Below are 144,179 nucleotides of genomic sequence, written 5' to 3' on the forward strand. Positions count from 1 at the left end.
TATGGCTGATTTCTCCGTAGTCTGCAGTGCCTTTCATGTTCCTTGATTTCTGTTAAGGAATTGCTGCATTTGGTGGTCCCTATGTAGACTTGTCCACAGTTGCATGGTATACGGTAGACTCCTGCAGAGCTGAGAAGATCCCTTTAGTCCTTTGGTGAACGTAGCATTTGTTGGATTTTCTTAGTGGGTCTGTAGATAGTTTGTAGGTTGTTTCCTCATCATCTTCCCTATGTGATCAGTGGTTCCCTTGATGTATGGCAAGAACACTTTTCCTCTGGGTGGACCTTAGTCTTTACTCTCGTGGCTTGTTCTCAGTCTTGCAGCTCTTCTGATATCTGTGGTGGAGTATCAGTAAGGAGGCTTTTGTTTCATTTGGGGTTGGAGGTAGGCAGGCAGTGTCCCCAGAGCCTGAAGAGCATGGGATGTCCATGGGATGCCACCTGGGGTTGTGGATGGTGATCCAAGATGACGGTCTCCACTAAGGCTACTAAACAGGTCTTTGTGGAGGATCCGAATCTTTGCAGGTGTTTTTTAAACATGCTTGTAAACCAGATTAAAAGATTCACCCTGGATTCACCCACATTAGCTTTGGTATGTTATTTGGATGTCCCAGCCTAATGGGAGACTTACACCACACTATATGGCAGTGTAGATGTGGTTTGAGAGTAGTCAACTTGCCCAAGATTACCCAGTTTATTTTCATGGCTAAGGCGGAATTCAGATTCTGATTTCCCAGAACATTAGTCACCATTGACAAATAGCTAAATTACACATGAAGTGTCATTATGCACATGTATGCAATGGGAACGGAATTGCCTTTTCCAAATAGGCAGACTCTCACTGTATTGGACTACAGGTCCCAATCCCTAGTCATCACAATGGGGACAAAAGAAGCAGTAAACGAGTATAGTTATAGAGAAAAGGCTTATGGAAGGCTGCCAATTATGGTTTGTGAAATAGCCCATAGAACCTTCATACTCCTATATTTTGCTCAAAGCAGACATCTACAGTATTTCAGACTCCAGACTCTTGCATAATCTCCCCATTGGTGATGTAATGCCCCCCTCCCACTTTAATGCTCTCAATGTTTCATGTTTTGTTTTCCCATCAGCAAATATGGCAATCTTAAACTGTACCCTTGAGCAACAGTCCTTCTTGTTTCTGATTCAGACCTAATTATTCACATGGGAACTGAAAAGGAAACATAAAACCGCCCTTTGTAGGGCAAGGTGTATATGCTGGAATGTGACAAGTGCGTGAATAAACCTGGGGAGACAAATGAGGATTGTGGAAGTTGTCTTTGAAGTTCATGATGATGAAAGCCTGGGGGAATGCGAGGGAGAGAAAAGATCTTTACCATAACTACGCCCCCAACCTCAGGGAATAAAAGCAGCACAGAACAAGAGAGAGCCCGTTAACCTTCTCGGCTTCTTAGAACATTGCAGGGACATTTCTCTGGGGTGCCTCAATTTCCTTGCAAAATGACTACCACCACTTGCAGGCAGTACACCTCTTCTTCCTCTGCAAAGGGGTCGTCTTTTGGTGGGGGCTCTTCTCGGCTTTCTTCAATCCATGTTGGTGGAGGATACCAACCTTCTAGCATCCATGGTGGGCTAGGGAGCATCTCTGTCTCTTCTTCCCGCTATGTCTCTGGGGTGGGCAGTGCCTTGGGTGGTGGCTATGGAGGAGGTAGCTTGGGTGGTGGCTATGGAGGTGGTAGCAGCTACTGTAGCAGCTATGGTGGTGGCTTTGGGGGAGGCTATGGGGGTGGCTTTGGAGGTGGCAGTTTTGTTGCTGGTGGTGGTGATGTCCTCCTGGCTGGGGGTGAGAAGGAAACCATGCAGAACCTGAATGACCGCTTGGCCACCTACCTGGACAAAGTGCGGGCCTTGGAGCATGCCAACACTGAGCTGGAGGTTAAGATCAGGGAATGGTACCAGAAGAGAGGACCTGGTCCACAACGTGACTACAGCCCATACTTCAGGACCATTGAGGATCTGAGGAGCAAGGTAAGAGATGACAGCATCTGTGAGGAGACTTTCAGAAGCTGCTAAGCTTGGAACAGTCAGGTTTATTTTTTAGTACAACTCCCAGAATCCTCCACCAGCATGACAGCTGAAGGATTTTGGGAACTGTAATCTAAAATATATATTTTCACCTTTTTACTGTTACAAGTCCAGAGAGACAGATCTAAAAGAGAACAATTTGGAGGGATAATATATTTTCTAAACCAGCTTGATGGCTTATCCAAGTCACATAAAAAAGAAAAGAATTTATTGCAGCATTCACCCTTTATTTTATCTAGAGTATTTCACAAACAGACGTTAACCTAACATGTTCTTTCATCATCCTCTTCTCCCGTAAAGTTCAAATCATGACCTCAAGATAACCAGAGTTCAAGAAGAACTCCCTCATAAAAACATTGAACTCAAATTAATCATACACATTTATTCTATTTTGTGTGGATTAAATTGAAATAATCCAATCGTTTTCTGTCCTATGTTACAAGCATAGCATTGCTGCTGAGAAATGTATGATTCTCACAGTATATAACATTTCCACTAAATATTCCCATTGCAGTGGTTAGGCTGAAACTGCCCATCTCACAGCAATCCTATGATAAAGGTTAGACAAATGTGCTCAAAGCAGTTCAGTAAACCTGATGAGCTTGAACGTCAATCAGTGATTTGCATTCCTAACCAGAGCTGGAAAAAGACCCCCCAGTCCCTATTTTTTTTAAAATAAAGTGTACATGTGGGCATTATTCTGCTGTTTGCTATATGATGGTCCATAGTCAGAAGCAAATATAATCTTATCTCTCTAAAGGCTGGTTGTTAAGAGAAAGAAACATAAGGAAGTCCATTTCACTGCTGTTGCTCACATTCTCCTAGCTTGACCCTGCTTTCTCTCTCTCTCTCTCTCTCTCTCTCTCTCTCCATCTTCTCACCTCTCCTGCCATTTTCTTTAATGTAAAGGCTTTGGGATACTGTTTAATTAGGGACAGGGTTTTACTGATACTATAGTATGAAAACATTGAGTCCCCCCCCCCCCCCCGTGTTACATTAAAATGAATAGTGTTTGTGGAAGTGGACATTTCATAATAGTGGCAATAGTCATGCTAGTAGTAGCAATACTGGTGGTATTAATAGAATTAGTAACAACCTATTCTGGCAACATAGATGCCTAAGGGATATAGCCTCATGACTACATAGGGAAAGGAAAAACAGTGGACCCAAAAATCTATAGTTTGCTGCCATTTCCAGCCCCAAAGTTTGGAAACATGTTTATTACATTTCAGCTTTCATAATCCTCCAGCCAACCTAGCAATTAATCATGCTGGTTGGAAGATTTTGGGAGCTATAGTCCAGAAAAGTAACTCTTCTGAGCTCCAGGGCCAAATTGTGTCCTATATAGGAATGATGACTCCATGTATAGCACTAATAACCATTCTGTAGGCCAGCAGAGGGAATTACATGGTCCTCCAGTTGCCTTGCCACCAGACTGCAAGACCTGGCAGCTCTAGCCAGAACACCCTTGGAGAGAAATGTCAACAATTACAATCCATCAATATCTAGATGACCACATGATTTCCACCTCTGGAAAAGACAAATAACCAAAGAAAACGTATTGAATGAGGAAATGATATGAGATTCCTCTAACTAGTTTTTCTTGCTCAGTGGGCTTCCTCGAAACCAAGGCCCCTTGCACACAACTGAATAAAATCCCACATTATCTGCTTTAAACTGGGATATATGGCCATGTGGACTCAGATAACCCAGCTGAAAGCAGATATTGGGGAATTTTCTGCCTTGATATTCTGGGATATAGGGTTGTGTGGAAGGGCGCTAAAGATGAAGTTCACATGGCACAGTTAATAATCATCGCAGGGCACAAGTTCTAATACATTGCTGGGGGAATTTTGATCCTTCAGATTTTTTGGACCACAAGTCTCATGATCCCTAAACCCCAGCAATGCTCTCTTAGGTTTTCTTGGAACGAAAGTAAAACACCTGGAGGACCAGATGTTGACATCTAATAGAATCATAGAAGTGGAAAAGACCACAAGATCCTTTAGGTCCAACCCCCCCCCCCCCACCTTGCAGGAACATGGGCTAGCAATTAATAGTACAGAATTATTGTTTGGGTGGGGGAAGAGGATAAAATACCCCTTCCTTCTTGTTATTAGTCCCTACATCTCTAAATCCTTTTTGTTAAGTGGAGCAGATTAAAATGAAATGTCCCACTATTTCTGTGTATAAGATATAGTCAGTTTCTAAATGCCAGGCTTTTAAACATTAAATATTACACATCTATATTGCCCACTCTGTTACTTTTTCTATATCTTTACCCTTGTTTGGTCAACACTGACAACTGATCAGAGACAAACAATTAATCTTCTTTTAACAGCAGCATAGGGCCCTTCCACACAGCCCTATATCCCTGAACATCAAGGCAGAAAATCCTACATTATTTCAGTGTGGACTTAGATAACCCAGTTCAAAGCAGATATTGTGGGATTTTTCTGCCTTGACATTCTGGGATATAGAGCTATGTGGAAGGGCCCAAAGTCTTCAGAGATCAGCAAATAAACCTTTTGCTAAAATAAACCAGAAAAACCTGTCAACATTTGCAGATCAAGCTAGTGTTAAAGGCATAAGCAATACAGGAAACAGTCAGCTTGTGCAATATTCCAGAACTATAGCACAGACAGTATGTACAAATCTTATTCATTTTCATCCCATTGGATCATTGATGTCCCTTCAGATATTGCCAGACTGTTACATCCAACATTCTTTACTATTGGCTCTACTGGATATGACTTCTGGGAGTTGGAGTCCAAGAACATCTGGAAAGCTACATTTGCTCAGCTCTTCAAGGTCATTCTGCAGCCATTGTTTGTTGACTTGAGACTATATTGAAATTGAGTGGTTGCTGTACAAAAGAGTATTGATTTCCAAGCTCTGTACTGAAAGAACATCCTGAAATGCCTCTATGACTCTAACAGTAATGAAGTAAAAGCCCATTTTGTATGTTCAAAGGAAGCAGCCAAAACCTCAAGTTTAAGCATATCCCAGCTTATAAACTAAACATAGAAAAGAGAGTAAAAAATATATTCAAACCACCAATTTCTCCTTTCCTTCTAGATTCTAGCTGCCTCTGTTCAGAATGCTACCATCCTTCTGCAACTTGACAATGCAAAGCTGACTGCTGATGACTTCAGAACCAAGTGAGTTTGCTTTCCTCCTCATATGTATATAATGGACCAAATGTGCATAATACACCATGTGGTCAATGGTAATTCCTATAGTTGTTATTTCACTTTACCCTACATCTTCTCATTGCAGATATGAGACAGAACATGCCCTGCGTACAAGTGTTGAGGCTGATATCCATGGCTTACGCAAAGTCATGGATGAATTGACTCTGACCAGATCTGACCTAGAAATGCAATTGGAAAATCTAAAGGAGGAGCTGGCTTACCTGCACAAGAACCATGAGGAGGTGAGGACATCTCTATATCCCACATGGGTGCACACCATTAAAATTGAGAGCATAAGCATGCAACCAGTTTGCAGCTTAAGATGAATCCATCAAGCAGCCACTTTCTCTTGTATATCTAACAAATAGCTTACAAGGCAGATTATTATATGTCACAATGACCAGTCTTTGAAATATCTTTGTGAAGTGAGCTGAACACATATCCCTAGCGTTGGAGTCCAGGCACTTACTTAATAATAAATGAAACTATTTATTTATTTATTTATTTCCAACATTTTACCCTGTGCTTCTCAACCCTTGAAGGGGGACTCAGGGTGGCTTACAATGGCAGCAATTTGATGCCAACAACATACAAACACAATTACAACAGCGTTATACAAGAAAAAAATAGATTAAAATACATTAAAATACATTGGACTAGAATACGTTAAAACATTATTATTCATCATATAGCCGAGTCTAAATCTGATTTAGCGATGACAGTCCAAGCCGGTCATTGTCAGAGTTCAAGCATTGTGAATATTGCCAAACCTACTGTCCAAAGGCCTGGTCCCAAAACCATGTTTTGAGCTTCTATAAAATGTGAGCCTAATTTTCCCATATACATTCAACATTAGACTTGTCTGCACTTGGGATTCTGTACTGGATTATAAGATTCTGGTGTGTGAGCCATCTCCACCGAAAAGGACTATGTCTAAAAAGACATTTATCCATTATTTCTGTCACACAACAGGATATGAGTTCAATATGGACATTGGAATCATTTCTTAGAAACCAACTGGAATAACTAACATGTTGTTATGTGCCTTCAAATCATTTCTGTATCCACACTGCAGAATTATAGCAGTCTAGCACCACATCAATTGCCATTTCTCAGTGAAGACACTTTCCCCCCATAATAACTCTTTCGAGTGAATTTGTCTTCCTAGGGATAATTTCTCTTACTTCCTGTTGTCTCACTCCAGTTCTTAACTATGAGCCATTTGTAAGTTGGTTGTTTGTAACTGAGGGACTGACTGTACAAAGAAATTTTCTCTTTTTTCTTTTTGTTATCCTGGAAACCCCACTGTCTAGTCCTAGATCCCAAGTTCTAGAAATATGAGGGAAAAAATCTAGCAACTCTCTTTGCATTTAATACAATTATTTATACTTTTGTTATGTAAATTAGATATATTCATGGAGAATGGCTTTGTCACCAGCTCATAGTTATGAGGGCTATATACTGATCCCATGATCAACAACTAGATCTGGGGATCTTGAGGAATGTGATTAGGAGAGTGCTGCATACCTTTCAGCATTTCTTAAATGAAAATTGGGAAGCATCAAATCCATGAATTAACTTGAGGTCTGAGGATTAGATGTAGAAAGCTGAAATGTCAGCAACTATTCAATGACTCTTGTAAAATAAGCACTCTTCAACAGATTTTTGTTTTGTTTTTTACTTATAGGTGATTACATGTCATTCACAATATGAATTTTATGGTTTCAAAGAAAGAAGAGAAAACTAGAAGCAAAGGGTGGGGGATCTGAGGAAAAGATTGCAATTTTTTATGAGCCAGTTCTTCAGTTATCAAAACGATGAACAAAGAACATGAAAATTTGCAAATCAAAGGTGCAGCTACTGAAAACTAGATCACTTTCCTTCCCATCTCTTTATCACAGGAACTAAAAGTTCTCCGAAGCCAGATGGGTGGAGAAATCACTGTGGAAATGGATGCTGCTCCTGGAGTAGACCTGACCAAAATCCTGGCAGAGATGCGTGAACAGTATGAGCACTTGGCTGAGAAGAACCGGAAAGATGCTGAACAGTGGTTCTTCAGCAAGGTGGGGCTTCCTTGTGATGAATGCACTTTTCAGGAAGGGTGATGGTATTTTGCTTTATACCTCATTATGATACCATGTGTTTTTTTTCTCTACAGACTGAAGAGCTGAACCAAGAAGTTGCCATCAATACGGAGCAATTGCAGAGTGGAAAATCAGAAGTTATAGAGCTGAGACGTACCCTCCAAGGCTTGGAAATTGAGTTGCAGACTCAGCACAGCATGGTATGGAACTCTACTACAGAAAGCCCTTCACAGGGCCTAGAGGCACTGGACCTGCATGAAAATGGAAACATGTGAATTTTAAAATGCTAAATTATTTTTTTAATCCAAGATAACCCCTCTCTAGGAATGTCTAGATCTTCCAGAGCAACTGTATGGTCATCTTCCATTGGAAGTTGACCACAGAGGTGCACTGGAGGATCTAAACATTCCTAGAGAGTTGCCTTGACACTCTATATTGGGAGAATGGTGGGATAAAATAAAGTAAATAAATCAATCAGTCAATCAATTGAGAAAGAATATTAATCAAATCCATGAATAATTAAATCTGCAAAAGTTATACCTGCAAATGTGGAGAGCAGATTCTACTGACTTCTACCACTAAACAAGTACAAACATAGCATAACATATATCCATCCATTGGAATTAATTTGCTCATTGTAAAGACACACACAGAGCACTTCACTTGTTTCATTCTTGAATGTAGGAATGTAACATTTCAAAAGATTTCTCTACCCTGGGAAAGATTACAGGAGTTTCCTTTTTTTCTGCATTCAGTGAATTTTTGCAAAAATTTCACAAAGTTTTTTTGTGTGCAAAACCAGTAACTTATGCAAAAATCATTGCATTTTGCACAAACTATTTAATTTGCAGAATCACCCTTGTTTTTTCATACCCAATAGCATTGTTTTGAAAAAACAAAAACAAACTTTCCTTAAGAAAAAATGGTCCTTCCTAATATTGAAAGGCAAGAAGGCAGAAAGACAAGAAGTGCTGTAATACTCTTTTTCTTTAATGGCAATGATATGAGACAGCTGAATCTAACAGAGGACTTGAGACATCACAAGTCAAGCACAGGGATGGGTGATGCGTTTGTTTCTGTTCAGTATTAACCAGAATTCACAATATTTATGCGTAAACAAAACTGACAGATTATTATGCTCCTGTTGTTGAGTACCTCTAAGTCATTTCTAGTTTTTGGTGACCATAAGTCAAATCTATCACAGGGTTTTCTGAAGATCACCCAGTGGGTTACCATGGCTCAGCTGGGCTAAAACCTTAGCCTCCAGCATCTTATTCAAATGCTCAAACCACTACACCACACTGGTTCTCATTCATTGAACTGACACTACCAGTAGTTGGGGGATCACAGCAAAAAGAGAAAAAGAGAGTGAGAAAGAGATCTCTCTGCCCTGAAAAAACTCCACTGATTTTGATCCCTCCCCCTAATTCTTGTTTCCCAGAAATCATCATTGGAAGGTACTCTGGCTGAAACAGAATCCCGCTACGGTCTCCAGCTCAGCCAACTCCAGGCCCTGATCACCAGTGTGGAAGAGCAGCTGGCTGAGCTGAGGTGTGACATGGAGCGCCAGAACAATGAATACAAGATCCTTCTTGACGTCAAGACTCGCTTGGAACAGGAGATTTCCACCTACCGCCGCCTGCTGGAGGGAGAGGAAGCCCAGTACGTAGAGAGCGTTATAATACTTGGTCCTGAAATGGGTAATCAGGGAGTAGGTTGAGTTGCAGAAGTCTGTAAGAGAGAAAATTTCTTAGTTCAGAAGTAATTAATTAATCACAGTAATATACTTCTTTTAATGCAGTAATATACTTCTAAATGTACACATTTGGTCTACCCCAGTTGGTCTCTCCCCCCCCCCCCCGTTTGTGTAACTTTGTTCCTTAATTTTAATAATTATATTTTTAAAAAGAAGTAATTAATTAGAAATAGCTAATTGTTTTGAATTATTCCTTTTATTTTCCTTGGATGATGAAGGTGCAACTATAATACATTGCAAATGTCACCTAGCAAAGGATGCCTTCACTCCTTTTGCAGCATCACCCTAACATATTAATGGGGGTGTCCTAGAGGCCACACGGATTTCAAGGGTTCCCTCATGCTGCTGGATAAAAACCACTCAAATTGTTGTGTGTGTGTGTGTGTGTGTGTGTGTATATATATATATATAGCTATTTTAGTTAATTTTAATGAATAAGAAAGTGAATTATAGTGGTCACTGGGTTTGGGGTGGGTGGAACTGTAAGAGTGAATTACTATTTAAAATCAAATTTCCAAGATTGTAAAGTTTTGTGACCTGAAAGATATTTGGGAAGATGTTTCTCATTGGAAGTGCCAAGTTCTTGTTCAAGATTGCAGTCTCCTTGTCCTATCCACCCATTCTATTATTTCTGAGCTTGATCAAATGCATTGTGTACTACCACTGTGTAGAATTAATGTGGCTTGACACCACTTTAACTGCCATATCTCAATACTATGGAATCCCAGTGTTTGTAATGTAGTGAGGTTCCAGAATGCTTAGGGAGAGAATGCTAAAATTCTTGTAAAATCACAACTCTCATGATCCCAAGCATTGAACCATGGTGGTCACATGGTGTCAAACTGCATTAATTCTACTATGTTGACATACCCTTAGTTGATGGAATTACTTAGATTGTCAATTGAGCCTTCTTATCAGCAACTTTCCCCTTTGGTTGATACTTCTGTTTCATTGCAATTCAAGATTCAAGCTCATGCTTCTCTAACTCTCTGTCCTGTTTTTCTCTTCTTGCAGCATTTCCACTCAGTATTCTTCAGGTAAGGAATACTTACATCTTGTAATGATATTTCACACCTTCCCATTCAAATTCATGCATAAGCCAAGACTGAAATGTCTAGACTTGCAAGATATAGATAAAATGTGAATATACTTGTTAACATCTTGTTAAGAGACAGGCATATTATCCTACCTCTTTAGGATGATAGCGGCTGATACAGTAAGGTCAAATAGTTTGATTAAACCATTGGTCTTAAATGGATGGGTGGGGGAACACTTAACAAAAAGGTTGCACTCATTATAACCTACAGTGGGTTATACTAGTGCCGTTGCTTTCTCTGTGGAGAAGAAAAGAAGTGGGAAGAAGTTGAGAAAGAGAAGCTATGAGAAGGAGAACACTTGCTTGTGTTTAGACAAAGAAAGCTGGAAGACACCTACAGTAGTGCTATTGTAAACAATAGCAAATGAAAAAGAGATCTTGGAAAAGTTGCTTTTAAGATGACAACTTCTCATATCCCCAGGCATGTAGCCGTGGGGGGGGGGGGCTTGAGGGGCTTAACCCCCCCCTGAAATTATCATGCTGGTCCGTGAGGCCTTACTGGTACATTATTTAAACATGTTTATTCATATCATGATCTGATCACCATGCTCAATATATCCCATATGCATGGGGGTATTGGGGTAGCGATACAAAAGGTTTGCTAGGGTAGACCCTCTTTCACTCAGACTCAGGCCCCCGAATCAAACTCAGCCCCTCCCGAATCAAAATCCTGGCTACGGGCCTGCATATCCCCCAGTGTAAGTGGCCATTGGCAACGATGGTTGGAGGATTTAAGGACCTGTAAAGCTGTAGCCCACCTAAAAAGTGGTGACAGGTTAGAGTTTATAAGAGGTTTTTTTGTTTGTTTGTTTGACTTGGCTTTGTTTATGTATACATTAGGGCTGGGCAACCACGGAAAAATTTGTTTCTAAAATCGATTCGTTTTTTTGGGGTTTTTGCATTTCGATTTTTAAAAGAATTCCGAAATTTTTCTTTTAAAAAGTTTGATATTTACGAAATTTCGTAAATTACAAAACAATACAAAACAATTACGAAACAATTACGAATCGATTCGTTAATGGCGGACGCGACCGTGCAATACGCTAAAAAACCTCCAAATGGGACAGGGGGAACTTCTGAAGCTTCCCTCTCCCTGTGTTGTTGACTGTTGGTGTGATATTTATAATTTTTTTCACTGATTAAACAAACAACAACTATAAAACTTGCCCCAGACATGCGGAAATAATAACGAAACGATTGCAAAACGATAATGAAACGAATACAAAACAAATTTGAAACAATTACGAAACAAATTTAAAAATTCGTTTTGTTTTTTAATTGCTCCTGAATGGTTCGTTATCGCTTCGTTATAAAAAAATAACGAATTTTTAACGAATTACGAAATTACGAAACGAAACCGCCCAGCCCTAGTATACATGTCTTTGTTTTTTTATTTAACTTATGTATGTTTAAAACTGAATAAACATTATTATTTTTTAAAAAAAGTAACATTTCCAAACACAGATAGTGGGTGTCATTTAAGACAGTTGCACTTAAGAATGGACATTGCTTGCTTCTGTTTGTCAAAGTGAGGAAAGGAGCAAGAGCAGAAGGTTTTTGGAGGAATTAATGTTAACAAAAAGATTCAACTGACTTTCAGTTGACTACTTGGACTAGCCATCTTTTCTCCTGTCTTAAGCAGCAATATATATATTGGTTTGAATTTGTTCTAAGTTTGAGATTATGTAGCCAGTGTAGTAGTAGTAGTAGTAATAATAGTAGTAGTAGTAATAGTGCTCCTCCTCCTGCTCCTATTAATATTTTATTACTCTCTTCTCCTTTCAGCTATACACTCACATGTTAAAACACAGTTAAAATGCATCCATAAAAGTCTATATTGAAACATATACATATTAAAATACATGAGACAAAAGTTAAAACATAATAAACATTGAATGTAATTTAAATGCCACAGTTAAAACTGATTGGGTAGGTCTGCTGAAAGAGCTAGGTCTTAAGTTGTGTCTTAAATTCCGAAACTCTTTTAGCTGTCAGAGCTATTCTGGCAGGTCATTCCACAGCCTTGGGGTGGCTGATGAAAAGGTCCTATCATTGATGGTTGCCAGTCGGATTCTGGCTGGCTGGAGTAGTACTCCAGAGGACCTCAGGATTGTATGAGAGGAGGCAATCTTATAAGTAAACTAGACCCAAACAACTTTTGGAATTCCCTAGGCACTAGGACAACCAGATTCCAAGTGTGTAGTTCCCCCCAAAATAACTATTGCAAGCATTCCAAAGAATACTGGGTGTGGTTGCATCACTTTTCTGTCTTGCTTTTCCATAAATAACATTTACCTCTCTTCCTTTCTTCTGCTTTAGGACCAACAACCACTCGCAAAGTTCGTACAATTGTGGAGGAGGTCCAAGATGGAAAAGTGATCTCTTCTCGTGAGCAGGTCCATGTTTCTGGGCGTTAAGCCTGTGCCTGGGACAAGCCAGCTTTGATGTTGCTCTAGCTTTCCATTTTCTTCTCTGCTCCCTACCATCCATAATCTGAGCTCTCTATGGATACATCCACAAGGCGCTAATAAAGCTTTTTGCATCTCATTCAAGGATACACCAGGGTTTTGTTTTCTTGCCTTTAGCTGTTTGTTTTCTTGCCTTTAGCCACACTGCCATTACCCCATCATCTTTAGCCATAACCTCACTCTGGGTACATCTACATTATAGAATTAATGCAGTTTGACACCACTTTGGCTAAAATGGCTCAATGTTATGGAATCTTAGGATTTGTAATTTGGTCAAAGTTGATCAAATTGCATTCATTCTACAGCGTAGATGCTCCCTTTGTCTCTCTATGTGTCTCTCTCCTCCACCCCCAAAGAACTGACTGGTCACTCCATTTTGGGGAGTGATTAACCTGCTAACCAGACAAAACTTGGCATTATTACTCAATTCCATAAGGAAAAAGACCCAATGAGCTTCCATCATCTGTGACAAAAAGCTATCCTTTTTAAAACCTCTTAAATCAAAAACATCTAATATCAAGAGCAGCTTGGGAAAAAGTAGGTGCTTTGAAATCAAACTCACTCAACTATGTACTGGATTTTGACCAATTTTATTTATTTATCGTGTCAGGAGCAAGCCAAACAGTTGTATTGCATTTTTAACAAACAAACAAACAAACAAACAAACAAAACCCCACGAAGTTTGCAAGCTTGGTAGTTGATTAAATGTCCTTTGACCTGTAGCTGGCCACTTGGAGTGACTCTGGTGTTACTATAAGAAGGTCCTCCATTGTCCATGTAGCAGGGCTCAGATTGCATTGCAGCAAATGGTCTGTAGTTTGCTCTTCTCCACACTTGCATGTTGTGGATTCCACTTTGTGGCCCCATTTTTTAAGGTTGGCTCTGCATCTCGTGGTGCCAGAGCGCAGTCTGTTCAGTGCCTTCCAAGTCGCCCAGTTTTCTGTGTGCCCAGGGGGGAGTCTCTCATTTGATATCAGCCATTGATTGAGGTTCTGGGTTTGAGCCTGCCACTTTTGGACTCTTGCTTGCTGAGGTGTTCCGGCGAGTGTCTCTGTAGATCTCAGAAAACTATTTCTTGATTTAAGTAATTGACGTGCTGGCTGATACCCAAACAATAATTGACCAATAATTTCCAGAGACAAAACATTGCTGCATTCTGAAACACCAGTTAAAGTTTTAGTACTTATTAAACAAACTATGCAGTGACAATGAGGAAGCCTTGGGGTCTTTTTGCAAGTATAGAAATGCGGTCAATATTCTTGAGTCAGTAACACAAGCACAATGTAGACCAGAATCATTTCAGTGTCACACAGGGTGGATCTAGACAGCCCCTTCATTGTGGAAAGGGGGCTGTCCAGATGATGTTCTTTGCCAACCAGCAATTAATTCGCCACAAACCAGAAAAAATTAATTAGATATTGGATTTATTCCATGCCTTCTTGGAAGACGTGGGATAAACCAACTACTTCAGGTGTCTGTATTGCAGTCCAGACACCATTCCCACAGTGGGATTCCCAGCCCGCACTCCCAAAGCCCCCAACCCCCTTTTTAAAAAAGGGAAAACTTATCTGGCTTCCATTAGAGTGTTGCTGGAGCTCTACCTGCACGTAGAAATGATGTGCCAGGAGAGCGGGGGGAAAAACACTCCCACACCCCGCTCTCCTGTTGCATCACTGGCAACACTGTAATGGAGTCTCGGTGAGTTTTCCTTACTTTTAAAAGGTCTTTGGGGGCTTTGGGGGATGGGGGTATGGTTTGCAGATGTTCTTCTGGGCCAGTCCTGGAAGAACATCTGGACACCCACCCCAGAAAGTGCGCACTTTCTGGGGTGAGTGTGGACAGGCCCCCAGCAACATCCGCGTTTTTAAAACGTGGATGCTCCTGGGATAATGGCCTGTCTGGAAAGGCCCACACAGATGCTCTGTGGCAATTTTATTTTCTATATTACATTTCCTATATTATCCCCTATGTCTATAAAAGGTAACTCAGGGCCCTTCCACCCAACCATATAACCCAGAATATCAAAGCAGAAAATCTCACAATATCTTCTTTGAACTGGGTTATCTGAGTCCACACTGCCATATACCCCAGTTCAAATCAGATAATGTGGAATTTTATTCAGATGTGTGGAAAGGACCGAAGAAATACAATATGTTCCAACAACTGTGCCAGGCTTTCTGTAGTAACAGTCGGATTAATCGCCTGCTTGTACAGACTTGGTTCATGGGTTTAATGAAATCAATTACACAGTATGTTCACAAGGTGCTCAAAAACAGCCTAAGGCTCCACCTTTAAAGAAAATAATTGCTCTGACTTCAATTCCAGATAATTGGAATGAGCATTTGCAAATTCTGAGTACAATTGGGTCTCTGTACCCACACATTCCATATCCATGGATTCAACTATCCACAGTTTATACATAGTTTCGAAAAGACAAAAAACAAAAAGCAAAAACTTTAATTTTGCCATTTGATTGAAGAAATACCACTTTGTTATGCTTCTGTATATAATGGGACTTGAGCATCTATGGATTTTGGTATTCGTGGGGGCCTTGGAACCACATCCAAGCAAACATTTGACATGAGGTTGGTTATATTTAAATTGTCGAAGCAAACATTTGACTTATGAGGTTGGTTATATTTAAACTGATCCTCTGCCTTCATACACACACACACACATATACATACTGTATATATCTCATTATTAGTGAAGAACTTGAAGGAAGCATACATGATTTGTTCTCCTCACTCTATTTTATATTCACAATAACTTTATAAGGTTGCTGTTGTATGTGCCTTCAGTTTTTTTCTGATTTATTAGGGCTCTAACCCCACCTTCCTGCCCTAAGCACTACCAGTTTTTTATATTTTTTCCTCTATTTTTATATCTATTTTGCTATCATAGGAATACAGAAACATAATTTAAAAGAACAGAAAATTAATGGGGGAGAGTAGGAAGACAGTTAGCTTGAGAATAGCAAGGAGAATGGAGGAGAAAAGTAGAATTACGACGACTGATGCCACATAATTGCCAGCATATCATCAGAGAAGTGGAAGGGACCTATCACAGTAAGGTAAGTAATGGGAAGCAGCACTATCAGAAAGCACTGGCAGTTTTATCTGTCAATGAAAAGGAATTCTATGCTTCTGGAGGGAAGGCAAATCATCAGCAGAATGCACACATCATGTAATAGCTATCTGAGACAATTGACAGTTACAATTCTAGTTTGTAAGGCTTGTGTGATAATGTCGTGAGAGTCTTAGGAATTATTCCATACTGATTCTCAGTTGGGGTTTCACAGGGAGTGATAATGGGAGATGAAGATTTTGCTCCATTTGATTATTTCTAGCATTATACTCTGCTAAACTCATTCCTTTGTATCCATGGATTCTACATCCATGGATCCAACTATCCATGGCTTAAAAAATGCCCGCCCCCAATATAGAAAACAAACCTTGATTTGATATAAGGGACAGAAGCCCCTTATAGTGGGTGTAGTGGATATATATAGAAAACAAACCTTGATTTGATATAAGGGACAGAAGCCCCTTATAGTGGGTGTAGTGGATATATATAGAAAACAAACCTTGATTTGATATAAGGGACAGAAGCCCCTTATAGTGGGTGTAGTGGATATATATAGAAAACAAACCTTGATTTGATATAAGGGACAGAAGCCCCTTATAGTGGGTGTAGTGGATATATATAGAAAACAAACCTTGATTTGATATAAGGGACAGAAGCCCCCAGTGGTGTAGCGGATTAAATCAGTGAACTGCTGAACTTGCTGACCGAAAGGTTGGCGGTTCGAATCTGGGGAGCGGGATGAGCTCCTGCTGTTTGCCCCAGCTTCTGCCAACGTAGCAGTTTGAAATATGTAAATGTGAGTAGATCAATAGGTACCACTTCTGCAGGAAGGTAGCGGCATTCCATGCAGTCATGCTGGCCACATGACCTAGGAGATGTCTATGGACAACACTGGCTCTTTGACTTAGAAATGGAGATGAGCACCAAACCCCAGAGTTGGATATGACTAGACTTAATGTCAAGGGGAAACTTTTACCTTTACTGTAAGGGACATAATTCTGTTACACCATTATATATAATGGAACTTGAGAATGCATGGATATTGATATCCATGGGAGGGTTCTGGAGTCAAATTCCAGTAGACAGATACTGAGCGCATAGTATCATTGTATCATTGTGAAGGCTCTCATTGCAGTTTATGTCTCAGTATATTTGCAAAAGATCAGACAGATGCTACTTTCCGGCTGACAGTCTAAAAAGACAACATGAAAAAGAGAGTGGTAATGGAAATGGACATCAAGATAACTCAGATACACAAGTTCAACACGATATGCAAAAAGATGATGTTTTAACTAGCTTGTTAGCAATCTGAGTATGGATGTTTGCTTGCTTGCTTTTTGAATCACTGGAATGACCACATATGATGATGTTGTTGAAGACGACTATAATAATAATAATAATAATAATAATAATAATAATAATAATAATACTTTTCTTACTAGCCTCATTCTGTGGCTTTATGGCTCCACTATGCAGAATTCTGAGATGTATAGTTTGGTAAAGTGCTTGGAATTTTCTTCCATAAAACTAATGCCTTTTGATACAGATTTCTAAGTGCCTCACTAAACTACACATCCCAGGATTTCAAATTACAGAGCCATGCCTGTTAAAGTTATATAAAACTGATATAACTATAAGGTGCAGATACAATCATTGCTATTCAAATATGTTCTGGGCTCTAAGAGTTGTTATAATAATTAGAAATGCAAACCTTTGCATTTACATTTTAGGGCAGATTTTAAACAAATTATGATTAATTCAGAAATGGGATAGAATAGACTTCTGGATTAATTTATGAAAGTGACATGAGTGCAGACATGCTAATTAAGCCATTCATTATAACAATTAATTGAAAATTGAAAATAGAGATGGCAAAGAGAAGAAAATGAATGCAAAAACAGTGAGACTTGGCCCAAACACAAGATAAAGTAAGATGCCTGCACCTGCTGCGGATGTATTCCTGGCCATGGTTACCTGAAACAGCATTTAGGATCAAATACCATTAAACTAGCTTATTTCCAGTTCCAGTGTGCCACAGAGTTCTGTTGGAGGACTGAGGGTGCATCTACACTATAGAATTAATACAGATTTGACATCACTTTAATTGCTATGGCTCATTGGTATGGAATCCAGGGAGTTGTAGTTTTACAAGGTCTTTAGCCTTCTCTGCCAAAGAGTGCTGGTGCCTCACCAAACAACAAATCCCTGCATTCCACAGCATTGGACCATTACAGTTAAAGTGATGTCAAATTACATTAATTCTACAGTGTAGATGAAGCCCTGGAGATTCCTAGAAAAGTACCCTTTCCAGGAATTTCCTAGATACTCCTTGTTACTCTATGATAACTTCTAGGAGAAGCATAACATATAATTTCCTAGAATAGTGATTCCCAACCTTTGATCCTTCAGGTGTTTTGGACTTCAGCTCCCACAATACCTAACAGCTGGTAAGCTGGTTGGGATTTCTGGGAGTTGAAATTCAAAACATCTGGAGAACCATAGGTTGGGAACCACTGGCCTAGACGACCTAGCAAATTCCAAGGAATGGATAGGCGAAGCTGTAAACATGGACTTAAAAGCTATGAAGTCTTCTTGGTAAACTTCATTCAGCCTGAAAAAGAAGGAAAGGAAGGTGAGGAGGTCCACCATTGACTTACGTATAAGTCAACCCAGGTTATGGAGGTAATTTTTGCAAAAAACACACACACCTGACTAAGACCTGAGTATATAAAGTATTCACTTGGTGCCATTTGCCACTGTTCACCTTCAAGGATTCTAGTATAGGCAGTCCCCAAGTTACAAACATCTGATGTATAAATGACTCATCATTAAAAATGGGGGTGAAACAACAGGAAATGAGAAAAATCACTCCTGTAAAGAGTTATCATGGGTAAAAGATGTCTCTGCAAAAGCTTTTTCACCAATTCTTGTTTCTACAACAAGCCAGATTTTTCAAAATACAGTTCTCACAGGGACAGAAAGTGAGAGGAAATGTTCTGAACAGGGGCACAGACAGCAAAACAAATTCCACGGGGGCATTTATATATCCTTCCCTATTCTACCCAAAGTGTGTGTGTGTGTGTGTGTGTGTGAGAGAGAGAGAGCGCGATATATAACTTGGGAACTGCCTGTGTTAACAAACTGGAAGAAGACAACTCTCACACTTTCACCCCACATCACTGCCAAATTGTGGTACAGTCAGTGAATGGGGTGCCCTCACCCCAGTGGCTCAGGTTCTGCTGCCATCTACAGGCTGCTGGCCCTGAAAATATCATAGTTGTATTGAGAGAGATGTAGTTTTTAAAAGGGATTTTCATGGATGCTTCCAAGGATTGAAAATCCTATGTGCCTGCTTTTGCAGATGGCCTTTGTTTGCAAAAATGATGATGTATAGAGAAAGTGTTGCCAGATGTACAAGCTGGGTTTAGAAAAGGCAGAGGAACAAGACACCAAGTTTCCAATATCCGCTGGATAATGGAGAAAGGCAGGGAGTTTCAGAAAAACATCTATTTCTGCTTCATTGACTATTCTAAAGCCTTTGACTGTGTTGATCATAATACATTGGGGCAAGTTCTTGGTGGGATGGGCATACCAAATCACTTTGTCTCTCTCCTGAGGAATCTATATAAGGACCAAGTAGCAACAGTAAGAACTGACCATGGAACAAAAGACTGGTTCAAGATTGGGAAAGGAGTATGGCAGGGTTGCATACTCTCCCCCAACCTATTCAACTTGTATGCAGAACACATAATGCGAAGTGCAGGGCTTGATGAATGCAAGACTGGGGTAAAATTGCTTGAAGAAACATTAACAACTTTAGATGTGCAGATGATACCACTTTGATGGCCGAAAGTGAGGGGGAGCTGAGGAGCCTTCTAATCGAGGTGAATAAAGCAAGTGCAAAAGCTGGGTTGCAACTACACATAAAAAAACCAAGATTATGGCAACAAGAATGACTGACAACTGGGAAATAGAAGGAGAAAACGTGGAGCCAGTGACAGACTTTGTATTTGGCAGTGGAAATTCAGCAGTGGAACTCTCTGCCCCGGAGTGTGGTGGAGGCTCCTTCTTTGGAAGCTTTTAAACAGAGGCTGGATGGCCATTTGTCAGGGGTGATTTGAATGCAATATTCCTGCTTCTTGGCAGGGGGTTGGACTGGATGGCCCATGAGGTCTCTTCCAACCATATGATTCTATGATTCTATGATTCTATGATTCTAGGTGCAAAGATTACTGCAGATGCAGACTGCAGCCAGGAAAACAGGAGACACTTACTTCTTGGGAGGAGAGCAATGACCAATCTTGATAAAATAGTGCAGAGACATCACACTGGCAATGAAGATCCGCATAGTTAAAGCAAAGGTATTCCCCATAGTCATCTATGGATGTGAGAGTTGTACCATAGGGAAGGCTGAGCAAAGGAAGATAGATGCTTTTGAACTGTGGTGCTGGAGGAAAGTTCTGAGAGTGCCTTGAACTGTGAGAAGATACAACCAGTCCATACTTCATGAAATAAAGCCCTACTGCTCATTGGAAGGAAGGATAGTAGAGGCAAAGATGAAGTACTTTGGCCACATCATGAGAAGAAAGGAAAGCTTAGAGAAGACAATTATGCTAGGGAAAATGGAAGGAAAAAGGAAGAGGGGCCGATCAAGGGCAAGATGGATGGATGGGATCCTTGAAGTGACTAGATTAACCTTGAAGGAGCTGGGGGTGGTGACGGCCAACAGGGAGCTCTGGCGTGGGCTGGTCCATGAGGTCACGGAGAGTCGGAAATGACTGAATGAATGAACAACAACAATAGAGAAAGAGCTGCCAAGTACCAGAGTTGGACAGAAAGTACTCCCTAATACTCTCTTAATTTTCCAGCCACCTGAAGTACAGACCTATAGATACTTTACAATTGAGTGTTCATGGCCAGAGAACAATAGACTATAGTTGTGCCATTGTTAAGATCCCATGTGTGTCATCCTGCCTGTTAGAATTATAAAGAGCCAATTAACATCTGTATAGCCAGCTTAGACCAATGAAATGATTAATATTTGAACACCAATGAGAATGTGTTTTCAGTTTTCTGTGAAAATGATAAAAAGCCTTGCAACCCCATTACAAGTTGCGACAAAACCTTTTCATGCTCTTCTATATATATTTTGTTGTTATTGCTAGGCCTGCAATAAAAGCCCTTGTAGTAAGAATTAAACTTGTGGCCTCCTCCTTTCACTGCTTCCTGGGCCTTTGAGGGGACTGCTAAGCTTGTGCATTTGGAGTGCTGTTGAGCCCGTGCCCCTACATCAGTGCCCCTTCCATATCAGACTTGTAAGCATACAAAAAATAAAATAAAAATTGAACACACTACAATATGCTTCCAGTGGAGCTGCAGATCCATGACAGTTAAACATGCCCCAACAATTAATAGTTCATGAGTACATTTTATAGACCTTTCAGTTCCTTTTTCTAATAAAAAAGAGGCTCAGTATAGAGTTAATTATCATGCTCCATATCTCATCCTCTGAATTATTTATGAGACAGGAGCCAAAGAAATTGTAAAAACTTGTTTCATTCCATGTTCTCTTTGTATCTTATGCTAGGAGGTCTCCTTTTCCTGTGCATACCCTTTGCACAGCTGTCTCTCCACAAGCTGCAACTCTTCTCTCTCTTGCCGGCTTTTTTTATTTTACTTTGGAAAACCTATTATTTGTAGCTTCTGGGAAGAAATTGTTAGGACCTGTCTCTGAGGATGATAAAATGGTTGGCAAAACATTCAGCGGAACACTCTGACATAACGGCCACTTAGTTAAACAGAGCTCATGGCTATGTGTCAGAGAGAAAGAGGGAGGCCCCATCAACACTGACATATAATGCAGTTAAGTTGGATTATATGGCAGTGTAGATGGGGTTGGAGTGATCCCATCTCATGGTCTGATAGATTCCAAGAGATATTAAAACACTACAGTCATAAACATTTTAATGTAGGTGAGAGTAGAACTCATTCTAAGTGTTATCTCCACTTCTAGGCACTATTTTGGAAATTTTGACTGATGTGTTCATTTCCAAACCCGAACAAGCTTCCCGGCATCATTGCAGGCAGGAAAGATAAGAAACAAAGCACCTAAACATACTGTCCTGATTAACAGAAACATCATCAATCAATTCTCTGTTGTTTCACTGTTTCAGTAGCGTTTAAAATTTCCCAGTTTCTCACCATTTCAGGCTATCTCTGGCACTTATCCTCAGGCTCTCATTTGAGTTGTTCATTGTTTTATATAAGAGACATCATCTTTATTACATTACTGTATGTAATGGACTTGAGCATTGTTGGATTATGGTATCCATGGAGTGTCCTGGAACTAAACCCCAGCGAATACTGTATTCGACTGTATATCCTTTTGAGGGATATAGCTAATGACAGCCAGAGAGAGTTTGAAGATCTACGAAATTCTATGGGAGATTACAGTGAGGTTAGGTATGTTTTTGCCTACACATCAGCATAGTACTTAGTGCATGACAAACCCAAGGATTTATTATTTGATATTCTCCCCAAATATTTTCAAGATAAGATTAGTTGAATTCATTGCTGCATAATCAGTGGATATTTATTAGGCCTGGGTAACAACGGAAAAATTTGTTTCTAAAATCGATTTGTATTTGGGAGGTTTTTTTGTTTCGATATTTAAAATAATTACAAAATTTTCCTTTTAAAAAGTTCGATATTTACGAAATTTCGTAAATGTGAAAAAAATTACAAAACATTAACGAATCGATTTCCGAAACAATAACGAATTGATTCGTTAATGGCGGACGCAACCGCGAAATATGCTAAAAAACCTCCAAAAACTTCTGAAGCTTCCCTCTCCCTCTGTTGTTGACTGTTGGTGTGATATTATAATTTTTTTTCACTAATTAAACAAAAAACTTGCCCCAGACATGCGGAAATAATAACGAAACGACCTCAGAACAATAACGAAACGAATACAATAACGAAATACGAAGCATTTACAAAACGTGTTTAAAAATTCGTTTTTTTAAAAAATTGCTCCAGAAAGGTTCGATATCGTTTTGTAATTGAAAAAATTAATGAATTATTAACGAATTATGAATTAACGAAACGAAACTGCCCAGCCCTAATATTTATTATTTATTGTATTTGTATACCGCCCCTTTCAGCCTTCCAGTGACTCGAGGCAGTTTACAAGGCAAAATTCCATGCCACCAAAACACAACTACAATATAAAACGTTAACATCAATAAAATCATAGCAATAAAACATCAATCAATAAATACTCATTAAAACATTGTCCAGTCCCATCATGTAGTTGTTCCGTTTCCTATGTATGTTACTCAATATTTTTAAATGCTAGCTCGAATAGCCATGTCTTAAGTTTTTTCCAAAATGTTAGGAGTGAAGAAGCTGATCTGATCTCCCTAGGGAGGGTGTTCCATAGCCGAGGGGCCACCAATGAGAAGGCCCTGTCTCTCATCCCCACCAGACGTACTTGTGATGATGGCGGGACCGAGAGCAGGGCCTCTTTAGATGGTCTTAAAGTCTTCGATGGTTCATAAGGGAAGATGCATTTGGACAGGTAAATTGGGCCAGAACCATTTAGTAGGGCTGGCGGTTTCGTTTCGTTAATTCGTAATTCGTTAATAATTTGTTAATTTTTTCAATTACAAAACGATAACGAACCATTCTGGAGCAATTATTAAAAAAAACAAATTTTCAAAAACGTTTTGTAAATGCTTCGTATTTCGATATTGTATTCGTTTCGTTATTGTTTTGAGGTCGTTTCGTTATTATTTCCGCATGTCTGGGCCAGTTTTATGGTTTAATTAGTGAAAAAAAATTATAATATCACACCAACAGTCAACAACAGAGGGAGAGGGAAGCTTCAGAAGGTTTTGGAGGTTTTTTAGCGTATTTCGCGGTCGCGTCCGCCATTAACGAATCGATTCGTTATTGTTTCGGAAATCGATTCGTTAATTTTTTACCATTTATGAAATTTCGTAAATATCGAACTTTTTAAAAGGAAAATTTTGTAATTATTTTAAATATCGAAACAAAAAAAAAAACCCCAAATACAAATCGATTTTAGAAACAAATTTTTCTGTTGTTACCCAGGCCTACCATTTAGGGCTTTGTAGGCCAAAGCCAGCACTTTGACCTGTGCCCAGTAGCAAACTGGCAGCCAGTGGAGCTCCCTGAAAGCCACTCCTGTTAGCAACCTGGCTGCCATATGCTGGACCAGTTGAAGCTTCCGGACAGGCTTCAAAGGCAGCCCTACATAGAGTGCATTGCAGTAGTCTATACGGGATGTAACAAGTGCGTGGATTACCGTGACCAAGTCAGACTTCCCAAAGTATGGGTGCAGCTGGCTTTAACTGTGTGAATGCTCCCCTGGCCACCGCCAAAACCTGATAACTTTATACTGGATTGATAACTTTGTGTTCATAGGACAGTTGTTTTACTCTGAGGCTGAGACAGGTCACCTTCTGCATGCCCGAGCAGGAAATTAGGACCTTGATCTTTATGTGCAAGTCCCAAACTCAGACCACTATGCCACACCGGCTTTTAAAAGTGAAATATAATTCTAGACTTGTGCAATGCAAAAGAGTGGCAGGTAAGAAAGAGTCCCATGATGGAAGAAAAGCTTTGTTTGTTGACTGAGACAGAAGTGTTTGGAGTTATTTGCCAACCAAAGTCTATGAAGAGAGCAACTTATAACGGTTGATTAGAAATGCTCACAGAGTCAAAAGGAAGTTGTCTGTATGCTATTTAATGGAAAAGAGACCTCACTCTGCATTCCAGAAAGAATGCAAGGATGGTAGATGCTCGAAGGGTGGGAGGAGTGAGGTTAGACGGAGCTGCCTGACTTTTCAGACAGGTATGCAAAGAAGCCCTCAAGGACTTCTTTTAACATGCCATGGACACTTGGCAGAGAATGATTTTTGTCATAAAAATGTAGCCTTGCATGAAAAATCAGCCCATCTGAGCAAGGACTGACGATATATTTAACAACAAAAGAAAGAACAGTTAAGTAAAAAAGAAAACTCCACCCTGTTTTTTTAGGAGTCACAGTTACTATGTTGGAATGTGACATAAGCATGAACAAACACAGGGGAGAAAAAATGATTTGGGAATTTGGCATGGAGGCCGGAGGTGATGAAACCTGGAGGGAATGAAAAGAGAGATCTATAAAAAATTGGTTGTGGCAACGCCTCTATCCCCAGTATAAGAGGGGAATTCAGACAAGAGCGGCTCGTGTTCTTAAGCCTCTTAGAACATAGGGAAGTTTCTGTGGTGGGTATCTCTATTTCTTAGCAACATGACTACTAGTTTCAGGCAATACACCTCTTCCTCCTCTGTGAAGGGAGGTTCCTTTGGTGGGGGCTCTTCTCGGCTTTCCCACCTTGGTGGAGGTTACAGAGCTCCCAGCATCCATAGTGGACTAGGAGGCATCTCAGTCTCTTCTTCCCGCTATGTCTCTGGGGTTGGCAGTGCCTTGGGTGGTGGCTATGGAGGTAGCAGCTACTGCAGCAGCTATGGTGGTGGCTTTGGGGGAGGCTTTGGTGGAAGCTTTGGAGGTGGCAGTTATGGCGTTGGTGGTGGCGATGTCCTCCTGGCTGGAGGTGAGAAGGAAACCATGCAGAACCTGAATGACCGCTTGGCCTCCTACCTGGACAAGGTGCGGGCTCTAGAAGAAGCTAACACTGACCTGGAGGTTAAGATCAAGGAGTGGTACAAGAAGCAAGGACCTAGTCCAGAACGCGACTATAGCCCATATTTCAGGACCATCGAAGAACTGCGGAGTAAGGTATGGCATCAAGGCTGGAAAAAGGAGAGAATGCTTTCCCAATGTATATTCTAACTGTGGCAGGGAAGGGTATCATTTAGCCAGATCCTGGAAAAAGTAGAAAAATCCTTTTTTGAACTGTAATCCTCAAAATTCTACTGTGTAGATGCATCCTTAGAAAACTTGCATAAAGGGCTTTAAAGTTGGCCAAATAAAGATATCACTTCTTTGTGGATTTTGGATTTTGTTGTGTTTTGCTGGATAGCCAACCTAGTTTACTCTGAATATAAGCTCCTAGGAAGTTACTTGTCAAAGTTCTGATCCTGTAGATATATATGGGCTCATTAATATGTACCGGATGTTACTTACATCCCAAGCGTGAGCTCATGGGCTCCCTTTGCCAAACTGCTAAATTCACCCAGGGGTTGATCAAGCTTCAGGGCTGGGCTGTGAAGTAGCTCATTCTTTTATCTAGTCTTGCATGAAAGATTGCTGATGTGTAACAGTAGCTACGATCTTTCACTAAGCTCGGGCAAGTGATTAAGGAAACTCTTTGAACAATGGATTTGCTAAGTAAACAGAAAGAGCTGTATGACACATCTATTTGATTCAACCTGTCAAGGAGATTGCATTTTACAGATGAAGAACTATCTCTAAAAGATGCCGTGCCTGAGGCTTCTTGATTTTGTTCCAAGATTGTTCTCTGTTTATTCATCCATTGCTCTCATTAACCACTGGCGTCATTCCTCCTTAGCTCCTTTCTTTGAGCATGTATGGCTTAAAAAGAAAATTATGGTGGGGCTTTGATGTCGCATAGTTCCCTAAACTACCCTAAGCCTTAGAAGACTTATTTTCATTAAAGTCAACAAAGAGATTACGCAAACTTTGGAAAGTCCATCACTTCCTTGCTTTTCAGCAGGAAATGGCAACTATTGACCTTGCAAATATTTTGGTTTGGCCTATGACTCATATGATGCATCTACATTGTTGAAATTAATGCAGTTTGATACTACTTTAACTTCCATGACTCAATGCTATGGAATCCTGGGAGTTGTAGTTTGGTAAGGCACCAGCACTCTTTAGAAGGCTAAACTACTATAAGTCTTAGAAGCTTAGAGCTTGTTAAACAACAACTCCTAGGATTCCATAGCATTGAGCCATGACAGTTAGTGCCAAACTGCATTAATTCTACAGTGTAGATGCACCTGTAGTCATCATAACCAATGATATGGGATGATATGAATTGTACTCTATAGCTTCCAGCATCCTAACCATATGAACTGTGGCTTGACTTGAGGTTTGTGGGAGCTGAGGAATAGGTTAGGGTATGGGGCATTTTCAGCTTGGAGAAGAGAAAGCTGAGAGATAACTTGATAGCCACTTTAAATATCTAAAAATATGTAATATGGAGAATGGATAGATGTTTCCTCCCATTCCAGAGACTAGAAGAACTGATTGATTCAAATGACAAGAAAAGAGATTCCATCCAAACTTTAGAAAACTTTCAAGAACAGTTCAAAAGTGGAATAAGTTACCTTGAAGGTTGTCAGACTCTTATTTTTGTGGAGAATATTAAATAAAAGTTGAATATCCATTTTTCAGGAATGTTTTCTATCTTGCATGGCAGTGGATTAGACCAGATGGCCATTGTTGTCCCCTTCGATTCTATGATTCTAGCAATGTCAAATGTAGCCCTACATGTGTTCAGAGCAAATAACTTCAGCATCACTTTAAGGCCGATCTTTAGTATGTGCCTGTTGTCTCCTCAGATACTAGCTGCCACCATTGACAATGCTAGCATTGTCCTGCAGATTGACAATGCGCGCCTGGCTGCTGATGACTTCAGAACCAAGTAAGTTCATCTCTTTATACCACAGGTTGCACCTCAGCTCAATTTCAGACATATTAAGAACTGGAGATTGATGTCAGGATTTGAGACAGAGTGTTCACATCAAATATGTAAACATCAGCCAAGGCAGAGACAAAGCAGGGTTGATTGGGGATTTTATTTGGCATTTCAAAGCATTCCAGCCTGAACCACAGTCTTGGAACTAAGGTGTGTATCTGGAGGCAGTTAATCCTGAGATGTTGCTCATCATGGACTTTTGCACTGCAGTTCTCAACTCAAATGCAGACATACTGCTATGCATAGTTTTGGAGGAAATAGAGTTGGATTGCAAATAATTTGGAGTGAAAAGACATTTAGAGATGCATATTGTGTGAGACAGGCAGATACCCTGTTCTCATTCAATGGAAAAATATTAATTGCCAAGTTTAGCTATGAACAGTTTAGCTATGAACAGGTGAAAAAGTAACTGTAGAAGGTAACTCATTACCAAAGCAAGTCATTGAAAAACATCGGCAAGTTATTTCAATGCTCTTTATCTGGTTGAGTTGATATAAGATGGAATGGAAGGGATGTTCATCCATGTGTCTGTATGATCGTTGCTGTGTACCTTCAAGTCATTTCTGACCTATCACAGCCTATCAAAGGGTTTTCTTAAGCATGGAAACCCACTTGGTGACCTTGGGCAATTCACATTCCCACAGACTCAGAGGGAGGCAAGAAAACCCCATCATAAGTTTGCCTTATGGTTACAATAAGTCAGAAATGACCTGAGGGTGCACAACAGAACAATCATGATGGAGGCAAATACTTAAACTTTCCTTCTCCCCATAATGGTCCCAATTCAATAACACATCTTATTTGGCCCGCAACAAGTACTTTTTGTGCTTTCAAGTGACACTAAGCTGAAAATATGCAAACCTTCCAGATGAAGGTAACATCATAGTTGATGTTGACTGCTCTAATCAATAGGAACAATGGCGTTGAGAGCAGATTTGATGATATGAACATAGATTGCAAATATTTTGGACTGCAACATCCATCAGTCCTAGCCAGCATAGGCAATAGCCAACATCATCCTTCAGATGGACTGCAGTTTAACCCTATTTGGAGAGCCAGAAGTTGTCCACCCTTGCTCTATGGGAACAAAAGTGGTTGTGATTGAGAACTATGGTGAGATATTCATTAATTTTTCTCTTTGCTATTCCAGGTTTGAGACAGAGCAAGCTCTGCGTATGAATGTTGAGGCTGACATCAATGGGCTGCGTAGAGTCTTAGATGAGCTGACCCTGGCCAGGGCAGATCTGGAAATGCAGATTGAGAACTTGAAAGAGGAACTGGTTTATCTCAGGAAAAACCATGAGGAGGTAAGATGCATAGTAAACCTGGATGCTTTGTTGGTGTATAGCAAAGAAGTACTTGAACATCTTGTGCATGTTGGCCTCACTGCTATAACCTTGGGTATGCTTCCTTGAATATGCTTCCTCTGGACCACATTAGGGTGGTTTTTCATGCAGTGCAAAAAAGGCTGATTTGAGTTTGCCTGGAAAGCTACTTACTGGTAATGTAGGAGGCTCTTGTATTATGGGATGGTGACACTGGGGGAAAAAAAGCTATGGCTGAATAACAGAACACAACAGTGGTGGTTGTTCTAGTAGTAGCTGGTGATTATGATGGCAGTGGTCTAATGAAAAAGTATTTTTTAAGGAACCAACAAAGGCCCCAAACCTATTTGTGCATAGGATTCAGCACCTTGGAGAGTTCATCCAACATTTAGACTAAAACCAGAAGTAAATTCACTGTCATAATGATATGGGAGCCATCAAATATAACTAGAACATGTCCTTTGCATAAAAAGAAGCCCATTCACACTATACAACCAAAGTGCTGTTATTCCATTCTATGGAACCTGGTTTTTTGTAGTTTGGGAAAGCACTGAAACACTGTGGTAAAATACCTTTTCCTCAATCACAAATCCCTTATCTATTAAAGTAGACTCATAGTGCTATAATTATATACTGTGAAAAAACTCCTAGGGTACATCCAACTGCAGAATTAATGTAGTTTGACATCACTTTAACTGCTATGGCTGAGTGCTATGGAATCCTAAGAACTGTAGTTGTACAATAACTTTAGCCTTCTTTGCCAAAGAGTACTGGTATCTCACCAAACTACAAACCTTCATAGTATTGATCCATGGCAGGTAAAGTGGTGTCAAACTGCATTAATTCTACAGTGTAGATTAAAACATATCTTCCAAATGTTGTTGGATTAGTATGAAAATGAGGGGTAGTGGAAGAGGATGAATAGAAGGGAGAGGAAGATATTTTTTTATTTTAGGTTGAGGCATTTGTGGACATACATTGATGGCTTGGTTGCATACAGGCAGAGAGGAAGGCTTCATGCTTAATTAGGAAAAATTGTTGTGATTACATATGGCATTTAAAAATTGAGAAATGTGTCTTTGCTTTTGGCTAACTGGGTTAACAGATTACCTTTCTTTAAGAAACTTCTTGGAGTCAAAATGCTAGATATTTCAAAAACCATCAAACTCAACATCTTCAATACTTGGAGAGATGGTGCCAATCAGAGTAATCCAGTAAGCTATGGGCTATGGCTTTCTATATATGGTTGAACTTGACTTTCCATTATCTCCAAACAGCCTACTCAATGGTGAGTGGTGCTGGAGTGATAGTTCACCAACATCTTGAAGTCCACCATCTCTTGAATTAGGTAATTCTAGGTCTGATGAACAATTCAGATTGCAATCTGACATGGACTAAGGCAGCTTTCTATGAATTTCCGAGATCATTATCACATCAGGGACATAAATACAGATAACATTTTTGACTTCTTCCTTCTGCAGGAAATGAGCATTTTCCGAAGTCAGTCTGGTGGAGAAATCTCTGTGGAAATGGATGCTGCTCCTGGGGTAGACCTAACTAAGATCTTGGCAGAGATGCGTGAACAGTATGAGGTTTTGGCTGAGAAGAACCGTAAAGATGCTGAGCAGTGGTTCTTTAGCAAGGTGGGCTTTTCTCTTTATGAATGGACCTCCAAAATGAATGCTAAATGGTTCTCAAAGAATGTGTAGTACTCCGAGCTCTATTTAAGTAATATGTCTTCTTTTATTTGCAGACAGAAGAGTTAACCCGTGAAGTTGCAGTCAACAAAGAGCAGCTGCAGAGTGGAAAGACTGAGATTACAGAACTGAGACACACCTTTCAAAGCCTGGAAATAGAGCTCAACGCTCAGCTTAGCATGGTACAGGGGGACATGATGGGAATGTTGGAAAGCCCTATATTGAATATCCAAAAGATTTTTTGTTTTGACTCTGTGGCAAAGTCTAAAAAGTTCATTTTTTCATATTTTCCATTTGTTATGTATTTTCATGGTTATCTAATGACTATGATTTCATAAACAAGGTAGACCAAAGAGTACTATTCCACTGACAACAGGCAAGACAGTCTTGCAGACCTTTGTCAGATCTGTTGAAAAGAAAGCTATAGCTACAACTAACAATAAAAAGAAAAGTTAAAAATCTACCTAAAGAATGATTATATTAGAGTTTTGGGACACTTAGTTTTTGTTTTATGGATTCAGAATCCTTACATTTTAGTCAATAAATAAATAAATTTTATTGATTAGCTCTTAGCCCATATCACCATACCGAACCAAACAACAAAGCTTGATACAACTTAATAAAGCTCTATGTCAGTGTTTCTCAACCTGTGGTTTCTCAGATGTTTTGGCCACCAACTCCCAGAAATCCTAACAGCTGGTAAACTGGCTGGGATTTCTGGGAGTTGTAAGCAAAAACACCTGGGGACCCACAGGTTGAGAACAACTGCACTATGTAGTAAGTTAAATAAGATATTTATAATATGACAGTAAATAAGTATGACAAAATTGAATATATACAACATATTTCCCTATCCCCCCTACAATTTACCCCTATGGGCCCCACATATTTGGATCTCCGATGTATTGCTTTTTTAAAATACAGAGCTGTTTCAGATGTTATTTTTGGGTCTTGGCCATATATAAAATATGTTGTTCTGATGAGTAACTTAGTAAATCCCTGATTAAGTTCTAGCAGGCAATTGGCCAGGTACAACAAGATGATAAGGTGACTCCCCTACTCCATGCCATAGCCTTTATTCTGACATTTAGAATTCAAAGGCAACAGTCTGGAGAAAATGAGTCGTGACTACATTTATCCTATAATTTGAGCATAATAGTATCACTAAAACTATTCCATTGATTACAATTAGACTTAATCCCTCATTATGTGTTCCTTGCTGACTTGAAAAAAATATGGATCTGTGAGACAAGATAGAGTTTATACTGCTACCAGTTATTAGAAGTAGGAAAAATGATAATTTGTTAAGGAAATGCTAATTCAGCTATTTTCCTAATGTCTATCTGGGAGGGCAACTGAATGCATATCAGGGTTTGAGATAATTCATGTGATCCTTGATTGCCTCCCAGCATTCCCAGAATGCTCACTCACCCCCATCCCTCCAAATGATCTTTCTACAGAAAGCAGCACTGGAAAGTAACTTGGCAGAAACAGAAGCCCGTTATGGTGCCCAGCTCAGCCAGATCCAGATCCTGATCACCAGTGTGGAAGAGCAGCTGGCTGAATTGAGATGCGACATGGAGCGCCAGAACCATGAATACAAGATCCTTCTGGATGTCAAGACCCGCCTGGAACAGGAAATTGCCACCTACCGCCGCCTGCTGGAGGGAGAGGAAGCCCAGTACGTAAAAAGGCAGGGGGTGGGGAATACACAATGTTGATGATAAAGACCTACACAGTTTTGCCTCAAACCTTTTGAAAGACTGATATGCCCTATGGCAGTGGTTCTCAAAGTATGCTCCATGGAACCCTTGGGGCACTGTGAAGCATACTGAGGAGCTCCATGCTTTCCTCCTCCTTCCTAACCTGCCACTAAGCCTTCCCTCCTCTTTCCTGCTCCTCTTCCACCTCCATCACCACCAAAAGCCTTTCCAACCTGCCTCCCTTGCCGATAAAAGCCTTTTTCCTCATCTTCACTGCCCAGATCCTTTCCATCTTGCCTTGCTTACTTCCAAAACTCCATTTGCTTTGTGCGTTTCCTGAATGGCAGAAGGGGGTTAGAGTGGATGGCCCTTGAGGTTCCTCCTCCTCCTCCTCCTCCTATTATTATTATTATTATTATTATTATTATTATTATTATTATTATTACAAAGGCTGTATGCCATTTGTTTGGGGTACTTTGACTGTGCTTTTCCTGTATGGCAGAAGGGGGTTAGGCTGGATAGCTCCAGGGGTCTTCCACTGAAATACTGTTAAGTTTATATTGGTCAAAACGTTCATCCATGCTTGGTATATATACATATAATATAATATAATATACTATAATATAATATATAAACATTTCTTGGGGTGCCTCAAAATCTTTAGCATCAAGAAGGGCTCCATGGCTGAAAATGTTTGAGAACCCAGCTCTCTTCTGCACTATCAGTTTTAGTCAGTACTTGGTTGGGAAACTGCCAAGGAAGACCAGGAATATAGTTGTAGGATTTATTCCCAAAGAAGGAACTGGCAAATCCAGCTCTGAGTATTCCTTGCCTAAGAAAACCCTATGACATTAATGGGGTTACCATAAACCAACAGGCTAAATTGCCTCTCCTCATATGAGCCTGCTCAAGCTTTGAGATTGCAAGAAGAAGGCTTTCTCTTGTTCCACCACATTTGCAGGTACATTTAGTGAGAACTCAAGAAAGGCTTTTTGATGGCTGCTCCTAGGCTACTCTATTCCATGAGAAGCCAGGCTCCCTGTACCTTACTCCTGATCTCCTCCCAGCACCAGAAAAAGGCCTTTGGAGTCCACTTTAGTAGGAGATATAGTCTAATAATGCCTAGAAGACTATATGTTCTGGAAAATAAGCCCTATAAGGAGCGACTTAAAGAGCTGGGCATATTTAGCCCTCAGAGGAGTGGGCTGAGAGGAGACATGATAAATATTTGAGGGGAAGTCATAGAGAGGAGGGAGCAAGCTTGTTTTCTGCTGCCCTGGCTTCAAATTACAGGAAAGGAGATTCCACCTGAACATTAGGAAGAACTAATTGTGAGAGCTGTTCAGCAGTGGAACTCTCTGCCCCGGAGTGTGGTGGAGGTTCCTTCTTTGGAGACTTTTAACCAGAGGCTGGATGGCCATCTGTCGGGGGTGCATTGAATGCAATTTTCCTGTTTCTTGACAGAGGGTTGGACTGGATGGCCCACAAACTCTATGAGTTTATGATTAGTATTATTTATTTATTTACAGCATTTATATGACACCCTTCTCATGCTGAAGGGGACTAAGAGCAGCATACAAGACATATACAGATACAATATATTATATTATTAGCATAGTACAATATCAGTATTATATATATGAGCCCCCAGTGGTGCAGTGGGTTAAACCCCTGTGCCGACAGGATTGAAGACCAACAGGTCGCAGGTTCAAATCCGGGGAGAGGTGGATGAGTTCCCTCTATCAGCTCCAGCTCCTCATGCGGGGACATGAGAGAAACCTCCCACAAGGATGAGAAAACATCAAAATCATCCAGGCATCCCCTGGGCAACATCCTTGCAGATGGCCAATTCTCTCACACCAGAAGCAACTTGCAGTTTCTCAGGTTGCTCCTGACACGACACAAAAAACCCTCAAAGTATTATATATTATTATATTGTACTATACTATTATATTGTAATATTATTAGCAATATTACATGTAATATAAAATATATATGACCTCTGAGGAAGCCTGCCATAGATGCAGGCGAAACGTCTGCCTCTAGAACATGGCCATATAGCCCGAAAAAACCCACAAGAACTGAGTGATTCCGGCCATGAAAGCCTTCGACAATACATAAAATATATAATTATAATATCATAATATAATATAATATAATATAATATAATATAATATAATATAATATTATATTATATTATATTATATTATATTATATTATATTATAGTAGATGTATTGGTTTTGTTGTCAAATGGTGGCATTGGCTATTAATAATTGCTGATGGAAAATGTTTTTCTTCAGTGCTGAGAGGTAATTTCCCCCTTATTTCCTGAGATTTTTTTTTACTCTTAAAAAAAAAACCAACACATCAAAGATGACAGTTCTTTGAATTTTTGAGAATGTATTCTCTTTCCTTCAATATCAAGTTATTGTAAGTTTTTAAAAACTTACTTGGTTGCCAGTAAGGGTTTTTAATAATTCCCCTCATCAATTATTTGGTTAAAATATATTAACAAATCTACTGATAATTTTTAATTTTGATAGCCTACTTATTTTTTTAAAAAGCTATCTTTAGGAGGCTTGCACTATATTGTATTCTTATTGAATTTTCCTTCTGGATACCTACAAAAGCCTGTCATTTTTAATTTCACCATCTTTTCTCCCACACCTTTCTTACAGCATCAGTTCCCAGTACAATGCGGCTATATCAGGAAGAGATGGTAAGAACACTTTTCAACTAAAAACGTAAAGATCCCATGATCCTATTGTATGCACAAGTCTATTATGCGGTGTCAAGCAGACTTTGATTTATGACAACACTATGAATGAAAGTCTTCCAAGAGACTATGCTCAAGTTTTTCAAAGTCAGGGCTCTGGCTTTATTGATTCTGGTTATGGTCTGTTGGGAGTAAATCAAACTGACAGGTATGCGCTACCTGTCATAGGTGAGAATAGAGGAAAATACTTAACTTTGTTAATGCACTGTACAATTTTAGTTCAGTGGCAGTCAATAAACTTTTCTGGTTGCTTGAACATTCCAATTAAGTGAAAATCTTCTCTCTCTCTCTCCCTCCCTCTCTCTCTCTCTCTCTCTCTATATATATAGAGTATATATATTATAAGTTTACTTTTATTCTCCTTCTTTTTCTTTGTTTTTGTTTTCCTTTTCCTTGTTTTTCCCATTTGAATGTTTCTTAGGGCACTTCCAGACAGGACCTAAACTTGTGCTGAAGTGGGTTTAAAAAACCCGCTTTAGTGTGGGTTTGAGTCCCTACAAACCACACAAAACCCAGGTTTTCCTGTGTGGGGTGGCTACATGCCATCCCGATAATAATTGGGATGGCATGCAGACACCACAAAGTCCCCCCAAATTTCCCTGTTAAAAGTTAAAAAAACTTACCTGGCCACCATTAAGTCCCTCCTCGTGCTGGGGGGGGGGAGGAAAATCCCTCCCCCCTGTCTCCTGTTGCATCATCTCCTCGCTCCAGAAGAGCACAAAGTTTTTAAAAACCTTTAACAGATACATTAGGGTGGGTGCCCTCTCGGTTTTTTGGGCAGCTAGAGTCTGAAAAAATAAGATGGTGTGGGCCCAGGGACTGTGTCACACTAGGGATCGTGTGACACAGTCCCTGGGCCCATCCACACAGGACCCACACCTGGTAAGATCTAGACTTTATCTTTAGAAACCCTGCTTTGTTCAAATTGATTTGGTTTTAATGGAGGCATTGCTTGGACATTTCCGGTAAAATCATGACCGATCCCACATTATGGGTCTGTTTGGATGGGCCCTTAGATTGCATTAAAAGCAATAAATATGATAATTATATGTAAAATCAAATAAAGACTAAAACTCAGAGGGTGTTTCAAAGCCCTCTGGTTACACATTCCAGAGCTAAAATGCTTTCTCTCACACCCCTTTCTCTTGCAGTGTCAAAGACTTCACGTCAAGTTCGGATGATTGTGGAAGAGGTTGAAAATGGGAAGGTAGTCTCTTCTCGTGAGCAGTTGCAGCAGTCCTCTTACTGAAAAGGCCATACTGTCTAATACAAAGAAGCGTGAACACAACTGAGAGAGCTTAACATGTTTTTTCCCTGCATTCTGTAGTGTGCATTCTATATGTGTATGCATAACATGCACATGAAACTTCAACAGAAGTGAAGCTGCACAAATTATGTAATCTACCTGCAAGTAACTAATAAAGTATTCTTTCCCCTGTCATGCAAAATGCAAATGCTTTTTGTCATTGTATAATAATAATAATAATAATAATATACTTTATTTATATTCCGCTCTATCTCCCAGAGGGGACTCCCAGGGCGGATTACAGAACACATATATGGCAAAACATTAAATGCCATTATACAATTAACAAAGACATACTATACACAGACAGAGGTAGGCTTTCCCATCTTTTCCATCTCCGGCATCTGAAGGCCACAGGGTGGGTGTGTCACTCCATCTTCCATGTGGAGGAGCTTTGTTGTCTGTAGATGTCCTCCCTATTGAATTGTCTTTTTATTACCTCACTGCTAAAAACGGTACCTATTTATCTACTTACATTATTATTTTTGATCTACTAAATGGGAAGAAGCTGAGCTGAGGGAGGGAGCTCACCCCAACCCAGGCTTGAACTACCAAAATTTCAATTGGCAATATTTTCTACAGTTGGCAGTTTAACCCACTGTGTTAAAGCCCAGCCCTGGTTCAAATCACTATTAAGCCATAAACTTCCGTAAGTGGACCTTTAGTCATTATCTCTGAAGCTGACTTAACTCACAGCACCACTGTTATGAAGACTTAATGGAGATGGGAAGAAACACATACAAACCACATCAAATTCTTTCATGCTCACTTGACTCTGAAGGAGCTGGGGTGGTGACGGCCGACAAGGAGGTCTGGCATGGGATGGTCCATGAGTTCACAAAGAGTCAGAAGTGACTGAACGAATAAACAACAAACAACTGACCCAGGCTTCAAAGTGGCAACCATTTGATTGGTGCATCTTATTGCTGCTGGTGGTGATTTACCAACTGTGTTATAGCCCAACCCCTGGCATTTTCTCCTGACGTTTGACTTGCATCTGTGGCTGGCATAGAACATGGCCACAGCCCAGAAACCACACAGCATCACACTACAGTACACTACACTACATTAAAACTAAAACATATCATTTTCAGTCTCTGAACAGAAGAGGAAAACGGTTCTTCAGCATTTCTTCCCTTGACTCCTCTATGGTTGGAATAAGTTCAAATACCACATTTTATGTAACATTTAGAGCCCTTGCACATTACATAATTGTAGCATTATATTCCACTGTAACTGCCACAATAACTTCCTATGGAATCTTGGGATTTGCAGTATAGGTGAGGGGTCTTTAGAATTCCCTGCCTCATGAGTCTAGAAAACTCAGGATTCATAGGACATAGAATGCTATGGAATCCCATGTTAAAGTAGAATTATAGCTCTGTAACTGTATAGTATAAAGGGACCATTAGTATACACAGTTGAAAATGTGCTCTTGCTGCCATTTTGGACATAAAAATGAATCTACCTGTTGATTCTTGTTGGCTCACTCTACATTGTGGTCCTGCTCAAGTGAGTATCCCAAGATATCTGAGTAACGTTTGCTAAATTAAACCACTTAATTTTTGCTGACATGCCTAGGACTTTTAAGTGACACCCTAGTGTTACAAATCAACTGACAAAGTGATTTTTCAGAGCCTTTTGATGAAAGTAGATGCCTTTTTTGTGCGGGTGTAGTGAAGCAGTGTTTGGGAAAAAATGTAGCTATTCAAAATATGTATACACCACATATTGTGGTTAACCACTGTTCCTATTAGGCAAAACTTTGAAGTGCTGGGATGCTACAAGTGAAATGCACTGGGATTTGTTGTGGTAACTATGAGTAGGAGGAAGCGCTGAATGAGGACTACCTTCTTATGTGTGAATCAGCATTCTCAGTGTGAAAAAAAAAACCCAGTCCAATTTGTCTGGATATGAAAGGAAAGAACAAAAGAGAATGTTTTCACATTACTAGAGATCCCTCAAAAAGATGCTTTTGAGTGGAGCATCGAAACTATAGTGGGTCTGGGAGTTTCTAACTCTGGGACCATTTAAAGGCTGCCCATATAACCAAAAATGAACAAAGCAAAAACTAAATAAAACAAGATGCCACATTAAGTACAATTCTGCATTTAGAACCCAAGATCTTGGAAAAAAATTGGATTTGCAACACTGACGAATTCACTCATTTTTTGTCAGGTTAAGCACTGCAGAAACTATCTAAGGGAGGGATCCAGGATAGTACTTTGCCCACCTCTACCATAGAGGATGAGTGGAAACATTTTTTTCACTTTCTTTTGCTTTGCTTTGATTGATTTTACTTAAAACTATGGATCGAAAAATGCAATTTCACTGGTTGCTCCCTAGCTGTGACATTCCTAGTGGTCCCTCTTCTTGTTTTTTTCTTCCAACTGTAAGACTTTAAACTTTTTTATTTATTTATTTAAGCAGGCTTCGGGCAATTGACTGGCTGCTGAGCAAGGGGATTTTAGTTGATTGATTTTGTACTATTTAGTTGATGTGTTTTTAAAATTGTTTTCAATTAAGCTATGTTTTGATGACTGAGGTCCGCCATTTTGTTTGCTCCTTTCTCCTTGCTGCTTCTCTTGGGTTTGCAAACAATCACAAGTGACATCCATGAGTGCAGTCTATCATCTTTCCCATGAAGGCAAGCAAATGCCAAACACAATATTAGCAATGTAACGTAGGCCATATGTTGGTGGCACATGTCAACATACCAGTACTCTGCAGTTACTGAAACATACAAACTTTTGGACATTGTGAAGGGATGTATGGAGTAATTTCCTCTTTAACGTTTATCCCCTGGACTTGTTTCTAGATGACAACTTATAGGTATTTATTTATTTATCATATCAGGAGCAAACCAAGGGTACAGTTGTAATGTATTAAAAAAGCACATAGTTAAAAAAATGGCATTATATTAAATGTCCTTTGACCAGTGGCTAGCTACTTGGAGTGCCTCTGGTGTTGCTATAAGATGGCCCTCCATTGTGCATGTGGCAGGGCTCAAGTTGCATTGTAATAGGTAGTCTGTGGTTTGTTCTTCTCCACTCTTGCATGTCATGGACTCTACTTTGTGGCCTCATTTCTTAAGGTTGGCTCTGTATCTCATGGTGCCAGAGCACAGTCTGTTCAGTGCCTTGCAAGTTGCTCAGTCTTCTGTGTGCCCAGGAGGGAGTCTCTCATTTGGTATCAGCCATGGATTGAGGTTGTAGCCTGCCACTTTTGGACTCTCACTTGCTGAGGTGTTCCTGCGAGTATCTCTGTAGATCTTAGAAAACTATTTCTTGACATTGGCGTCCTGGTTGATATCCAAATGTTTGTATTAATAATATGTAACATTTACCTGATGAAGGCTCTTGTGAGTTGAAACCGGTTGGGAGTGAATGTTGGAGTCTACTCATTTGTAGTAAAGAAACCAGAACATATTACTGTGCAAGGTTTTGGAGTCTACTCATCCGTAGTAAAGACATAAGAACTCTTACTATACACATGAAGAGGAGTCTATTCATTTTTTGAGAAAAGAATAAGTTGTTTTCAACGTGAATGCAACAATCTTCTGTTTGTATGTATGCATTGAACGTTTATGTGTTTAAATACTTTTGCATCACTGCAATTAGTGGATACTTGTCTTTCTAACTTACCATTGCCATCACAGAAGATGGAAAGGCACAGGACCTTATTGGCAGGTAACAAAAGAGGACAGTTCCCTCTACTCCCCCCCCCCCCCACCTTATGTTTCTGGAGCTACATTAGACTAGAATATGGAAGTTTCCTCCTTGTTTTTACTACTTATAGCAAGAGAAGGAAAATGTGACCATCCATATTTCTTGTTCCACAATTCTCAGCAGGCCTAGTCAGCATAGCCAATGAGGAATTATAGGAATTGCAAGTGGAGAACATCTGGAGGCCTACAGTTACCGAATCTTGGCCTACAGCAGTGCTGTAAAATGTACCTATGGCGCCTTGCCAAATTGGGCAGAATGTAAATGCCAAGTTATAGTCTTTGGAGCCCCAATAATAGCTGTCATATATCATCAGGAAAGCAGGTGCTAAATTATAGAAGAAATAATCATAGTGTATTTCCATACTCCACCTAATAGTTTCAGGCTAAAACAGTCTTCATTAATTTTATACAGGTTGCTTATATGTCCACATAGCAACCATTTTGTAGAATCCATTCTATTTGAGCTGAATTGAAGTTGGGTGTCTGCTTGTACCTATTAGGCTTGAAAAGTCTGCTTTGTTTTCAACCAGAACAATGAAATCCACCAGCCAGGGCTGGTCCCTAACATTCGGTGTAGATATACAAGTGGACAAGAAAGCTTAGAGAAGACAATTATGATGGGGGAAAATAGAAGGAAAAAGGAAGAGGGGCTGACCAAGGGCAAGATGGATGGATGGTATCCTTGAAGTGACTGGCTTGACTCTGAAGGAACTGGGGGTGGTGACGGCTGACAGGGTGCTCTGGCGTGGACTGGTCCATGAGGTCGCGAAGAGTCGGAAGCGACTGAACGAATAAACAACAAATACAAGAGGAAAAGATAGACAAAGGTTTCTCCTAATATATATGGTGTTTCCCTTCAAAGGGAACAAAATTATATGACTCATGTAGCCTGCCCTGCTCTTGCCCCTGGGAAACAATGGATGACCTTTTGACACAAATGTAATTGTAGGAAGATTCGGTTGATTTCTGCACATGAAGTGGAAGGGGCACAATCCTGCCCTCAACCCTAGGCATCAACATGCTTGCATTCACCCTGTAGCAAATATAATCAGGTACAAAAACAAATAATTTACAATTAAATAAACCAGAGGTACACGTATCCACTGTCTTCCAAAGGGGGAAAGGCAGACATGCTACATTTAAGGGTCCATTTATTCATTCTGCTGGGGGGTGGGGAGCACTTGGTTCACCATAACTGCTGCTTGAGTGTCTCCTTTGTGACCCTTTAGATTGAATCAGTCCTCAGCCCAGTATTTAATGGCTACTTGTGCCATGGCTATGTGGCTCAAATTAACCAGGAGGCATTGTGAAGTTGTGATTATTTATGTTGGCTGTTTATTGTTTTATGTTATTGTTTTTACACTTTTTGTATTTCGTGTGTTTGCACCTTTAAGTGTTTGTGGAATGCCCTGACTCCATTTGGGAGATGGTGGCAGGGTACAAATAAAAGTATTATTATTATTATTATTATTATTATTATTATTATTATTTGCTAGTTCTTTTTCAGGTAAGCAGCTAATAGATTCAGTGGAATCTTATTACCTGCATACCTTGTATACCTACAGTGCAATAAGTGTCCTTGGACCATAATAAAATGTTGTTGTAGGTCAGTAGCTAGCAAAGAAAGGGCATTAAGCTTCTTTTTGTTAAGAACTGTGGATAGACTTGGCTGCAGGTCAAAGGTGCTTGGTTAGACTTCTCTGTCCTTTCTGAAATATCAACAGAGACAAAGAAAACTACTTCCACACCCAAAGGGACCAAAAACACAGCAAGTAAGTATTGGCAGAAAGTGAGAAAGTTCTACGAGAGGTCCTTTGTTCTGAGTCTCTTTCAGAATTTGGGGGAAAACAATTCTATATCTTTGGAAGAGAAGGCCATTCTTCTCTTGGAATTGCTATATGTATAGGAGAGACAACCAAACCATTCTCCGTAGATCAGAGGCCCTCGAACTTTTTAAACAGAGGGCCAGGTCGCAGTCCCACAAACTGTTGGAGGGCTAGATTATAATTTGAAAAAATATGAATGAATTCCTATGCACACTGCACATATCTTATTTGTAGTGCAAAAAACACTTTAAAACAACACAATAATTAAAATGAAGAACAATTTTAACAAAAATAAACGTATTAGTATTTCAATGGGAAGTGTGGGCCTGCTTTTGGCTGATGAGATAAGATTGTTGTTGTTGTTGTTGTTGTTGTTGTTGTTGTGTGCTTTCAAGTCATTTCAGACTTAGGTTGACCCTGAGTGAGGGCTGGGTAAATGACCTTGAAGGGCCGTATCTGGCCCTCAGGCCTTAGTTTGAGGACCCCTGCCATAGATGATCCACATTCACTTAGGAGCTGAGGAAGGATGGTGGGCTGTGTGGCTGAAGCTCCCTAAGCAGGGTCAGCCCTGTTTCCCTCCAGCCACATGAAGAGGAAACAGCTCCTTTCTGATACGTTCAAGGCCAAGAAACAGAAGCTGGCGTTTGGATCAGAGCCTTCAGAACAAGAGGGCCCCGAAGCAGTGGTTTCTGCTCTCCAGTATTTGGCCTCTCTCTTCCGTCGCAAGTTGTTTGAGGATTCCCTGCCACCCTTGATCCTGAGGCACCAGATCTGCAGCCTCATCAAAGACCGCACAACTGTGGACAGGCGCCTGAGCCAACTGAAGGATGAGGGCCGGATCCAGATATTCCAGCACGGCTTGGATGCAGAAACCTTTTTTGTGACGTTTACAGACAACTATAAATCAAAGGTGCTGGAGTTTGCATCTGGAAAGGAATTTGTTCGAACAGTGACCAAGTTTTTGGATTCTGTCGTTACCTCCTGCCCTGACATCAGCTATGACAAGAAGAGAATACTGAGTGAATTTGGCTTTAGAGACACTGAGATCACGCAGCTGGTGAATGCTGGGGTCCTGACTGTCCGTGACGCTGGGAGCTGGTGGCTGACTGTGCCCAGAGCAGGCCATTTTGTCAAATACTCCATTAAAGGGAGAAAAGCTGTGCTGGGTATGATCCAGAAAGCCAAATACAAGGAAGTTCTACTATCTGATTTATAGAACCGTCAAACTCCACGTGCTATGAAACTGGGGATTCCCTACCACATACATGACATTATTGGAGCCCAGCTGGTCTACTGTGTGCCAACCACGACAGGAACGTTCCTCCGACTGGCTGATGATTAAACACAGGCCTTGCTATCGTCTATCAGAGTTGTGCTCAAAACGATTTTTACTTGGGACTCTTGGAGGTGAATCTGTCATGTGAGAATCTTTCTTTGAACTACAAGCCACAGAAAAACAACTTTTACTTATGAATGGATAATGCATTTTGCACTTAGTATAGTTCTATGTGAAGAGAGCACTTCAGCAGAACGTATAACTGCCAAGTTATGTTTACAATGTCAGAGAAGACTGTGATGAGAATAGAACTTTGAACTGTGATCTTTGGCCATAATCTTAAGATAGTGAAGCATATTATGCCTACCCATCTAGGGTAGGAACACCCAATGTTAAACATTTTCTACACTTAATTCATTACGGTGTTTGGAGTGGGTAAGTCCCATGCACTCAGGTCTTCGGGCTGCCAAGAAATTCAAATGCCTTGAATTAAAAACTTAGAAGCCTTGGTTTGGTTCATCGGAAATCTTCTTCCCCTACTTGTCCAATTCTTAAAACCTTTTTTTGTGGGGAAGAACTTTTTTATTATGCCTATGTCCTTTTCAACATTGCAATTTTGAATGGATCCATATTAAAATAGCAACCAGTATAAAACAAGAAATATCAGAATTAATCCTCCACTCTTTAAACCGTCACCACCACAACAAAGTGTACTTTGATTTTATCTCTGTACTTCCTTGAGAAGGACACAATTTATGTCATACAAGCGCTTCTCAATCTCTGGGTTGACAAGCGGGAAATGTAATTATGCCTTCACTAAATAACAGAGTTGAGACAATAGAGGTGTGCCATTTCACAGGATTATTGCTGAATCAGAAAATTTACATAAGCACAAACATGTATCTTCTCACACACACGCACACACACACACACACACACACACACACACACACACACACATGTTTGTGTACACATACATGAGAGGGATCAACATGTTGGAATGAAACAGTGAGCTTTCCTGACATAAGTAGTTTTTTAAACAATATTGTATACTCGGCATATGAAGAGTCAATTTAATTGCTTCAGTAAATATAGAGTAGGACTAGAAATCATGGAGCCTCCAGATACTGTTGGATTGCAAATCCCAGAAGCCTTAACCAGCTCTGGTACTGGGAGTAAATTTTAGGATTTGCAGTTCAAGTATATCTGGAGGGCTTCATGATTCCTGTCCCTACTCTAGAATTTTGATAGTTAAGTCTTGCTAATAGGCAGACCCGGTCTACCCAGTCAGGCAACAGACAATAGGAAGAAAGAATGGCTGTCTACCTGACCTTATCCTCTATTGGAAGATATAATTCGTTTTTCTTGTTTGTCTTCAAGTCATTTCTGACCTCCGGCAACCCTAAGGTGAACATATCTCATGGTTTCCTTTGCAAATTTCCTCCAGGAAGGTTGTCATTGCTTTCCTCTAAGGCTAAGGGTGTGTAACTTCCTCAACTAAGGTACTTGGTGGGTTTAGTCCTACCTCTTATAAAGTCTCTGGTTGGCCTCAGGTGTAATGGAGGATGCTGTGTCATCAACAATGTTGATATAAAATTCATCTGCCATTCTGATTTATTTCTGTATGTAGGATGAGGTGATGGCATCTTGTCCTTTGCCTCAAAAAGCAAAATATGTAATTTGACACATATTTCTGATATGTATGTATGGTCATGACAGCTTAGAAAGTGAAGAAAGTTGTCAGGAAGAGTATAAATTCATTTGAAATGTAGCATGGAGGAGAGTTCTGTGGATACCATGGACTGCCAGAAAGATTAGTAAATGTGTCTGAGAGTAAATGAAGACTGAATTATCCCTGGAAGACAAGATGACTAAATGGAGGCTGTTGTACTTCGGGCATATTGTGAGATCACTGGAAAATATGGCAATTCCTGGTAAAGTGCAAGTCACTAGGAAAGCAGTAAGGCTCATTACAGGTAGATTGACAGATAGACTCAGTCAAGACATCCATGACTTTGTTTTTGCAAGACTTGAGAACAACTATTGTCCATGGTGGCACAGCTATTGTCCATGGTGGTCTCTCATTCACAGGGTCACCATAGGCTGAAACTGACTTGATAGCAAAGCTCAACCACCACAAAGGCTCTAGGAACTTTACTGGCTGAAATATAAGAAATCATTCACTTACACCAGTGATTCTCAACCTGTGGGTCCCCAAGTGTTTTGGCCTTCAACTCCCAGAAATCCTAACAGCTGGTAAACTGTCTGGGATTTCTGGGAGTTGTAGGCCAAAACACCTGGGAACCCACAGGTTGAGAACCACTGCCTTACATGAACCTCACTGAAGTCATAAAAACAAACTACAAACTGCTCCCAGCAGAAGTTGTACAAAATATTGATATTTTCCCTATGTGACTGCCAAGTTCATGAATAGAAGTGGGAAGGAGTCGAGTTATATTTTCTTTTATTTCAAAAATACAGTACTATGCTCTAATTCACTTTGTCAACTGAAGTCAAACTTTCTTAAAGACAAGTTACAAAAAAACAAAAAACAAAAACCTAACAGAGGATTGTCTGTGTTTATGCTGCCAGGAGAAAATGTACTCTTCATAGATTAAGTGGCACTTATTCTTGCATTCTTGGGCTAAATCCAGCATCAGGTGCATATTTTGGGCCTGAGTCCTAATTCAATTAAGATCTGGCTACATTACTTACTGGAATTTGAAAACATATAATGATATTTTACTCGGTGGGCAAAGAATAACACTAAGCAGGCAGGCAACAGATTGGGACAGGGGCAATTATGGCTCACCAATATGTATAGAATATTTCAGAGGAAAGTCCAATGGGACTTCTGTCTGGATGAAGCTTGGGAAAGGTACTATTTTGCTTTTCAGAATCTTACATCCAGAATGGATGGTGGCTAGATTGGCTCAGACGTTCTGGGTGATATAGTCTTCTAACAGAAACTGTTAGAAGATTTTTTTAAAAAATGGCCAGGTTAATGTGAAAGAAAATGGTCCTTCAGATAATTTGGACCTAATAAATTGATCTTTATGATTTTATAAATCCACAGTCAGTTCTCTCTCATCCACTTCTCCTTTATCTTTACTATATCATTGTTCACCACTATTCCTCTGTGGCCCTATTTTACATTGCCTCATAATGTGGCACAGGAAACGGATTAGCCAGGGGTGTTCAAATGATGCTCCCGGCTAATCCATTTCAACCTGGAATAAACCTGATTATCCAGGTTCATTCCAGGTTTTAAAAAACTACCTGTGAAGGTCCAGATCTTACTGGAAGATCCAGAACTTTGCATGTATGGAGGCAGCGCTCGATCCCAGGAGACAATTCTCCTCTCAGACAGCTTGGGGAGGAGGGGTGGCAGTGCTAGCCTCCCCTTCCTACTCCACCCTTTTAAAATGCTGATTCCTCTCCATTTTGTCCAGTGTAGAAGGATCTGTGTTACTGGCCTATAGTATATTCATTTTCTTCTTTTAAAACAATGTGTGAAATGTTCCGTAATTTTGTATGTTTTGTTTCCATAACGTTCTAGCAATGTTCTATTAAGTTGGGCCTTTTTCTATGTAATCGTGTAGTTTCTATAAATCTGGCATAGAAAGCTTGTTAAAATTTGTTGGTTTTTTTTTCCTATTCCTCCTTCATGAGAGATTAGGTATTTAGCTTATCTTCAGGAGTAATTCTCACAATAAATTTTAGGGCAGTCATGGCATTCTTGGCATTCCTAAAGTCTAATACAGAAGCTATTCTGTTTCGTTCAGCCCTTTTGATTCACTGGGGCCGGATTGCTAAAATGAACTTTATTTGTTTATTTATTTGTAGCTCTCTTGCTCTGCTCTTAAGCAGCAAAGATTGCTTGCATGATTCCACTTGGTGTGCCTGTCTTGCATTGAACTTATTTATTTCATATCAAAAGCATAAATGAGTATAAAACAGATAAAAATAGAAGGAGCGCAAGTGGCTAAGTATCTTTTGACCAAAAATGGACAACAGCAATGGCATTGTCTGTAGCCTCCAACAATTATTCCTCTGTACACAAGGCAGGGCAGATTGGACAAGCATACAGATGAGGAGTTGTCAGTTCTGCTCCATAGTCACACAAGGTGGGGGATTCTTTTAGGTAGTGCCATTTTGCGAGGTTGTCTTTTGATCTGCTCACTCCACTTCTGAGTCTGTTCAGGTACTTCCAAGTTGCCCATTCTTGGTTTGCCCCTGGAGAAAGACCCTCATGGGGGGCCATCCTGTTGAGATTTCCTGATTTAGCTGCCCAGAGGGATACCCTTGCTGTTGCTGGGGGATGTCAAGAGGAGTGCTGGTTCTCATAAAGCTTTTCCTTGATTTGAGTCTACTGGGAGGAGGCTTGTAGCCATGTAGTGGGTGGCTTTCATAGTGTACAACCTTATTTCTCTCACATTTAGCAGCATCTTCCCGTCACACATCGGGGGGGGGGGGGGGGTACCAGCTAGCTTGTAGAGTTTATCAAGAGGTGTAGGTTTGAGTCATCCTGTGATTATTCTGCATGTTTCATTCAATGCGATGTTCACCTGCTTTGCATGGGCAGACTTATGCCAAACAGGGCAGGCATACTTGGCAGTTGATTAAGACAAGGCTAGGGCTGATGTTCTTATTAATTTTGGGTCTACACCCCATGTGCTGCCAGTTAGCTTCCGCAGGATGTTATTGCGTGCAGCTACTTTGTGCTTGGTTTTCAAGCAGTGTTTCCTTTATGCTAGTGTTTGCTCTAAGGTGAAACCAAGATATTTAGGATGGAAACAATGTTCAAGCTCTTAATCTTCCCAGGTGACTTTCAATTCCTGTTGAGTTCATGGTTGCGTAGGTGGAAAACACACACTTGTGTCTTGGCAGGGTTAGGCTTCAGGTGGTTATCTTTACAGTAGCTGGAGAGATCTTTCAAGCCATTAGTAAGTTGGATTTCATCTGTTTCAAAGTCTTTTGCTTGTGTTGTTAGGCCAAGGTCATCAGCATATATAAAGCTCTTTGTGAGTGGTGGTTGTGGCTGATGGTTATAAAAGATATTAAACAAGGTCGGTGCAAGAAGGCTGCCTTGTGGTAAACCATTCTTTTCCTCCTCCATCTACTTTTCCTGCTTTGAAACTCCACATGGAAGCTATGGTTTTCTAGGAGAGTCTGGATAGTTTTTTGTAAAATCATAGTCTTGGATAATATGGTATACTTTCTGCAGCATTTTCCTATGTTGCACCATGTCATAGGCTGCTGTAAGGTCGACAAAAACTGTAATGCAATGGTTCTCAAATCCTTCCTCGATGTACTCAGTCAGATTAAGAATTTGGGCTGTACACTTTTTCCCTGGTCTGAAACCTGCTTGTTGAACTTAATTGGCAAGAATCCTCCATAAAATGGTTGACCCTCTACTTTTGCATATTTCATTTTGTAATTTGGGTTATTCTTGGATTATTTAGTGCCATTTATGCTTCCTTGCAACATAGGGACTGCAAGCCTGGTGAGAATGAGGGGCACCACAAATGTTGCATAAGCAACAGGACTAGTGGACCCTCAGATAGTGTAGCCATCCACAGCTTCCAGAATTCCTGACCATTGATTATGTTAGTTGAAGTAGCAATAACACAAAATTTGCAAGAACTAAAGGCTCATCTGCCTGCATGAGTTCAATTTTGCCTATCCCTATTATGGTCCTGCACTTCCAGGAGGGGTAAACTGGAGATGCTTCAAAGTAAACTGGAGATGCTTGAAATTCCAGAGCAACAGTGGAATTAGGTTGATTTGGACCAGTCCATTGTCTACACAGGACACCATATCAGCAAAAAGGGGACAGGCTGATTTTGTGCATCTGCCATTGCTACTACCAGATGGCCTCAGGTGTCAATGTGAGCTCCTGGTCATTGTGGATGACCCATCAGCAGATGCACCCGATAGGGAAAACTTTAGAGGGATGAGCTCCCTCCAGCTTTCTGGTTGTTTGGAGGAAGTAAATGTCTCCAACCAGTAAGGATGATTTGATCTTGGCTTGACTGGACCATGTAGATTCCAACCTACTAATGCACGTGCTGGCTCTCAGGTTAACCTAGGGCATTTCTGCTCTGACTTGGCCCTGGATTTACTATCCTCTGCAGACATGCCCATGATTTGAATGGGACCTATAATGACAATTTCAACAACTGCAGACACGGCAGCTTCAGGAGACCCTAAAAGCTAGCAAATTGCTGTTCCCCTACAAATAGTTATTATTGACTGATTCCACTGAAGTTTAAAAAACTGAACTGAACTGGATTACTTAGCACAAACTTTGCTTAAAGGAATAGCCAAGAGCCTGGGGTTCATTTAAGTAATAACAAATATCACTTCCAAACCCTCTTAAATATAATCTCACCAAGCTGGTATTTCTCTTGCTTTCTCTCTCCCGGTGAAGGGGGAAATTAAAAGTTAAGAACTATCTTCAAAGGGAGTAGGTGTTGTGTGCCTCACTGACTGCACCGTGAAAAACCCTTGAGCTGGGTAAAACTCGTAATATGCCATGACCTTTCCAGATGTATACTTTCTTCCTGTTTGTAGAGATGACAAAATTTTCAGAATGTGTAGCTGATGTTTACAAAGAAATAAAACTAAGAGCTGTCTAGGTAAATGTGCAGACACCTTGAAAACAAAGGCCAAACCTTAGTTGGTGAACTCTACTGCTGTTCAAAGAGACCCTTTGCCCTGAAAGTTTTCATATACAAGGAAGCCTTATCACACTGCTGCATCATTCTGCTCGAAGTCCACTTACCTCCATCTTGAGAGGGTAGCTGATTGTTAGCACTCTATCCTTACCACATTTGCACTTTAATAGCACCATTTGCATGCTTTCCCCATATTCATGTCATCATGAATGCAGACTCTTGCACCTCACACCTAACTTCGTGGTTGGTTTGACTATTTTAATAAACAAATGTAGCTGAAATAGTGCTACAATGGCAAAATGATATGATGGCAAGACATGTTATAATGTTATGATAATATAACAACAAACAAATAAACACAGAAATTAGAAGTGAGAATCAAGAGTAGTAGAAGTGGTCTGAGGGTTCTCTGTCAGACATTTCCTTGGGAATCCTTGACATATCATCAACATTGGGAGAGTAATCCCTGACAAGGTGTCAGTATAGTTTTCTTCCTGCCACATTGTTTTACGCCTGTTCAAATTCCATAGGTTTAATTCAATGTTCATAGCCATTTTGCAAATTCCTAGGTAGTCAATTTCCAGGATACACTAACCTGTGTGTTTGAATTATGATCCTATCTAATTGGGCAGCAATTCAATGAAACAACTTGCAACACGAAAAGCACCACAGATTTGTATGCACATTATCACAAATACGTCTTGCTTTTTTCCAGACATGTTTCATTTCATAGATTGGATGTCATTATTGAATCCTTTTCTTGTAAATGACTGCAACAGAGGTTGGTGAATCATCCCGCTGCCCCACATCAATATGATGAGGTCCCAATTCAATGTAATTTCCTTTTTGAAGATCTAAGCAAGCCCATGTCATCCGATAAACAAAATTGCCCGTCTTACAACACTTGGACCTCTCCTCAGGCACCAAGCCTGTTGGATCCCATCACATGACATTGATCTACTTCCAGTGGGACTCCATGCCTGACTAAAGGTACAAGCATCACAGGAGGCAGTGTCAGTAACATGAGAGCTCCCCCATAGAAAACAACAGTGAGAAGCTGGGTGGTGATGTTTCCCCCTGTGGAATGGGGTGTGGGGCAAGGTGGGTGGGGCATGGAACCAGGATTGCCCAACTGTCTTGCAGAGTTGCCACAGAGGTTGGTGAATCACACTCAGCTGCCCCTCATCAATGTGATGAGGTCCCAAGTCAATGTAATTTCCTTTTTGAAGATCTAAGCAAGCCTATGTCCTGTATCCAGAATTACCTCTTAACTTCTAGATGTTATTTGAATTAGGCAGTTAAATATGCCACCGTTAGCAACGAGACCGCCAGCCTTCAAAAATGTAAGCTCTTAGTAGGTGGCATAGCCAGAGTCAGTGTTACCAATAGGCAGAGTGAAGCAATTGCCTCAGGTGAAAGATACTGTGGAGGAACTGACAGTGTCAATCCTCAACTGTTCTTCCTGTACCACTGAGTCTTCCCTTCTCTTAAGGACACATATATGTGTGTCACATTGTGCCATCTTGCTTATGGTATTAATTCATATATTTCAGAACGTATCTGGAGATGCTGACATCATTCATTGAATTCACCAACATTGGACTTCTTCCCATTCCAAGGGGTGACATCTTCACAATGCCACACTCAAATCTTTTTTCTATTAGAATCCTAGTCCAATACTGCTGCACCAAACTTGCTCTCAATCCTATTGTTACTCCTCACTAATTGAATCAGTTTGGTTTACCATTGGTGAATATGTAACATAGCACACTACACCAGTTCAGTAAGTCTATTTTAGTTGGGACTAACCAACAGGATTCCAGCCATTGTGTTCTTTTTGAAAAGGAGTGATCATGATGAAAGAAACTAAAAGAGTTGAAGCACATATCAAATGCATCTGATTACCACCACCATCTCCTCCTCCTCCTTCAGCATTTTCCCACTTGATGGCAGGATCCGCTTTGCTAGTTTGTTGGAGCTATTTCACCCGGCCATATGCCTGATCAGGGTTTATGCCAGCAGTCTTCAGATAGTTGTGCAGCATGTCCAGCTAGCATTGCTTTGATTGTCCCTTTGGCCTCTTGCCCAGCACTTCTAAATCAAGAGCAATCTTGTGAATGGACTCGTTCTCCCTTTGGAGAGTATGACCATACTATTCTCATAGTTTGTCAGCAACTGGAGCGATGCCAAAGTGTTGCCGGATGTCATCATTGCAGATGTAGTCAAGGTGGGCGAAGCCACTTGTAAATCATAGCATCCTGATCTCCATAACACTGAGGCAGAGTTCTTCTTCTTTTTCTACCAGCCCACATTTAGCTCCATATATTGTGGCAGGCCTTATGACAGTTTGATAGATTTTTTATTTTGGGTGACTGGGCATCTTCTTGTCACAGAGCACACCTGCTACCAAGCACCATTTCATCCAAGTCACATTAATCTGTGTGGTGACTTTGTCAGAAAGTCTGAAGCTATCGTCAATCCGAGATAGTGTTGACATTTGGGAGATCCATCCTGCCTGCCTGGATGGTACCTCATTGGTCGTCAGGTACTCCATCTTTTTGACATTGGGGCAGAGACCACATTGCACCAACTGATTACATCATGCTTGCATTTGTTATTCAAGTTCTTCTTGGTCCTTATAAGCAAGCATTACATCGTCAGCAGACAGCAAAGTCCAAGATGACGGTTTCTGCAGATCTCTAGTAACTGCAACATTACAACAACTGCATTCATTACAACAACTTTTTATCTCATTACCCTCTAAAAATATGTATTTTTCTTGCCTTGTCAAAAATGCATATGCATTTGTGTATTCTTTACACCTCCGATTCCATTAGCATGAAAATCTGGAGAGAGCACTCTGTGGACAAAAGAGCACTCAAAAACATGGTTGAAATATGTTGGATTTTATTTGATTTGTGCATCTCTAACCTGACCTGTAGCCAGGACTGACATAACATTCAGCTGCCAATCCAGTTGATTCATTTACATAGCACTGGGTGGTGCCAGTCTGTGCTTTGTCTCAGATAGCAAATTGTTTTGGGTCGTTATGTCTGGGTAGAGACATAATGAATACTCACTAATTTATCACCCAATAAGGAAGTATGACTACTGAAATGATAACACTGACCATCACACATTTGGTGTGTCACATGTTAGATATGTTTCTCGGTATATTTGATGTGCTGATTCCAGAAATGTCACCAGTTTTCCCCTGTCAGTTCTACTTTTTGAGATACAGTTCTACTTTTTGAGATATGCTATATACCAGTTTTCATGTGTTCATCCATAAGAAATCATGATAACGATATTAAGCAAATTAGAGTTGATGCGATCTATTCAATACAATTTTCTGAATTAGCACCCTAAAAAACCTCCAGGAACAGGCCTAAAAACCAAGACACAATTTTTTTGGTTGGGCTTTGTAATTGGACATCATTTCTTTTCTCTTTTGGGGACCTTTTATGCACATTTATTTGGGTGCAAAATTTACATTTTTTGCACAACACAATATTTTGTGTGTGCTATTTTTGCCCAAAAAGTTAAGGTAAAAAAAATCAAAATGTGCAAAAATGATCATAATCCCATTCAGCAAAGGAAAAAAAAACTATTTAAAAACTATTCTTTGTTGTATGGTAAAATGCCATAGGCAAAGATTTACAATTCTAGCACTGGATATACTCGACCCTGTGTGGGAGAGATGGCATTTTCATTACATTCGTTAAAACCACAAAGAAGGACTGATAAAATATATAATTATGCCCAGAGAGAGAACTAAATTAATATCAACACTAATTAGCTTTGTCCCAAACAGAGTAAGTAAATAAGTAAGTAAGAAGCAGATCTGAAAGTAACACCTTGTGGGAGGGTCACACCCTTCTCACACAATATGAGGAAAATGTTGACTGGGAAAATTATTTTCATGTGTAAAGGAAGGTGGTTATTAGGAGAACAGAACCTGCAATGTAGGGAAATAGCTATGATTAAATCTAAGGCTGGAAATAAAATGGGAAATATGGTTTCCTTTTTAAATCTTGTGTGTCTGCCCGTATTTATGTGTAGAGAGAAAGAGAGACAGAAGTTTCTGTCTCTTGAAAGACATTAGATATAAGGTGTCAGATGAAATATAGAAAAGACCTAAGATGCTTACATTCGCTCAAATTTTCAGTATATGTCTTAATGTGAAATATTTTTTATTGAAGCCAGGTTGATGTAGTGCTTTGAACAAAGACTACAAAGACTAGAGTTTGGTTCCCATAATTATACTGACTGGAAAGTACAAACAAATTTCATTGGAATTTTAGCAGTTTATTCTATCATTCACTTAATTTACTCAATACTTGGTTTTGCCTACTTTGTGATCATTTTAATTGTTTGATTGTTGGTGTCAGTACTCAGTTCTGTTTTTCCATGCTTAAGAATCGATATTTAATAGTGTCTGTTAAAATGTAAAGCGATTTAGCAGTTGTCGAAGGATTTAGCAGTTGGCATCAACTGATAAAGCGAAATTACAGTTAATGACTATGTTAGAACGGAACAATAGCAGTAGTATTTTGTAGTCAATTGTTTATTAGATTTCATATCATTCCATTGTGACCAGGCATATAGCCGGGGGGTGGGTGGGTGGGGTGGAGGCTTGTGGCCCCCCCCCTCCCAAAATTCTCATGGTGGTCTGTGAAAAGGCCTTACGGGTACATCATTTAAACTGTTATGTTTATTCATATCATGATCTGATCACCATGCTCAATATATCTCATATGCATGAAGGTATTGGGGTAACGATACAAAAGGTTTGCTAGGGTAGACCCTCTTTCACTCAGATTCAGTCCCCCCCCCGAATCAAACTCAGCCCCCCCCCCCCAATCAAAATCCTGGCTACGGGCCTGATTGTGACAATCAATATAATCAAAAGGTACCAACAGAAGTGGCATATAAATATACTGTTTTGTTTGCCTCCCCAGTATGTTTCTTTGTTTATTAGTCTAGGAAAATGTATATCCCTGCATCCATCCTATATATTTTTAAATTTTCGGAAGTGTTCTAAATATCATATCTAGATATCTAGTAGTGATGATATTTCTCTTGCTCTTCCTTTTTTCTATATATCTTTTAGCATGATGGTAAATTTTAAAAACAGATAAGCAAAAGCATGATAGCATTTAGGTCACCAACTGATGTTTAACAATCCAGTTGGCTTTCCATATTTGTGGATTTTGTTGATTTGATTAATTAGGAATCTCTAGGTTCTCCAAGGCAACTCTGTGGTTATCTTCCACTCACGGTTGACCATAAAGTCATTAAAGAGTACTATAGAAATTCCTAGAGATAACATTTTGCCAGGAACCTCTAGGTCCTCCAAGGTGATACAATGGTCAGCTTCCAGCTTAGCTTCTTCTCTGACTTTACCAGGCTGTGCTGAATATTCTTTTGATTTGGGCTTGAGAATTAGGAATCTGTAAATATTAATATTTGAAAAACCATCTTAGGTGTTACTGGTGGCTGCTATTTTAGGATTCTTCCTCCCACCAAGTTGCTATTTCTTAACAAAGAGAGCGATCTCAGTCAAAAGGAAGTCATGCAATGAAGGTAACACCATAACAATACTATAGAACTAATAAAATTTAATTACAAGATGATGTCATAAAGCCAAAACAGGAAATGAAAGAGTGGGAGAATGCCTCTAGGAAAAGTAACATGGGTGATCCCACCACAGCTAGGGATCAGTGTGGCATTACCATATTGCATAATTAAGATAGAGACCTTATTCCCCGTCTACATTGACTATTTAATGGAGTTCAAAGCTAGCATCAAACTGTGGTGGCCAGACAACAAACACCCATAAAAGTGGATGAAAGAAAGCCCTTAATGCATATCAGTGCTCATTGGTTTGTATAATCACCACAATCAAACCGGTTCCAGGATTTCCTATCTCATCATCAGCACAGAAAAACTACTTTCATCTACACCAGTTTGAAAATGCTTTAAATGGTAGATGTGACCTTGATGACTTGATATCACTGATCAAAGACATCACTTTCAAGAAACAGCAAGTTGAGTAAATATTTATCAAAAAGTCCAAAACACTAAAGACATGGGGGAAAATTGTCACACGATATTTTTTTTCCAAAACTCCCCCACAAAGCTGTTGAACTAGGACTCTGCTGAGCAGAGTTTTCTTAGATTTTCCACAAAATTTCATTTAAGCTGCCAGTCAAAACTAGGTTCGCTCAGGGGTGCTTTGCGTCCTTCTGTAGGCAAAAAGGAGACAATTATTCCATGCGGTTCCAGTGTTTGTTGCCAACACACTCACACAAACCACAAAATTCTCTTTGTTTTTTTCCCAAGGAGCTGCTGACACGTGCAGCATCTTCTCTGAATCCCATGATATCTGCAGGCAGCTTGCCTTTGGGAAATTATCCTTGGCACAAATAATTACAGCATCCAATGCTATGAATGTAGAAGAGGAGGAGAAAAACCCAAAGGAAGGAGCTCAACCAGTATTGGTGACACCCTACGGAGAAAGTATAAATCGAGCCTAGTGAGAAGTGGAGCCCAGCAGTCTTAAATTCAACTCCAAGGGTGCTTCTTTCTTTCTGCTTAACCTTAGAGAGCCTCCACCCCTATCGCTATGAGCAGTGGTCCAAGGCACACTGTTGCAACACCTGCGAGAAGCAGCAGTGGGAGCAGCACCCTGGGGGGAGGACGGGCAGGGGTTGGCTCTGTCTCTTCTGGACGGTATGCTGCCAGTGGGGTCAGCAATGGAAGAAGTAACTTCTCTGTTCGGAGTAATACAGGATCAGCTTCCCCCTGTACCCATGGGCCAGGAAGAGGCCATTTTTCAAGTGGCAGCTGTAGTGGGATGTTTGTCGCTGGTGGGCATGTAGCAGCAAGTGCCTATGGGGATGGCTCTCATGTTACAAATCCTGCTGCTAGAAATAGTGTAGTAGGCGGTGCTGGTGGTGGTCATCCCACTATGGTCGCAGGTGCTGGCCATGGTATCCCTGGTGACATGGTAGGGGGTGCACATGGAGGCATGCCTGCTGGTGTAGTTGGTGGCATGGTAATGGGTGCCCATGGGGGCATGCCTGCTGGTGTAGTTGGTGGCATGGGCAGTGTAGCTGGTAGTACTCATCCCGGCATGGTAGCTGGCAGTCCTCATCCCGGTATGGTAGGTGGCCATTGTGGTATGGTTGGGGGTTTACCTGGTGGTATGGTAGCTGGCATGGGGGGTATGATGGGGGGTGGTCATGGAGGCATGGTTGGTGGTGTAGCCAATGTGATGACTGGACCTATTCTGGTTAGTTCAGTGAATGGTGAGCCCATTGCTTGTGCAAATGCTGCTTGTGCAAATGTTTGTGGAAGTGTGTTCTCCAGCTTTGATGGTAAAATGACAATGCAGAACCTCAATGACCGACTGGCCAGCTACCTGGACAAGGTCCGATGCCTGGAGGAGGAAAATGCTGATCTTGAGTCCCGAATCAGGGAATTTTATGCCAAGCAAGGACCCCTCTCTGAACCAAAGGATTACTCTCATTACCATCAACAAATTGAAGATCTCAAAAACCAGGTAAGATGTCAGTGCTTAATTTCTTTTTCATTATTTTCATGCAGTTGTGGTAGGTGGCTTCCATGTCAGTGGGAAGGTGAATCCACTTTGGGTCTGAATCCACATTTGAAAGGAACTCTTGAAGATGCTGAAGATGCTGACACTATCTGGTGGGGGGGGGGGTGTAATTCCTTCAAAGTTCAGACTTTAGTCTGGAGTAGATTTATTGCTCCGTTCACATACCAAATACTTCTACTTACTGGCTTTCATTGAGTTAAAAAAAGCAGGCTCTTGGACTTGAATTTAAATCAGAACAAGAGCATTTTGTAAATCTCACATTACCTGAGTAAATCACAGTTATAATCATCAATGTCCAAACGTCGAACCTTTCAAATAATTTTAGGTGTGTTCTTAATTTCCCACAATTATTTTGCTCAATGTATGTTCCCATTGTTCCCAAACTTGGTATTTTCATTCTTTGAAAGGAAAAACTGAAAAACAAATGTGAATCCTTCTGTCCTCCAGAGTTTGTTGAACTGCAACACACAGCATTTTCCACCATTGACTAAGTTGGCTGGTTCTGCTGGGAGTTGCATTCCAACAATATCTAGAGGACTACATGGTTCCCAGTAGAAACAGTTGATGATTTATTGTGTCATTGGGCTAGTCAAATCCACCCCAGGTTTCAAAGGAGCTTTCCAAGGTGCTAAACCCTTTAAAATTATGTTTGAGAGCTCCTTGAATACTATTTAAAACAGTGGTTCTCAACCTGTGGGTTCCCAGGTGGCTGTTATAAGTCAAATTGTAGCTGTTATAAGTCAAATTCCCAACTGTTACGAGTCTGGGAGTTGAAGTCCAAAACATCTGGGGACCCACAGGTTGAGAACTACTGATTTAAAACCTGGGGTGGATTCATTGCCCCACTGGCATGAAAATCACTAGCTCACACTTATCACCTCCATTATATGGCTCAAATTAAGCGTCCTAGGATGTTTAGAACCAGCTTGGGAGACGGAGCCCCATTGCAGCAATCAGATGGTGTCATCTGTGTTGACTTTAATGGTATGGTGCAATTTACACCATGAGCTGCCATTCACCAATTTAGTTCTCGGAAAAAAGATGGCAAATAAGGAAATTAAGTTCATCTCACACAATTGTGATTTTGCGTGCAATAGTCCCAAAGACAGTGGAAGAAATATTGAGTAGTAACCCTACTTCCTAAATGATGGAATGTACAAAATGGATGAATATAATGCTATATTCACTCTTAAAGAAATAGAAAACATTAGATAATGAAGTCTCTCAGTTGGCAAGCATGCCAATTGGTTTAGCTATGCACTGATATGTCAGAGCAAAAGACATTTGCATGATACTACCATTAGGTTGGTGAATGGCATTGAGGTGTAAACTCTTAGTTGATTTTCATCTGCAAGCTATGATGGCCGGTGAGTTCCATGTTTGTGTGTTGAGCAGTTTTTTCCAGGTTATAGTCCAAACTTTAAAGGTGCAATCAAAATTGCTGAATCTATCCAAGGTGTTGATATTACCCCTAGGTTCAGGAACTTGAGAATCTAGATTGAAGTCTGAAATGGATTCATCATACCACTAACATATGTGTCACCAGCTGCTACTGTATATGAGAAAAAGATAAGGTCTTATAACTGGCCTTTCAACATTTTGCCTTTATCCAGCTCATTTGTACAAGTGTGGAGAACAACAAACTTCTTCTATGCATTGACAACAGCAAGCTGACTGCTGATGACTTCAGGACCAAGTGTGTATTTTTCAGCTAATATGGGGACAATTGGGCATGGAGATGTAATGGACATTAATTCTATTGAGACCCACTCTCTAGGATAATATGCTTGGTGAAAGGGGAATCAGATTCCCAGTATCCCTAATCATTGGCCAAGACAGCTAGGGCTTCTGGGAATTCTTTCAGATGCCCCAAACATCTGGAAGAATATCATTATAGAATTACTGCTATAAGGCATACAAGTGGGACTATAATCAAATATGCCTGTAATTTGGCAGAAAAGCCAACATTATAATTAGCTAAGAATTTTGCTGGATACTTTTACTGGGTACTAGTTGGCCTTGGGGAAATCACACTTTCAAGCTTAGAAGAAGGCAATGGCAAACCCTTACTGAACAAATTTTCCTGAGATTCCTGAGGCATGGTAGAGTTGCTTTCATGTAACCATAAGTTGGAAATGACTTGAAAATATGCAACAAGAACAAATCTAGCAGCAGGTCAGTGATATGTCTCACACAATGAATGGGGAAACTGGTCTTCAAAGTCCATGAAAACACTTATGAAGGCCTAGTCTGAACACAATGATCAGCTTCAATAACCCAATGGTCACTCTTTGCTCTTCCTGCGGAGGGATCAACATCAAATTCTCACGCTCTTTTCTTTTTGGCCCAGGTTTGAGACAGAATGTTGCCTCCGTCAGAACGTGGAGGCTGACATCAATGGCCTGCACCAAATCCTGGATCAGTTGACAGCCTGCAGGGCTGATCTGGATGTACAGTGTGATAACTTACAGGATGAGCTAAACTGCCTGAAGAAGAACCATGCAGAGGTAGGGATCAGCACTTCCTTGTTTTGGAAGGTCTAAGTGGAATGCCTGAAAGAATATTCTTCCTATTACAAGGACTTTAGCTCTGGGAACAGGATTCTTAGATGACAATGGTGCATGTCAAAATATATTGACATCAGAGTCAACTCAAGACATTCTGTGGACTGAGATGAAGAAGAGAATGGTGGCTTCCAACGCAAAACGCCAACTGAATAGGCAGTGGTATAATTCTGATTTTGGGTCAACATTCTCCATTATAACTGATGGTACATAGCAGTCCAATTTTAGTAATCAAAGGGCAGACCAGTTAATCCCCAGAATCTTTCCTTAACAAATTAGTGCTATCTGCCAGTATCTGCCACCAGAAGTTGATGTCCTACTCTATCTAATTGTGGGGCTGGTTTTGATCAAGAACCATCTTTTCCAAAGATTATGCATTTCTGATCCAAGAATTCAAGTTTGGTTGGGAAAAATTACCCACTGATATGGAGGAAATTCAAAACTCCCAAATGGAAACATATAAATGTAGGCACATTGTTAAGAGAATTGTGTTTATTGAGTGATGCTTACATAGAGGAGCGAGGAAAGCAACAAGTAGAGTCTATTCAAACTGGACAACTGTAGCACCTTAATGCCACTTTACTTCTTATTACTTTCTTCTATGGAATCTGGGATTTGAAGTTTGATGAACTACTAAGAATCGAACCCTATAAACAAACAACTTGTATTGGAAGTTACCAGAGTCTTGCTAAAGGACCTAGAAAACTTGGTCCTACCATAGCATAATAGGGTACATCTAAATATTTTTTTTTTACCAAGGCCTGTGTGGGAAAAGTATCAAATTAAGTTTCATCCTGTTAATCATGACAGAATTAAAATGTTTTAATCTCTGAAAAACATTCACTGTGGTGGATGAGAAGGATAGAATGTTTTGCTGGATCATTCAGGCTTGTTTGGTTATGGTGAGATGGCACTCATGTCATACTGTCATTTAATTAACATGGAAAACTATATTAACTAAATCTACATTTTTCACACCTGTAATATTCAAAGAGTGTATTCTGATATAACTTCAAATTACAGTTTATGGTGATATCTGAATGCAGCTAAAGCGTATTTGGAGCAGGGGTCCTCAAACTAAGGCCCGAGGGCTGGATATGGCCCATCAAGGTCATTTACCCAGCCCTAAGGGTCAACCTAAGTCTTGAAAGCACACAACAACAACAACAATCCTATGTCATCAGTCAAGAGCAGGCCCACACTACCATTAAAATACTAATAATTTTTATGTGTTAAAATTGTTCTTTATTTTAATTATTGTATTGTTTTAAAGTGTTTTTTTGCACTACAAATAGGATATGTACAGTGTGCATAGGAATTCATTCATGTTGTTTTCAAATTATAACAGTTTGAAGGTCTGTGACTTGGTCCTCTGTTTAAAAACTTTGAGGACCCCTGATTTAGAGTATGAAGCAGGCTAGTTTAAGAAGAACATGTGAGCATGTGCTAAAGAAGGTTGTACAAAGTGCAGTCATCTTGACCCCAGAGATCTATAGGAAAATACATGTTTCTGGTGCATTCCCCTTGCATTTTTTGAGGATTTTAAAGAAGTTCTTCTTTGTGTTCCTAGGGAGCAAGTGTATTTTTGAAATGGCCCCACCTACACTGACCATTGAATGCAGTTCGAAACTAGTTTCCAACTGTGGTGGCCAAACAACAAATTCCCACAAAAGTATTCAAAAAAAAGTTCTCAATGCGCATCAGTGTTCTGTGGTGTGTAACCACCATTCAGCCTCAAACTGGTTCCAGGATTTTTTATGTAATGACCTGCATAGCAAAACTACTTTCGTCAATACCAGTTGGAAATTGTATTAATTAGTCAGTGTCAATGGGTACAATGTATTTTCTATTTGATTTACCATTTAAGAGTCTCCTTTATCTCCAGCTAACCTAATTATTGATATTCATTTACAGTAGTATTGGAAAGTAGGAAGGAATAAACTGTAAGTGACAGTTGAGAATTGTTTAATTTGGTTTCGGATCCTTTTTGCAGGAGGTTACCTGCCTGAAGAAGCAATCCACTGGTGATGTTAATGTGGAAGTCAATACCTGTCCTGGACCTGACCTGAAGAAGATCCTGGAAGAGATGAGGTGCAAGTATGAGACAATGATAGAAGGCAACCGCAAGGAAGTTGAGGCCTGGTATGAATCTAAGGTAAGTTGTACATCTCTACATTTACAATGCACAAAACAGAAGGGGAATACAATCACAACTGTTATGAGGGACCAGTGGCATGACTAGAGGAGTGTAGGGTATGTGAACTACAATGGATGATGGGATGACACCAAAATGATAATCTATAAAACTTTTGTATAGTTTCAGCAGAAATATATTTTTTTCAGTAAAGATTTCACTGTAGCCAGATATAACCACAAAAACATTTTTCACTAGTCCATCTTGCATATACCTACAATATTATGCTAATTTACTTTTTGAACCTTCTAATACTCATGTACTCCGATCAGAGCTGTCATTCTTAGCTAATTACAATGACAGTTCCAGTTATGTAGTCTGGTTTGCAGGTGCTAATAGTTGCTGGTTTCATCAAGCTTTCTGATATGTTAACTACAATATTGTGGTATAGTCTTGTATGAGAGGAGGTCATTGAAGTAACACCATGCACTACAGCCCTTAGTGACACCAACACTAGTGATGTCAACAGCTGAATTATGACCTTTTCCTAATTCTTTCCACATTCCAGATTGAGGAAGTGAACCGTGATGTCTGCAACAGCAGCCAGGAGATTGAAGAAAGCAACAACAAGGTTACAGAACTGAGACGCCAACTGCAAGCCCTGCAGATTGACTATGAGGCTCAGTGCAGTCTGGTAAGAGACAGCTCTGCATCACTGGAAGCATGAACTGATAAAAGTGGGGTGGGAATGGAGGCAGGTAATGTGCCTACATATGGTACATGTGCACTAACCACAGAAACAACACACTTTGTAGAAGCACTACTGGGGGCCAAAGGATTTATTCCTATGCCTTGTCCACCTGATTAGGAAAAAAAGACTTTAATGGGCAGGGCACGAGGTGCTGGGATTGTTCCACTGTCCCACCGATTCTCCACAGAGGCTGGTAAATCAGCACGGCGGACTTCAATGTAATGTGGTCTGTGGTCTAGAAATGAAAACTACAATCAGGAAGGAAGGAAGGAAGGAAGGAAGGAAGGAAGGAAGGAAGGAAGGAAGGAGAGAGTTCTGCACTGTACCACGCTGCCAACTAGAAACAGAAGATTTGTTAATGAAGAAAAATGATGTTTCTCCTCTATTTCTCAGAGGGACACCCTTGAAGCTTCCCTGGGTGAAACTGAGCTTCGCTACAACGGCCATCTGGGAGATCTGCAGGAGCGCATTTCCTGCCTAGAGCAGCAGCTGGCTGAGCTGCGTTCAGAGATGGAGTGCCAGAACCATGAGTATACAGAGCTTCTGGACGTCAAAAGCCGACTGGAGCAGGAGATTGCCACATACCGTGGCTTGCTGGAAGGGGGACAGAATGACAGCAAGTAAGTGGCAGAGAGAGAGGTGGTGAAACACACCCTCCCCGATAAAATGAATTACCACACTTCAGTTTGGCTTTGATTTTTTCCCAAAAGTTACATATATCTTACAATGTGGTATCTTATAACAACAAAGCAGGTCCCAGCAGAACATTAGTGGCTGGGACTTATCACATGGCATAGTAATTCCTCTTGTTGTTACCCTAGTGAGAGACTGTTTGAGACCCATTACTTTTAAAAACAACTAGCTTAAGTACTCAGCAATTCCCAAGTTAGATATTTGGTAATTTGTAACACTATGTATTTGAAAAAGTCATTTTTATTTTATTTTATGAACGGTCCCATTAAGAAATTGTATAAGGGTGTGTTTGTGTGTGTGTGTGTGTGTGTGGGGGGGGGGGGGGTTACAGCTCACATCATGCCAGGTTAACCCCCCCCCCGCAAACCCCACCAATACTTAAAGCTGGTCATATTGGATATATGTGCTCTCTAGATGTGGGATGAACTACAACTTCTATCATGCTGGGTGAGTCCCTCCAAACCTTTCCAGTATGTTCTGTTGGTCACGGAAGGTTTGTGCCAAATGTGGTCCAGATCTGTCATTGGTGGCATTCAGAGTGCTCTCTAGATGCAGAGAGAACTACAACTCCCATCTTGCTGGGTCAGTTTCCCCAAACTTGACCAATATTCAGAGTTGGTCATGTTGGGTATGCATGCCAATCCAGATCCATTGTCAGTTGGGTTCAGAGATCTCTCTGGATGTGGGAGAACTGTAACTCCCAAACTCTAGGGCCACTCCCTCCCAAACACCTCCAGTATTTTCTGTTGGTCATGAGGGGTCTGTGTGCCAGGTTTGGTTCAGATCTGTCATCGGTGAGGACCACAGAGCAATCTGGAAGTGGGAGCCAATAGGAAATTGGTTACAAAGGTACATCGTCATGGGTATACATACATGCATACATACATAGATGCACTTTTATTATAAACAAGTTGAAATCATCAGCATAATATATTCAATATAGATAATAACTTCCTTCTGGAAAAGAAACATTTTCCAACCATTTCTCATAGAGAGAACAACAGAAGAGGAATTGTGTCATGTAATGATTCCTGCTCTTATCCTGCTGTAACACCAATTTACTTGCCGCTTGTGAGGTCCTTAGAATAGAAAAACCTCATTTGAATACATGAGAGGCTGCAATTGATGGATATATCTCTTGTGGCCCAGGGCCAAGGCAAATGATTTTAAAGTTCAAGTTTGAAACCCTGTGTATTCAACCATGCTAGCACTGATTTAGAGCTACTACTGCTTTTGTACAGCAGGCTTCCCATCTTTAAACACATTAATTGCAGCTAAAGTAGGTCACTTTCTACATTAGGAACAGCTTCGCCCATTAAATTTAGCCAGTGCTGAATAACAAATTTTTCAATCTGAGTTTGCTTTTTTGTTTTTATTTTTTAGAAATATTTTCAAGCCAAATTTGGTTTAATCTACAGATGCAGAACCCATGGATATGGAGAGCTGACTGTAATCAAATATTTTAGTGCTGAATCAAAGCACCACATTTTTGTTGTTGTGCTTCTCACCTCTATCACCTATAAAAAAGGAAGAATGTAGAAACTTTGATCTAAGAATGTGCAATTTATGTGTAATGCATTTGGCCAGCGGAAATGGAAGAAAAAAAAAGGTTGAAATGGTTTTTGATAATAATTTATGCAAGTACTATATGCCTTGACACATGACTGTAAAAACCTAGGAGAAAGTGGAGCAGATAGATTTCCCTTCCCATTGGTTTTTTGGACCATTCTCGTTTAGCAAGTATCAAAAAGTTCCTCAGAATCTTCCCCAGAGAACAATGAAAACAGCTGACACTGATATGCTGAATTGAGAATCTGTGTGGGTGAAATGACATCTGATCTTATTGATCGACACGCTTTTTTTTCAGCAGCCACAATGGAGGAGGCGGGAACACCACCAGAATTAGTACTGCATCAAATGGACGATCCAGTGAAAGTCGGTCAACCCACACTTACGGGACCCATTCTGCAGTTCATACACACCATGGAGGCCACGTACACCACTAGGCCAACAAGGAAAAAGTTCTTGAGGTGAGAGTGTGTATGTGTGTGTGTATGTGTGTGTGTGTGTATATGTGTGTGTGTGTGTATGTATGTGTGTGTGTATATATATATATATATATATATATATATATATATATTCTTGTTGACTTTTCCTCTGTCTATGAGATTTTGTGATAGTGCTCCATGTTAGGGCAAAGTTAAAAGCACATGAAGGCACAACTAGGCTCCTAGCAATATCTTAATTAGATACCTAAGATGAAATCCCAAGTCAATCAAAGTGAAAAATTGGTAATGTTCACAGGAGTAATACCAATATATAGGTGATTTTTTTAACCACATCTCTAAAATCTACAATGTACTGGACTTGAATTACAAGCATAAATTGCTATCTTTGCAAGTATGCTATGTAAAAGATATGATGCTAAAGGAAAATAAGCTGGGGAGGGAAAAGAAAGACACGTGGTTCCATGCATCAATACTTAAAGTGGCAACTCCTACTGATATTACTGGAAGTAATTACAGATATAATCATTCCTCCACATTTGCAGTTTTAACGTTTGTGGTTTGCATAGTCATAGATTTGATTAAAATGTTATATCTAAGAACCTAAAGGTTGTCCAGTGTGACTCTATGGTCAGTTTCCCACAGTCATGCTGGAGGACTTTGGGTGCATCTACACTGTAGAATTTCTTTAGTTTGACACCACTTTAATAATCATGCCTCAATACTATGGAACCATGAGGCTGTGGTTTTCGAAGGCCTTTAGCCTTCTTTGCTAAAGAGTTCTGGTGACTCAACAAACTACAACTCCCATGATTCCACAGCATTGAGCCCTGGTAGTTAAAGTGGAGTCCAATGCATTACTTCTACAGTGTAGATGCACCCCTGGAGATGTTTCAAAAGGAATTTCAGTCTTCTGATTCTTTGGTCAGATTCTAGCAGAAGTTAACCATGAAGTCATTCTGGAAGACTTAGAAATTCCTAGAGAAAGACATGTTCTTTCTGTTAAAATTAATTTCATCATTCCAGAATTTTATTTTCACATGTGTCCTGTGTCCTAATTCCAATAGTGGTGGTGAGTTAACTCTAAACTGAAGTAGTCCAGAAAGAGAATGAGCCGATGGTATCTCAGCCAAACCAATAGAGAGCTCTTCTCTATAATAAGTCTCCTTCTGCTGAAGCCAGATGAAATGGAAACTCAAACATTATTATTGAGAGAGATGAGGAGACAAATAGTATGCAATACAGATGGCCCTTCACTTTTTCAAGTTTAACTTTAATGGAGTTGATTATATTTGAATTTGATTAATATGGTCTTTTTAGGAATCTCTAGGACTTCTACTGCGATTCCATGTTCAACTTCTAGAGTCATATTAGAAGTTGACCATGGAGTTATACCGGAGAACCTAGAGATTCATAGGGAAAATACCTTTAGCACAACCCAATGGTCAACATAGTGGAAACTGACCATAGAATATCCCACATTGAACCTAGAGATTCTTAGAAAGGTCCTGACCTCTGATAAGCACAGATGTCAGAACTGAGTTCCACTGTCCTCAATGACCATAAAAGTACATGTACAAGTTTGAGTTGAATTTATGTCTGCATTTCTCAACATGAGACCGACCATGGTTGTACATGGATTCAAATATATTCCGTCAATATGAATGATGTAATGTTGACTTTTTCCTTGTCATAGTAACTATATTTTGCTTCTTTCTGCCCATCTTTAGAGCTGCAGAATGTTAAAGAAAACCATGTCCCTAGAGAAGCATACCCAATGGTACATCCGAGTTGCTGTTGTTCCATCTGTCTAAGTCACACCTTTCCAAGCTGACCAGAGATCCCACTTCACTATCTTCCATGCTACTATCTATTTACTATTATTCTGCAACGTAACCTCTGTCAAGCTTGCTCAACCATCACGCTTTAGTGCCGTGGTTGGTTCTCTACTAGCCACTGAAAACAAAATAAGGGATCAAAAATAAAGCTCTGCTTTTTTCTGTGTGCTGCTCAAGGCCTGCGTGTTCAATATGTTTTCTCTTATCTAAACTTGAAAAGCACTGAATAAATAATGGTGAGCACTAAGACACCATCCGCGCTGCAGAATTCTAGCAGCATGATACCACTTTAACTGGCATGACTCTATTTTACATAATCCTGGGATTTGTGGTTTGTTGTGGCATCAAAGCTCTTTGACAGAAAACAGTCAATATCTCACAAAGCTACACATTCCAGAATTCCATAGTACTGAGACAGAGTGGTTAATGTGGTGTCAAGATGCTATAATCCTGCAGTATGAATCCAGCCGCAGTCACAAACAAGCAAAGTTACTATCCTACAGAACTAATATCAGTGAGTCATGGGCTCTACAAGACAAGTGGTTCTCAACCTGTTGGTCCCCAGATGCTTTCGCCTTCAACTCCCAGAAATCCTAACAGCTGGTAAACTGGCTGGGATTTCTGGGAGTTATAGGCCAAAACACCTGGGGACCAACAGGTTGAGAACAACTGTACTAGACTTAAAGTGATTGTATCTCCAATTGCTATGAAGTTTAGCATCTCTGTGAATATGCAAACACCAATGTGGAAATATGGATAAGTAAGCATGTATACCTGTGCATGCATATTGAATCAGATCAAAACTCTGTCAAGAGACCTCTTCACATGACCCTTGATCCACTTCCACAAAAACATAGCTGCTGGTGCTTTCTCAGGTGGACCTCTCTTGTCCCTATAGTTTACCCATCTACTTGAGTTCCAATCTTTCTGCCACATTCTTGTGCCCCAGAGCTTTGATGAGGTAGGAATATTATAAACTCACACACTTTTAGCCTTTCCTTGAGATTGCACCAAACATTTCACATATACAGGTTGAGTATCTCTTTTTTGAAATGCTTGGGACCAGAAGTGTTTTAGATTTTGGAATACTTGTGTTTGCATATATGTGCACAATGAGCTATCTTAGGAGATGGAGCCAAAGTCTAAACATGAAATGTATGTATGCTACATATACACCTTATACACATCACCTAAAGGTAATTTTATACAATATTTTAAATACTTTTCTCCATGAAACAAAACTTGTGTACTTTGAACCATCAGAAAACAAATGTATCAGTTTTTCAGCTACCAACACGGACAATTTCAGATTTTGGATATTTTGGGATAGGTTGAGATCAAGGATGCACAACCTGTATATTACTAACTCTGGCAAACCTTGTTATTATTCCCATAATGAAAGTGGAGGACTGAAACCAACAGCTAGAGCCTACCCTAAGGCCGCCCAGTGAGAAGTACATTCAGAAGTAACAACTACATAAGAAGGACTTTCTAAATCACAGCTTATGCGATTTATTATGTGCTTTATAATGTGGTTGATTTCATAGAGATAATTATGCCACTTTGATGGGAAATGCTCATCTTGCACATTAATTAAGGCCTGCTCATTCTGTGCAGATTCTCACCCACCCATGTGATGACTATTACCTTGTGAACCAATTTTCAGTATTCCAGAAAGAAACACCTTGTTTGTTGTAATTAGGCATGTTCTCGGGACTTCACATTCAGTTTAGTAATCAAAAAGTTCCAGCCTTGTCCAGTCAGCATGTGTCATTTTTGTTGCTTCAGACTACCTGACTGTTTTCTACCCCATCCAATGAAGACTTCACACAGAGATCTGTAACTCCGTTGACTCCTTCTGATCTTCTAGTCCTTTATTGTTCTGAGGAACATTTTACATTGAATTACTTACATACTTACTTATGTTGAATATCTAGAAGCTGATTCAAGCAGAAATTGGATAGATTCCTTAGAGCCCATTTCACCATCCCACTAGTGCAAATCTCTTCTGATTTTGGCATAAGATTACATGGCAGCAGGTATGACTTTTTAGAATGGAAAGATGCCATATTGCAGACTGTCTTATCCACTTTTGATCAAACCAAATAAAAAAAGGCAAAATCTGATGAACCACATAAGCTTCTATAGCACACCCTCCAACATTTCACAGATGAAAACCAGAATGCATATGGTCATTGGTCAAGCAATATCAGAATGTGATAAAAATGGCAAACACTGCTATTAAGATTCCATCTTTCTTCATCTTTCTCATCTGCTGAATTAAAAGAAAGAGAATTACTTTTGTATTTCGAATGCATTTTGCACAGTTGAAGAAAGCTGAGGACAAAAAAGGAAACGGGAGCATTTTAAAAGCAACTGAAAATGAGTTGACACGGTTATTAATTGGGAATGTTCCATTCAAACTGGCACAATCAATGCATATGCTAAACAAATTCAGATCAGAAACTCGTGTTAAAACATTTTTGGTCAAAGTTAGCCATAAACATTAGCACTCCAAGAAACAATGCAATATAGGCATAAAGATATACACACTAGTATGCAACATGGTACCTTTTAGATACCTTGTCTTACACCTCTCCATAAATCTCCAGGAACATAACCAGTGGGAATGGATTTTGAGACAAAGGCAAAAACATCTGCAGGCCCCTAGATTGCCTATTTTGTGATGCTTACTTGGGTTTCATGCTTCCTCAGCCTTGGCCTTTACAGTACCATGGTCTCAGACCTAGGCCCCTTCTATGCGGCCATTTTTTTTCATGTCAGGAGGGACTTGAGAAACTGCAAGTCATTCTGGTGGGAGAGAATTGGCCATCTGCAAGGACGTTGTCCAGTGAATGCCCGGATGTTTTGATGTTTTACCAACCTTGTGGGAGGCTTCTCTCCTGTCTTCGCCTGGGGAGCTGGAGCTGACAGTGGGAGCTAATCCATGCTCTCTCTGGATTCAAACCTGTGACCTGTTGGTCTTCAGTCCTGCTGGTACAAGATTATATGAGTCTACGCTGTCATATAATCCATTTCAAAGTAGATAATCTGGATTTTATATGGAAGTAGAAGATGAATTTTTCATTCAGAATTAAGTAGACAAATGACACAATTTGAATAACCTATTCTGATAGTAATAACAGTTGTATCCTTTCATATAGGTCTAGATTTTTAAACAGTCCTAAAAACAATTGAATGCACAAATGGAAAAGGGGAAATAGGGAGGACAAGAGGAAAGGAAGGAAGGATATAGTTGGATCAATAATAATTTAGCACCTGGGCATGCATAATGTTTTACCACTAGATTTACTACATTGCAGACCAGGAGGAAAGGTCCTCTATATGGGAGTTTATGACATACATTATTTTTATTATTATTGGCCAATTAGATCTGGAATTCAGTGCATTCTACAGTGTCAACATCCCTATTCTAGATGCTATTGTAGAGGCAGTCCCTACAACACACACCAGGGGGTGGCAATTGATTGTCCCTCCAGGTATTATAAAACTGCAACTACTGTACAGTACTTTCATTCTTTCTCTTTTACTAGATGTGTTAAGTCAACTGAAAGTTGTGTTTTAGGGCCCTTCCACACAGCCATCCTAGAATATCAAGGCAGAAAATCCCACAATATCTGCTTTGAATTGAGTTATCTGAGTCCACACTGCCATATATCCCAGTTCAAAGTAGATTTTGTGGGATTTTCTGCCTTGATATTCTGGGTTATATGGCTGTGTGATAGGGCTCTCAATTATATTTGAGAGCCACAAAATTTCAGTCTCTTACTCAACAAACTTAAGATGCTCATCTCTGACCAATAACTGAAGCCTGTTTCTAGTGCATAGACAGGGCACACGTGAAGTGCTGTATGTTTTTGAACAGCAATTCCCACCACTCCAGGATAGTCAAGGTGAAGGATGATAGGAGCTGTAGTACAGCAAGATCTGGCAGCCCGTTCCAGTTGTATTGAGAAGTTTGGGTGAGAAAGCCATTGGGACCTTTGTTATAGGTGTACAAATTTCAGGTTTCTTAAACTGGAAGCAACAGATTCAAGAAGCAACAGATCCAGTTCCCTGTAATAGAAGATGCTGCAAGTTGCTTCTGGTGTGAGAGAATCAGCCGTCTACAAAGACGTTGCCCAGGGGACATCTGGATGTGTTAAGATCCTGCAGGGAGGCTTCTCTTGTGTCTCCCAGAACCTCAATCAGTGGCTGAGACTGGATGAGAGACTCCCTCCTGGGCACACAGAATACTGGGCGACTTGGCACTGAACAGGCTGTTCTCTGGCACCACGAGGTGCAGAGCTAACCTTAAGAAATGGGGCTACAAAGGGGAGTCCATGACATGCGAGTGCAGAGAATAGCAAACTACATACCACTTACTACAATGCAGCCTGAGCCCTGTCACATGCACAATGGAAGACCTTCTTACAGCGACACCAGAGGCACTCCAAGTGGCCAGCTTCTGGTCAAAGGACATTTAGTACAATGCCAAGTTTTAAACTTTGTTTGTGTTTTTAAATACATAACTGTGCACTCAATTAGCTTCTGACACCATAAATAAACAAACACAAAAGATGGTTTCATGTCATGTGTGTATGGATCTTTAAAAGTACTGTGGTTGGAAAGAAACCCACAAGTAAAAATTCCATGGATGAGTTGTTTTGGTTAGACACAGAGCTATGACAGGTGCAAAAGAATATGTAGAATTATTATGGGGAGTGGTAAACAAATGAATTACAGCATTTTGTTCGGTTTTTATGAACACAATCACTGTGCAAAAGTTGCAATTAAAGTAATAGAGATCCCTCCTTCCCCAGAGGATCATTCCAGCTTTGATTTCAAATCTATGCTGACTTGTATTTGGAGAGAAGCTGTGATGTGTTCCCCGTTGGGGAATTTTGACTGTTTCATAAGGAAAGGAAAGAAGTTAGTGTGAACTAGCAGAGCCTCAATCACACACCTGCCTTTTGAGATACTGTCAAACAGGAATTGCAAGGAGATAAAGAGCTGCTGTAGGGCTCATTGTGAATGTATGGGTTATGAGACTATGGGGTTAGATCAGCACATTACTAGGGAGCCCCTGGTGGCGCAGTGGGTTAAACCCTTGTGCCAGCAGGACTGAATATTGACAGGTCACAGGTTTGAATGCGGGAAGAGTGTGGATGAGCTCCCTCTGTCAGCTCCAGCTCCCCATGCAGGAACATGAGAGGAGCCTCCCACAAGGATGGTAAAACATCAAAATATCTGGAGGTCCCCTGGGCAACGTCCTTTCAGATGGCCAATTCTCTCACACCAGAAGCAACTTGTAGTTTCTCAAGTCACTCCTGATACAAAAAAAATGCATTTATCTTGTTTATTTTATTAGTATTTCTGCAATTTCTTGCAAAACCTTTCACCTTCCTTAAAGGAACAATGTATCTATTATAGCCTTCCCTTTTTTCTCTCCTTAGCTGTAAATTATCAGTATTTTCTCATAGGAGAGCTGATTTTACCATGTTATATAAGTTAAACCATTACACATAAGGCATTGTACATAATGGGGCTTGAGCATCCATGGATTTTTGTAATACCACAGGCCCACAATAGTGGCTGTGACTGTAGCTGTTGCTATTATCTATCAGTCTACATCCAAGATATACAGAAAGGTGTTGGCATCTTAACAGATTCATTTTTCGCTTCTTTTGTTATGATCCTGGACACAGAATTTCCTTTGTTCGTACCCGCTAAGCACTGGATCAACATTTTGACTGAATTATGTGCCTAGGAAGATCTTGTCTCTAGCCAGCACTCTCATTTCAGATATATATATATATATATATATATATATATATATATATATATTGGTCGTGTCAGGAGCAACCGCTCCTGTTGTGAGAGAATTGGCCGTCTGCAAGGACGTTGCCCAGGGGACGTCTGGATGATTTTTGATGTTTTATCATCCTTGTGGGAGGCTTCTCTCATGTCCCTGCATGAGGAGCTGGAGCCAATAGAGGGAGTTCATCCGCCTCTCCCCGGGTTTGAACCTGCGACCTGACACACACACTTACTTTAATGTCCACTGCTTTACATTTGGGCAGAAAACTATATTGCATGAGTGGAATATAATATCTGACTCCGGAGTTTTACATCCTGCTCCATGGAAGACAGCACTGGAGATTATGTATTGGAGAAAATTGAAAGACGCTTAGCCAATCTCTCTCTAAATGCTTTTATCCAAGGGGAGATAACTATCCTGCATCTTTAGCAGGTTGTTGCCAGACTTGGAAGATTTGAATAGAGGACCCTTGAATAGAGGACCTGCACTTGCATAAACTGATTTTCTGCAACTCCAACTTCAGTCAACCCACTATGTTTGGCATTATAATGTTCATTTGATGAGACATCATGATGTAATAGTTTGAGCATTAAGTGTACAATTTTGGACGCTTAATTTTGAAACCCATTGAGTGGACTTGGGCATATCACAGTCTCTTGGCCCCTGAGGAACCCAAAGGAAAATCATCTCTTGTAGTGGATAACTAGGACCACAGTTAAGAGGATCAACTGGTGAACATATGCTAAATCAGATAGGTCCAGGACAAAGAAACCAGCTGACCAGGTTGAAGACAAGCCACAGAGGTCTATTACGATTTGGCCAAAAAGGATGCAAGTACAGCAATTTGCTTCAAAATGTATAAACATAAACAAGACCCCTTATACATTCTGACAGCGATTTAGAATTTCTGCTTCCTTCCCTGATTGGCCAGAAAAGGGATTGGCTAGGATCCATGCTTGGATTGTCTGGATAGGAGAAAGGCAGCTGGGGATTGGTCAGAATGATGGACCAATCAGCTGCAGATGTGTCCCCTGGAAAGGTATAGTTTAGGGAAACCAAAGGGTAATAATATGTTGATGGGCTACTGCTGAGCTCAAATGTTCAATTCTGTGCCAAACAAAGATAGGGGCACTCTTGGAACAAAAGGTGATGATCTTGGGCAATGAAAGGCTTCCCTGTCAATAAAGAGGTTTAATTAATGTATATACTCTGCGTCTCTGTTTCTGCAGGCACCAATTTCTCAGCTTCAAGTGAAGATAAATACTTGAAGATAAACATATTTGGGTTTATCTAGGCTGACATGGAAGTCACTTATACATGAACAATGGATTTTAATAGTTATCTGGCCTAGGAGATGGCCAGAGGGATTTCCCCAACCTTCCTGTTCTCAAGGGACTATCTCAGCAGAGGTGACTGTCTCAGGGCTACATCTTGCTACATTTTATAAAGACGTTTTATACATTCTATATATAATATATAGTATACAGAAAGATACAAGCTTTGAACTTGCACAAATATGGAAAGGGTCTTTTTTAAAATGAAAAATCATGTATATATTTCTGAGCCTTTGGTGAACTAGAAATCCTCTGGAGGAGTCATTGTAGCTCAACAACACTCTGAAAAAATCTTGCCAATAACACATAGTGTTAGTTTCATTTTAGGGTCACCATAACTCAGAAATAACACGAAGACACACAACAACACCAACAGCTATCATTTGAATTGTTTAGGATAATTCTCTGTTCCTTTTTCTTTACCTGCCCTAAACAATTTTCTATCACATTTAAATGTGATCCTACATCTGCTTAACTCCTGACTTTTTATGAAGATCCTTACAAAATGCTCATACTTCAACTAGTTCTCAGTCTGTTACAGAATCTCATGGTCACCACATCTTGTTACAAGTGTCATACTTTGGTTATGCACTGTGGGGAAAAGTCCTCTTTATCTGCGTTGAATTAGGTTGGCTGAAAATCTCTGAGAATGTCATTTTTCGATAAGATTTTGTCATATGTCTTATTGTTCAAGTGGAAAGAACTTGAGGTTAAAAGCAAGCAAGCAAATGTGCAAGAAATCAAATTGGACATCTTTATCCATCTAGACTCAGGGGACTGAGTCTTGAGATTCTTAAAAGTCTGGGCTTGAATCCTTGTGTTTTGAGCCATTTTAGTACAAAGTTACCTTTTTTATCCTCCTGAAAAGCTCCTCTTCTTTAAACTCCATGTGATAGGCAAGTAAAACATGGTCCTTTTCATGCAGAAAATAGGTTCTACATATTGAATCAGGTTTGTGTAAATATAGGAAAATTTCATTTCAGCTTGGTATTGAAGCATTTACAGGACATTTCAAATGTTTTTGTATTTGGTATGGAAGATTTAAAAACACTCTGACATTAAAGAGATCAAAACATTCTTATTTCTCCATCTCCAGTAAAGAATCATCCTACCCTTACTTTTTGCCTCTAATGTTTCACCTAGATTGAAAACTAATCTAGCACAATTTCTCAGATCAAGACTGCTTGTATCCCAGGAGGGCAACACAATTCTTTAAAAATACTTTGAAATCCTAGGCCTAAGTAAACACCAAATTCAGCAAATACCGGAATAACTATTTCCTCCTCTTGATGAAAAAAAACACACAAGTTGTAATGATTCTGTGCAAGCATAATAATTATGATATGGTAATTTTTCAGCTGGAGCAGGTGATGTCTAAAGGAGCTGCATGTTTTCTGGGATATCTGGAGGCAAATTGCCACTGGTGTGTTTTCCTACATTTTGTTAAAATAGATAAGGTGGAACTAAACCTGGAAGGAGCAGCAAACTTTATGAACCTTCAGCGGTGACACCCTTACCAAAAAATATAAATTGAGATCTGTATAACATTAGTAGTACACTCTGGCTGAGTGTCAGGCTTTGAGTTTGAGCTTCTTCTTTGCTTCTAAATAAGGCTGTTAGTATGGCTACTTGTGCTCGGCAAATTCCTGTAAATGTAAGAAGAAGTACAGTCAAACTTGGCTCAGATGGAAAATCTGGGACTTCTTCTGCCTTTTCCACCCACTGCACTTCCAGTGGCTTAGGCGGAGATAGTTTTTCCTGTCATAGCCATGCTGGGGATAGATCCCCTTTTGACTCTACAATTGGCCAAGGCACTTTTTCGAGACGCAGTTGTAGCAGTGTATTAGTTGGTGGCGGCTATGGGAGGAGAATGAGTACTGGGAGTTGTCTTAATGGCAGCCATGGTGGTTACCCTTTGCTTGGATATGGTGATGGACAAGTGTCCACAGGTGGTCTGGGTAGAGTCCCTTCAACCTGTGGCATCATCTTCTCTTCCACCCATGAGAAAGTACTCATGCAGAACCTCAATGACCGTCTGGGCAGTTACATAGACCAAGTGAGATGCCTGGAGAACGAAAATGCAGCCCTTGAATCTCAGATCAGTGACTTCTGTGTCAAGCATGGTCTTACTGGTGAAGTGAAGGACTGCAGCCACCTTTACCAACAGATTGAGGAACTTAAAAAACAGGTAGGGCAATCTAGTTTGGGGTTATGCCCATAACTATAATGGATTATGGTAACTTAAAGATAGAAAATCATTGGCCTCCAAATGTTGTGACCAACTCACATTAGTACCATACATCATGGGTAGTTGTTAGGCATGATGTGATTAAAGCATGATGACTTCTATGGGGCCACAGACCCTTCTCTTTGTATTAGACCAGAGTGAATTATGAGTGTCCCATGGGCTATTTGGAGCTCCATTAACCTTTTTCCATCATGAAAGTCCTCTTCTTATCAACCAAAAGAAAAGCATGCCATTATTGGGATCTGGCAGTGTGAGCAAGCAGGATTTACTTTGCTACTGAATTGCATGTGAAACTGCAGATGGCGTCATTTCTAAGAAAGAGAGAAGCAACTGCTGTTTAGACAAAATATGATTTCCCCTGAGATTGTCTCCTGCTCTTGGCAGAAATATGCATATATGCTCATCTGTGAATGTACTACTGCATTCTTGGAAATAATTCAAGAGACTGCCTATCCCCATGTTCTTGGGGCAATATCCAAATTATCTGAGATAGCTCCTTATCCTTAAATTTCAGCCTTCATTTTTCCAGTATTTAGGGGAATCCCTTCTGATGTTCTTCTCATTAATTTGTAGCCACTGAGGACTTATTGTTGTAACTCTCTGCCATTACCCTTGGAATGCTGTATTCCTGTTATGGAAGCACGTGTACCGAAATTTCTATTTTTCATGCATGCTTTCCTCCAGAGTCCTAATTTAACACTCAAATCCCTCCAGCATGCTGACTCTCTAAGAAAGATATAAATATTGTTAAATTAGAGGTGGGAAGCAGTGGTCTTTCAGGTGAAATTGAGCTCCAACTCCTAGGAACACTAGAGAGAATAATCAGTAGTGAAGACTGCTGCACTCAGTTTCTCTGCTTGTATAGTAGTGTCTTCTACCCAGAGAAGCTCAGTTGAATGATCAAAGCAGGTAAATCTCCATTAACTTTTGAAGTTTTAGAAGTTAATTTGTGGTTTTGGACTTATTTGTATGTGGTAGTTCTGCACAGAAGATAGGATTTTCCATACTGAAGATATTATTTTAAATACTGAAATATTTTCTGTACAGAAAATGCATGGATTTTGCATGGAGTAAATCCTAAATGGTCAAGATTTTCATCAATCCAGGTTTCTCCTTGACACGACACTTTAAAAAACCACATTCAGCTTTTAAAATAATCCAACATTCTTTCCACATGTTCTGAATAAATGCAATCAAAATTAGAGAGCTGAGAAAGCCAAGGCTATAGAAAGAAAAACTACAGGAAGGAATTCAGGGGGGAAGTTTACTTGCTTTGCCTACAAGAAGTCATATGGTGATTATTCCCCCCCCCCCCAATGCAGGGTGTTATTTATTTATAGTATTTGAAAAATGAGAATTTTCCATCTGAATGATGGATATTGTAATGAAAGGTTATTGTGGAAGGAGCTCTCCCCTGAAGGAGTGAATTCCCCAAATTAAAATGTCAAAATCAAGAAAGCCTTGTTCTGCATACATACCATGATAGTGTAACGCAACAGAACATCTGTGGGGGCTCTCAATGGTACAATCCAATGCAGTATCCTATCATGTTATATCTGTGAACCACATCTTTTTCTCTTCTAATTCCCTCTACAGGTTTTTGAAGCTAATCTGGTGAATAACAAGATACTCCTCAAGATTGACAATAATCATATGGACCTAGAAGACATGAGAAAGAAGTATGTATATATCCGAACCTGATAAGAAATGTCTCCCTCTTTGGTAAAATCTGAAATCTTATTAATCTTCCTTCATTAATACTGTAAATTTTTTTTGGCTGAGATGGAGAAGAGATCTGTAAAGTTTTTGAACAGGGAAACAAGAAAGGAAAGGAAAAAAAGGAACAGTGGAAGAAGAGAGAGTTATCAAACAACATAGAGTTAATAGGCATCATGTGATTATAGGAGGAATGGACCCATGTCTTTTGGGCACTTTATTTTATTTTATTTTATTTTATTTGTGGCATTTAAATGCCGCCCTTCTCACCACAAAGGGGACTCAGAGTGGCTTACAAGTAAAAAGTAAATAGAATATATTATATTATTATCATAGCACAGTATTAATATTATATATTACATTGTACTATACCATTATACTGTAATATTATTAGTAATATTACATTTAATATAAAATATATAATTATAATATCACTTTATTATTAGTAGTAGTATATTGTTTTATATTATAATATTATCAATATTATATGTATATACAATATATTATATTATATGTATATACCAGGGATCCTCAAACTTTTTAGACAGAGGGCCAGGTCACATTTCCTCAAACTGTTGGAGGGCTGGATTATCATTTGAAAAAAAACATGAATTCCTATGCACACTGCGTATATCTTATTTGTAGTGCAAAAAAATACTTTAAAACAATATAATAATTAAAATGAATTTTAACAAATATAAACTTATTATTATTTCAATTAGAAGTGTGGGCCTGCTTTTGGCTGAGGAGATAGGATTGTTGTCGTTGTTTGCTTTCAAGTCATTTCAGACTTAGGGTGACCCTGAGCGAGGGCCAGGTAAATGACCTTGGAGGGCCATATCCAGCCCCTGGGCCTTAGTTTGAGGACCCCTGGTATATACAATATATTATATTACATTATATTATATTATATTAAGCACAGTGCAGGAGACAAGATGGAACTGCCTTCCTGGCCCCTCTCTTCGCACTTCCAAGTATTCTTTCAGTCCAGTTTGTACTAGATATATGCAGATCAATTCTATTATTTATTGGGAAAATATACGTTTTGATGACTGTTTCCCTGGATGTATGCATTTTCTACACATTTCCCCTAATATATGAAATTTTGTATAAACTTATTGAGCAGAGCACTGCATGACAAAATTCAGAGAAATGGGACTCCAGAAATGTAACCTTGTTCCAATCCACATATTATTCTGGGAATCTGAATTAGAGAGTTTATCGCATGAGACAGGGAAATTGCAATTGCAACAGGACAGCAGCAACTTTGCCATTATCACAAGATGTCGCTCCTTTCTCACTGCTCTCCTAGTGGGAATCAGCCTGCAAAGTGCATCTTTTATAAACACAATAATCTATTAATAGCTTCCTTTTGCAAAAGGAATGCCTTTCAGCTGTGTCTTACCAGGAGAGTGGCAGGAAAGAAGTGACTTTATGTTCCAAACAAAGACACTGCTGTAATTGTGATTAACCTGCCTTATGTGATAAACATCCAGGTCAATTGGGACCAAACAAAATCACCCCTTCCCCTATCAATACAGAAAGTTCGTTTTTGATTTTTTTTAAAAAATCAAAAACACATATTTTTTCATGTCCAACAGGAAAAAACTATGAGAATAGGGAAAAATGAGAATGAATAAAATTGGATAAATCTGATAGATTTGCCTGTTCAGGTCTCAGACTTTCAATGATCACATTTTTCTGTATTCAGACCTTTTTTCTTATCATGGTTAAAAGCAATATCCATTGCACACACAACATGGTTTTTATCATGCTGGGAATATCTGCTGTTATTTGGTTTACTTACAGAATTTCATTTCAGTTGGTTTTCAAATAATTTACTAAAATTCACAAAGCACGGGGAAAGAAGTGGACGTTTTTCAAAACCAAACTGAGTCAGGAGAAAGCAAAACTGACAATTTTCTCTACTTTACATTCTCATAGAAAATTTAATTACCCTTAATTGAATCAGGTCTGATATTTTGGATACCATGTGCTGTTTTGCTTGCCGTGATTCATTCTGCTTTAATTTGATGTTAAAGAACTCGTAGGTGGAGCAACAGCTAGAACAAGATGTAAGGACCCAAAAGCTATGTTCCAGCACATATCATACTCAAATCAGCCTCTGCTCATTCCCATCTATGAGGAAACGCCTGCCAATTTTAGTTTGTCATGAACTGTAAAATGCCAGTTTTGCCAGCTTATCGTAGACTGTAAGAAGGAAATATCCCTTGGGCTGCAGTTCTATTTCCCTGACTCTTCTTTGTATCATTAAAAATAATGTTGTCAAGACTGAGCTATGGTGGACAGCATAGTATGTCACAGTGCATATGTACATATTAGGGCTGGGCGGTTTCGTTCGTTAATTTCGTAATTCGTTATTTTTTTGATAACGAAGTGATATTGAACCATTCAGGAGCAACTAAAAATCGAAACAAATTTTTCAATTTGTTTCGTAATTGTTTCGTAATTGTTTCGAAATCGTTTCAAAATCATTTCGAAATCGTTTCGTTATTATTTCCACATGTCTGGTGCAAGTTTTATAGTTGTTGTTTGTTTTATTAGTGAAAAAAAATATAATTATCACACCAACAGTCAACAACATAGGGAGAGGGAAGCTTCAGAAGTTCCCCCTGTCCCATTTGGAGGTTTTTTTAGCATATTGCGCGGTTGCGCCCGCCATTAACGAATCGATTCGTAATTGTTTCGTAATTGTTTTGTAATTGTTTCGTAATTTCTGAAATTTCGTAAATTTCGAACTTTTTTAAAGAAAAAATTCGGAATTCTTTTAAAAATCGAAACGCAAAAACCCCCTAAAAACAAATCGAGTTTAGAAACAAATTTTTCCGTGGTTGCCCAGCCCTAGTACATATATCTTAGCATTTGGGTATACTGCAACCAGAGGCAGCCCTAGGTAATTTTCAATGGTAAGCAAACAGTATTTTGGTGCCCCCCGCCCCCAACCAATCATTGATATATATTTTCTGTTCGTCATGGGAGTTCTGTGTGCCATATTTGGTTCAATTCCATCATTTGTGGAATTCAGAATGCTCTTTGATTTTAGGTGAACTATACATCCCAGTAACTACAACTTGCATATGTCAAGGTCTATTTCCCCCCCAAGAGCACCTCAAGAGAGCCCCTGGGCAAAATCAACTATACTGCAAATGCTTACTTTGCGTAATGGGTTGAGCTGCCCCTGACTGCAACAATTCTTAAAGCCAGTGAAAACATTTTATCAATTGATTCTTTACCTGATGCCTAGCCTTCAACCCTCTTTCCCCAACATTGGCCATGTTTACAAGGGTCAAAAATAAATGGACTCACTTTGCAACTGTTATCCACACTTTGTATGGCTGGTTTCACAGCAGAAACATTGCTTTCAACCATGAATCTAGAACAAGGGGAACCACAATTTACTTCAGAGCTAGGAACGTTTGGAATTATGTCACTGCTTTTGACATGTGGACTGCTGGATCCAGTCCAATGCAGTGTCCACATGTCCAACATACCACCACCATGTTGCTAACTAAAAGCAGCTTTCCAGCAGAGCTTTGCTAGTAACATTGTTTTTCTTGGTCACAGGGTTGGATACCCTGTTGCGACCTAATCAGAAGTCATGTTGTCAGCCAAGCTCTGCAACAGTGCTGCTTTTGGCCAATGAAACAGCAGCAATGGTGGCCCATTGCACTTTCAGCCTGGCCAGCCATCTGAAGAACAAACGGACTCCAGAAATGCTCCATTTTCCATAGGATTTTAACATCTGACTCCCAGAATGGTGTGAAAAACATGATGGATAGGTTTAGTTATTGAAGTAAGTATGCTCATTATACTCAATAACATTAAAAAGGGAAGATTTGTTGAGCTTGAGTTTTATTGCTACACTGGAGCTAGAAATGTAAGCATGTTAATTGAGTAAGTCCAGTGACCTAATGAATGTACAGTTTTGGAGACCTTTCTTTGGTTAATCTAGATATGAGACTGAATATGTCATCCGTGAAAATGTGGAAGCTGATGTAAACGGATTACGTCCTGTTCTAAAGGACCTCACTAGCTATAAGTCTGACCTTCAGGCTGAGCTCAAGTCATTGAAGGAGGAAATATGTGACCTCAAGAAGACCCATGAAAAGGTAGATTGTTGTGCTCATCAAAATCTAACCCATTTCATTCATCAAAAGAACTGTAGTCATTATTTGTTTATTATAGTTCTTCACATGAAAATGTATGGGTTGCCAAAGGTTATAAGGAGGGGAACAGGAAGGCACATTTTAACAATGTTGTTTAAAATGAAAGGTGATTGTGGAAGGAGCTCTCCCCTGAAGGAGTGAATTTTCCAAATTAAAATGTCAAAATCAGGAAAGCCTGCATACATACCATGATAGTGTAACACAATAGAACATCTGTGGAGGTTCTCAATGAAGAGAGAAGGTTCTTGTAGGATTAAGTGATGTTCATATAATTGTCTAGGGCAGGGCTACACAACCTGCAGCCCTTCAGATGTTTGGGCCTCCAGCTCCCAGAAGCTCCAGCTGGATGGGAATTCTGGGAGCTGAACTCCAAAACTCCTGGAGGGCCACAGGTTGTGCAGACCTGGTGTAAGGTCTAGGGCAGGGGTCCCCAAACCAAGAGCTGTGGGCTGGATGTGGTCCTCCAAGATCATTGACCTGGTCTTCACCCTTAACTTTAAATTGAGGGTCACCCTAAGTTTGAAGCAACTTGAAGGCACACAAAAACAATCCTAATGAATTCAACTATATCATTAGCCAAAAGCATGGGAAGCCCATCTTTCCCATTGAAATACTGCTAAGTTTATGTTGGTTAAAATTGTTCTTCCTTTTAAATATTGTGTTGTTCTATCATTTTTTTTGCACCACAAATTAGATATATGGAGTATGCGTGAACATTAGTTCATGTTTTTTTTCCAAACTATAGTCTGCCCCGCTAACAGTATGAGGGACTGTGAACTGGCCCTCTGCTAAATAAATTATGGACCCCTGGTCTAGGGTTTCTGTCTACAGGTGGTAGTATGCAGTCTTCCTCATGTTGAATTTAATCAAATGGCAGCGAAGATCTAACAATGGTGAAATGGGCTCCAAATCTGAACAGGCGGGGTATTCCTTCAGAAAGTGCATAAATTATGGAATTTGCAACCACACGCAATAGTGTAGGCTACTGACATAGCTTTAAAGGGTTCCAAAAAATTGTATGGAGCAAGGAAAGTCATGATGGCTATTAGGCTTGGCCCGAATCAGCTTGAAAAAAAAGATTTATAATATTTGGTTATCCATTTTATATAATCTCCGAAAACAGAATGGGGAGGAGCAAACCGCAAAGCCCAATAATTTTTTCAAGGTAGCCTGATTTTATTGGATGGAGTTAAGTCTGAAATACACTTGAGCCTGGAGTCTATTGCGAGCCTCCTAGAGAAGATGGGATTAAATGTAGTGTCTTTTCTCCCTCCCCAGCAGCAGTGTCCATTCATTTCTTTTTGGAAAGTTTCTTAGGCTCCTCCTTCAGAGAGGGCCCTGCTGGGAACTCGCTTTCCCAGCAGCACTTGCATGGGGTGTGCATTGAAAAGTCTCTGAGTTTCTCTCGGAGCATGATGGGAACAAAATACTGGAGTAACTAAGTAGGCCACTGGTCTGACCCAATAGTGCTCTTCTTACGTGTATGCTTTTATATACAAAACATGCATTTTAATGATACTTTGCAGGACTTGGCCTGTCGGAAAAAACCATCACATGGCAGCAACAAAGAAGCCAGCATTTGCCCTGGCCGAGATCTGAAGAATAAGCTGAAGGAAATGAGACAAAAATATGAAGCAAAGATAGAGTCAAACCGCAAGGAGGCTGAGGAACGGTATGAAAGCAAGGTAAAGATTGCAAGAATAAAATTTAAAAGATGGCAGCTGGATGGGGAAAGGGCAAGATTGGCAGAGGTGGTATTGGGCTATGGGAGACCCCGTCTTCATTTTCATGGTTGGTGGGCAGGAGGGGGAAGAACAATCAAAACAAATGCATAAATGCAGAATATATTCAAACAACACAACTTAATTTCATTTTTAAAGAATGATAACGTACACTGGTATTTAAGATCAGTATCTTAGTGATGGGGAGATATTGGAAATATAGATATTTATACATATATTGTATATACATTACAAGCACTGAAATATAGAAAAATCAGGTTCTCTCTGTATTAGAAAGCCAAGCTGGCAGGACAAAGTGAAGCTGAAGTATCTGTGTCCAAGACACAGCAAGAGGGGGGTGAACATTCCAGTGGGAGGAGATAAAAAAGTCCTGGTACCAACAGATATAAGTAAAAGTAAGGGGCCTATCCCTCTCCCTCCTGACAGGTCAAAAGTAGGCCTCTTGGTGGATCTAAGCTGAATCCTAGTTATCTCTAAGCTGCTCCTTAGAAAAAAATACTGAGACATGCCCTTGCATGTAGAAGATATAATTTGATATTTCTATGATGCTAAAGTGACCTACGGATGTAAGAGCTGGACCATAGGGAAGGCTGAGTGAAGGAAGATTGATGCTTTTGAACTGTGGTGCTGGAGGAAAGTGCTGAGAGTGCCTTGGACCACAAGAAGATCCAACCAGTCCATACTTCAAGAAATAAAGCCTGACTGCTCATTGGAGGGAAGAATAGTAGAGGCCAGGATGAAGTACTTTGGCCACATCATGAGAAGAAATGAAAGCTTAGAGAAGACAATTATGCTGGGGAAAATGGAAGGAAAAAGGAAGAGGGGCCAACCAAGGGCAAGATGGATGGATGGTATACTTGAAGTGACTGGACTGACCTTGAAGGAGCTGGGGGTGGTGACAACCAACATGGAGCTCTGGCGTGAGCTGGTCCATGAAGTCACAAAGAGCCGGAAACAACTGAACGAATGAACAACAAAAAGCAACGTAGTGATGATGCTAATGTATGTAGAATCACGTTTCTTTGTTTGCCTGCGTTTGAAGATACATAAAAGGGAAAAGACAATGTGTTTATCCTCACTTTGGTTTGCTTTTGGACGCAATCCCACCCCAGAGTCTCAGCTGGAAATAAATGACTTCCTGAAAGGATCACTCTTGGTATTATCTCTCCTATCTGCTGCTACATTAGCAGTGTATGGGCCCTTCCAAATTGGCACTATATCCCAGGATCTGATCCCAAGTTTTCTACTTTAACCTGGATTATATTAGTCCCCACTGCCAGATAATCTGGGATAAACAGAAAACCTGGGATCAGATCCTGGGATATAGGACTTGTCTGGAAGAGTCCTATGTCATTGTGTAATGTTATCTTATCCTTCTCAATCACATGTTTGCTGTCTAAACCCAAATCCAATCAATCTTTCCTGTGCAATAAATAATACAAAAACTTCCCTAAAATCCTCATGTTAATATTTGTTTCAGTTGAAGGAAATGAACCTGAATGTCAGCAACTGTAGCCAAGATGTCGAAGATGGCATCCACAAAGTCTTGGATCTCAAATGCAAACTGCCAGCCTTAGAGATTGATTTACAAGCCCAATATAATATGGTAAGGGATATGGGAATGGGGAGCATCATACTGCTATATCTTTGGTTTTTAAGAGCAGTACTTGGGTAAAAGTAGATTCAAAATCCACTGGTAGATCTCTTGGTGATTTTCCATTTGAATAACAGCATCAACCTGATGACTCCCTTTCCCTCTAGATATTTTCCAGCTCCTCCAATTCGACTGTGCTATTATATTCCGGTGTCAGAATTTCTTCCCTTCAATAGGGTCTGTCATTCTTTGTGTCTTTGTGTATACATATGAAACTGAGGGAACATATCATCAGTGGATATAGTGAGTCATACTGTATTGGAATGATGTAGCATAGATGAGGATTTTGCACCCGGATCCATGTGCTAATGCAATACTGTTGCAAATTGGTATTATGGCGATGACACTTGTGTGCTACAAATAATATTTGTGCCTTCCTCTCTGGTATAACTAGTAGGGGTGTGTGATCCATTAAAAATGGTTCAAAATTCATTACAAAACCAGGGTGGGTGGGCTGGCGCTTCATTTCTAAATTGTTTCTAAATGGCACTTGGTAAAAATTTCATTACTATAATGAGACTAACGAAATTTCATTACTACTTTGTTACAGTAATTGCACATGCGCATATTTAAATTACCATAATTAGGGATACTTCAGAGGCTCCTTTCTCCCTCATTTCAAAACTATTGGAGGGAAACTTACCACAATGATAGAACACATTTACCACTGTTAACTCACCAAAGTTCAGAACATTTCAATTAACTGTGGTTTTTGGGGGAATTTTCAAAGTTTTTATTTAAAAATTATTTTTGAAAATCTGCAAGAGCTATCTCCTTGAATTTTCTATATGATGACAGAAGGAAACAGGGGATCATTCCCCCCAACTTTCAGAAATATTCATAATCTATTGATTTTAGGGATTTAAAAAAACGTTTTGACAAAAATATTTTTTTTACAAAGCCACAACAGTCAACTCATTGAATGTTTTTCATATTAACCAATAGACACCAATATTAATCAATTCTACATTTTCATAGAATCCTACAGTTGGAGGGGACTCCCAAGAGCCATCTAGTACAACCCCCTTCTTCCAGGCAGAAGGGCACCATCAAAACTACTAGCAGATGGCCATCCAGGCTCTAAGCTAATTAATTGATATAGTTTATAGTATGTGGGCCATCTATTTTTGGATTTCTTCCCAGTCCAGCACAGAGATTTACTTACTAGAAGTATCTGTCAGTCCCCCTCCTTGCAGATTTAACCACTCATTGGAACTCTCACCAGCTGCTGTTAGGGAGAGACAAATCTATCTCTCCTCTACCCTAATTGGAGCTTTCTTATTCATTCTGGGAAATGTAGTTTAGGGCAGGGCATTTTGAATTCTCTGGCATAGGGCTCCTCTTTTCACAAACTACATTTCCCAGAATTCTGTGCTGTTCCCAGAAAACACTGCTCCCTCTGTTCCCCTCTTTTAATTGTGAGGGAGAGGCTATTAACTTACAGAGGAAAGGCAAGGTAGGTGCTAAGCCAGCCTTTCTGGCTTTGCTTTTTCATCTTTGCCTCCTTGCACTGAATATGAAACTTACTTTAGGAGCCTTCCGAGATTTACAAAACTAAAATGAAAAAATATGGGGTAATTTTGAATTACTTAATTTTTGGCACAGATCATGCATGCATGTCGGATATTGCATCATAACCACGAATGATACAAAATTGATCTGACATACAATGCTTTCCAATTTTTTTTGCACATACCTAAAAGTTAGTTACTTGGTGAAGTCTCTGATTTTTAACCTATTAAGGTTTCTCTGTTATTTTTATATGGAACTAGCAGTCCCCTGCCATGTGTTGCTGTGTCCCAATCTGTGTATATGTGCTTTGTGTGTATATATATTTGTGTATATGTGTGTATATATGTGTTTGTGTGTATATATGTGGTTTTGCGCATGCGTTATAATGTAACTTTTGGGGTTTTTTGCCTTTTTAAGTCTCTTCTGCTGTGTTTTTCAGTGTTTTTATGAGTGATGGTCACTCGTCCTGATACATGTATTGTGTCCAAATTTGGTGTCAATTCGTCCAGTGGTTTTTGAGTTATGTTAATCCCACAAATGAACATTACATTTTTATTTATATAGATTGTTTTAAACTGTTCATATTGTGTTAATCATGTGTTGCATTGAAATGTCACGATAGAGAATGATAGAAATATTTTAATACATGGATAGATGCTGAGAGAGAGAGAGGAAGACACAAAGAAAGAGACTGAATTAGTTACTTTTATTTTTCATCCATCTTACCTTTCTCTGCTTTCTGGGCAACTTCCAGTTCAAAAGACAGTTCATCCATCATGTACAGTTAATCTATACAATAGTTTTGCTTTCTTTTATCTCTCCCACCCCATCCTCACCCCTTGACACAGAGAGATACACTGCAAGTCTGCTTAGATGAAATAGAATGTCACTTCCAGACTCAGCTTGGCGAAATGCAGGAGCAGATCTCCAACATGGAGCATCAGTTGACGGATCTGCATTTGGAAATGGAGACTCAGGATCAGGAATACAAAGGGCTCCTGGATGTAAAAAAACGACTAGAGCAAGAGATCCAGACTTATAGCAGCCTGCTCAAAGAAGGGCAGAAAGACGGTGTGTAAGTAGAGTGTCCATGGGTCAAAAAGGACCACATGAGAATGAGGTCCTGTCATCAGAAGTTGCCCACATTTCTGGTAGGAACTAAAAATAAAACGCATAGACTAAGCATCTATACACTTTTAGTACAGTTTGCTGGGAGTGGAAAGAGAAGGAAAGTGAACAGAGGGGAACAGAGGAAAAGAGAGAGTGACAATTATGGTGGATACTAAGATAGAAAAAAAGAGATTGGTGCTACATCTGGCTGGTTTCAGCCTCATCCACCATTGACGTGCAGCCAGAAAAATCTCCCCTCACATGGGAAGGGACTCTTCTACCAAAGAAATATTTGTTGGTATTTCTTTATAGTGCTCATCCATTTATGAATGTTGCTATCATACCTGATGTTTATTGGTTTTGCACTTCACTGGTCTCAATTTGGGATGCCACCCTCTGTGTATGTGTTAATTTATCATAGGATGAAACCTCTGCACACACTTTAAACTCTGGATTGTATACACAATAAAGGAACCAATCTTAGGGAATAAAACATGCGTATGTGTAAATTAGTTTTTGCACTCCTTTAGCAGATTAGGAAATAAAACGTGATGGGTGGTAAATGATCACGTAAGCTATAATCGTTTTGCTTGGTGATATTCAAGATTTCTCATGTTCACCATACAGTGAATAAGAAGAGGTTCAATGGGTAAATAAACAACTTAAACATCTTGGAATACTTTAGCTGAGATCCTGGATAGGGAGTTGTTAAAGTTGTCATAGGCAGAATTACAGCACATCTCCTGTCCCACCCTCATCCAGTCTTTTAGTGCCCGCCACTCTCTCATGGACAATGGAGAGAAAGGGGGACATCAGAATAGCATTCAGCTATATTCCAGTATCTGGATCCTTAGAGATGAGGCATTCTCCAGGACCACCCAGAGATGTTTTTAGGATGATGTCCAAGCAGAAAATACTTCAGCCATAAGAACATAGCTAATGGATTTTCCACTTTTTAAACATCTAGTAAATGGGCATGGGAAATAACATAAATGGTGGGTAGTGGGAGGATTTTGACCAAGAAAGCTCTTAGTCATGTGGAAGTTTCACATTAATGGAATTGCAAATAGAAGCCTGCTGGAGTCTCCCCACAAAATATAGGGAGACAAAGACTTCATTAGAGGCAGGCTTGAAGTATATGAATGAAAGCCTGTTAATATATTCTACCAGAGTAGACTCACTACACCAACAGGATTAATTAATATGTTGACTCACCACTTAACATTTGATTCAATTGGCTTCCCCAAGTGGTGACTGAACAATAGGATTAATATCAAAGGCACCATTCCTCTTATAAATGTTCACCTTGTTCGTGTATAATGCCTAAATAGGACTAAGGTGTTGGAGGAAAGTTCTGAGAGTGCCTTGGACCGTGAGAAGATCCAACCAGTCCATACTTCAGGAAATAAAGCCCGACTGCTCACTGGAGGGAAAGATAGTAGAGGCAAAGATGAAGTACTTTGGCCACATCATGAGAAGAAAGGAAAGCTTAGAGAAGACAATTATACTGTGGAAAATGGAAGGAAAAAGGAAGAGGGGCTGACCAAGAGCAAGATGGATGGATGGCATCCTTGAAGTGACTGGCTTGACTCTGAAGGAGCTGGGAGTAGTGACGACTGACAGAGTGCTCTGGCGTGGGATGGTCCATGAGGTCACAAAGAGTTGGAAGCAACTGAACGAATGAACAACAAAGGACTAAGGTTCCATTGCACATCCAACAAAGAAAGTTTCTGAGCTTGGGTGTTTCTGGATCAAGATAAATGAAGTCGTTTCCAAAGCCAGAACTTGGAAAAGTTATTTTTGAAGACTACAGGTCTAAGAACACCTCAGCTAGGTGCTATCTGGTTTCATCCCAGGCAGATGCTAGCCAGGAGATTCTGGGAGTTGTAATCTGCTGAAATAACTTTTCTAAGCTCTGTTCAAAACAAGCATTTGGAGCAGCAGAATTTGCCTCTTCATGAGGAACTGTGAAATGTTTGTACATTCACTTTCTGGACCCGTCTAGTACTAATTTGTCCTTCATGAAAATGTTTGGGTAAGAGTAAGACTAAAATGAATTCCTTTTGAGAGCAAGAAACGAGACTGACTGGAGCCTAACTTCTTGCATTTATTAAAGATGCATGGGACAACGTCATTATTAGAAGCAAAAATTGCAACCCCAACATCTTCCATGCTTTACATTCTGAAACATAGAATATTCAAGAATTAAATAAACATACAAAATAAAATTAAAATCTAATGTCTCTCTCTTTATGTCTAATACATGCACACAAATTAAAAGACCACATTCATTATGTTTCCTGTGTTATTTTCTCTCATCATGCACTCTGCTTAATGCATCAAAGACACAAAAAAAGCCTTCACAGAAGGTGACTCTCAGGCATTATGCAAACATTGCAAACTAATTATGGCAGGCAATAAGATAAAAATGATGTTAAACAAGCTTTGCACAATGATTGGGGAAGTCACCATTATGAAACCAATGCACTTCTCAGTGTAACATTCCTTTCTTTGGAGCCCCCGGTGGCGCAGTGGGCTAATGCCTTGTGCTGGCAGGACTGAAGACCGACAGGTCAAAGGTTCGAACTCCGGGAGAGGTGGATGAGCTCCCTCTATCGGCTCCAGCTCCTCATGCGGGAAGCCTCCCACAAGGATGATAAAACATCAGAAATCATCCAGGCGTCCCCTGGGCAACGGCCAATTACCTCACAACAGGAGCAGTTGCTCCTGACACGAAAAAAAAAAATCCTTTCTTTGGGATGAAAAAGTTTTTGAGCTATTCTGCAGGTGGGATATGCAACATAATGTTGGAATGTAAAGTGCCCTATTCAAGGTTCTGGAAGGCCACCTATGTCCTCTTGCAAGGTACTCCATTCCTTTTCCTTCAGCCACTGCCCCTCCATTCCAGTCAGGAGTTCAGTGTGTTCTGTATCCGTTGACTATGCACCGGGACTGTGGCACAACTGTCTGGGAGTCAGTTACATTAAGATCACTACTGACCAAAAGGTCATGAGTTCGAAGCCAGCCTGGGTCAGAGTTAGCTGCTGACCAATTTGTGTAGCTTGCTGTCAATCTTTGCAGCCCAAAAGACAGTTGCATCTGTCAAGTAGGAAATTTAGGTACCGCTTATGCGGGAAGGCTAATTTACGAGACCACAAAAATCTCCAGCAAGCATGCAAAGAATGAAGTACTTCATCAGTGTCACAAATGGATGGTGAAGCGACAGCTCCCCTGGTGGCCAGAATACCCTCATGAAAAAGCTGGAAAGTTAAATAGCTTCTGTGTGTCATATATGTTGTGTGTCTATGGCATTGAATGTTTGCCATGTATATGTACACCCTGAGTCCCCTGCAGGGTGAAAAGGGCAGAATATAAATACTGCAAATAATAAATAAATAAATAAATAAATAAATAAATAAACTATGCTGAACTTTCATTAGTATGGTTGGGGTAACAATTTGTCCTTAGGGTTGATCTCTGGAAAGGTTTTGTGGATATCTCTGCAAGCCTTACAACAATTTGGAGATGAGTGAAGGAATGACATTATTTAGTGGTTTAGGAAGTATAGCTATACCTTTAACACAACTGGGTTATTGTCTAAGTTGTCTGGTGGAGCTTCTTGACTTGCTGTTTCAACCACATATGTTCTCCACAAAAATATATCACAGCTAGGGAAATGAACTTTTAACTAGTGGAAGTTCCTGAACTGATCTAAGAAATTCTCCACATAGTCCTTTCCCGCATCCTCCCAGCAATCTGGGAAAGTCATTCTCTGCTTATTCCAGTACTTTAAAATTCTGCAAGCACCAGCTAAACATGCTTCGATTCTCCTCTTTCCTTCTCCATGTGGGAAAGACAGAGGAATGAATACACACACATACATACACACACATAGAGAGAGCTCATAGATCATAGAAAAGAGTTGAAAAGCCATGAAATTTCTTACCATGCAGAAATACACAATCAAAGCACTCCCAAAAATGACTATCCAGCCTCTGTTTAAAAACTCCTAAAAAAGGAGACTATCACATTTTGAGGCAGAGCATACCACTATCTAACATTTCTTACCGTCAGGATGTTTTTCCTAATGTTTAGCCAGAATCTTTTTCCCTACAGTCTCAAGAAAGTAAACAACTGAGTGAGAGACTGGAATGTTGTGGCTGAGATGTCTTATGCTGGAGGCCGTTTGTTAAGCAATTCCACTATGAGAGAAGCACTGCAATAATCAGACACTATGCCAAAACCTGTCTTCCCTAACAAGCATTTCTCATGACCAATTATAGTTATTAGAGTCTCTTCTCCCTGCCCAGAGGATCTTCCATCCATAATTTTATTTTACTAATGTTTACTCTTGTTGAGATTGTATCTGGAGAAGGACTTGGGTGCTTTCCTAAGCGGAAAGATGGACAACAGCAAGTGCAAGGATTTATCAGAAGGGTTTTGCAGCAGAGATGGTTGTCTGGGATTGCATCCAATCCACCATATTGTTTCTGTGTTCCAACTACCCAAGATGTTAACACTTTTGTATGCATGGATTTAATTAGATAACCCATTAACTTGGAACTGGCCTATCTGTTGTGCAAATTAGAGTCCTAGCAGTTGCTATAAAATGTGTTGGATCTCATCTCTGGAGGGACACTAATTGGAGGACCCATGGCCATGATGACAGCAGGCTTTGGGGAATGTAATGCACATAGCTGCCCTCCACATTTGTGAGTTTCACTTTTTTGTGAAACCCACAAATGAATTATGAATTTAATTAACATGTTCTTTCATACAGGCTTATCACATGAGGCAAATTAAGTGTCCTAAGGTGCTTTCAGGACACTTTCTTCTCACAAGAAACCATCACATTATGTACGGTGACTTCCAGTAAGGCCCTGTGGAGGAAGTGTTCTGAAAGTAGTGCAGAAGGCTTCCCTCAGAACACAGGAGGCTTCATGTGTTCTGTAGAAAACTACAGGGTCAAGCAACAGTGGCTGCGGAATGGGGAAGCATTGGCTGTGGGCAAGGTGGGGTGCTGGGATTGCCCCACTGCCTCGCTGATTTGTCATGGGTGGTGACGAATCACCCTGCTGGACCTCATCCATGTTTTTAAATGTTTTTTTATTGCAATAGTATCCATCTAATCCATCGAAATAAACTTACTTTATATACATCCATAAACCATTACATTTTTGACCCCCCTTTTCCCTTCCCCCTCCCTCCAACTTTACAGCAAAGCATTTTTTAAGTGCAGCCAGTCCAGGATTCTGTCCATTTTCTCCTTTATCTGATCATCAGCTTTCCATTCTTCAACCCATTTCACATATCTTAACCAGTTCTCTTTAATTCTTTGTATTTTTATAGATTATGGTATATCTTGTTGTATTATTCCCAAAATATCCGATTGTACTTGTTCATAAGTGTATTCGTTCCATCTGCCCATTGTCCGTTTTTTATCCTTCCATCCCAATGCTATTACAGTATGGGTAGCTTTAACCATCACCATCAAAGTTTGTTGGTCTTCTTTCTTCAGCGTTTGTAGGCCCAACATTCCAATTTCCAACAGTCCCAGCCCAATGTACAAATTTACCTTGAATAACCCATTTATTTGTTCTAATGCCCTCTTCCAGAATCTCTCCACTTCCTCACATTCCCACCACATATGTGTAATAGGGCTGGGCGGTTTAGTTTCGTTAATTCGTAATTCGTTAATAATTCGTTAATTTTTTTAATTACAAAACGATAACGAACCATTCTGGAGCAATTTTTTTAAAAAATGAATTTTTAAATACGTTTTGTAAATGCTTCGTATTTCGTTATTGTATTCGTTTTGTTATTGTTTTGAGATCGTTTCGTTATTATTTCCGCATGTCTGGGGCAAGTTTTATGGTTGTTTTTTGTTTAATTAGTGAAAAAAATTATAATATCACACCAACAGTCAACAACAGAGGGAGAGGGAAGCTTCAGAAGTTTTTGGAGGTTTTTTAGCATATTTCGCGATCGCGTCCGCCATTAACGAATCGATTCGTTATTATTTCGGAAATCGATTCGTTAATGTTTTGTAATTTTTTTCACATTTACGAAATTTCGTAAATATTGAACTTTTTAAAAGGAAAATTTTGTAATTATTTTAAATAACAAAACGCAAAACCCCCCAAAAAACGAATCGATTTTAGAAACAAATTTTTCCGTTGTTACCCAGGCCTAATGTGTAAACCATCCTTTCCCTTTTTTACAATACCAACAGTTTGAGCTGGACTCCTTTATCATATATGCTGAGCTAGGGTTCTATACCACTTTTGATAAATCTTTTTTTACTATTTCTTGGGCCTCATCCATGTGATGAGGTCCTAAGAATCTTTAAGTCACATAACATAACTCTATGGTCAGCTTCCACTAGTTGTTGTGGATGATCTAAAGGTTTTTTTTCTTAGATAGATCACTTATCTAGAAATGTGTAGGTTCTCCAATGTGATTCTATGGTCAATTTCCCCACAGAGTTCACTGCCAAGGCTGTACCAGCTACACTGGGTCATCATCTTATCTTCTTTGACATTGCTTGCTGCCGGTCACAGACATCCCAGAGAATGCCTGTCTGTTGTGGTTGCATTTGCCCACATTACTAGCAAGCAAGGAAGGAAAGTGTTGATCAGTCTTCCTTCTGGTCATGTAGGTGCCACATTCTGATATCAGGAGATGCAATCACAATGGCCATGTGCTTGTACTAAACTTTGTGGCTGGTTGGGAACAGTGATGGCGACATGGAGATGAACCATCTCCTTTCCTTGTAGGGAAAAAGTGGTAGTGATATCTTTCTGGACAGTGAATCAAACCAAAACAGACCTGATCTCGCAGTATAGACTGATACTGCTGTAAATTCTGGAGTATCCTATTAACGCTGGAGCAAAGTTGAGTTTAGGACAGAAAACCCAGGATATACACTGGAGGGCACCATGCAGTCCACATTACATTTGAGGTGAGCCCAGGGTTGTTGTTTATTTTGTTCCTATAGATAAGATCTCCCAAGCTTTAACCACCCTTTTTCCAGGAATGCCTTTTGGTGACCTGTCCTTAGCGCTGCACTGTTATTTGAGATCTTTAATAAGAAGGTGGAACACCAGATTCCCTACAGGGCTATGTAAGTGCATTAAGCCTCACTTAAAAAACAATTACAGGTATTTTCTATTCATCTAAGAATGAGTGGCCTTCTTTACATTTGGATGCAAAAAGGGACATTCTGTGCTTTTATAAATACTTTGAAAACCAGCATCACTTTGGGTGTGCCTCTAGCATCCTGAACCTGCTTGTCATCTCATGGCTGTCCAGAACTGTCAGAGCCTTTCCACACAGTCAGATAACCTAGAATAGCAAGGCAGAAAATTCCACAATATCTGCTTAGAATCGAGTTATCTGAGTCTATCCACACTGCCCTATATTCCAGTTCAAAGCAGATAATGTGGGGTTTTATTCAGTTGTGTGGAAGGGACCTCAGATTTCAGAATTGCTTCTGGTGAATCTTCTCTACTTGGCACAAAGGAGATAGCTTCACTCTGGTTCTTTTTCTTTCCTATATTCCCCCACCTTGGGGAGGGGTAGCTATGGGCTGTGTTCTACCTGAGGTACATCCATCCATCCATCCATCTATCTATCTATCTATCTATCTATCTATCTATCTATCTATATCTAAGACATTTATATGCCACCCTTCTCGTCCCAAAGGGGACTCAGAGCGGCTTACAAAATACATATACATACAATATATTATATTATTAGCATAGTACAATATCAGTATTATATATTACTATATTGTACTCTACCATTATATTGTAATATTATTAGTAATATTACATGTAATATAAAATTATAATTATAATATTGTATTATTAGTATTAGTATTATATTGCGTTACATTATAATATTATAAATATTATATGTATATACAATACAATATATTATATTATATGATAAGTAAAGCACTAATAGATCAATAGATACAGCTCTGATGGGAAGGTAACAGCGCTCCAGGCACTCATGCCGGCCACATGACCTTGGAGGTGTCTACAGACAATGCCAGTTCTTCGACTTAGAAATGGAGATTAGCACCAACCCCCAGAGTTGGACACGACTTGACTTAATTAATGTCAGGGGAAATCTTTAGGTTTACCTTACCTAGTCTTCGTTAAAAGGTAACATAGTTGATTTACTTACAAACTGTATCTATTTAGCATTACAGGTACATCGCTTATTGGCTTCATGTTAACTGAATTATGCTTAAAACTGTAGTATACTCAGGGGCGGCTCAACCATTACGCAAAGTAAGCCTTTGCAATATAGTTGATTTTGCCCAGGGGCGCTCTTGAGGCGCTCTTGGGGGAAAATAGACCTTGACATATGCGAGTTGTAGTTACTGGGATGTATAGTTCACCTACAATCAAAGAGCATTCTGAACTCCACCAATGATGGAATTGAACCAAATATGGCACACAGAGCTCCCACGACGAACAGAATATATATATCAGTGATTGGTTGGGGGTGTGTGTGCCAAAATACTGTTTGCTTACCGTTGAAAATTACCTAGGGCTGCCTCTGACTATACTATACTATACTGTACTGTACATCTACTTACTGTACTATACTGTACAATACATTTGCTGCAAACAGACTCATATATTAACTTTATGCATTACCCATTTTTATTCCAATAGAAACAAATGCTTAATCTGTGTTCAGAATTTTGACAGCAGGTAGCTATATGACATGGCTTATTTGTAATTGGCTTCCAAATTAAAAAGAGCACAGTATAATTAAAAGCATACAAAGAGTCAACATTAAAGTAGAATTAGACTATTAACAAGATTAAAACTATTATAAGATTAAAACAGATGAAGTACAATTGATAGTCAATGAAATAGGAATTATCATAGTCATGTTCATTCCTTACAATTGCATCAATACGCAATATCATTTTTAATATCCTATTAATTAAAACAAATCAAAAAACATTTAAGATTGATTTATATCTAAATATATGATAAATAATAATTTATTACATGAGTGTCTGGATTTCTTGATAAGTAGTGAAAAAATAATGCTTGTTATTAAAGTATTAATTTTAATTAATGTTAGGTAACCTTCAATTTAAATGAGGTGCATAATTTTATAAATTTTATCTTAAAGGTTTTTTTAACCCATCTTAGTAGAGCTCTCAAGCATTTCACCAACCTGTACATAGCCTTCTAGCTCCACTTTGCCCATATCTGACAACAGAATTGAAATTGACCAATGTTAAGTTCCACTGACTTCTGTGAGTCCGCTCTATTATTAAAGCTGTACCCACAGTGTGGAATTATAGCAGTTTGACACCACTTTAACTGCCATAACTGCATTCTAGGAAATCTTGGGATTTGTAGTTTGTGATGGCAGCAGAGTGCCCAACAAAATCTTAGAATTCCATCGCATTGAGCCGTGGTAGTTAATGTGGTATCAAATCTATATAATTTTGCAGTATGGGTACAATCTGTAAGAGGTAGAAATCAGTCCCAGAGATGCCATAAGTATATACATAAATATTTATGAATGAGGAAGCAAATTACAGTGTTCGTTATGTGAATGCAATGTACATTTGTGTTTATTTAAAAAATGGAAATGGTTGCGGATTGGAGACCTGTGCAACTCTTGAGACCATGGGAAGTAGGAGGGAAGCACTTTCTCTTCCAGACAAAGTCTGGGTGGCTATTTAACAAAATGAAAAATACATACATAAATTGCATTCAAGCAATTAATTGGCTTTGAGATGGAAACGCATATCACATCAAGAATTGTATTAGTTCAAGCTTGAAATGTGAGATTCACGTAGAAAGAAGAGGGAATATCTTCATATAAAGATATCCCTTGACTGAAGGAAGCATGAAACACATTTTGCTGCATTGTTGTATGTAACAGGACTTGAGCATCCATGGATTTTGGTAACCATGGAGGGTCCTGGAACCACATCCCAGCAGATACCAAGAGCCTACTGTATATTTCCTTTATTGTGTGAATCCTTTTAGAGAGATTGGGACCATCTCCAAGTCAAAGCTTTCATTGGAGACTTTTATTTTGGGCAGGTGAATTGCAGCATGAAAAGGGAGTCAAGATGAGGGGAGGAAAATTGTGTCACCAGAATTTATTTATTTATTTGGAGCGCTTCTACCCCTCCCTTCTCAACCCCCTAGGGGGGACTCAGGGCGGCTTACAAAAAAAGGCACAATTCGATGCCCAACAATTCACAAAGTACAATATACAATTTACAATTTAACATCAACAATTGTCACTAGTTAAAACATCATATCAATACAATAACAGTAATAAAATCATCCTGTGGCCAATGTTCACCGATTTATAATTCCATAATCCATCCAGCATTGTCATTGTCCTTTCCTGCTCTGGTTGTCCTTGTCTTTGTCCATCTGCCAGCTTACCCAAAGGCCTGGTCCCACATCCAGAACATACCAAAGATTTGTTCCTAAGGACAATAATTTCTTCCACCCCCCAACAATACCCTAAGGATAGATGCTATTTCTGATGGATCAGTCTGTGGAGAATAAGTCTGCTGCTCAGATGGTAATTATAATTCCATTAGTATGTGAAACCAAAGTAAATAGGAACCTATGCGTGGCAAAATTCTGAAGAGGCCACCAGCTCTCTTCAGGACATCCTGTTCTAAACCAGTTTCAATACAACTGAAATTTGTCAGACCAAAGTCACAGACAAATAAGGGCAAGTTCCCCAGCCTACCAAGAGTTAATGGATTTACATCTACCCCAAGAAAGTCAAGAATGCTTTATATAGAATAGCCCCACTGAATCCATGAAGTTCACATACACACTGACTCATCATTCAACAGCTGAATCTATAGACCTACTGCAACTAAGACTACTAATAGGATGGAGGCCAAGTTGGTCAATCACTAATGAGAATAAATCCTCAACAATTAGCAAAAGGTTTACCTGGTTGGAGCTTTATGTTAGTGACAACTTATATTGGATGTTTATTTAAGTGACAACTGTACTTGTGTATTGTTGAATTTTGTTTTGTTCTGTTAGAAATGTAATACAATTGTCTGGTTGCCCCTGACACGATAAATAAATAAATAAGTATTGTCAAAGGCTTTCATGGCCAGAATCACTGGGTTGTAGGTTTTTCAGGCTATATGGCCATGTTCTAGAAGCATTCTCTCCTGAAGTTTCACCTGTATCTATGGCAAGCGTCCTCAGAGGTTGTGAAATTATGGTAAGCATCCTCAGAGACCTCACAACCTCTGATGCTTGCCACAGATGCAGGCGAAACATCAGGAGATAATGCTTCTAGAACATGGCCATATAGCCTGAAAAACCTACAACAACCCAACCTTACTTGTGCTGATAATGCATCATAGAGCAACTGTGTCTGCCCCTTTATGATTCTATAAAGGAAAGTCTAGATGTTTTATTTTGGGAAGATGGGCAGGTGTGTCTTTTCACACTGCACATTGTGGTCTTTTCACACTGCACATTGAAAGCATTCTGATTCCACTTTAATTGCCATGGCAATACCCTATGGTATTCTGGGTTTGTTTGTTTTAGCTTGGTGAAATGTTAGAGATTTTTGGCTGAGAATTCTAAATGCCCCCTCCCTAATAGGGAGAGAGTGTGGTATAATGGTTTAAGTGTTGGTTTAGGACTTTGGAGACCAGGATGTGAATACCTGCTCAATCACGGAAACCCACTGGGTGACCTTGGGCAAGTCACATTCTCTCAACTTCACTGGAGGGCAAAGGCAAACCCTCACTCAACAAATCTTGCCAAGAAAACAGCATGATAGGTTTGCCTTAGGGTTCTCATAAGCTGAAAATTACTTGAAGGCACGCAACAACAAAACAGCAACCCTTGTAATTTGAATTTTTACGCTGCATCTCATATTTTGCAATTCAAACTAAAACCTCATGACAAACTGCATTATTGTTCCCACCCCAAACTGGTAGAGAATTCCAAACTTTCAGGTTTAAATTGAAAGGTATCTTGTGGAGTTCTGGTTCCTTATCTCTCAATCTAGGTAATTGCATATATGAATGAGAATTTTCCCCAGCGGCATCACATTATTGACTCCTTCAAGAAATTCCAGGTTTTCTCACGGCCTGAACTGCTCAGGTATAAAATAAAGTCTGCTTTCATAGGAAAATAATGGGCAATGGGTTTAAAAGTTGAATACAGAACAAGAGAGAGAGGATAGATAAAAAGAGAGACGTTATTATTTATCCTCTTTACAACCACCTGGCCAATGATTGTAAGAAAGGGTCAACTTGATTAGAGTGCTTTGGTGTCATCCAGTGTATATGAAGAAAGGATGCATTAGGAAGAGTCTGCAAAAGAGGCACAAGATTCCGCCCAAGTCCAATTTACAATAAACTGAAAGCTTGCTATTGCCAAGAATGACAGTACTATTAATCACTAGCCATCCCCTGCCATGCGTTGCTGTGGCCCAGTCTGTGTATATGTGTTTTGTGTGTGTATATATGTGTATATTTGTATATATGTGGTTTTGTGCATGCATTGTAATGTATTTTTATTTTTATTTTTGGCTTTTTAAGTCTCTTCCACTGTGTTTTTCAGTGTTTTTATGAGTGATGGTCACTTGTTGGTCTGATAGGTGTATTGCAGGTCTGTACTCAGGATTTTGATTCAGGAGGGGCTGAGTTTGATTCGGGGGGGGGGGGGGGAGGCTGAGTCTGAGTGAAAGAGGGTCTACCCTAGCAAACCTTTTGTATCATTACCCCAATACCCCCATGCATATGGGATATATTGAGCATGGTGATCAGATCATGATATGAATAACATAACAGTTTAAATAATGGACCAGTAAGTCCTTCTCGCGAACCACCATGAGAATTTCGGGGGGGGAGGGGTGAAGGCCCTCAAGCCCCTCCCCCCCTGGCTACATGCCTGGTGTATTGTGTCCAAATTTGGTGTCAATTCGTCCATTGGTTTTTTAGTTGAGTTACTCCCACAAACAAATATTACATGTTTATTTATATAGATTAAAATTATTAAAGATGCAGTCCTGGATATTGTGTAGAAGCTCAATATCCAGGACTGCATCTTTAATATGTTGTGTAATAGGAAGTTGTGACACTGGAAGTTATGCTCAGATGTATAACCACAGCGTGAGAATGGCAATTCATGCTTGCATATATGTTTATTTATGGGTAGTCACAGTTAAAGTAGATGGAATGGAGTCTTTGCAAGGTCAGGTCTAGCAAGTGGATCGGCAGACAGCCAGGCAGGGCTGGAATCAGAAGTACCTGAATAATTGCCAAGGAGGTAGGAAGGGTATACTCTGTCTGGACTATTAATGTTGTACAAGACAGGGAAGAGGCCATATGTCTAGAACAGGGGTTGGTAAAACATGATGTAAGTCAGATTTAAAAAATTGCAACTGCTTTGTATTCTCATTTAAGTTACATGCACTATTGTCACGATGGCCAATGTCCCTGAAATTCACCTTAAATCCCAATTCATCATTCATAGTCATAGCAATGCAGGATGACATAACCAACTCCATTGTATCAGCAAATACAGCTGTGGGGATTCAAAATCATGATCTCTGCAAGAACCTGCTGCAAATTTCCATTGCAACTTTGCTCATTAGCTGGAGAGGTTGTTCACATCATTCTGTAGTGCTTTATTCACCAGCAGAACAAACCTCACTAATTTAATATGGCTGGGTTTTAAGATGGGTTTAAAGTGTTGGATAGCTGCAATATCTAAACATTTGAGGCAGGATCTCAGCCATTGTCTATGGAGCACATGGATTTTCTTTTGCCCTCTCTAGAGCTATACCCTGACACTCAGGAACCTTCCAGACAGACATGGAGCATCAAAATGACACATCAGGAGTTAGGGGGAGGGAGGGATTTCCTTCTTCCCTCAGCCTCTCGAAACAACATTTTTATGCATGGGAGCTTTCACCGGAGGGGCCTGAACATGCAACCTGGCCTACCATATAAGTTTTGGGGCTAAATGGGGGGTTGGGGACTGGCTCCATATTATCTGGTTGACCTGGGAGGGGCATGTAGACACCCACGAGGGAAAGCCCGGAGTTTGGGGGAGGTATGGGGCTTCAATCCCAGGAGGAACTGGGATAAAATATCCCAGTTCCTCCCAAGATTGAGCCTGTCTGGAAGGGTCCTCCATGTCAGAGTATAGCTCTAGTATCTCTGGAGCATCCAGGAATCTCTGATCTTTTTCTTTTAGGTGTGGATGGCTTGACTGGACTTGATCCAGGGTGGACCAATATCCACATGCCAAAAAACCCCACCACTGTTTCACCAACCCAAAACAGTTCCCTGGAAAACATTTCTGGTGCCCTTACTTTGGGTTGTTACATGGCTGGATGCCCTCTTGTGACCTCACCAGAAGTCACGTCGCCCAGGAGGACAGGACACTGATGTCAAGGCACTGTCAGCTGAGGCAGCCATGTGGACCTCAAAAGGCCCTAGAAAGCTCTCATCTGTATCTACGGCAATTCTGAGCAGAGTACCCCGAAGTATTATGGCTAGACATAGACTTAGTCTGATGACCTAATTCTGTCAAGGAGACCAAAAATCCTTAGGAGGAATGATAAACAGACCATTGCTCAGGTTTTTTTTTCCTTGAAGAAAATATGTATTTGTGATTTGACCCATACTCTGAAAATGAGAAAACTATTACATGTTAATTGAACTCAAAATCAAATCAAAACAAAATTAAAATCACAAGATGTCTAATGATGATAGAAGAATCCTTTGTTACCGAAAGATGTAATTATTTATTCCTTGCTAATAGTTTAAGGCAGTGTTGTTTCATGATGCTTTCTCGTAAAATTTTGTGTGTGGGGAAAATTAAATGATTCATGTGACTGCTCCTGATAGTATTTTTGGAAGAAAGTTGCTGACACTGTCAAAGGCCTTACTCATGTAAATGAGATTTACAGAGTCACATTTGCCTCAAGAACAATTTTTCTTGGTGGAGCCAACCTGATGAGCCAGCCTTGTAGAAGAGGAAGACACCATGACATCCTTGCGGCAACACCCACATAGCATAAAGTATAAATGCAAACTGTGTGGATGCCAAAATCTTCAGTAAACTATTTCTCTCAAGCTGTGTGTGCATCTGTGCATGTGTGTGTCTTTGGCTTTTTCTTGGTGTTTGGTCTAGCTTCTAAGATTCTTTCATTATGAGCTTCAGCTCCAAACATACCACTACAACGATGTATTCAAAAGGGAGAAGCAGCAGTGGTAGCTGTGTCACTGGTGGTAGTGGTGCAAGGGCTAATTCTGGAAGATGTTCCTCCCCTGCTAGATGCGGTATGTCTGCAAGGAGCTACTGCGGTGGAATGAGTTATGGGGGAAGTGGCATTGACAGTAGCTTTGCTGGAGGTGCTCTAGGTTGTGGGTATGGTGGTGGGTATGGCACAAACCGCTTTGGGCATCATGGAAGTGGATTTGGTATTTGCAATGAGGCTCCTTTGCTCTCCTGCGATGAAAAGATGACCATGCAGAATCTCAATGACCGCCTGGCATCTTACCTGGACAAAGTGCGATGCTTGGAGGAAGAAAATGGTCAACTCGAGTGCAAAATTAAGGAGTGGTATGATCGACAAGGCCCAATCAATGAGGCAAAGGATTATGGCTCTTACTACCAACAAATTGAAGACCTTAAAAATCAGGTGGGGACATTATACCTCTATCTAATATAGAGTTGGATGGCCAATACACTAAATATGCCGCAGTGTAGGACGGTCCAAGATCCAAATACTCATTGGATCATTGTATTTGCTTTGGTTAGATTTAGCCATGTTTACAATGTTTTGCACTTGATTTTTATGCCTAGAACAAGGGGAGAAGTTGTTAAGTAATTAGAAAAAAGAAAATGCTATCTTTTAAAACAGGGTTTGGAGAACTATAATCATGAGTCTTCAAGTTCTCCTTGAGACCCCAAAGCTTCCAGATATCTATATTGCTTTTAGGGGACTGCTTACACCTCACAAATATCATTTGGAACTGCACTTTTACATAAAGTAGTCTAGAGTCTACTCTGGAAATTGGTTGAAAATAGGCCCAAGCCCCAGAAGTATCAATATCCAGAAGATTCTGGATTAGATTTTCAGTTGAAATTCAAGCAAAACTCAGGAAATATGCCTCATCATGGGAATGTGCAGGCAAACTGACTCCACTGTGGTGGTCTACCCTGTTCTAAAATAATTACATTTTTTAAAAATAGAAAAGATCTTCCCTCAAGTTTTGCTGTCTTATCTGACAGTGGCATAATGGTAAAAGTGACAGAAACAGGTTTTCAAGGAATCAAACATCCTTGGGGGAGATGGAAATTGCATTACAGAAGTAATAGGTAATGGACTTTCTAGGTTAGCTGGAGTCATAGAAGGAGAGAAACATAAGAAGTCCAGGGCGACCCCATTGATTGAGAATAGCCATGGAAATAAACCATCATAGTATAGAAAGAAAAATGGAGAGCCGAAATGCAACAAATGATGGTCTCTGCACCAAGCAGAAGCAGATGGCAACACTCAGATTGTATTGCTTCTTGTCTTGCAGATTGTTTGTGCCACTGTTGAAAACAGCAAGCTTGTCTTGGATATTGATAATAATCGGATGACTGCAGATGACTTCAGAATGAAGTGAGTCCCTCTTAAGTTACCCACTGGGTGTCACTGCGGGAAGCATTCTTCATTCTCCTCATGTGTTCATAAACATGCTATTCTCAAAAGGCCTGCAATGCAAATGGGTAACACATGGGTGGAACCCTCTATCTATCTATCTATCTATCTATCTATCTATCTATCTACACATTTCCTTTTTTTGCAGGTATGAGACTGAGCTGGCCCTTTGTCAGAATGTGGAAGCCGATATTAATGGCTTACGCCAAGTCCTGGATCAATTGACCCTATGTAGATCTGACCTTGAGGCACAACTTGAGTCTCTCCGGGAGGAGCTGTGTTGCCTCAAGAAGAATCATGAAGAGGTGAGCCTTGAGTTCTCATGAGCCCCATATAAATGAGGGCCCATCTCTGCTCTTAACAGAATCATATTACTGGGAAGAGAAATTTTCTTCCCTCTGACAATGGTTCATTCCATCTTAATCAAAACTTGTACCTTGCAGGAATCAAAGCATCTGAAGAAACAATCCAGTGGGGATGTCAGTGTGGAGGTCAATACCTGCCCAGGGCCTGACCTGAAAAAGGTCCTGGATGAGCTGAGATGCCAATATGAAAACATGATTGAGAATAACCGTAGAGAAGTTGAGAAGTGGTATGAAAGTAAGGTAGGTCACACATGCAAGATAGAAAGTCATGTCCAGTCAAGTATTGTAGGGATGGGGGAGAGAGAATTAATTGATTTATGCTAATTATACATTGCTAACAAACCAAAGAACATGTATCCCCAAAAAGATGACAGAAGGGGCCAGCGATTTATATGTATTTGTGTGTGATAGCCGATTTGTATAAATGAGTATTATTATTTATTATTTATTTCAAACATTTATATACCATCCTTCTCAGGGGGAGGGGGGACCTCGGGGCAGCTCACAACTGGCAACCATTAGATGCTGAACACAATTATAATAACAATTACAATTAAAACAATTAAAGCATCAATTATAAAACATCCTACTATTATTTTAATTGTAGTAGAATGGAATAGTATTTTATAATTAATGAGACCTGTTCACTTGTGTGGTCCGCCATTGGGGTGCTATGAATGGGCAAGTTCAACCCCCTTCATCTGCTGTATGATGCTTCCCCTTTGTTCCCTACATCTTCATATTGTGCCCTATTTAATAAGTAAAGGTATCACAAATCATATCACAAGACTTAATAAAATTGGATTAATAAGTAACTAAACAGAGCAAGTCTCATTTACTCAGTGAGATCTAAGACCCCTTCCACACAGCTTTTAACTGGGATATATGGCAGTGTGGAATCAGATATTCCAATTCAAAGCTGATGTTGTGGGTTATTCTGCCTTGATATTCAGGGTTATATAGCTGTATGGAAGGGCCCTAAGAAACAAAACAGAATGCCTCTTCTAATTTTGTGTTTCCTGCCTTTTCAGATGGAGGAAGTGAATCTGGAGGTCTGCAACAGCAGCAAAGAAGCTGAAGATTGTAATAATCAAATTGTTGACCTGAAACGCCAGCTGCAAACTTTAGAAATTGATTTACAGGCTCAACTTAGTTTGGTATGTATAGTATCTCTGCATTCATAACGTTAGACCCAACAAATCAACTTTCTTAATCTATTTTGTAAAACTGTATCTGAGATGGCAAAGAAGTGTTGTTAACTGTGTGCGATGTTCCACCTTTGTGTCAAGAACAAATGTCAAGACTGTAAAGAAATGTTTTGGTTACTATTCTATGGAACTCATAAAAAAATCTAGCTTTGAGGCAGGTATGGAGCTCCACATGGTTTTAATGTACCTAGAAGGTTGTACGTGTCTGAATTATTCCACATGGGCATGTAATGGTATAGGTGGGAGCGAAGTGGAGGTCATGCTGGTTGGGGAGAGGGGAGCTAAGTGGAAAAATCACAGAAAGAGTGAAAAGGGACAACTGTTATGAGAAAAAGGAGAAGGATAATCAGATTTATTGTGTGGAATTATCTGAGGTAATTGACCTAAATACTATTAGTTAGACACAACTGAAGTAAACCTTTTGAGCCATTGGTTGAGTCAACATACCTGTAAATTTTACCGATACTACTTCAGTTGGTTCAGAGAATTGGATTTTGGCCACCATTACACTATAACACTATAAAGAATCAGAGTGTTCCAGCCTTTTTTCCAAATGCAAATGAACAATATGCTACTCCTGTCCCTTAATGCTTCATCAATTCTAGTTTCAGGGATGGTGCTGATTAATCCTCTTCCACTCCACCTTTTCAGCTGCTTTTAACATTTCCTTTTCTCCCCACACCTAATTAACTTGTGCTTAGGAAGGAAGTAGGCCTGGGCGGTTTGGTTTCGTTAATTCGTAATTCGTTAATAATTCGTTAATTTTTCCAATTACAAAACGATAACGAACCATTCTGGAGCAATCATTAAAAAAACCGAATTTTTAAACACGTTTTGTAAATGCTTCGTATTTCGTTATTGTATTCGTTTCGTTATTGTTCTGAGGTCGTTTCGTTATTATTTCCGCATGTCTGGGTCAGTTTTATGGTTTAATTAGTGAAAATATATATAATATCACACCAACAGTCAAGAACAGAGGGAGAGGGAAGCTTCAGAAGTTTTTGGAGGTTTTTTAGCGTATTTCGCGGTCGCGTCCGCCATTAACGAATCGATTCGTTATTGTTTCGGAAATCGATTCGTTAATTTTTTACCATTTACGAAATTTCGTAAATATCGAACTTTTTAAAAGGAAAATTTTGTAATTATTCTAAATATCGAAACAAAAAAACCCCCCAAATACAAATCGATTTTAGAAACAAATTTTTGCGTTGTTACCCAGGCCTAGAAGGAAGGGGTGGAATTTTGTTCTTCCCTGTAGACTCAGACAAATGCAAACTACTGCAGCCGTTCCCTAGCTTATGTATTCTTCTTTATTAATATTTTGACCATCTTGACCACATTTTAATGTTGCTTGGCTCCATGTAGTCTAGTTTTTATCATTAAAATATTGAAAGTTATGCTCTGGACGTCTTACATTGCAGACATCCTGCTTAAAAGTGAAAGAGTGTAAAGTTCTGTTAGGGTATTTGCATGAATGAAGGGACATGTCCCAATGACGCTGGGAAGCATCGTGCATGCTTCAAGTGATCACAGATCGTTCTGTTCATGAAATAAGCAGAGCTGTTCCTGCATGTCTGCTTGCTGGTACTGAGATCCATTGTAGCAATCTGGATACTTGTTCCACAAGTATTGAAAAAACAGTGTTGAAAATACAGTTAGGATGGTGTGGTGCCCCAACAGAATTCCAGTTTTGCTGTAAGAAAAGTTTCCAAAAGAAACTACACATTGTTATTTTCAATTAGCCTGTGCTTGTTTCCTCGTTTACCATATTTTAATTTTGCATTTTTGAATTCCTCAGAGGGATACGCTGCAAGACTCTTTGGCTGAGACAGAATGTCGCTATAATGGCCACTTGGCTGAAATACAGAACCAAATATCTTGTGTGGAGCAGCAACTAGGAGAGCTGAGGGCAGAGATGGAGTGCCAGAACCGAGAATATCGAGAGCTTTTGGATGTCAAGTGTCGCCTGGAACAGGAGATCCAGACGTACCGTTGTCTGTTAGAAGGAGGACAGCATGATATTGCGTAGGTAGACCACAGAGACATTTCAGGCAAAATCTACCATTCAGAAGAGGAAAAAAGTAATCTGAGATTGTATATTTTTGCTGTCATACATGGGTAGCAATTTTTTATTTACATAATGTTGCTATTGTTTTTTTTTTTTTACTACTGAGGACAGCTAGTTGACTTAGACAAGTAGTAACACCATTGGCTGCTGATCCTCAGGCAATAAAATGTCTTGGGACAACCTGTCTACTAGGATACTAGAAGTTATATAGCATATGCAGATAATATGCTACAGTACCATGAGCTGTCAGGCATCTAATATATCAAACATTGAATTAAAATGTCATTGGAAGTCCAAGACACATACTCGATTATGTACTGCCGATTTTACTCATGTTCTCCTTCAGTCTGCATATCAGAAAGGTATTTTTTGGGTGGGTGGATTAAAATGCAAGATGTCACACTTCTGAAAAGGTTGCTCATTTTTCTTAATTTTTTTTTATTAGAATTTTATTAATTTTTATATAGATTACAACGAAAGAGTGAGAACAATAAAGTATAGGAAAGTGAGGAAATAAAGAAAAAAGGAGAAAAAAGAAGAAACAAAAAATATATACTAAAATCCCAAACAACCCCTAAAAAAAAAAAAATTAAAAAAAATTAAAAAGGGAAAAAATAGAAAAATCTACAAAATTACACCAAAAACACACAAAAAAAGAAAAAAAAACTGACTTCCATTCCATCTTCTTGGATCATATCTTCTTATTATTCAAAAATATAAAATAAGTTCAAAAAGAAATTGTCTCTCTTGTTTCTTATTTTCCCAAATTGTCCAGATATTCATGGAGATTATCCCAATTCGTTCTTCTTGGTATCATACCTGTATTTTTCTTCAACAAAAAAGTCAATTCATCCATGTCCTTTATTTCTCTGATTTTTTCCACCCATTCCTGTACGGGTGGTGCTGAGTCTTTCTTCCATTCTCTAGCAAAAACAATTCTAGCGGCAGTCGTCATATATGTAAAAAGTTTATCCTCTTGTTCCGTCAGTTGTAGATCTAAATCTGTAAAACCTAACAAATAATACTCCGGTTTTCTTATAAATGTTCTTTTTAAAATCTTTTGTGTCTCTTCATGAATTACCCTCCAAAACTTTACTGCTTCTTTGCAAGTCCACCACATATGGTAGAAGGAGCCAACCTGTTCCAGGCATTCCCAACACTTATCAGAAACTGTTTTATACATTTTAGCCAATTGTTTCGGTGTGGTGTACCATCTGTGGAACATTTTTATCCAATTTTCTTTTAAATCCATTGCGTATGTATATTTTCTCATTTTTCTTAATTTTAAGTGATTTTTTAAAGTTTCAAACTAACACACTTCTAATGTTAACTAAAGAAAGCTAGAGATTTAGTTATCTAGTTAACATTAAGTAGTTATGCCTTTCTGTAGCAATAGTTTATACACCCGAAACAATCTCAAATTTTGCATCATTTGCAAAGTTTTTCATAGTGTTGTTTTTGTAGCATTAATAGTTATGTTTTACGCATAGTTGTATAAACTATTGTATTTTTTGTGTGAAAAATGAGACATAAATGTAATGGATGGATAGATAAATGGTGGCTTATAGTATGGCTATCTTAAATCATTTTTTGATCTTATTGATTTATGATTTCCCACTCCAGCACTGGCCACAGCAGTGGCAGCTCAGCAGGTGGGATTTCCAGACAGTCCAGCGGAAGTACAACTAGATCCTCTCCAATCCGTTCTCATCCCGATTCAAAAGGTAAGAAGGTCCTATAGGGTTCTATGCTTAAGAAGAGAGCCAGTATGGTTTAATGGTTTGAATTTTAGACTAGAACTCTGGGAAACTAGAGTTCAAATCCCTGTTCAGCCATGGAAAACCATGGAAGTCACAATCTCAGAAGAAGGCAATGCTGACTGTCGTTTAAAGAAATCTTATTAAGAAGGGTCACTATCAATCAGAGTTGACTTGAAGCAAATAAGTCTTGCTTAACAAGGGGACGTCATTCTGTAAGAAAATTCTCCTTACTATTAATATTGAAGAGTATGTCTTTCTTGGATAAGCATTAGAAAAACAAGGGAAATAGAAGTTCCTAATATTGTGGAACTAGTTCCTCATATTAGGAACTAGTTCCTAATATTGTGGAATGCCAAGACATGTCAACTATCTACCTTGCCCTGGGTGATACTTGCTTCCTCCCTGAAATCTTCCATCCCATTGTAATCTCATTAATGCTTACAATACCTAAGTCCAGTCCATTAATCTTGGGACAATTTACATTTTAATGTTTTAAAACAGTGGTTCTCAACCTGGGGTCCCCAGATGTTTTTGGCCTTCAACTCCCAGAAATCCTAACAGCTGGTAAACTCCCAGTGATTTCTGGAGTTGTAGGCCATAAACATCTGGGGACCCCAGGTTGAGAACCACTGTTTTAAAAGTTATTGTTATTAACTCTAAATAATATTAATTAGATATCTATGTGCTTGTCTTCAAGTCGCTTGTCAGCTTATGGCAACCCCATGAGTTTCATAGGTATTTTTTTTAAAGGTAGGGAATACTCAGAGGGGTTTTTGCCAGTTCCTTCCTTGAAATCTCACCTGGCTCAATTGATACTCATTGGCAATCTCCCATTCAAAAATTAACCAGGGCTGATCCTGCTGAGATTTAAAAATTGGATGAGATCAGGAGCTTATAGCACATTTAGGCTACTATATCATATCTAAAATAGTGTTTACTATTACTGTTTTAAATAGGAGCTCTTTCTTTGGCTGAATTTCTTACACATAGGGCTGATCTAGCTCAGTGTTTCTCAACCTTCCAAATGCCTTGACCCCATAATACAGTTCCTCGTGTTGTGGTGATAAGTGGTGGGTTTAGGGGGAGATGTTGATTTTGTCACTTGGGAATTGTGGTTGCTGGGATTTATAGTTCACCTACAATCAAAGAGCATTCTGAACTTCTCCAAAAATGGAATTTAACCAAAACTTGGCACACAGAACTCCCATGACCAACAGAAAATATTGGAAGGGTTTGGTGGGCATTGACCTTGAGTTTTGGAGTTGTAGTTCAAATGATGGATTTGGACCAAACTTGGCACAATTACTCAATATGCCCAAATGTGAACACTGGTGGAGTTTGGAGAAAATGTATCTAGACATTTGGGAGTTGTAGTTGCTGGAATTTATAGTTCACTTACAATCAAAGAGCATCATGAACCCCACCAATGATAGAATTGGGCCAAACTTCCCACACAGAACCCCCATGCCTTCAAGGAACTTGCTGGCTTGAGTCTTCTTCCACCCTCATGCACTCTCCCTTGCCCGCACATGTGCACCACACTGCCATATGCCGAGCACACCTGCTCTCCCCTCCCTGCTTGGAGTTTCAGAAACAGCCCTCCCCTTGTGTGGGAGGCCAGCCAATCACAGCGGAGGAGGGCTTTTAGTGGGAGTATTCACGTCTGTTTCCAAAAAGGAAAAGAACAGGCGGAGAGATCTTCAGTCTTCTCTGCCAAAGGAGTTCCTAAGATCCACAGAAATATGTTTTCCGATGGTCTTTGGCAACCCCTCTGAAACATCCTCGCACCTCCTCAGGGGTCCTGACACCCAAGTTGAGAAACATTGATCTAGCTTAATGCTGTATTTTTGTCATTAAAAGGAATGGACAGGTTCAGTGAGATAACAGTGCCACACTCTTAGACTGCAATCCTGAAATTATTCTCTTTCTCCCTCTCTCTTCAGGACACAACAGATAAACCTGGAAGGAAAATTGAATTTTCCACAAAAATTGCCAATGCAACTCTTAATTTTCTGACTTGAAATCTATAAGCAAGAGAAGACTTCCTTCGAGCAGTTGAACATTTTTCATACCAACTATTTAGTTCCAGAGTACCCTCAAAATTCATCATCTCATTCCCTCTTTCTACAAAGTGTATGGCGTTGCCCCAGCCACCTATCTTACTGTATTGGCATCATGGGGTAGATTTGGGGCATGCTGTTGTAAAGGGGCCTTTAATAAAGCTATGCTTCCGCCTGATGCAAACAAAATCTGTGTCTTTGCCTCATAAAAATACAACTGATCTTTGGGAGTTACTTGTGTGGTCTTTAGCCCTTGTTGTGGAACATAACACAAAATGCTAGAATCACCAAGTATCATACAAATGGACTAAGGCATCCATTTTATCCCTCCTGAGTGGACAAGAGAGTGGCAGTTGAAAAAAGTATTTCCCTCACTTCTCAAAATGTTGCATTATTTTGTGGCATTGTGGAGCATGCTCAGTGCTGATGCTAGCCCTAACCAAAGGAATTATTGAAAATACATGGCAGCAGTACTAGGTATGTTAGAGCATAGGAAGACATCCCTTTTTCTACAAATCAAATGGATTTTCAGTGCCACTTATACCAGGAAGCCTGCACAAATAGGTCCAGTGCCATAGAGCTATTGCTTTACCAAGAACCGCATCAAAACAAATGATCCTGCTACTGGATGGATGTCAATGTTTATTCTTTGATTCTATAAAGTAAATCTTGAAATTAAACCCTTCAAGACACTCAACTTCTACAGAAAAAAACCCAGTGGACAGATATTTTTAAAGTAATTAAGCGTCCATCTACATAGGATACGTAATATGGGTTGGTTCAAGTGGCAGTATTATGGACCACCATATGGAATTGTTTTATTGTCTGTCTCCATTTTGTTGCAGAGGTGGGATGGAGTCCAGACTGTCCATGTCACTTTAATATTAATTTCTGAGATGTCATGCTTGTTTCTTATGACTCTAGTCCTCCTGAGTTATTGTTATGACATATTCTCAATAAATATGACTTACAAGAAAGCTTTTAGGCAAGAAAATACCTCCTGCCACAATCTGAACAATGTGAGGCAGGTTAAAAAATGAGAACCTGAATCCATGTCCATTTTGAGACAAGCCAAGACTCATTTAAAGTGCGGACTGGCATTTTCCTTCAAAATCCCCTTCCTCCTGCTGACAAAAAAAATTGAGTAATCATTTGAGATATCAATCAGTGATTAACTATTTTATTTACTCCTAGTTAATGGAAACTTTGCCAAACTAGGTCACCTATTCTTAGCTATATTTGTTTGACTTTTCCCCATGCCTTGCAACTCCATTGCTCTCAGAACACCATTTAGGAGTCATTAGGAGCCATTATCAGAGGTGACAGGCAGAGGTCATGTTCATATCTGTTCTTTGCATATAGACCTTTATTTTCTGCACATGAGGCACAAGCTGCACTCTCCCCTTTAAGCTCCACACAGAAATATCACCTTTACTCCAGGAGATGGCCCATAAGTTAGAAACTGGTTAAACATAGGCAGAGGGGCAATGCAAAGGTTGATTCCAGAGGTTCTCCAACACAGAAAAGGAAAGACAGATCTTTGCAAATGCAAAGAGGTCTCGAGAGACCATAAAGCAGATTCTCTAGTTGCAGTCCCCAAAAGACCTTCTAGCAAGGAAAGAAGGAATTTCCAAGTGTTTCACAAAAGCTCTACTTATGTTTTTTGGACTTTATTTACACCGGCAGATTGGAAGACCCATGTGCATTTTAGTTTGGAGCCAATGTACCACTCTATCCCTTTAGATTGGTCAGAAAAATAAGATTTTCCTGATGAAAAATTGTATGTACTGAACTGTCTGTTCCATTATCCTTTTCTGTCTTCTTAACAAAGAAACACTCATTATTTGCTTCAGAATCAGCTTACCTTTAATTTGATTCTTCCCTTCTGGAAGTTATTCTGGTTAACCTGCAGTTTAAAAATTTTCAATTGCAAGAAAGTGCCTGGGAGAGTTTTTATCAATGGGGTGGAGTGCTTCTCTTTCATTTTTTGATTATTAATATTTTCACTTTGTCTAGCTAGAGAAATACAGTGCTATCTCTCACATTTCTTAACATGTTTTGATTGGAGTCTGAAGTGAGAGTTGAAAGATTATTTTGAAGATGAAAGAGAAGACATTAGAGTTCATGGAGAGTAAGAAATTGATGCAAAGTGTGACACTGGTAGAAAACAGTGATCCAAAAAAAAATTGCTTGCTGTTAATAAAGCCTGTTAACTTCCCCGAATTCTATTGCTCATCTTCCTCCCTTTTGTGGCAAGACATAGGTTGAACAGCAATCGGTTTTACAATCATAGAAAAGAACATTAAAAACAGAGTTGGAAGAAACCACAACCACAATGGTCACCCACTCTCGACAGACGACCATCTGGCCTCTACTTAAAAACCTCCAGAGAAGGAGACTGATGCATTTTCTAAGGCAGCATATTCCACTGCTGAACAGTTCTTATCACCAGGAAGTTCTTTCTAATTTTTAGGTGGAATTTCTGGAGAAGCAGAAGACAAGCTGGCTTCGTCTTCAACAAGACATCATTTTAACATTTTTAAATATAGTTATCCCATCACTTCTTAGCCCTTTCTTCCCCAGACTAAACATATCCAACTCCCTTAGCTGCTGCTCATAAGTCATAGTTTTTAGACCTTTTACCATTTTCTATTCAATGAATTTCTCTCTGTAGTTTTAGTTCACAAAGCGAACTTGTGTCCACCTCTGATTTCACAGAAACACTACACCCTGCTTATTGGAATAAATGTGTTTCTAATTCATAAACAGTAGGGGGAAATCGATTTCCAGTTTTTCTTCTACCAATCTGTGACTAAAGATCCTTAAAACTGTTTAAATTTCCCAGGTTCTACAAAAGGAATCTCACAATCCTGCTAGATCCCATAGGTTTGTCTCAATTATACCACAAGCAAGTCTATGGGAAGGGGAGAGGGTTTGCATGGTCAGGAATAGCAAGAAAGGAACAGGCTGGGCAGGCTGGATGGAGACCGCTGTGCTATGAAAAGTTGGACGTACACAGTTTGTTCCAGTCATAATGATTAAAATAAAAAGGAAATCAAAGCAACATATATATTATGATGAATGAAAAGTCATTTATTGCTACAAGGTGTAATTATGTCTCCTCTACCCATATTGTATGCTAATAATGTTTTGTGATGCTCTCCTGTGAAGTTTTCAATAAGGGTCTAAACTTGATGATTCATGTGACTTTGCTGCTGTGGGTAGCTTTGAAAGAAAATTATGGAAACTCTATAATGCCTTCTCTCTGTAACTAAGCTTCCTGGAGGCAATATGGCCTCAAAGACACCTTTTGGTGTTGGAGCCAGACAGATGAGCCATCCCTATGAACGAAAGAAAAGTCTTAGACTCATAATCAGACTGCAGGAAGTATAAAAATACAGACCTGTGTAGATGCCAGAATTATCATTCTGTTATTCTTATCATGCTCTCTGAGTGTCTTTGGCTTTTTCTTGGTGGTTGGTCTTGTGTCTGATGTTCTTTGAGTTTGAGCTCTAAACACACCTATACAATGATGTACACCAATGGAAGCTACAGCGATGGTAGCTGTGCCACCAGTTGCAATGCGTTGGGAGCCAGTTTTGGAGCTTCTAGAAGATATGGTTTTCCTGATGTGTGTAGTGCCAACTGTGGAGGTTCTCCAGGATACTGTGGTGGAACAACTTACCAAGGAAATCAAGGCATGGAAAGAGGCATCTATGGTGGCTTGGATGGAGGTCCTTTAGGCAACGGTTATGTATATGATGCTTCTGGTGGGTTTGGCGTTAGCAGTATCTGCTTTAAATATCTTGGTGGTGGATTTGGCATTTGCATTGAGGCACCTTCATGCACCTATGATGAGAAAAAGACCATGCAGAATCTCAATGACCGCTTGGCATCTTACCTGGACAATGTGCGGTATTTGGAGGAGGAAAATGCTCAGCTCGAGTGCAAAATTAAGAATTGGTATGATCAGCAAGACTCACTCAATGACCCAAAGGATTACAACTATTACTACGAACAAACTGAAGACCTTAAAAAACAGGTATGAAAATTACAATATAAAAGCAGATTAATTACCTTTAAAATACTTTAGTGTAGCGATGGAAAGTATATTTTAATTATTAATCTCTAGAATGAAAAATGACTTTCCTGATTGTGACAAAACCAGCAAGGAATTAAAACAGATACACAAAAATGTTGCACAGTTTTCCACAATGTTGGAATATTTAAAAGTGTTACAGAAGAATTATTCTGGGGAGAAAAACACATGGATTTTTTGGTGCAAAACACTGCTCTGTTTTCCACACAGAAAAAGGGTATTCAGTGCAAAAAAGTGCTTTATTCTTTGTTTTAAAAATTGGGTTCCTCATTCCCCTGGCAGAACTATTCCACTTCTGGATGTTCAAACATGATAAGAAAACTGTAGACAAATATTATGTAGGGTTTTTTTTTTAGTGGAATTTTTTTTTACTATAATTCCTCCTCTCCACACATGAAGACAAAATAGTCCAAAATGTAGTTTCCTGGTGTGGTGCTTCATGCTTTGGAAATGAATGTACATGAAAATCAATAAGACCCTTGTTGAGAAAAGATTTGGACTTAATGGCCCATGAGGCACTCTTCCAACTCTATGATTCTATCATGCTGAGTTAATGATGATTATGTTGATGACATCTCTAGGCATACTATGATCAGAATGCCATTTCTTGATCCAATGAATCGGGGCAAAGAAAGATGAAGGAGGAGTAGGTTAGTGGTGGTTCTGTCTTTGGAAGTAGAGCTGGATATGTTCATAAATTTGCTTTCTTTAATGCCCGGGGGAAATCTAGAATAGAATAACTAAAAGGAAAGAAAAGGAAATAAATTAGTGCCAACCTATTAACTAAGAAAGGGATAGCAGAGAGAAAATAATTGAATGCTGGGAATTAGACTGTAAATGCATGAACAAACAAATAAATGGGCTATTTAGTTTAATGCTGATTTTTCCAATAGGACATTTGTTTCATGTATGGCCGCCTTCTCTGGTGATGGTGGTAGAGCTATAGGAATCAATGTAATAAAGAAGGAACAGGATGTCAGATTACAATTATCTTTTGGGAAGATGATGACACTATTTGAGGAAGTAATGTGAGCAGTATGAGACAGATAGAGTAACTAGTGTTTAGGGCAGTATTTCTAAACTTTTTGGTCCTACAGATGTTTACAATGTAAACTCCCAGAATTCCTGACCATTGTCTATGCTGACATGGGCCTGTAGGACGTGAAGTCCAAAAACATTTGGAAGACCAAAGGTTAGATCACTGGTCTAGAGAGAATCACAGGATTAAAGAAGCACCAAGATACAGTAGGCAAGTCTTGTTCAGTGCTTAATACTGGAAATGGTCAAATAAATAAACCTAATAAATTAAATATTATTTTCTTTCTTGCAGCTTATTTGTGCCACAGTGGACTGCAGGAAACTTGTCCTGGACATTCATAACAGCAAGATGACTGCAGATGACTTCAGAATGAGGTGAGGTACTCTGGAGTTATATGGCATGAGTGGGTGGAGAAAGCTTTATTTGGTTCCCATAAATTAGAATACTTGCTAATATTTCACAAATAACACATGTAGCCAAGGAGCATCATGATTTTGTCTAAACCACAAAAGTTATTAATGAGGAACAAAGGGCAAGCTACAGTGGTTTGCTTTCCCCCGAGTTGACTGACAAGAGCAAGATTCTACCTCAACTTCCCTTCTCCTGCCATTGAATTGAGTTCAGGCTACTTTTGGACTTTGAATTCAGTTTGCCACAAGTAACATAAATGGAGAATGGTGGGAAAAGTGGGAAGTGGTGAGAGAAACTGGGGCCCATTCTACACTGCCTTGTATCCCAGGATCTGATCCCAGATTATCTGCTTTAAACTGGATTATATGAGTCTCCAATGCAGATAATCTAGGATAAGAAGATAATCTAGGATCAAATCCTGGTATATAGCGGCAGTATGGAGGGGGGCTGAGACATTTTAAAATCAGCTGGAAAAGTGAAGTAGCAAGGGATTAATCGGGTATGTCCCTGCTAAATAGAAACAGTTGGAGGTATAATGTGGCTCTCAAAGGATCACTAGTAGTACTCAGGGAGGGAGCTGCCTTTGTAGGCTAAGGGCCCTTCCAGACAGGTTCTATATCCCTGGATCTGATCCCAGGTTTTCTGTTTTAAACTGGATTATATGAGTCCGCACTGTTAGATAATCGGGGATAAACAGAAAACTTGAGATCAGATCCTGGGATATAGGACCTGTCTGGAAGGGCCCTAAGAGAAATTGGTCAAAGCAAAGGAAGGTGGCAATTTGTCAAAGCAAAGGTATCACTAGGAATCTCTAGGTCCTCCAAGGACCTTTGTGGCCCAGTTCCTCCAGTAGTCATTCTGGAAGCCGTAGAGATTCCAAGAGAGAACACTTATCTAGATATTTGTAGGTCCTTTTGTGGGATTAAGATGGAAGTTGACACTAAGAGTTAGGTTGGAAGATCTAGACCGTCCTAGAAATATGTTCTCTCAGACAAAAATAGCATTTTCTCTCATTGTAGTTTTTCTATTTGTACAAGGGCCCTGTACTCCTAACCCCAATGAACATGGCATATTGACTATATATGTATATTTGAGGTGTTTGTGAACTTACTAGGTGCCAATACTTTTCCATCCCTTGTATCTGCTACAGGTATGAGGCTGAGCTGGTTTTTCGCCAGGATAAGGAAACTGACCTTGATAGCTTACGTCAAATCCTGGATCGGCTGACCCTTGGCAGGTCTGATCTTGAGGCTCAACTTGAATCTTTCCAGGAAGAGCTATGTTGCCTGAAAAAGAACCATGAAGAGGTGAGCTGTTAATCCTGAAGCCCCTTCCAAACAGTTTTTACCACAAGTATACGTTTTCTCCATACCTCTGGTACAGCAATGGCTCATTCCAAATTAATTCTTCCTTTGCAGAAAGTAAAGCTACTGAAGAAACAGGCACAGAGGAATCTTAATGTTGAAGTGAATCCTAACCCAGGCTCAGAACTGCAGAAAGCCTTGGATGATCTGAGAAGGCGGTATGAAGCAATTATTGAGAAGAATGTCAAAGAAATTGAGAAGTGGTATGAAAGTACGGTAGGTGGCTACAGGTTGTATTCAGGCAGGAAATGCAGAAAAAAAATTAAAACATTTGTTCATGTCCAGATAAAAATTGTCCCTATTAAATCCACCAGGAGATCTTGAACTAGTCAATGTATCTCTCCTCACCTAACTCATAGAAGAGTTGTGAAGATAAAGTGGGGAAGAAGAAAGCAATATATCCCTCAATTTACAATACATGCAGGATACTTTGTAATACGCCTTTAAGTTGTATCTGACTTTTAGTGACCATTTCATAAGGTTTTCCTGGCAAGATTTATTTAGAGAGGGTTTGAGAGAGTGGTACTTGTGTCCAAGGTCACCCAGTGGGTTTCGGTGGCAAATTGGAGTGGAGATGAACTCTTGTCTCCGGAGTTCAATAACCAAACCACTGCACAACACTGTCTCTCATTACACTAATTTAATGTATACATTAAAAATCTGTCATATTTTCCTCTTACTGCATTTACATGTTTCATCATTTTCCCAATCCCTGTGCTAGATGACAAAATTCTTCCTGCACTGTATTGGGCATAGTTTTGTTTCTGTTCTGATTGTTTCTGTTTATATGCCCATTACAATGAATTCCTTTTTTACATTGTCTATGGGATATTTTATGGAGCCCCTGGTGGCGCATTGGGTTAAAGCACTGAGCTGCTGAGCTTGTTGATCAAAAGGTCACAGGTTTGATTCCGGGGAGCGGCGTGAGCTTCCACTCTCAGTCCTAGCTTCTGCCAACCTAGCAGTTCAAAAACATGCAAATGTGAGTAGATCAATAGGTACCGCTCCGGCGGGAAGGTAACGGCGCTCCATGCAGTCATGCTGGCCACATGACCTTGGAGATGTCTATGGACAACGCTGGCTCCGGCTTAGAAATGGAGATGAGCACCACACCCCAGAGTCAGACATGACTGGACTTAAAGTCAGGGGACTACCTTTACCTATGGGATATTTTGTGCTCTAATATTAACATATGCATTTTAATTATGTACATTTTTGTTTGCCTATTTCCTTTCTAAAACATACCTGTGATCATTGATCAGGGCTATCATTTAGATGCAGCCTGTTTCTCAAACTGTGTTCCTCCAGGTGTTTTGGACTTCAGCTCCCAGAAATCCCAGGCGGTTGACCAATTAAACATTGTGGGAGATGAAGTTCAAAACACCCAGAGGAGCACATTTTGAGGACCCTTCCACACAGCCGTAGAACCCAGACTATCATGGCAGATAATCCACAATATCTGCGTTGAACTGGATTATCTGAGGCCCCTCCCACACAGCTGTATAAAATACACATTGAACTGGATTATATCGCAGTGTGGACTCAGATAACCCAGTTCAAACCAGATATTGTGGATAATCTGCCTTAATATTCTGGGTTATATGGCTGTATAGAAAGGCCCAGAGTCCACATGGCCATATAATCCAATGTGGATTTATACAGCTGTGTGGAAGGGACCTTAAAGGTTTTTGAGAAAATATTTTTTCCATTCCATTTGTAATCTTGGGTGACATCAAATGGACATTTATATCAAATGTTGCAAATCCAAGATGAAGAGAACAGTTATGCATAAAATTAGAAGTAATTGATAAACTACATGTCATGATTAGGCAAAATATATAATTAGATGTAACTGTTTACTGTTACTGTAATATCCCCTTAGAAAACTCAAATGTGTCATGAATATAACCAAATAGTGAGACTCAAAAAGAAAACATGACAGCATCCCTTCCAACATTACATTGCTTTTTCAGATAGAGGCCATTAACAGGAGCAAAGAGCTTAAAGATGACAACCACCAAGTTGTTGACTTGAAAGGCCAGCTGAAAACTTTGGAAATCAATCTGCAGACTCAGCTTAGCCTGGTAAGCATGAATCTTGGCAGTTCATTCAAGTTAGTTGTAATACTACTATTTCTCTATCTTGTCATTCAGTTCTCAATTTCTCCCAATGTCAAATCCAAAGAGATGTCTGACACAGTTCTGGATATGTGCACTTTGCACCCATGTGCCAAGTACATAATGCCCTCACTCTCTCTAGTTTCTCTATAAAAATTGGACAGCTTTCAGGGAGGTGTGAAACTCCATCTGGCTTTAAGGTAAACAAAGGGCTTCACATACTTACAGCTGCCTGGACTTGTCTATTGCTCAGGCCAAGTTGAATTGAAATGGACTTCTAATGGCTTTGAAGCTGAAGTGGAATTAGTTGGGAAGAAAAGATGTAGTGCTAAAGAATGGCAGGGAGTGAAAGAAGAAAACATGTGATAAGTAAAGCAAGGAAACCCACATTTCTTTTGCAGAATTATGTGTAATCACTGTTAAATAACAGTATTTGGAATTGCCATGCTTCTTTTCCCATCATGGATTATGTATTAGTGAGATGATTTGCAACATTATCACCTTGTAAGATCTTGGCTTCCTACCCACCAGCCCCAGCCTTCATACAAAAAGAGCTGGTTGTTGTTAACCTCACTTTCCCACTTCTTAACATTTTACCTTTGTGTTTTTTGTATTCTTCAGAGGGACACACTGCAAGAATCTTTGGCAGAGACCCAACGCCTTTATAATAACTGTTTGGCTGAAATACAGAACCAGATTTGCTATATGGAGCAACAACTGGTAGAGCTGAGGGTGAAGACAGAGTGCCTGGATCAAGAATACATAAGGCTTTCAGATGCCAAATGTTTCCTGGAACGTGAGATAGAAATATACTGTTGTCTGTTAGGAGAACAGCATGATCCAGAGTAGGTAGATCATAATCTTGGTTTTTAACAACTACAACTACTACTACTGCTACAACAACAACAACAACAACAAAAACTTTATTTGTATTCTGCCCTGTCTCCCCAAGGGTACTCAGGGTGCACTCCAACATACAACAGCAAACATTCAGTGCTTCCATAAGACAAACAAATACTGACATAAAATCCCAGGAAAACCCTACATATGAAAACAGCAATTAAAACCTAACATCAAATCAAAGCTAAGATCAGTGAATTAAACCTAACACCAATAAATTAAACCAACAGTCAGATAAAAAATATATAATGACACAACATCTGAACAAATGTCTATATTTATTGGGTTAGTTGTGTGGCCTATGATGGTAAATTGGGCTGATATAGACTAGCAGAGCTCAGATACAAAATAGTTTTCCTATAGTCCTTTCTTTTTGGACTCCAAGGGAAGTGTTTTCCCGAGAACAGACATGATTATTGCTTGATATTTAATTCTCCAATGTCAGATTTTGAAGTTTCAGACATTGAGTTTTTGGCCTCAATGTTAAAGTTCTTTGTATCTGTTGACATTCTTTTTCATTTTGACAACTATGAAATCTCATAAGCTGCCATTTTCCAGATATCAACTTCACATATCAACTAACAAAATAAAAACATAATACATATTGTGGCCCTTTCTTGCAGCCCAGGCAGAGATGTTGTTTACCAGAGAAGACAATGAACCAATTCATGAAAACCACACGTTTTCTTTATTCAGAAAAATACCAAGTGTCGCTTATTACAAATATTCCTCCATGTCTTCACATCTGTTTGACTTACTGGGTTTTAGGATTTCATAAATCTCTCAGGTCTTCACAGTCCATCTCTCTCCACATTCACCTCTTCAAATTGGGTTGTTTTCAGAAATGCCCAAGTAACATACGGTTATATCACATACTGTTATGTGAGATTTTTTAAAAAGTAGTTTCTTTGCCAGAGGTTTTGTTAACTGTGGTCTGTCTGCATAGGCTTGCATCCATCTTCTTTAGTATTATGAATCGCTTTGTGAAGCTGTCTCTCTAAAAAAAATGGGATAAAAATGTACAGAAAAACTGAATGATGGAGTTAACCTAAGTCCTTCTTAAATCTTATTTTCAGGCATACTGAAGATGATGCAGATAAATCTCCCACATTCACATGACCACGTCGTCCCAATCACCTCACTGTCAATCTGATGTAAAAGGTAAGTGTGAATTACAATGTCCTTGTGTTTAAAAGGAAACTGTGAGTGATTCTTGAAGGAAACACACTTTCCTTCTAGTGTTGTCAAAGCAAAGGAGATCTTCCTTGGGGTATCACTGATAGAAATAGAGAAATAAAAGTGTAAGGTCATAAAATTGAGGAATGCTTGGATGGTCAAGAGGTGTCATATACACACCTTGTCCTTGACAATTCTTGTTTAATCTCTGCAGAATCCCATCCCATTTTTGGTTTTATTGTTGTTTGCAATACTTAAACCCAGTTGGGGCACCTTGCATTATGTTTTCATAAATTATAATCATTACTTTATTAATGCATATACTCATGTATAGGTCTACATATTTTAATTAAAAAAACCTCAACTTATCCACATGTCAGCAGAAGTGCTGTACCCTAACTCTTGTTAAAAAAGGAAACATTTCCTTTATCTGAATAGAGTGGCAGATTGATCCTCGACTTACCCACAGGTCATTAGTATTATTATATTCGTAAATAATTACTACTTTTCCTTTAGATGGCTTTCTTAGGCATTGAGTTAGCACCAGCCTTATTTAGTGTCATTTAATGGCTATTAAAATCAGTGAAACTCGCATTATACACTGGCTTTATTGAGATATCAGTGCTACACAGTTAGGCTGTAACCTTGAAGTTCTTCTTTTTTCTTTCTTTCAGGATTAGAACGGATAGACTTGGAAGGGAATTTGCATCTTTCACATGTCGAGCTATGACAACTCTGTCCTCAGTAGCTGTCTGATTTCAAATCTATAATCATGAGCCTTCCTTCTAGCTGCTGAACTCTCTTGATGCCAGCTATTTGCCACTGGGTGGCTCCCAGGTTCACCATCTTCTACAAAGTGTATGGTGTTACCCTTGCCACTTGTGTTACTTTCTACTGGAAAGAAGCTTTTAATAAAACTATGTCTCTGACTGATGCAAACAAAACATGTCTCTCTGTCTTGTAAATATACAAAGTTGATCACCGAGACTTATATTTTCAGACCCTGTAACAGGTATTTCAGAATGCTAGAGCTGTCAAATGGGATTATCTAAATAACCCAAGATTTTAGCTTTCCTGGAAGGGAGACAGAGCTAGAGCTGAGAACAAGGTACAGTTTCAGATTTCACTTTTTAAAATTTTATAATTCAAGGATGATCCATTTTTGTGTCCTGGATTTCGGTGAGGGCCCTGAGCAGTTTTTTGGGAGCCTCCTGAATTCAGGAGGGCAGATATCTGTTTTCGCTCTGGGTTACCAAGAGATTAATTTTCTATCCAGCCCATTTTTGGGGTGGGGGTGGGGGGCTTCCCAGGCTCTCCTTCAGGTCATTTTAGGCATTTATGTGGTTTCAACTCCAGAGGAGAGGTGCTGCAGGCGGGTGTATTAAAAAGGGCTTCTTAAAGCTGTTTCTACTCTAGAGGAGAAGCACTGCTGGCACTGGCACACACACTTTCTCTCCCAGGCCTGCACCATGGCACACACTCTTTCCAACTTGCATTTAAAGGAGGCTTCTTAAAGGTGTTTCTACTCTAGAGGAGAAGCACTGCTGGCACTGGCACACACACTTTCTCTCCCAGGCCTGCACCATGGCACACACTCTTTCCAACTTGCATTTAAAGGAGGCTTCTTAAAGGTGTTTCTACTCTAGAGGAGAAGCACTGCTGGCACTGGCACACACACTTTCTCTCCCAGGCCTGCACCATGGCACACACTCTTTCCAACTTGCATTTAAAGGAGGCTTCTTAAAGCTGTTTCTACTCTAGAGGAGAAGCACTGCTGGCACTGGCACACACACTTTCTCTCCCAGGCCTGCACCATGGCACACACTCTTTCCAACTTGCATTTAAAGGAGGCTTCTTAAAGGTGTTTCTACTCTACAGGAGAGGTGCTGCAGGCAGGCACACACACTTTAAGGAGACCTCTTACTTGTTTCTACTCTAGAGGAGATGCGGGCAAGCACCTGTGCTTTCTCTCCCAGGCCTGCACCACACCACACCACACACTCTTTCGAAGGCATTTTAAGGAGGCTTCCACACTTCCAGGTAAGGAAGAGGGATGACCTCCTGGAGTCACTGGGCTTCCTTTAAATGCCCCTCTTTTTTCCTGGCACACTTCAATATCCGTTCTGCTTTGGGTTTAATGCTTCCTTACAGCTGTTTCTAGTCTACTGTAGAGGAGAGGTAACTGATAGTAGTTTTCAGGGAACGAGGGTTTTCTTTTTGCTTGCTGGGATTAATAAAAATATTAAATTGTGATGCTGAAAAACAGAGGAGGAGCTGAGATCAGCCCTCATTTGTTTTTGTTGTGGGCAGGTTTTTGTACCAGAAAGGCCCTCACCGTTACCAAAAGGTACCAAAGGTACCGAAGGAAAACAAATCCACACCCAAGACTAATATGTACTCTCCAGGAGTTTCAAGGTCCTTCAGCACAATTCAATTGTCAGCTTTTGACAAAAGATAACTATAGTGTTGTACAGGAGGACATCTGTATATATCCTCTAGGTATTTAAACATCATCTAGAACAGTGGTCCCCAATCTTGGGTCCCCAGATGTTTTTGGCCTTCAACTCCCAGAAATCCTAACAGCTGGTAGATTGGCTGGGATTTCTGTGAGTTGTAGGCCAAAAACATCTGGGGACCCCAGGTTGAGAACCACTGATCTAAAACAATTCATGCTGGAGGACCAAGAAATTCCTAGAGAGGGATTCTCTCATTTAAAAGAATCGTGCTTTTTTATTTGTTGTTTTTCCACGTTCATGTGGGTGAAGATGTCACCATAAATCAGAAATGACTTGCAGCACACAACAATGGCAAATAATCACAAATTATTGCAAAATATTTGCACAACGTACCATCTTGTGATTCTTTATTTTCCCTTTAGAGGGTGCTCAGTGCTAGGATTGTCTTGTGCATCATATCTACCCACAGGCTTCAAATTCTAAAATACACTGGCTGTTTTGCTAATGCTATTTTTGGCAGCAGAACAAAAATGTGGTCTCATTTAGATAAGACGGGAATCAAGGTGAACATATTGGTGGCTGTGTTTTCATCCTAACATTCTTGCTAAATAGTTTGCTACTCTTTAATCAGGTGTTGCCCTTTCCTGGGTTTTGAATGTATATGTTTAGCATGCTATGTAGATGGCATTATTCCATCTAGCATCCAGCCAAATGAAAATTCCAAGAGGTTTTCCATTCCTTTATTAGTCATATCAAGGAGATGAAGAGGTTAAGTCTGACTTTTTCTCTCCTCACAATAGGGAACAGTGCACCTGGAGAAATCCTCTATTTTATGCAAATTTGGAGAAAACAATCTTCTCTATAGGATTGTCAGAGTGATAAATGAATATGACTTGTACCTTCAAGCAGGCACCTTAGGGTTAAGCTTCCCAGGCCTCAAGCCATTGACTTGAGCCTCTGGTCCTAGACCCTCTTTTCTCATCTCAGGGAGAGCTTTGCTTTGAAAAGTTTGTGAACATATATATTGTTCTTATTTATTAGTCTGCATTTTCAATTTGAGCAATATATTATATGCCATTGTGCCCCCCCCCCCCCCGGGCTATTTTTAAACATAAAGAAAAATCTTATAGGTCATGCTTTTATCCCATCATGAAAGACATTGGTAAGATATGTCTTGTCTTGGCTCTATTGAGAATATGGAGCTATTTTTCCCAATGCAAAAGATGGAAGAGCAATATATCAATTGTCATCACCTAGGAAAAAGTGGAACTATTGGATCATAAGGGTGTCTCCTTTCATGACATTCCATCAACTAGGCTAAGGCTTACCATTGTCATGAAATCTAGAAAAGGGCCTCCTTAGTAGAATATTATGCCTAGTTTCTTAATGCTTTTAAATAACCAATGAATAAGATTTTTTGGAACAGCCTACACACGGAATGAAGACTACCTACAAGCAAAGTGTGGGATGATTAAATTCAGATGGGATTATTACATTCTATTTCAAAGAGCTAAGCCTGGTGATCAAACCTGATTCCTGGGCTGCTTTGTCTTCTCCAAATCCTGTGATTAATAGTGGCAGTAGGTAAAAGCATATAGCATAAAATACTTTATAAATCATGTTTCTGCTCAGCTTCTTGGGATCCCATCAGCATTTTTCACCACTCTAATTCTGTATTGGGTTGAAATATGTGTACTTTAGTATATGTTTCTCCTCACTCACCTCCAGGTTCCATTTTAATGCACCTTTCATTTGACTGAGAGGTGGTTGGATGCATTTTGCATAAAATGTTCTATGTCTTTTTCGAAGACATAGAAAAATGTGCTTCCTTCTCTTGCCAGTCTTAGGAGATCAAAATGGATAGTTTCATAAAGGAATGCAAACCCAACCATTTCTTTTCCATTCTTAAAATTACGAGAAAAGAGAATTATGATGGGCTAATCCTAAAGCAAATTGTATGGTTTTTAAAAATTGTTCCCAATGTTTATATCAGTCTTGTCTGACTTAGACACTTTAAAAGGTGTAAAAAAATATTGTAGCACAAAAATGCTGTAAACAAACTGATTCTAAACTACAAAAAACCCAATGGTAATTGTTTGGACGCAAGAGAAAAAATGCAAAATTTACACAACTGAAATATGTTTCTCAGGGCAAATGGAATGCCAGAAAAATTATGCGAGCTTTCCCAATCTCGCAATCTCATTACCAGGTAAGAATAAGAAAGGGTAACAAAAAAACAGGGATGTTTGTGCAGTATGAGTGAATGGTACTGAGTGTGGGAAACAGGAGGAGAGAAACACTGACAGAGTTGAAATCATGGTGTCTCTACACTCACAACCTTAAGATGAAATACAAAAGTGCACCTGTCAAGTACAACTCATTGATTAAATGTTGCAGCAAACCTCCTCCACTTCATCTCTATATCAGACAGCATCAGCGCACAAAAGCTCCCAAGCCTGTCAGTTATGATGCAACTAGCTAGTGGCTACACAATCACAGTTCCTGGTGTGGTACACCAGTTTCTATCTATGCTGCCTTCCATATGTGCACGCTTGGATTTGCAAAGGAGGCCTCTCACATGGATTAGCTGGTGCCAAACAAGCATAGATCCAGATGGAAACAATCTTCCACCAGCCTGTTTATGTTGGCCTCTTACCTTATTGTTTTGAGATAAGAATTCCTCTTACAGGAAAAATCCTACCATACCATACCATACCATACCATACCATACCATACCATACCATACCATACCATACCATACCCTTACTTGGTATTTTACTGGTGACACTTCTCAGAAGGAAGATCATATGCTTCAAAGCTCATATCTCTTGTTACACTTTTAAGAACACCACCCTATATCCCAGGAATTGATCCCAGATTATCTGTTCATCCCAAATTATATGGCAATAGAGACTCATATAATCCAGTTCAAAGCAGAGAATCTGGGATCAGATCCTGGGATATAGGGCAATATATACATTCAGATGGAGAGAGCTATATAAGATTTTTAAAAACAGATAATTTCTTTCTTCATACTATGAGGAAGGGATTATAGAGATTATAGAGGCACATGTTGGGAGCTGGTATTATGTTTTATGGTACCCATTAGCTGATGTGTGTTTTCTTTACAGTGGTAATTGGCATTCATTCCAATTATTCAGAATTATTCAAACAGTAAGGCATCTGTGGTTCAAAATGGTGTAACCATGTTTCATCTCCTGTCATGATTCTTGAAAGAAGTTCATTTCCATCTTTCTCATACCGGGCCAAGAGTTCACTGCATATTTATTTATTATTGTCATTTATTTCTTTAGGACATTTGTATCCCATCCTATCTTGACCTCCACAGAGGGACTCAGGACGACTAACAACAACATAGATATACATATTAAATAAAAACAATATAAAACATCATTAAAACATTAAACAATCGCAATCTAAATAGTCATCTCAAGAACAGTCCATCAGAGTCCATTAAAACTATAGCTTTGGCATCAAGTGTATCTAGTCCACAAAGGCCTGATCCAGCCAGGATTTCACTTTTTTTTTTGAAAGTTAGAAGGGATGGAGTGGATCTGATTTCACTTGGGAGGGATTTTGGGATTTGGGGGTTTCCTTGTGTGCATCTGTCAACTTCTTCGGGATCCACTCTGCGCAGACTTTCTTCAACTTCAACTGTATCAGGATTTAGCATACATTTGCTTCCCCGATGCTCAGTTGGAGTGATGTTTCTTTAACAGTTGCATGTGTATCAGCTCCAACCATATTGTTCACACGTTCTACGTTAGTTGTTTGTGCGCTGTGTGGTCTACCTCTTTGTGGAACATTATAGATATTGGCATGCCCCTTTTCACCAGATAACTTGCATGCCCAGTTACTAACAGTTCTGCAATCGATAGTATCATCTCCATTCACCCTCTTCAATCTCTTATAGATGTCACTCACTGACTCATATTCATGAATCAGGAATTCAATTACAGCACATTGCTTCTAACCAATATCAAGAACAGCAGCCATCTTGGAGGAGTACTACGACAATGCTGTACGTGGGAGCAGGTTGAATTAAATGTTAATAGAAATTGGAAGGATTCTTCTGTGCTCTCAGTAAATAGCAAAGATGTAAAATAAAATTTGAGTTTTTAAAAAATGTTGTGCATTGTTTTTTGGTGTCATCCTAGTAGTTTGCAATTAAATCGGTAGGACGGAGAAGAGAGGAGGTAGAATCTTTCCCTTCCAAGAAGGTTCAGGGAAATGAAAACTGTTGCAACCTTTCCTATCTTGTTCATTCTTCCTCATCAATACATTTTGCTTCATTCACACTTTGAACATCTTGTTGCTTGGCCACATGTTTCCCAATGTTTTTACATGTCAAATATTTGTGTGTACACATTTGCATTCTATATCTACATACTTAGTTTGGCATAATCAATACATTTTACATTATCCTGTGACCTACCTGGCTTTATTTCATGATGGTAACTGGGACCTGAGGGATCAGCCCCTCAAGGTTTATTAATGTCAACCAGTGCTGAAAAAAACTTAATCCTGCTTCTTCCAAGTCCCAATCCAACATTGTACTCGCCAAAACACAACAGCCTTCCATTTATGACTGAAATATCTGATGCTGCTGAGACATCATTTTATAAGACCAATAGGCCACAATGTACAGATTATATCAGGATGCCTGTTTTTTTTTCTGCTGAGAGCATTGCAACATCTGTTTGATTATCAGTTGCTAGCTCATCATCTTCCAAATCTCTTTCAACTTCTCCCACACACCGCTCTACTTCATTTGGTTTCTGAAAGGAATTTGAGAAACACATATCCTGATGTCAAAGACAGCTCCATTTGCAGATTCCGACTCTCCCACACTTTATGTGGTTGATTCATGATAATGTCTTAGAACTGACTGACCATGGTATGGGAAAATGAGAAGAGCTGCTATCTGGGTATGGAGAAGCAAAAATGTATCTCTTAAGACTATTTCAGCTTCAGCTTTGAGAAAACTGATCTTTACTAAAATGTGAAGAAAAAAGTTGAAACATTTAAATAAAGAAATGGAGGAGCCATCACCATCTCCAGTCCAAATACCATTTTCCGGGTGAAGTATATGTGTAGAATTAATGCCATATGGCACTACTTTAATTGCCATGGCTCAGTGCTATGCTATTATGGGAACTGGATTTTTTATAAAGTCTTTAGCCTTCTCTGCTAAAGTGTGCTGCTATCGCACCAAACTATGGGCCCATCCAGACAGGGCCCAAAACATGTGAGCTCATGTACTTTTACCAGAGGCATTCAAATGACATCTCCAGTAAAATTGAATTAATTTGAGATAAAGCAGGAAAACTCTGCTTTGTTCTGAATTAATTTGACACCTTGAAAGACCCACATCTTTCATAAGATCCGGGTCTTTCCAGGTGTGAGCCCTGTGTGGATTGGGCCTGGGGATCATGTCGCATAGAATCATAGAATCAAAGAGTTGGAAGAGACCTCATGGGCCATCCAGTCCAACCCCCTGCCAAGAAGCAGGAATATTGCATTCAAATCACCCCTGACAGATGGCCATCCAGCCTCTGTTTAAAAGCATGATCCCTGGGGCCAATCCACACAGTTGTCTTGGGATTTCTGGACTGCTGGAACATGGAAAACCCAAGACAGCACCCACCCCCTCCCAACACCCCCCTCCCAAAAATGTCTAAAAATTAAAAATTATTCACCCAGCCACTATTAAACTGCTCTTCACCCTTCCCACCCCCAGGCACATAATTTGATTTTGATTGGTGTCTGGGTGTCCATCTAGACACCCTCTCAAAAAAGCATGGGTTTTGGGGGAAGGTGTGTGGATTTTAACCCGCACCCAATTGGGTTTCTTAAACTTAAATGGGTGCGGGTTAAAACCCGTGTGGAACCAGCCTACAACTCCTATTATTCCATAGCATTGAGCTATGGCACTTAATGTAGTGTCAAACTGAATAAAAAAAGATGTGCCTTAGGAAGGCTATGATGGCTCCCACCTTTCTGTCTTTTCATTGGCAAATGAAGACATTGAAGTAAGAACAGGCTTTTTAGAAATTGAGTGCAAAGGCATTTAATGCTGTACTGTCTTAATGCTGTTTTGCTGTTTTGCTACTTTTTATCTTCTGTCTTTTAATGGACTTGCATAAAGAGTTTTTAGTATATGTTCTTTAATTGTATTTAATTTTTTTAATAAGCTTTCACTTCTGTCTTTGTAAAAGTTTTTATTTTTAATTTTTAAAGCCACTTTTTGTTTATAAAAGCACAGTATATAAATGAATAAACAACGGCAACTTTGCATAACTATAGAAACACAGGATGCATGCAGTAAACCCACAGTATTGTTAAACTATTATCTTTCAATGTAGTCACAAATCAAGATTCCATTAAAACCACAGGTGTTCCATTGTTTTCAAATTAAAGGGCTCCCTTTAATTGGGCTGAACCATACATTCAAAAGACTGAGTTGCACTTCCACTTTTAACCACAATCACTGGAGTCTGGCTGTGTGGGTGAGACTCTTGGCACAATTGGGATGGGCACAGAGGTGAAGGAGAACAATGCATCTCCAAAGGTTTGCTAAATCATTCTGCAATAACACTTACTTATCCTTCTAAATTAGTGTTAATCAAAAGCACAAAAGATAGGCTTAACGGAAATAATTGTATGAAGAAATCCAGCACAGTGCACCCCAAAAATAATAGGCCTATTTGTCACTGTTCAGTCTTAAGGAATTGTGGGCTGATATTCAATAATCTTTTGAAAGAATAGACTGGATGGATAGACAAAGCTTAAGATATTCTAACACATAAACCAATGCATTCAAATAGAATAATTTGGAGAAATATCCTATCTGTCAGATAACGGTCCACCATTGCAAAAGGACTCCAGTATATTATCCCACATGCAATGTATTCTTTGAAATACCTAAGATCAATGGAATGGAAGATCTTATTCATAGCAGAATATCATCCAGAAAACAAGCACAAATAATAGGTGTCTGTAAAGAGTAAAGATGGCAAAACCTATCAATTTTCCTTTGTCCTGTGTTCTAAAAAAAATTAAAATTCAGGCCTGAGTATGAAGAAAAGTGTTGATTCCCTGAAAAATGACCTACAATGAAATTTTCTCCCATTTTGCGCCACCCACATTGAGTGAAATCGCTTTCCACACAAGTGTTAAAAAAGAAAGTTTCTCTAGGAGAAAAAACTGTAGTTCAGAACTGATATCATCAATACACACAGGGATTCTAATGTTGTACTTCACAATCAAACAAACCCATAATCATTCTGAAGCAGGCACTGGCAGTCTATATGATACATGTCAACATCTGGTAAGAATCCAGAGCTTTTAGCCCTTAATCCAAGTTTGTTCCATAGTAAAAAAATAAATAAAGGGATACTCCAAACTTTCCAAGAAACTCCAGAGTGTCTTTGAAGTTTGCAGTTGTCTGAATATTTGGAGTAGCTTCATTTGGACCTCTATGGATGATATTGCTCATTTTGGCTTCACCAACATTAGAATGTCTTTATTTCCATTTTCCACATATGAAGCATGGGAAGAAATTGGTGGATATTGATGCATTTATATAAAAAGCAAACAGATATTTTTTTTCTTTAGAAGAGACTGAAAAATATTATTAGTCACCTACAAGCATTGGGTAATTCGGATTAAGTACGTGGGAGTTTATTACAATGTGGTATGCGTTGCAAATTACTTGCAGCAACAGGGTGTATTTTGTTAATGCTTCTGTGAAACAAACCACATATTATGTGGGAGAAGGATGATTAAAATCTCCTTGTGTTCGACTTTCAGACAATTGTAGGAACTATGGGTTTGATCAAACCACAATGCTTACCCTTCCCTAAACTCACTATGAGCCCCATTAGGGGAAATATATCAGAATCACCCTTTATGATTGCATGTATTGTTGGTTGTTGTTGTATTCCTTCATGATGTTTCCAACCTATGGCAGCCCTCTGGCAACCCAGTTTGATACCATTTTGCTAGTCACAGTCCAATGCTTTGGAATTATGTCTAATTGTCCATTTAATCCAGGTTGAGTCCAAAGCATTGCAATCTCATTTTATTCATGGTTGGACCACATATACCAGGCCAAGCCCTATGTGATGATATATTATTGTCCATGCAGCCCAATCCCATGATGGCCCCAGTGGTCTTTCCTCTGTTTTTGGCATCACTGTAACCTCTTCCTCACCTTTCTTGGAGCCCCACGGAAAGTTTGCCCAGCATGTCATCACTTCAGCTAAGTTCAGAAACAGTTGTCTGGACATTTCATCAACAAGGAGACATCACTCTCACCCTCTGTGTTGATCACAAAGTGAAAAGAGATAGTGCAGCTTCCACCAAGTGGACAACTGATTGTGTCCAATCCAGCTGCTCACATGGCAACAGAACCTAAGACCACTCCAGAGTTTCCAGGAAACATTGGTCTTTCCCCCGATTTTGCTTAGCTCAGAGCAAAATTGGAATAAATCAAAAAAGGAGATGGATCCTCCCTAGAAGTATCCATATGTCATCTGAACTGTAGCATCCACTTTTGTGGTATTGTAGGCAAGGCTCCAGTTTTCATGTGTAAAATGTTGACAGCTATGATGTCTGCAAGTATTCCCTCCCCATTACTTTTCAAACTTTTGCCCTGGAAGCATACATCAAATCCTATTTAGAGGAAATATTATGTCATGGAAACAACAGATAAGGCCTGTCTCTTTATCAAAGAAACAACCAACAAAAGAGAAACATGATCATAAATCACAAGGAACACATTTCTGAGATACAATTAAGGCTTTTCTTAACATAGTGTTGGAGAGACAGAGGAAGTCATATTTCAACTGTTAACAATCTAAGTTTGAGCAGCTGCTACAACCTATGGTGAATTATGTAGGTGGTGTATATAAGTATGCAAATGCAACATTTTCAATGTCTAAATTATTATTTTGTAAGTCCTTCTAAACGCTGACAGTAAACACATGCTTCTGTGAGGATCTTTTTACAGTGCACTTGGGACCTCATCACACTGGAACATGGATCTACGTTGAATCCAGTTTCTGCTTCCTGCAGAATTCTGGGGCTAGTAGTTTAGAAGAGGGACCTTTAAAATGCTCAGCCAGAGAGGTCCCGGGCCACACTAAACTACAAACCCCAGAATTCTGTAGGAGGCAGAAACCAGATTTAAAGTGCATCCATGCTCTGTTGTGAGGAAGCAGTTGGTAAGAATGTGGCATGACTAAAGTCCCAAATTCAATTTCAAAGCATAAAGATTTGCCCCAGCTGGTATATTTCATATCAGTGGGGATGTAAAACCACTATAGGTTTTCATCTGAACATCAAAAAGATGCCTCTTTATGGAATAGGGTTCTGTAAGTATTTGAAGTTCAATCTATGGCCTAAAGCAGATGTACCATTACATCAGTGGTTCCCAACCCATGGGCCACTGCCCACTGGTGGGTTGCAAGACCTTAAATACGGTCCATGGTCGGAGTGTGTGCTACTGTTGGAGGAGAATGAGAGGGAGAAGGAGAGGAAGAGAAGGAAGGAAGGAGACCAGTGCCATTGCCTTTGCCCTCTTGCCTTCCTATGGCCCGGTTCCATTGGAAGAGAGCTAGAGAGAGAAGGTGAGGGAGAGAAAGAAGGAAGAAAGGAGGCCATTGTCATTGCTCTTGCCCTCTCACCCCCTAGCAGTTTCCTCGGAGCCATTGGAGGAGAACGGGAGAGAGAAAGAGAGTCCCCGAAAGTAGTAGTAGTAATAGTAGTAGTAGTAGTTGCTGTAGTTGTTGTTATTATTAGCTCCCATTGCCAAACACAAGAGTTGTAATGGGAAAGCAGACCCTGTGTAGTCCCCCAAAGTTGTTGTTGTTGTTAAAGTCATTAGTGACAGTTTCTTGGACCTCAGACTCTGCTTATTCTATTTTTTTTAACCTCAGCCCTCTCCCCTTCTTTTTTTTTTACATGAGCATTAACAAAATCCAGAGATAATAACACAGCCCAACCAAAAAAAAATCTTGGTGTCTTCATTTTTAGGCCTGTTCCTGAAGTTATTTGGGATGCTGATTCAGACAATTGCATTGAATAGACCACATCAACTCTAGAGTATTAAATATGGTTTTCTGTGGGGAGCAGATGCCAACTACTGTATGGCATATATTCTGTATCAGAAATTAGAGCTGATATGGTCTATCCAATGTAATTTTTTGAATAGGCACTCCAAATCGTCAAACCTAATCTAAAGTTGGCCAAAAACTGATTTGTAACCTTTTTGGTACTAATGTTGGAGAGTGCCCAGGTCCTTGGGCAAAGTCCCTGGTTGAAAAAAGTCCCTGGTTGAAAAAAAGGTTGGGAACCACTGCATTACACAGACATGACAGCCAGACATACACAGAGCCTTTTTGGTTCGAGGAATGGATTATACAAGACTCTGTCAGCAAGTACCTTGATGACAATGTAATCATCAATAGGATGCTAATGTGGGCATGTTAAGAAATCCATAATTCAATAGTCATGTAAATATTTTAACTACTTCCAAAGTGAAAGATGAAGTCCCCAATGAAGGATAAAGGTAAAAGTTTCCCCTTTACATTAAGCCTAGTCAATTCAATTTCTAAGCCAAAGAGCTGGTGTTGCCCGTAAATGCCTCCTAGGTCATGTAGCTGGCATGCAGATATATCCTAGGATTGGGAAATACAGCTACGAGGAACAAGATAAGACATTGACATGTAAGATATATCAATGAACACTAAATTTAGGATTGTTCGTGCACTTGTATTTCACATTTTTATGTACAATGAGGAAAGCTGGATAATAGAGGAGACAATTATTACTGTACAAGGATTCAAATTCAAATTCTGAAGATCTCAAAGCCTAGGTTAGTCTGTAGAGTAGATATCATGGACCCAATGCAGAAACTGAGACTAAAACTTAATTTCCCACATACTGTAAATTGTAACTCCCAGGCACATCTTTTGGAGCAATGCTACTGAAGGCATCCATGGAAAAACAGGCACTCAGTCATCCACAAATACTTCTCAGGAAATAAGAATCATAAATTCGGGATCCTCCTTTCTGAGAAATGCATGTAGATGTCCTATTTAGACACTGAGTTTCCCAAGAAGAATACTGCAATCAATTTTGATCTTGTATTTTTTCCCACCAGTCCCTGATATTATAGACTAGGCCACCCAAAGAGAACTCAAGCTATCAGTCATTCCATTGCATTGCAAAGCAGACCTGGCTTCCACCTTTCAACATACACACACCCATTCATTTGTATTGGCCTAAATCAAATTACTAGCCCCCAATTAAGGACTCATTGAAGAAATGGGATTTACATAAGCATTTACATCTTATTCAACTTTTCAATTGGGAAACTCAGTTGGGATTAGGAACTAGATATAGGGTAGACTACTTTCAGATGGATTTTATCTGTCAGTCATTTTGAGCCCTCCAGATATTGTTGAACTGAAATGTCATATCACTTTAACCAGCAGCATAGTTAGTGGTAAGGAATGCTAAGAGTTGTAGTTCAGCAATATCTAGTCCTACACAGTGCTTTAGGACATAATTTCAACATTGAAGTCACTATTTCAAAACCTTACGCTTGACATTTTTTTTAAAGTTTGTATTCAAATTCATATGCATTTCTAGGTTATTTTGCCAACTATGAACATTTTTGTTGAGCAACATGTAATCTTTTTAAAGCAATTTCTTATTATTTTAGAAAATTTTGTACATAGTATTGCCAAATATGCAATATTTTATCTTATGTTTGGGATGCTATATGGACACATTCTTATACTTTCCCCCTTTTTTGTTCATATTTGATTGGTTTCATCCTTTTGTTAATTGGAAAACTCCATTGCAAAATGCAAACAGGAGTTCAGACATTGACTCAAAAGTGTAAAATTACCATAGTACGTTTTTACAATGTGAAATGAACAAATTTATGCTTACTGAATTTCTCTTTGTGTTACTGTACTTGTACAGACTTATTTCAGCATGTTGTAGCTCTGGTTTCAAGCTCCTCTCTAGGAATAGTCCACACCACATATTTGAATAAAAGAGGATGAACATATAATTGTGTTCCCAGTGATATTGAGATAGTACAACATTCAGTAATGGTCCCTGCATAGTTTTAAAAGTGGTAGGTCCAAACATGCAAGAAACTCAAGTCTTTGCAGATTAGATCATAGAATTGATCAAAATGCAACATTCAGAACCACCCAGGTGAAAATTACACAGCTGGTCGTTTAAATAAATAAACTCACATAGACACCCCCAGACAAAACAACAACAACCTGCATTGTTTGAGATTGTTAAAAATTTTATAGTGATAATAATTGCCTTTGGTGTTAACAAATAAATCTGGACAAGCCCACATGAGATATAGAACCTCCCAAGAGAGAAAGTATAAATAAAGTTCACTGTGGGGAAAGCACGGCAGATTGGATCCCATCAGCTCTGCACGTAACATTTTTAATAGAGTTGTCTCACAGCTGTCACAATGAGCTACAGCTATAACTTCAGGCAGTCACAATCTAGTAGCGGAGGTGGAAGTGGTTGTAGCTGTGTTGGTGGTGGAAGTAGTGCTGTTGGAGGAAGCAGTGGCGGTGGACACTCTGGTAGTGGGAGTGGTGGTGGAGGGTATTCTTCGGGCTCCTCAGTAAGGCACAACTCCTCTGGCAGAAACAGCCAAGGGTTCTCTGGTGAAAGCTATGATGCGGGAAGATCCAGACGTGGCTCTGGAGCTGGAGTAGGCCATAGTGTCTCTGGAGGATTTGGAGGTGGCAGTGTCCACAGCGGTGGATTTGGAGGTGGCAGCTTTGGTGGAGGATTTGGTCGAGGCAGTAGCTATGGAGGTGGCAGTAGTAGACGTGGCAGCTTTAGTGGAGGATTTGGTAGTAGCAGTGGCTTTGGAGGTGGCCATGGAGGTGGCAGCTTTGGTGGAGGATTTGGACATGGTGGTGGCTTTGGAGGTGGCTTTGGAGGGGCTGGTTTTGGTGGCGATGATACTGGATTCCTGTCTAACAATGAGAAAAGCACCATGCAAAACCTCAATGACCGCTTGGCATCTTATCTCAACAAAGTGCGAAGCTTGGAATCAGAAAACAATCAGCTTGAGACCCTAATAAGGGAATGGTACCAGAAGCATGGCCAGACTTCTGAACCAAAGGATTACAGTTCATATTATACAGAGATTGACCAGCTCATCAATGAGGTAGGATATCATCTTCTAGCATTGTTTTAGCTTTCTCAGAAGGACTTCTCTTTGGGTCCCTGACTAACAAGGGAGCTTGGGTTCATCTTCATTCACCTCCTGATGTATTCTTTGGGTAATAAAATGTGGGTTATAGTGAGCAGGTGATGACTGTGGCTGCATGGGCATTGCCCAATACCTGGATAAGTTACTTTTTTGTATTACACCTCCCAAAATACAGAATGCAGATTTTGGGAGTTGTAGTCAACTCCTAAAAGATAGTTCCAGGGAGAGCAGATAACTGAATCAAACTGGTAAATGGTTATTCACATACATCCCACTTACTGAATATTTTCTAGTTGAGACAAAAAATGGGAATTATGTCCCAAATAGACAGATGTTTAGATGTTGTGTTTGCCAATCACCTCATCTCATTTCTTAGGGTGTTTGTGCACTAGAAAGATTTATCATATTTACCCAAAGATCACTGGCCCACACCTGGTTTCTGTAATGTGACATTTCAGTGGAAGGATGCTTATACTTAAATGAATTTTTGACAGGGTATCTATATTTAAAAGGTAACATATGTAATATTTCCTCTATAAATAAAAAGCCTATGACTATAGATGATTAATTGGCTTTCTAGAGTTCAAGTTATTATTTCCTGGCCTAAAATATTGGAGCTTTACTATCATGGATTATTGAAGTACTAGGTTCAACTAATGTACCCTATATACTCAGCTATAAGTTGACTTCATGTATAAGTCAAGCACAGGTTTTGGATCCAACATTACGGATTTTTCTGTGACCCACGGATATGTTGAAGGTCATTTCTCAAAGAGGTGAAGACAGCAATATCTTTTCAGAGGGTGTGGTGTCCCTAACAGTTATTGCCAACAATTTCCTGCCCAGGCATTCAGAAAGGCCAGAAGTGACACTGTGGTAGAAAGAGTATAGAGGGTGCTTCTTTTCAGCTCTCCTGGGAATGCCACTCTACCCAGAGAAGGGGTAGTTCCTTTCTTGACAAGACTTAAGATACAGTACTCACATTGACTCACATTCTCCAGAAGCCATGGATTGATTTAGAAAAGAAATATAGGGGAATGAAGGAAGTGGTTCATTGACTGACCTGAAGTCTGGGCTGCTTATAGTTCCCAAACTTTGATTCTCTAGGTGTTTTGGACGTCAGTTCCCAGAATTCATGACAGTTGACCAAGCTGACTGGGTCTTCTGGGAGTTGAAATCCTAAAACCTGAAGGACCAAAAGTTGGGAACCACTGGTTTGGAGTATTGTAGAAGATAGTATAGTTGTCTGAACCCCAAACAACAACCTATCTCTTAAGTGGGTGAGTGAGTGAGTATATATTGCAATATATTGCCGCAGGTCCCACTTTACATAATTGTGTCAGATGTCTCATAGGTTGTCAGTGTGATTGGCATGCCCTAACTTCACAACAATCCTCTGGTTGACAAAACTAGGTGATAGGAAAATCCTGGAAGTCAAGATACAAAATTGCACACATCTGCTTTTAATTACTTATCTCACGTCTTTGTAATAGGTTTGACACCAAGGCTGAAAAAAGCCCTGGTGAGATATTCAATGCATTTTATCTGATTTTTGAGGGATCCGTTTCCGTTGATCCAGCCTGATGATGCTGAGATGTCTGCAGTGATACCAACAATCACATGCCCTCTTGACTTGAGTTTTAGCATATTAGCTTATTAGAGCTATCTGTGGGCTCACCTGGAACCTGGGCATCCAGCTTTTCAACCAGGCAAACACATATGTATAAGCAATATCATAGTGTGATCAAGATGGCTATTAATGAGGAAGAAAGGACAAACTAGTGTAGGGTGGGAGTGCAGCAGTTCACTTTTGCCTGGGCATTTGGGGAAAGGACAGATTACATCATCTTCTCTCCTCTTCCCTGCTGAGTTAATTGTGTGTACATTAATATTTCATCTGAACTCAGTTGGCAAACAAGTGAAGTAACTGAGGATAGGGCAACAAAACTGGGATCTTTGTTCAAAAAGTGATATGACAGAGTATTAATTAGGACTGTTCCTGCCCAATCGGAACAATTGGAGAGTGTGTTAATAACATTATTTTTACCCAAGACCCTTGAGTAGGTAGCGGTGGCTTAGCTCTAAGGGGTCTCAAAGAATTTAGGTTTCAGACTGGGTTCAGGTCTGGATTAGGGATGAAATTGGCCTTGATATCCTTGATGAATACCCCTCACTAGAAATGGGTAGGAACACACATTGGTCCATAACGTAATACACAGCCTCCACTACAAAGCTAAGTATCATCTTTAGTAACACTATCAGATGAGCTTTTCATGCAGGTTTGAACAAAGTAAGTGACATTGCAACAGACAAAAGGGCAAAAAGGGTGAGGATAGGAAGAATACTATATCATTGTTCTGGGGCATTGTGCCTATTCTTTCACTTGCAGCTTATTTCTTCATCATTTGAGACCAACAAGATACTCCTTGATGTTGATAATGCAAGAATGGCTGCTGAAGACTTCAAACTTAAGTGAGTCTATTCTATAGTGGCTCATCTTCTTTATTCTATTTATCTCCTATGAATTAGGGAAAGGAGTAAAAGGAGGAATACAGACTGATGAAGAAATGTTTCAGTTAGAGATGTGAAAAACTATCAGTCTTATTTCTGCTCCATTTCTTCAAATCCTACCTGCATCTTACCCCATCCCCTGTTCATGTGAGATTTCTGGACTATGTTTTTAATGAATATGTGTATATACATATGTCAAATCTTGTGTAATCTGTGTATTTGTTTTAATTTTGCACGCATATTTGTTTACGATCTCCACTATTTATATGCACTTTTGATACACACTTTGGAAAATATTATTGTATATTTGTATTAAAGTGAACTGAAATAATTTCCCTCCTATCTCTGTCAGAAGAGATCAAGAGTTCAGGAAAGTACTGATCTTTTCATTAGGAGAGATCTGAGGGTATATAGATGGAACATTTTTGCAAATCGATTCATTTATATCCAACATCAACAAACTGTATTAAAGCAAGTGGTAAATGTGGTGGCAGTGGCAATTGCAGTATACACATGTGTGTCCATGGATGCATACATATACACATATGCACATATTCTGAGGGGATTGGGAAGTAATAGCAATGGAATTAGAAATGAAAACATAAGCTAAGAAAGGTTTGGTAAAGAGAAAAATTCACTGCCAAAGTAAAAAAAAAATATACTGGTAACAAAAGACAAAGTAAAACAAATACTTTCTATAAATGACTCATGGCTTTGTGACTGATGTTGTAGTTTCCTTCCTTGTGGATTAGATATGAGACCGAGAATGGCTTGCGTCAAAATGTTGAGGCTGACCTCCAAGGTCTACGTCCCTTGTTGGATAAGTTGAACCTGGATAAGTCTGATCTGGAGATGCAATATGAGTCTCTCCATGAAGAACTGGTACATCTTAAGAAGAATCATGATGAGGTAATATTTCCTCTTTCTTTTTGCCTTATTATTATTATTATTATTATTATTATTATTATTTCTATCCTGCTTTTCTCCCAGATTAGGGCTCAAAGCGGTAATCAACATGTAAACAAAAACATTGCAACTATTAAAAATAAACATAATCATCAGACCACAACATCTCATGGAAAGGTATAAAACCCACAACAAATTAATAAATAAAAAACCAACATAATCTAAAAAAATAAATTTAAACTTTACATTCAGTATTGTTCATTTGTAATGATTACTTATTTTTCGTTAGCGATTTTGAATAATATTTCTGGAAATATATCTGAATGGTAGAGATGCCCCTATTATTAGTCTATGGTTTCATGGAGGAGATGCTTGCGGGTAGCACGGACCATTCCTCTTCAGTTCTCCAGGACACCCCTTGCAACCAGCCTATTATTTGGGTGTTTGGACTATCTTGTTTCTAATGCTCAAGTAAAAAGGACTAGTTCCGCTGAACATTTACCAGAATTACAGCAGAAACTTTTGTGGATGCTTTAGAAATTGATTGTTGTAATCCCATTCCATTTTAAAAAATGTTAGTATTTTAGGTGCCACAAGTTTTTCTTTTGTTAATGAACAGTTGTGTTTTTGATATGAATGGTAGGGGGTATGGTACTAACAGAACAATTGGATGCCATTACGTGATCCAGCTAGAGAGATCCACAAATGTCTACAGATCTTTGTGTACATATTTCTAGAAAGGTTAGCAGCCATACACAGTTTTTCCAAATCCATTGCATATACAGATGTTTACAAAATCAATGATACAGTCAGCACAATCCATCAATAGATTCTGCATCCACAGATTAGTCATCCATTGAAAATATTTTTAAATTCAACAAAGTGAGCTTTGATTTTGCTATTTTATATAGGGGACACTATTTTACTATACCACTGTATATAATGGGACTTAAGTATTTATAGATTTTGTTATCCATAGGATACCAGAACCAATCCCAGCAGAACTTAATTTACATCACTGCTTTCAATAGTGT

At 39.6% G+C, this 144,179-nt stretch overlaps 8 protein-coding genes across 8 annotated transcripts in view; all 8 read left to right on the forward strand.

The window, feature by feature from the left end:
- Positions 1-1,267: 1,267 nt before the first annotated feature.
- On the forward strand, positions 1,268-12,743 carry LOC132778234 (keratin, type I cytoskeletal 14-like). Its single transcript, XM_060781002.2, has 8 exons — positions 1,268-2,009; positions 5,145-5,227; positions 5,346-5,502; positions 7,162-7,323; positions 7,419-7,544; positions 8,786-9,006; positions 10,115-10,137; positions 12,516-12,743. Exons 1-8 carry the CDS (start codon positions 1,482-1,484, stop codon positions 12,611-12,613), a joined length of 1,398 nt encoding a protein of 465 aa, XP_060636985.1. The 5' UTR covers positions 1,268-1,481; the 3' UTR covers positions 12,614-12,743.
- A 12,129-nt stretch (positions 12,744-24,872) lies between these two features.
- Positions 24,873-36,394, forward strand: LOC132778235 (keratin, type I cytoskeletal 14-like). The gene is made up of 8 exons (XM_060781003.2): positions 24,873-25,559; positions 27,308-27,390; positions 28,595-28,751; positions 30,251-30,412; positions 30,523-30,648; positions 31,927-32,147; positions 34,849-34,889; positions 36,098-36,394. Exons 1-8 carry the CDS (start codon positions 25,071-25,073, stop codon positions 36,193-36,195), a joined length of 1,377 nt encoding a protein of 458 aa, XP_060636986.2. The 5' UTR covers positions 24,873-25,070; the 3' UTR covers positions 36,196-36,394.
- Positions 36,395-42,323: 5,929 nt separating this feature from the next.
- Positions 42,324-43,174, forward strand: LOC132779449 (inactive serine/threonine-protein kinase 19-like). The gene has a single exon (XM_067469503.1). It carries the CDS (start codon positions 42,392-42,394, stop codon positions 43,019-43,021), a length of 630 nt encoding a protein of 209 aa, XP_067325604.1. The 5' UTR covers positions 42,324-42,391; the 3' UTR covers positions 43,022-43,174.
- Positions 43,175-56,297: 13,123 nt separating this feature from the next.
- LOC132778236 (keratin, type I cytoskeletal 19-like) lies at positions 56,298-67,547 on the forward strand. Its single transcript, XM_060781004.2, has 8 exons — positions 56,298-57,328; positions 58,999-59,081; positions 59,736-59,892; positions 61,943-62,104; positions 62,652-62,777; positions 63,228-63,454; positions 65,395-65,557; positions 67,264-67,547. The coding sequence occupies exons 1-7, from the start codon at positions 56,390-56,392 to the stop codon at positions 65,531-65,533; spliced, it is 1,833 nt and encodes a 610-aa protein (XP_060636987.2). The 5' UTR covers positions 56,298-56,389; the 3' UTR covers positions 65,534-65,557; positions 67,264-67,547.
- Positions 67,548-76,097: 8,550 nt separating this feature from the next.
- On the forward strand, positions 76,098-89,666 carry LOC132778237 (keratin, type I cytoskeletal 19-like). The gene is made up of 6 exons (XM_060781006.2): positions 76,098-76,714; positions 78,371-78,453; positions 82,464-82,620; positions 84,204-84,362; positions 85,900-86,025; positions 88,434-89,666. The coding sequence occupies exons 1-6, from the start codon at positions 76,148-76,150 to the stop codon at positions 88,662-88,664; spliced, it is 1,323 nt and encodes a 440-aa protein (XP_060636989.2). The 5' UTR covers positions 76,098-76,147; the 3' UTR covers positions 88,665-89,666.
- A 14,137-nt stretch (positions 89,667-103,803) lies between these two features.
- On the forward strand, positions 103,804-113,078 carry LOC132778239 (keratin, type I cytoskeletal 19-like). The gene is made up of 8 exons (XM_060781008.2): positions 103,804-104,403; positions 105,290-105,372; positions 105,560-105,716; positions 105,855-106,016; positions 106,808-106,933; positions 108,783-109,009; positions 110,676-110,776; positions 112,756-113,078. The coding sequence occupies exons 1-8, from the start codon at positions 103,912-103,914 to the stop codon at positions 112,767-112,769; spliced, it is 1,362 nt and encodes a 453-aa protein (XP_060636991.1). The 5' UTR covers positions 103,804-103,911; the 3' UTR covers positions 112,770-113,078.
- A 3,218-nt stretch (positions 113,079-116,296) lies between these two features.
- Positions 116,297-124,912, forward strand: LOC132778241 (keratin, type I cytoskeletal 19-like). Its single transcript, XM_060781010.2, has 8 exons — positions 116,297-116,914; positions 118,302-118,384; positions 119,572-119,728; positions 119,840-120,001; positions 121,759-121,869; positions 122,524-122,747; positions 123,879-123,963; positions 124,653-124,912. The coding sequence occupies exons 1-7, from the start codon at positions 116,402-116,404 to the stop codon at positions 123,919-123,921; spliced, it is 1,293 nt and encodes a 430-aa protein (XP_060636993.2). The 5' UTR covers positions 116,297-116,401; the 3' UTR covers positions 123,922-123,963; positions 124,653-124,912.
- Positions 124,913-138,922: 14,010 nt separating this feature from the next.
- The window catches only part of LOC132778238 (keratin, type I cytoskeletal 10-like), a 13,415-nt gene continuing 8,158 nt past the window's right edge, over positions 138,923-144,179 (forward strand). Inside the window, exons 1-3 of the mRNA XM_060781007.2 lie at positions 138,923-139,683; positions 142,118-142,200; positions 142,992-143,148. Coding sequence (XP_060636990.2) covers positions 138,970-139,683; positions 142,118-142,200; positions 142,992-143,148 — 954 coding nt within the window. The 5' untranslated portion in view covers positions 138,923-138,969. The remainder of the gene's footprint in view (positions 139,684-142,117; positions 142,201-142,991; positions 143,149-144,179) is intronic.

Source organism: Anolis sagrei, chromosome 6 (genome assembly GCF_037176765.1).
Source record: "Anolis sagrei isolate rAnoSag1 chromosome 6, rAnoSag1.mat, whole genome shotgun sequence".
Lineage (NCBI taxonomy): Eukaryota > Metazoa > Chordata > Lepidosauria > Squamata > Dactyloidae > Anolis > Anolis sagrei.

Coding starts and splice junctions, on each gene's coding strand:
- LOC132778234 (XM_060781002.2), top strand. CDS start 1,482: ATGACTACCACCACTTGCAGGCAGTACACCTCTTCTTCCTCTGCAAAG. Junction 2,010..5,144: donor TTGAGGATCTGAGGAGCAAG/GTAAGAGATGAC, acceptor CTTTCCTTCTAG/ATTCTAGCTGCCTCTGTTCA. Junction 5,228..5,345: donor GCTGATGACTTCAGAACCAA/GTGAGTTTGCTT, acceptor TTCTCATTGCAG/ATATGAGACAGAACATGCCC.
- LOC132778235 (XM_060781003.2), top strand. CDS start 25,071: ATGACTACTAGTTTCAGGCAATACACCTCTTCCTCCTCTGTGAAGGGA. Junction 30,413..30,522: donor AGCAGTGGTTCTTTAGCAAG/GTGGGCTTTTCT, acceptor TTTTATTTGCAG/ACAGAAGAGTTAACCCGTGA. Junction 34,890..36,097: donor GGCTATATCAGGAAGAGATG/GTAAGAACACTT, acceptor TTTCTCTTGCAG/TGTCAAAGACTTCACGTCAA.
- LOC132779449 (XM_067469503.1), top strand. CDS start 42,392: ATGAAGAGGAAACAGCTCCTTTCTGATACGTTCAAGGCCAAGAAACAG.
- LOC132778236 (XM_060781004.2), top strand. CDS start 56,390: ATGAGCAGTGGTCCAAGGCACACTGTTGCAACACCTGCGAGAAGCAGC. Junction 59,082..59,735: donor GCTGATGACTTCAGGACCAA/GTGTGTATTTTT, acceptor TTTTTGGCCCAG/GTTTGAGACAGAATGTTGCC. Junction 62,778..63,227: donor ATGAGGCTCAGTGCAGTCTG/GTAAGAGACAGC, acceptor TCTATTTCTCAG/AGGGACACCCTTGAAGCTTC.
- LOC132778237 (XM_060781006.2), top strand. CDS start 76,148: ATGGCTACTTGTGCTCGGCAAATTCCTGTAAATGTAAGAAGAAGTACA. Junction 78,454..82,463: donor CTAGAAGACATGAGAAAGAA/GTATGTATATAT, acceptor TGGTTAATCTAG/ATATGAGACTGAATATGTCA. Junction 84,363..85,899: donor AGGAACGGTATGAAAGCAAG/GTAAAGATTGCA, acceptor TATTTGTTTCAG/TTGAAGGAAATGAACCTGAA.
- LOC132778239 (XM_060781008.2), top strand. CDS start 103,912: ATGAGCTTCAGCTCCAAACATACCACTACAACGATGTATTCAAAAGGG. Junction 105,373..105,559: donor GCAGATGACTTCAGAATGAA/GTGAGTCCCTCT, acceptor CTTTTTTTGCAG/GTATGAGACTGAGCTGGCCC. Junction 106,934..108,782: donor TACAGGCTCAACTTAGTTTG/GTATGTATAGTA, acceptor TGAATTCCTCAG/AGGGATACGCTGCAAGACTC.
- LOC132778241 (XM_060781010.2), top strand. CDS start 116,402: ATGATGTACACCAATGGAAGCTACAGCGATGGTAGCTGTGCCACCAGT. Junction 120,002..121,758: donor AGAAGTGGTATGAAAGTACG/GTAGGTGGCTAC, acceptor TTGCTTTTTCAG/ATAGAGGCCATTAACAGGAG. Junction 122,748..123,878: donor GGAGAACAGCATGATCCAGA/GTAGGTAGATCA, acceptor TCTTATTTTCAG/GCATACTGAAGATGATGCAG.